Source organism: Lutra lutra, chromosome 2 (genome assembly GCF_902655055.1).
Source record: "Lutra lutra chromosome 2, mLutLut1.2, whole genome shotgun sequence".
In the NCBI taxonomy this organism is placed as follows: Eukaryota; Metazoa; Chordata; class Mammalia; order Carnivora; family Mustelidae; genus Lutra; species Lutra lutra.
In genome coordinates, this window is record NC_062279.1 from 68,892,861 (window position 1) to 69,026,825 (window position 133,965).

Below are 133,965 nucleotides of genomic sequence, written 5' to 3' on the forward strand. Positions count from 1 at the left end.
TAAAATGGAGTATAGAAAAGAAGCAGTGTGGTGATAGAAACACAAGGACTAGGTGACAGGGAACTACTACTGCATTTTGGTTTTGGTTCTGAGATTTTAACCAAATTATTTTTTCAGGTTTCAATTTCCTCATCTATAAAAGCAGAAGTAATAATTCCTATGTCATAGAATATCTGGAATGATTAAATAAAAATATTTGATATCAAAACGGTATGGAGTAGAGAAAGAGAAAAGAATGACTGAAGGCTCAACATAGGCCAGGTGCTCTAGCTACGGCTAGGGCTCTTCCGAGAGATTAAGATCCATGATTCAGGTCCACAGTTCAACTACGCTAAAACTTTAAATTAAATCATTAATTTAAATGCTTTTGATTAACTAAATCTATATGATGATCTACAAGAAATTTTCTTAATTGAATATTTTTTAAGGCTTGCTATTACTAAACCTCAAAAGCTGAATAAATCAACAATGGAAAATAAAAATACTTTCTATAAGTATTTCCTTCCAAATGTGTCATTTTTTTGCAGACTAATAATTCACAATAAAAATAATCCGTATAACATTTTACACTTTTTCAAAATACTTTTCAAAGTGTACCCTAAATTATATGTAATACATTAAATAAGTTTGGCATTTAAAATTTCACAACAGAAAAGTCTGACACGTTATATTTTTCTACTTTTAAAGGCTACTTTATGGACAGAGAGTAAATAACTTCACACAATATTTTAAAACACTCTGTAGACAAAACTTCCTCAGACAGAAATTTAATTCAATATGTTAGCCACTGAATTTGAAAGAAAAAAATATTAAATATATCAAAATATGCTGAAAAGACACTGTTTTCCCTGAAAATAAAATTCAGTAAAATCAAGAAAATAAAATGATAGATTAAAAGTTTCATCTGTTAAAATTAGAAAACTAAGAACCACATAAAACACTTTCTTTTCTAGTAACTTCATATATGTCTTCATATATACTTTTTAAGACTAATCTTATTAAAATATAAATATAAGAGTTCACAAATGTTTCAGTAATAGATTATTCTACTAAACACACACATAGACAAACAAATATTTAGGAAGAATCCAAATCATTTGGTTATAGATGACAAAAAGCATCTGATAAGGTCATCGTCTTTCATTTGACCTTCTACAGAAGTAACTGGAAAGTAGTGAGACATATATTTTTAATCACTTTGGTGTATAATTGGGTCAGATTTTATTTTCAGTACTTTTTCATAATTTCTTAGCAAGATAAGCTAGTTACAAGAAAAGTAATTTAAAATTAATATTTGATATGAGGCTAGATATATGTCATTATAAAAATAAATATCTAAGTAATAGATATTTTATTTCTAAGACGAGGTAGATAAATTAAAAAATTCTAGAACATGATCTGCACTTAAAGAAAATAGCAATCACCAATTCAACCTGTATGAATCAAATAGCTGAAGAGTTTTTTATTTTTGACATTTATATCAGGTATTTCAAGTACAAGGCCTCTGAAATACATTTTATACTCCCCCAAAACTTGCTAAATTGAAATTCATACTTTTCATTGACTTACTCATTATTTAATCTACCTAGGGAACTTTGCTATTCAGGTCAAAGACATATGCAATTAAACCAAAGTTTTCTTTTTCTTTTTTTTAATGTTTAAGTGGTATTTTCCCTTTATATACCTCGTAGAGTAAAATACATCAGGAAAAACTATTACTCTTCAGATATTGTACCACAAATAATTATTTAGATGATGAGTTAATAAAAATTTCAAGGTCTGCTAAAGAATTATGAAGCTCATCATTTATATCTTGACTTCTAAGAAAATTTTTAAGAGTATCTAAAGCAGTTAATGCCTCATTTTTTGATGGCAAAGGGAGTTCACTTCCTAGAGAACCATCATCATCCTCTTCATCAGAAGTATAAAATCCAGTTTCCTCTGATGGACTTTCTTCGGTCCATACCGAATCAGTTTCTGGTGCAGCTTCACATGTCTCCAAATCATCATCCAGGGCAGCATACTCTTCTATAGATAAACCTTCAGGAAATTCCACGCCTGTTGCCTGAGCATGGGCAACCAAATCAAGACCAGCGTCTGTCTCTGCATTGGTCTTGTCACTTTCTCCCTTTTGAGATTTGAATCCTGCCTCTTCATAGCTCTTAACAATAGTCTCTGGGGTTACAGCCCTCCAACAAAGGTGCAAAGTATCAACTGCATCTAGTAGGGAAAATGTAAATTCTTTGCTGCCTTCAACAGAGCTTAAAAATTTCTTGATAAGACAATGTCGATATTTTATTTTAAGGCTTTTAATAACACCTTGTTTCATTGCTATAAATTTGGAAGATAAACATGATGGAAAGAATGCTAACTCAATGGACTTTAGGTTCTTTACCTCTGGATGTGAAGGAAAAGAATCAACAAAAATCACCACTCTTCGTTGTTGGGCTTGAAATTTCTCATCAAGCTTCCGCATCCATTGTTCAAATAAGTCTGAGGTCATCCATGCCATTTTGTTAGCTTCATAACACACAGGCAATGATTTTATACCTTTGAAACAATGTGGATTTCTGTTTTTTCCAATGATAAGCAAAGGAAGTTTCTCTGAGCCATCCATGTTTGTCCCAACCACCAGAGTTATTCTGTCTTTGCATAACTTTCCGACGGAGCATGTCTCTCCTTTAAATGCAAATGTATTTGTAGGCAACATTCGATAAAGCAGCCCAGTCTCTTTTATATTGAAAACATTTTTAGGATGATAATCATTTAAATAATAAGGAAGTACATTTTGATGCCAGACAGTTGAAGGGTCTACTGGTACACCCGTAGCTTCTACAGGTTGAGCTCTGAATACTAAACCATACCTAGATTTAAAGCGATCCAGCCATCCATTACTGCACTTAAAATCATTATGTCCCAGTTTCTGGGCAAAATCATTAGCTTTTAGACGCAACATTGGACCATTAACTGGTACATTTAGACACTGAGCAATTCGATACCACCTCATTAATGCCTCTTCCAGATCTGTGTAAAAAGCAGTTCTCAGTCTTTTTCTCTTTGGATCAAATCTCAGAGATTCAAAGGCTTCTAGAACTTTGTCTTTATTCTTCATAATAGAAGACAATGAATTTTTCTTTATTCCATATTCAGCTGCAATTTCTGCCTTTTTCTTGCCACTTTCTACTGCATTTATGATGTCGATCTTTTCTTCAATGGATAAACTTTTCTTTTTCTTCACTGTCACGGGCAGGGCTGAGGCATCCTCCGAAGCTTCTGCCATCTCCACCAGTGCTTATGCAGAGATCGTTCGTCTTGCTGGTGGCTGTTTCTTTAAATTTCTAAAAATCGGTAAGTAAATGTATTTTCAAAGGTCCTGAATAAAAAAAACATTACACACAGCTAGAATATTTTAAAAGAGAAACTTCCTTCCCAGGACCTGTGCGGCTCAGTTTATAGTTTATTCAGTGCTCCAGAAGTCAAGCTAAAATAGAAATCTCATTATGTCAAACCTGTCCAGTCCTGCTGATATATTTTTGGAACTTCAATCCTTTAAGATGATCCATTTTATCCACGCGCGCATTCAACCTCCTATTAATTCTCCGCAGAAGGCCTCTGAGATAAGAAGCAAATGCATTCAGTAATTTTCATGCAAACTGTTACCCATTAATTTCCAAGTCTCTTCAGGGTGGAGAAGAAAGTGGTAGAATCCTTCTAGGACTGGAGGGTATATCTTCTGCCTCTTGAAAATAGAAAAAAAAAAAAAGAAAGAAAGAAAAGAAAAGAAGAAAAGAGAAAGCTATTTTAGGAACGATGTGCCCACTGAATATCAAAAAAATATTTATACTAACTAGTTATGCTTTTAATAATAATGAAAAGAATCAGAACATGTTTCTGCGAATCTAATAACCAAGCTTTCATGAGAAATGCTTACCTCCTAAAGGTCTCTGTAAAAAGCCCTCTAGCTCTGCTCTGTGCTTTTGAATTCTCGCTTGCTTTCAAGTGCTTTGTAATATATACTTCTGAAATAATTTAGGCAAATTTAATTTGTTTTAAAAATGGGCGCTTACCAAAATTAAAGAACTAAAAATGATGCTGGATAGATCTTTGGTGGCTATTTTTCACATGAAGTCACAACTGCCCCCTCTGACTTCTCTAAAAAAAAAACACAGACAGTAGTCACAAGGTTCAACTTTTAATAGCACATGGGAGAGAGCGTCCCCTTTATAGGAGTCGGGTAGAAAAGCTTTCACTAAAAATCCAATCAAGTGATTCCATTACAAATTTTAAAAATCTAAATATTGTTTCATCTAAACGCTTACAAACCTCGTAACTTTGGACCAGCTTGACACATTAGCCAGATGCACAGAGGCCAGAAAAAATCAACAACATGTAGAGGAACAAGCAAATGATTAAGAGGCGATAATGCAGAAAAAGACCCAGACCGGACTAAGAAGGAAAGTGACCACGGATCTTAATCTCTCAGGACCTCTCCTTCCCTATCTGTAAAATAAAGGGCTTATTATACTGGAAGGGTATGGGCTTTGGTGTCAGACACACCTGAGTTGACAAGTGATTCTGCCATCTAAACTTATGTGATCCTGGGTGGTTTATTTAACCATATGAGGCTTCAGCTTCCTTATTTGTAAAACAGGTGTAACTACAGTCCCGACTTCACAGGGTTATCGGACACTCAAGGAGATTCAACAAGCGAGTGGAAAGCACTGAGCACAGCACTCGGCCCCTTACAAAGTGTTCAATGAATGTTTGGTGATGATCCGTCATTACTCTCTCTCTCTAATGCCCCCTTGGCTGTGTTGATCCTTTTAATTCAAATATTTTTCAAAATCCCACTTGCAAACAGAAGCAAGAATCCCACTGAAATATATACTGAAAGCAGAGATTCTCAAAAATCAAACAGTACTGTGAGAACAGTCACAGTCACGACCTAGATAGGCTTGCCCCTACCTTCCCAGGTGGCACCTACCCTACAAGAGTCTACAGGCTCGGGGCCTACCGCAGGCCAAAGTAACAAGCTAATTTGATGAGCATGTGTTACTACTGTGTGAAATAGTGTGAGCACAATGTCCCTCAGGTTTTTTTGCTCTGTGCTGCCAGGTTTCAAGATGTCATGTGCATTTTTTTGCACAAAATTTTTGGACAAGACTTTTTGTCAAAATTCCTCTGCCTTTGTTGTCTAAAAAAAGTAATTTTTATCATAGGAATTACAAGTGGTAAAGGAGTTTCCTGCTGTTACTGTAAAAAAGTGCTAATAATAATTACGATAGCCCAGGGCTTTAGTTTCTAAACACCTTTATTTCCTGTATTCCAAACAACTCAGGAGGAAGATAAAACTGAATTTCAAAGCTCATATAGTTATAATGTGGTTGAGTGCAGCCCAGAATCCAGGCTTTGTAATGTAAACTCTACCATTCTTTTCACTGTATTGGAGTATCTCTGAATCACACTAGTGTGGCCTCCTCTGATAATAGTTACACACTCTATGTCCCCAGCACCAAGTCAAACCGAGGCAGCATTTCAACGCCTATCTGAACCTAACGAAACAAAACCAAACAACAATGACAACAACAAAACCCAAAACAAAACAGAAACAATATCAAGCCTCTACAAAAGAATGTAAGAATAGGCCTTTATGAATTCTGTGAACACAAATAGCAACCGTATCCAAATGCTAAGTGGGCTGACCTTTCTAAATAAATAAGCTTTGATCATTCAACTAAAAAATAAACAAAAAAACCCCTTTCTCATGTATGGGACCTCTCTGCACATTTTTCTGTAATTTTCTATAAGTCTACAATTACTTCAAATAAACATTTTAAAATATCTCACTTTTATTAGGAAGATACCAACCTTCAGAAATTGAGGTAGCAAGAACAAATTTTTTAAGAGAAAACCATGCAAAACTATGCTCTAAGGGAAAAAGGGACTCTCCCAACTTCTCTCTTCCTTTTGTCTTCTGTTCTTTCCCTTCTTCTTTTCTTCCTTCCTTCTTTTTTGCCTTCTGCTTTATTTCATCATTTCTCAGAAATAAACCCTATCACCTCAAATAACGAGGATAACAGAAAAAGTCACTTGAATTTCCTCCCATATCCCCTCCCAAATAAAGCAATATAATATACACAGAGATTAGTGATTATCTTGATCAAACTGAAAATAATGATATGTTTATTTAGGAAGATATTAGTTGTTTTCTGAGAGTTAACAGCATATATTTCCTTCCAAAACAGTAATGAAACCTACAATTTCCCATGGTAATATAAAATACGTCTTTATTCCCGAAACAACCACATGCCTAATGAAAAACCAGACAAGCCAGACTTTTTCCCTAAAAAAGAACAAGGCATCAATACTGTTTAATCAATGACGCTAACATTTTCCATGCTCCCACAGTATAATGTCTGGGATATTTCTTGCAGGGAGTAATGGCAGGAGGTGATATTTCTCAGAAGTACCCACTCTCTCAATTAAGATCATTAATCATTCTACTCCTTGAAAATGTTACAAAAGAGAAACACTGGACTACACGTTAGATGCTATTTTCTCTATGTCAACGGTAAAGCCAACTAAAGAATAAGAAAAGGCAAGTCACTAAAAAAGACCTACCAAGTGAACACCAAGAAAACAATAGTCAATTCTACTGGTAACAAGAGAAATGTAAATCTTCTTTCAAAACAGGAGATACTTTTTCATTATTTTTGTTTTGTTTTGTTTTTGCCTATCAGAATGGCAGTATCTAGCATTTGCCAGAATGTCATAACATAGTTTGTGAGGAGGTATATAAATTGGTACAAAGCTTATGAAGGGCAAATTGGTAATATGATACAAAAACCTTAACAATATGGGTAACTTTCACTGAACAAGTTCAGACCTAGGATTTTATCCCCAACAAATAATTATAAATATAAAAAGAACCTGGCTTACACATGTATTCATGATCTATCGCTGCATTTAGTAGCTTAAAACAATACCCATTTATTATCTCACAGTTCTGCAGGCCAGAAGTCCAGGTGAGCTCAACCGGATCCTCTGCTTAGGATCTCGCCAGGCAGAAATCGAGATGTTTGTCAAATGGGACTCTTATCTGGAGGCTCTGGGGAAGAATCTGCTTGCAAGTTCATTCAGGTTATTTGCAGAATTCAGCTTCTTGTGGCTGGAGAACTGAGGTCCCTGAGTTTTTTGCTGGCCGTCAGCAGAGACTGCTCTCAGCTCCTGGTTCGGATCCTTGACTCTGGCCCTTTGCATTTCGGCAATAGAGAACTTTCCTCCTGTCAAATCTCTCTTATGTTTTGAATCTCTCTGCCTTCATCGCGGCAACCACAGCAGGAGAAAACTTCCTGCTTTTAAAAGGCTCCCGTATCAGTTTAGGCCCATCCCGATCATCTCCCTTTTGATTAATTTAAAGTCAACTGATTACACCTGCAAAAATCCCTTGTGCATGTAATATAACATGATGAGAATGATGTCCTATCATGTTCATATGGGAGGGAATTATACAAAGTGAGAATCATTCGAAGTCATCTTAGAATTTTACCATACAACAATATTCCTCACATTGTTGTTTTATAATTACAGACCAAACAGGAAAGAACCGAAATGTATTAAAAGGACTAAGTAAATAAATTAATATATAAGTTAAAATACTACTGAGCCACTGAAGGAGAATATTTAATGATATGAAGGAAATTCCATAATATTTTAAGTGAAAAAAGCAAAATGTGAAACTGTATGCCAACAAAACTAGCGTATACTATAAGTTACATGAGTGTAGAGGCTCATGGCTATTCCTACAGTGCTTCATGTCCAGCAGACAGTCGGTTCTAAGTAACAATTTCTTAAATAAATGTAGAAAAAATATAAATGCATAGAAAAAAACCTGATAAAATGTTGAATATTAATTCTAGATAATGGAATTATGAAATACTTCAGTTTTTTTCTCTTTGTAGTTAAAGTAATTTCTACTCTTATGCTCCACTCAGACTACTGTTCACAGGCTTCTTTAGATGTTCCATTTATCGCTATCCTCTAATCCTCTGTTTCCAGAGAATTACACCGTGCAATCATTAATTAAATATGTTTCCATGAAAAGGGACCTGATGATAGAGAGTGATAAAATTATTGTAACATTACCAGAATTCCCCTAGAAAAGATCTGAAGGTATCACCTTTTTTTTCTCTTGAGGAAATAATATTTATATGCAGCATACAGTATTCAACATTTAAAGTGAAGAAAAAAGGTGGTGTGCACATTTAATTCATTCAGAAAGGAATAATATGCTCTAACCTGTTGCCCCCCTTCACTTGTGGTCAATAAATGAAATACAGGCTTCCTACAAGCCAACTGAATAAATAGCATCTGATTTTTCAAAAGCTGAATAATAGCCAGTAACAGTACAAAGGTAAATTAGTAGATAATCCCCATGTCATAAACATACAGAGCAGACAACTATTACCTTTTTCCTTACCTCTCCAAACATAGATGCCAATTTAGAGAAAAGAAGTAATCTTCTATTCTTCCTAAAGAGAATGAGCAGGCAGAATTCACCAAACTCTAGGGCAAAGAAAAAAAGAGAGAGGGTAAAGAAAGAAAGAAAGAAAGATCTCCATCTAAGTAGGGTTAGATTTAAAATAAGGTCTTTCTGTCAGCATAAAAAATTTCTTCCAAATTAAAAAATAAAAATACCAGCTACTGTTTCCTTTTTCCAAAATAAATTACGTAGAATTTCACAGTCTTCCATCACCAGCTGAAGTAGCTTTCAGTGTTTTCTTCGAGACAACTTACATTCTAATTTCCCCTGGGGCAGCAGAAATCATGGGAAGGCTAATCCTGTGTGGAGCCTTGCACTATGTAAGAAGAGCAATCACGTGCAGTACCGGAATCACACTGGACTGGAGTACCTAACATGATTAACGGCGCCTTCACCAAACAGAAATTATCATGAGTTCCAAACAGTTTGGAATCCATCTGAATCTCTATCAAAAACATGGGCACCTGCCAAGGAAACTATCCAGCTAAGGACAAATAATGAAAGCAAGTGTCCACCTTTTCAATTTAAGAAACACCTCTGAGTCTAACAATTTAATGGTTAGGCTAACTCTAATGAAGCTAAGCATTCCCAAACTCAAAAGACGCTTGGCAGGAATCCTTAAGGTGCCAGCCAACTCAAACAGTTAAGTACAGATCATTCAGGCACCACTGAGCACTGCCATGCTCCTCTTCCTAATTACCCTTCTGAAACTAAGAATACTTGTACTTAGCCATTAAATTCCATTCTGTTCCTATGCAGTAAGAGTAGTAATTATTCTAGATTGGGATCCTTTTCTTGTAATTGAGAAGACTAACAGGATGGCTTTGAACAGAAAAGTCCACAGGAGGCTTTAGAACTGAAGTTACAGTTTGAGTGATATACATTTACAGTTTGAGTGATATACATTTGCTCTTCTCTTTTTGTTAAGGACAGAGACACTTAAGATGAGGGTCCTTTGTACACAGATTCATGTTTTGAGACTTCAATACTGTTTTTGACAGAGGAAGTCTCCTGGAGATCTCAACCGATAAATAACGTTATTTCCTTTTGAAACATTTGTGTCGGCACGGGTATTTCCTATTCACGGATATGGGGAAGATATTTGCACAGGGATATATGATTCACTATTCTGAAACTTCCTAGAATTTGTAAAGGCAAAGGTCTGTCTTTGGGCACTGAGCCTTTAAAAATGTCTCATCAGCTAATACGACAAAAGCAGGTGAGAAGTACAGTCTAAAGAAGAGTAAATCCCACGGAAAGCACTGTTATCCTTCGCATTTCTACAAGTGAAAAATGAGCATGCAAGGCTTTCAAAGGAAAAACAGCTCAGAACCTTGATGAGAGATGTGGATGGACAACTGTAGGTACTCTATGCAAATGAGCTTAAGGTATGCCTATTACCACTGCGCAGCCATACATTCCCTCCATTCAGCGCCGGGAGTAAGGAGACTATCCACAGCACAGGCTGGGTCTCAACTTAGTAAACTACAAAGGGCTCCGAGAGAAAGGATTGCTCGGCGGTTTCTGTAGACAGGGCAGTGATCTACCTAAGAAGGAATAGGGCGATCAAATAAAGCAGAACTCAGTCATCTGGATAAAGAAACAGGAGCAGGAAAGAAAAGTATAAGGGGTCCACCGTCGGCGAGCGAGCAGGGCAGAGTGATTACAAAGACAGCAAGTCAAGAAGTCAGGGACGCCAGGCTTGGAGGTCTGGTCTTCCTGAAGGGGGTGGGCGTGAGTGACGTGGCCGGAGTGGGGCGCTCCAGACACCGGGGGAAGAGAGGGTGAGGCGCCCGCATCGCGTCTGTTCCTTAATCCCGCATTCCCGCCACCCTCCACTCCCCGCGGGGCTGAAACAACTTTCTACGTGCTCTCCCGCAGCTGAGAAAGCTTCGGCTCTCCTGTGATATGCGTGGCGGCGAGTTACGTCCACCTCCACCCTCCCGCCACCGGCTCACCGTCTGCTGGGGGGACGCCTAACGCGTGAAGCTGGGGTGTATGAGTGAGAAAGAAGGGATGCTGAGGGATCCAGGAGACCTCCGACCACTCAAGACCAGGCCAGCTCGCCCTTCTGCAAGCTCCCGGCTCTGGCAGGTGCACCGGGACCCGGGTGCACACCCCTCTGTGATCGGCCGCAGCCAGAAAATTACCCGGGCAACAGCACCCGCGGAGCCCCGGATGTGGTTGCTAGGGCCGCAGCGGGAGGGGCGGGGCCAGCCTCCAGGAGAGGGGCGGAGGAGGCCTCAAGGGAGGCGCGCTGGCACCATCGAGACGCGGCTGGGCCTGGCCAGATTGAGGGAGAGAGGGGCCGTCCAGGGCCAAGGACACGCTACTTCCGGTCTCCTCACTTCCGGCTCCGCTGCTCTCAGTGTTGGTGCCACAGGCCGGCTTGAGAGGCAGCCTGTCTGAGTGTCCTCGGCGGTTGGTCAGTGTGGGGCTGTGACAGCTGCAGTTGCTCCCCGCCCCCGAGGATCCGAGGTGCGTGGGGGGAGGGGAAGAAGGAAAGGCCCAGGTTGCGTTTCCGCTCGCTTGGTGCCAGGTTTGAGGCGATTCCCGAGAGCAGCGGCAGGGATAATCCTCGACGTGAGAGCTGCCAAGTTCCCCACAGACAGGTGAGGGCGGAGCCGGTCCGCAGGGAAGGGACGGGGCGGGCTAGTTCGAGGTAGTTGGCGGGGGCGGACACTTTGCTTCTGGAGCTTCCCATTCCGGACTTTCACTAGACACTAGTCCCTAGGCTGTGCCGAATCTGCCCAAGTATTCGGCCTTTCGTTTCTGCCCCAACCCTCTGTGTCCCGAAGCAGCCGGTAAAGAGGGAGGACTGGCCCTTGCAAGGTTGCACTCTCTCTCCTTGCATGCATTGGATGGGAAAAGGGGTGGCGGGATCCAGGTCTTTCTCCACTAAGTCTCTCGGAGTGGGCCACCTTCAGGTTTGATGTCCAGTCTTTTTTTTTTTTTCCCCCTCCTGCGCCCTCTGCATCCCCTACTTCCTCTCTCCCGCAGTGGGAGGAATGGAGATGGTGATAGTCCCTCCAAGAGGTTCACGGGGCACGGGTGCAGGGAGGAGCCTTCCTAAGAAACGTCCCAAGCCTGAGGACGGCCAAGGAATGCTGGAGTTTGGGAAGGAAGTCGTGCTGTCGTCTTCTAGTCGGTTCCTTTTTGCCAAGTTACTGTTTACGTGTCTAGGAAAAGGAAAGCGGTTTTTTTGTTTGTTTGCTTTTGTAAAGAACAGTTTCTAGACGCTTTTCCCTTTTACTTTATTGCTTCCTTTGTTTTGTTTTTATCTCCCTCTTGAACCCTTTGATCTCAAAAAGTCATAGTTTACACTTCCTACAGATCCTCAAGCCATCCCCTTTTAGGATTTCTGTCTCCTCCCCTTTGTTTTTTCCTAGATTAAAGTACGGAATTTCTCTAACTCGGTTCTTTTTTGTTTTCCTTGCTCAACATGACCAGCACCTTCTCCTGACTACTCTAACACTCCTTATCTGAGAAAATAGAAAATATTTCTAATTTTATTTTTTGAGTGAAAATCTCTGCGTCATTTACTTTCATTCCTTTTCAAATTAATAAATGCGTTTGCCTTAATCCTGGTTTATGCCTTTGAGTCTCATAGTCTAGGGAGTCCATAACTTTCAGTGGTCTCCTCATTCCCATCCCTGAAATAATGTGCAGAATTTTTTTGTGTGCGTGGGCAGGGGAAGTTGGGGGAGAATGTCCATTAACAAAATCAGATCCTCAAAGGAGATACAAATCCTCCAGATAGATTAAAAACCATACCTTAGTGTCTTGTTCAAGTTAATGACAACTTTTTTTGTGGAGCTTTTATTTTTACAAACTAAATAGCTTGTATTGGGAGAGTAGAATGCAGAGATTCTAACTTTATGCTGAAATCTCTTAACTGCTTCAAAATGTCAGTGTTTCTAAATTTTTTCTTAGACCTAGAGAAGGAAGCAAGACTGCCCACTTATTTAGTTCCTGATTTGTGGTTTTGAGGTTTCTTTTTAGGGATAGCTATTTGTGGCTGTGGCCGATGCTGTGGAGATCCAATGGATTTATAAACTAATGTGTTTATATTATTATTTAATACATATTAGATACCACCAACCTACTAGGTACAGTTCAGAATAAAAAATTTAAATTTCAGTTGTTCTTTGCTTTCATTTTCTTGTTTTTCCTTTGAGTCTTTGGCTTTGCTAGGAATGGCAAATATGTTTCAGTAGTGTAGTTCTTAAATTTTTGGTATGTTGCTGCTTGTCATCTCCTTTCCTTCTCTGTATTAGGTGTTTTAATGATTGTTCTTTCATGTGAATAAGTTAGTATCCCTCCAAACTTAACTTACTAATTTGGTTGGGAAGTGTTTACTGGTTGAGGGTTGAAGTTCTGAATGTTTGATACTAGTTTCATAGAATGTTAGAACTTGAAGAGACCTATGCAGGTTATCATAGTTTATGAAGAGTAACCAGATTCTTCTGGTCACAAAATTATTTTCCTGCAATCTAGCATCAGTTGAGGGAGCAGAAAACATAACTTTATAAAGAGTAGATTATGCTGAATTAGTTTCTTCCTAAGCTTATGACAAAGTCAACAGATAGGATATATCTGACACTATACCAACAAATAACATTTGTTTGCTTACTGTGTACCAGGCATTATGCTACATGTTTTATGTGACTATTTCATCTAATCCTCAAGCAACTTTGTAAGATGGCTAAAATCTCCATTTTATAGATGAAGAAACTAAAACTAAGTGATTAACTGAAGCCAAAGTAATCTGCTCAGGAGCACACTGGTGGATCCAGGATTGAACGTAGGTTGTTTGCTTCACACTGAGCTCTTAAGTACTACTCTAGATGGCTTCTACTGTATTTTCTTTATATCATTTTTGGCATGACTTGGGGGTATCTCACCTTACTTCCTATCAGCTGTTAAGAACATCTTTTCCCTTATTAATCTTCAGGAGATGAACACCTTTTTGAATGTCATAACTAAAAGTTGTGACAGAAAGAAATGAACTCGGCAAAAGCCTATGGAATGTTTATTTGATAGAGTTTTCCCATGGGGATGGATATAAATCTGTGGGTATGTTGAGTGTGTGGTGTATTATGCCAGGAGGAGTGGAAAGTGAGAAAAAGATTTTAACTAATAAACTTGGCTTTGTAAGAGTCTGGAGGTATAAATACATCCAAGAATGATAAATTTGGGATGGAGTAGGGAATAAACTCAGGATGAAGGAAGAAATAAATTCAGCAGGGAATTTTTTTTTTTTTTTAAGATTCATTTGTTTATTTTTAGAGAGCGAGAGAATCAGAGGGAGAGAAAATCCCAAGCAGACTCCAGGATGAACGTGGAGTCCAACTCTGGGCTCCATTTCACGATCCTGAGATCAGGACCAGAGCAGAAACCAAGAGTGGGATGCTTATCTGACTGAGCCACCCGGCTGCCCCTCAACAGTGAATTTAAGCTAAAATATGGCTATGGATGAAAGAACTAACTATGTATATACAGAGTGGAAAGAACTATTCCACATAATATGAAAGATGATGACTTAGGGACCATGACAGTCTGAAAGTCAGATGAGCACCAGCATTAGTTCTAGGGTATATGAAAAAGACTATAAAACAAAAGAATCTGAAAATAATCTTGTTATCTTTGGTCTACTAGCTTTAGTCAGCCATGGAAACCAATGAATAGCTATTGTGGATTCTCAGCTATTGTCTACAGAAGTATATATTTTCTTTTTCTCTTTCCTTTATTCCTTTTCTCTTTCTTATGTTTTTTATTCTTCTTCGTGATTTCTAAACCTTTGTCTTAGGGTGTTGCTGGAAGTAGCTCATATCTTTTGTGAAAATATGGCAACATCTTTGCCATATTCTCATCTAAGTTTTTATTTATTTTTTATTTTTTTTTATTTTTGTATATCTGTGATAGCTTGGGCTAATATTTCCTTGATATTCAGGCTTGATCTTTGATCTTTTAGGGAACTGTGATGCAGTTTTTGAATCAGGATCATGAAAACAGTGGAGTTGGTGATGAGGCCTAAATACCCAAAGGAGTCAGTTGACCCACTCATTTCTTCTAGCATGAGATAGTATTTTAGAACAAGGTTTCCAGACTTTGCTACATCATGGTGGAAATGATTTACTTATAGGGCAGATTATAGCCTGGCTCTCCTGGCTCCCTGAAGGCTGAGGGAGGGGTCAGTATTTCAGCACATCTATAATTCATTCTTGGCACACTGGTTGGAAAGCTTTGCTTTGGAGAAGAGGAATATGTTACTCTTTGTTTAATACCTTTTGTTTATTTAGCATCTAATAACTTACAAAGCACTTTCATACTTTGATTTTACACCAGTTTTTTTATACTCCATCTTACTCTTAGTTTTACTCCAGTCATATCAAGTAGGTAATATTACCATGTTAGAAATGAAGAAACTGAGCTTTTAGATAAAGTGCTTTGTATGAGGTCACACATGTAATAAGGGGTGGGTCAGGAATTCAAATCCCAGGTGGAAAGAGTCCTTGAGGGTTAAATCAGTGACCTGTAACTTCCAGGATGGCCAGGACCCTACCTGTTTTGTTTAAGTGCTACCTTCAGGGCATTAGGGCAGTGCTAGGTACATAGAAGTCCATAATAGCTGTCATTTACTAAGTGCCACTTTGGCTAGACATTATGGTTTATAGATGCTGTATGTTAGGTATTCTCATTTTTATTAACAAAAGAAGAAACAGGTACGGAAACCAGCAGAAGTAATTAGTCCAAGGTCATCCAAGCTGTAAAGGAAAAACACAGACTCATAACCAAAGTTGCTAGCTCCAAAGTTTGTACTCTTTTCACTATAGTGACTGATTTCATGACATTTTAGGGTGGAGATTGGGTTCCATTTAAAGTGTGTGACATTGGTGGCAAAAGATGACAGTAGTAAAGGGAGCTAGGCAAGTGGACTATTAAGTGTTTATTTTTGGCAGTTTAGAGGTTGAGTTCTAGAGATGGTGGTCGTCTTTTTAAAAAGATTTCCTAGGTATTTTGAGTTGGGGGTGGGATAGAAAAGTAATGTGCTACAACTCAGCGACATTGGTGCTCTGGTGCTTCTACTAAAAGGGTTAAAAATATAGATCCTCTTCGTATATGACTAAATATTAATTATAGGTTATTTCTTAAAGGTAGGTTTCCAGATTATTTTTATTTGAACTTTCTATATTTACTAATTTTTCTATGTGGCATATTAGTAACTTTTAAAAACATTTTAATTATACAAGCAACATATATTCTTCAAATTCAAATAATATCATAAGCAGATGGAATGAAAGTTTCTAGGGTTCTAATCCCTCTGTCACCCACACCCACTGTCAGTTAATTTGCAGGGTAATTGCTGGGGATTAGATGAAATAGATGAGGAATTTCTAAACTAGCTCTAATACTGTAGCACTAGCTACATGTGGCTATTTAAATTGGTTAAAATAAAATAGGAGTAGAAATTCAGTTCCTCGATCCCACCAGTCACATTTCACATGCTCAGCAGCCACATGTGGCTAAGTTGCTACTTTACTGGGTAGCGCAGGTATAAAACATTCCTGACAACGTGGGCCAGCTCTGCTAAAACTTTAAAATACTGTATGATTAGTGACATAATTGCTCTACTGTTGAACCAGGATTTTAAAAATCTCTGTATTCCCCATGGTGCCTAGCAGTTTTTGTTTTAGTTGATGAAATGCTATGCCGTATTCTCTCTCAGCTTTTTGTTTTAACTAAATCCAGATGGTCAAAGTCTAATGTTTTTCTTGGATATTTGGGGATTATAGTTAGCTGCTTTTCTAGGATAAAGATGACAGCTTTTCTAAGGGTGTATTTTCTATCTCCTCTGAGCTCTAGACCTGTATATTTTGCTTTCTAGTTAGCGCCCTCTTTCGAGTATAATAAAGGTATCTCAGATACAACATGTCTAAAACTAAATTGATTACCCTTCACCGCCACCTCCCCAAAACAAAACAAAAACAAAAACAAAACCCCAGATATTCATCCTCTTTTTTTGTTCCTTATTTCAGTGAGCAACTCCATTATCTTTCCTGTTGTAAAATCCAGAAAACTAGGAGTGGTTCTCATTAACTCCCGTTCCTGTATACATCCAGTCTATCAACAAGTTTTATTAATCTTACTTTCTGAAAATCTCTTGAATCTGTTTACTTCTTCCCATTTCCACTACCACCACTTTAGTTTGTTACCGTTGTCTTGCCTGAATTTCTACAATAGCCTCCATTCTTGTATGCCCACTTCTGTTTTGGCCCCTCTCTAAGCCATTAACCATCCTGAAGGCATAGTGGTTTATTTGAAACACACATCTGCTTGTCACTCTTCTCTCCACCTCCCCAATCTTTCTATGGCTTCCCATTGCTTCGAGGATAAAAGTAAAACCCTTTAACCATGCTTAACTCATCCTCACCCTCCAGCCTCATCTTTTACCATCTTTTGCTTAACTCTCCACTTCAACTATGCTGGCCACTTTTTAGTCCTTTGTACTTGTCTTGCCCTTTGCCATTACAGAGCCTTTGGCAAATGCTTTTATCCCTGTCTGGATCACTTTTTTACATTTCACTTCTCTTGTTAGCTCCTAGCTGTCCTTCACACTTCAACAGAAGTTTTGTTTCCTTAGGGAATACTCTAACCTCCCAGAACACACATTTACCACAGTTAAAATTTACATATTATGTATGATCATATGATTGTCTTTCTCTTCCATTGCCTCCAAACTCCTTGAAGATAGGGACCACATTTTACTTTCTTTTTTTTTTTTTTTAAAGATTTTATTTATTTATTTAACAGAGAGAGATCACAAGCAGGCAGAGAGGCAGGCAGAGAGAGAGGAGGAAGCAGGCTCCCTTCTGAGCAGAGAGCCCGATGCGGGGCTCGATCCCAGGACCCTGAGATCATGACCTGAGCCGAAGGCAGTGGCTTAACCCACTGAGCCACCCAGGCACCCCACACATTTTACTTTCTTTTTTGGCTCATTCTTAAATCCCTATGACCTACCTAGCTCAGTACCTGATATGAATATTGAAAACTAATTATTATAAAATATAGCATAGTATTCTTATATTATAATAAACTCTTATTTTAGAACAGTTTCAGATTTATAGATTTATTGCAGATAGTGTAGAGATTCCTCTTACCCCATTCCCAGTTTCTCCTATTATTAACATACTGCATTAGTTTGGTACATTTGTCACAATTCATGAACCAGTATTCATATGCACTAACCTGTGTTCAGATTGCATCAGTTTTCTCCTAATGTCCTTCTTCTACACCAGGATATAACATTACATTTAGTTGTCATATGCCCTCTTGGTTTTGGTTTTGGTTTTGTTTTTTTTTAAATAAAGATTTGTATTTATTTATTTGACAGATAGAGATCACAAGTAGGCAGAGAGGCAGGCAGAGAGAGGAGGAAGCAGGCTTCCTGCCAAGCAGAGAGCCCAATGCGGAGCTCGATCCCAGGACCCTGGGATCATGACCTGAGCTGAAGGCAGAGGCTTTAACCCACTGAGCCACCCAGGCACCCCTGCCCTGGGTGGCTTAGGGTTTTGACTTTTGACTGGTTCTTAGACTCCTCGATTTTGATTACAAGTTGATAGTTTTGAGAATTACTGGTCAGGTATTTTGTAGACTAACCCTTAATTGAGATTTGTCTGATGCTATTCTTAGGATTGGACTGGATACTGTGTTTTGGCAAGGAAGACCCATAGAGGTAAAGTGACATTGCCGTCGTATCAAGAATAAATACTATCAATGTGCCCTACCACTGTTGTTAACCTTGGTCACCCAGCTTGAGATAGGGTTTATTAGGTTCATCCTCTGTAAGGTTACTGCTCCCCCCCACTTTTCATATTGTACTTTTTAGAAGAAAGTCACTGTTAGTTGGAGTACAAGCTGAAGTAGTAGGAAGTTATGTTCCATCTGCTTAATAGTGGAGTATATGTGTGAATTTTTTGGAATTCTTCTGCAAGGGAAATTCATCTCCTTGTCCTCATTTATTAATTTATTCAATCATTTATTTATATGAATATTGACTTACGGGTATTTATTTTATGCTTTGATTTATAATCCAGTACAAGCTCAGATTGCTTCAGCTTTGACTGTTGAGAGCTCTTTCAGTTGATTTTTATATTCCTTTGACATATCCCCATCATTGTGAGAATTTTGTTGTTTGGTTTGTTGGTGATGGGTTTTTTTGTTTCTTTTTTTAGCACATCTGACTTTCTGGCACTACTAGATGTTCCAGACTCATCTTGTATATTTCCTGCCCAAGTCCTAGAAATCAGCCATTTCTCCAAGGAGTGCTGGTTCCCTTTATGGAAGAATGGTATTAAAAATCCACACCTGGCAGCTTTGTGTGCTCATTCTTGCTGTGGTTGCTTCTAAAAAATATACACCAAATAGAATCTAATAGATTCTTCCAAGATGAAAGAAAGAGAGTCACTTTTCTTTAATATTTAGCCTGGTAATCAGTTTCTGGAATGGCAGCAATAGTCTAAAGAAACTAAGCAAGTTTAGATTAATTAAGCGATTTTGCTACTTTTTGCTTTTAGTTTTCCGTATTTACTTCCTTACCATTGTCTTTGACTCACCAGTCAGAACTCCTTGGTCCCATATATTATAATTATTTATACTGTTTCTCCAACTTCTTTTTACTAAAGTACCCCTAGAAAGATGTGTCCCTTTTCAGATTTTCTTTTTTTTTTTTTTTTTTCAGATGTTTCTTTGGAGACTCCTATTTTATTTTAAAAATTCAAGAAATTTCTTAGAAGTCCTATATGTATTGTTTTATTCAAGTGAATTTTGCTTTACATCCCATAATACAGTACTTATTTTAATAAAAAGAATGTAAATTCTCATTCTAGTATGATGTGCTCTGTTTATCCTGTTTATGTCTGCTCTATTTATATCTGTCTTCCTGTGCCTTGATCACACCATTTCAGACTCTGCGTGGTATGTCAGTACCTTAATTTGAAAAACTCCTGGTTTCTGTTCAACAACACTTTTCCCATACATAGTTAGTGTTAGACTTCCAGTCTTTCACTCATTGGCATCATGGAGACTGTAAATGCAGTTTTTCTTTTCTGGTATCCATGGAATCTTTTGTTTCCTCTTCCAGTATCCCAGCAGATCTAGTACCTCCTGGCTTCTCTTTCTTGGGTCCTAGGAAAAATCTAAATCCATTTAAGTATTGTAGGGCATAGAATTCCCCCTCATTAAATTCCGGTTAAAGTCCTTATATAATTTCCCTCTGCATACATCTAGTTCATTCAGTTTATGGAGATTAAAATGTGATTTTACTTATTTATTTTTTTTAAAGATTTTATTTATTTATTTGACAGAGAGAGATCACAAGTAGATGGAGAGGCAGTCAGAGAGAGAGAGAGGGAAGCAGGCTTCTCGCTGAGCAGAGAGCCCGATGCGGGACTCGATCCCAGGACCCTGGGATCATGACCTGAGTCGAAAGCAGCGGCTCAACCCACTGAGCCACCCAGGTGCCCCTAAAATGTGATTTTAAGGGGCGCCTGGGTGGCTCAGTGGGTTAAGCCGCTGCCTTCGGCTCAGGTCATGATCCCAGGTCCTAGGTTCGAGCCCCGCATCGGGCTCTCTGCTCAGCGGGGAGCCTGCTTCCTCCTCTCTCTGTGCCTGCCTCTCTGCTTACTTGTGATTTCTCTCTGTCAAATAAATAAATAAAATCTTTAAAAAAAAAATGTGATTTTAATAGCGGAATTAAAAACAGTCCCAAACAGTTGGATGAATTATAAACTTCAGGGGATATTATTTATGCACTTTTTATAAATGCTAATTAATAATTCACTTTTATAGGTCATTTGTTCTTACACTTCATTATTTAATGAATACCTCTGGCTGATTTATAGAAATAGAGCCCCAAAGATGACCTGAGGCATTTTTGGCCTGCAGTACAAACTGGCCTATGAAGCCTGAGCATTAATGGTTGTTTGAAATTTATTTTTTTTTTAATTTTTAAAAAATTTAAAAAAAAATTTTAAAGATGTTTATTTATTTATTTGACAGAGATCACAAGTAGGCAGAGAGGCAGGCAAAGAGAGAGAGGGGGAAGCAGGCTCCCTATTGAGCAGAGAGCCCGATGTGGGCTCGATCCCAGGACCCTGAGACCATGACCTGAGCCGAAGGCAGAGGCTTAACCCACTGAGCCACCCAGGCGCCCCAATGGTAGTTTTGTAATAGCAGTTTATCATTCTATTTTGAAAACAGTTTTTTTCAATTGTATTTATTCATTTGATAGAGCATGCACGCACATAAGTAGGGGCAGGGGCAGAGGGAGAGGGAGAAGTAGGCTCCCCACTGAACAGGAAGCCTGACGTGGGTTCTGTACCAGAACTGTGGGATCATGACCTGAGCTGAAGGCAGATGCTTAACTGACCGAGCCAACCAGGTGCCTCTATTTTGAAAACAGTTTTTTTTTTTTTAAAGATTTTATTTATTTGACAGACAGAGATCACAAGTAGGCAGAGAGGAAGGCAGAGAGAGAAGAGGAAGCAGGCTCCCCGCTGAGCAGAGAGCCCGATGCGGGACTCGATCCCAGGACACTGAGATCATGACCTGAGCTGAAGGCAGAGGCTTTAACCCGCTGAGCCACCCAGGCGCCCTGAAAACAGTTTTTAAAGATAACTGAATTTATGTAAAGATCAAAAAACACATAAGTTAAACAGTACAGGTTACAAGTTATTAACTTTTTAAATCTTTTTGTTCCCATGTATATTAGTTATCAAAGTTGTGAACAGACTTCTAAAAAATAAATATGAAGGTTACAGCATTTAAAGAATATAAATAAAACACAGGTTTAGTACTTACCTCTGTAATTCTCAGAAATTTGATTTGTTTCCCTATATGCCTAGGATTTTTCGGCCTTTTCTTGAGCTGGATAATAATTATATATTTTCCTAACAGTGCTGCTGAGGAATACAGGGGAGCACATGATAACTCCTATTTTGCTTTTTTACTTTATATATGTGCTGGAAATCACTCCATCTCATAGAGATCTTCCTCTTTTTTTTTTTTTTTTTTGCAGTTGCATAGTACGCCATTCTTCGGATCTGCCATAGTTTATTCAGTCATTTTCCTATGTACAGACATTTAGGCTGTTCTAATATTTTATATTTATGAAGAATACTGCCATGTCTATGTATTTTTGTAATTTTGGAGGTGTATTCCCCAAGATAGAGTCCTAGAATTGAGATTGTTGGGTCCAGCAGTAAATCCATATGTGATATTCTTAGGCATCACCAATATTCCCTCCAGAATGGTTGTACCAATATGTATTCCCATCAGCAAAGTATGAAAGTGACTTTTTCCCTTATTTCCTCACTAACAGAATGTTTATTGTTATTTTAAAAAATTTTTTTGCCAATCTAATAGGTGAGAAATGGTATCTTGGTGTTGTTTTAACTTGCACTTCTCTAATTGTGAGTGAATTTGAACACTTTAATATTTTGGAGGGCCATTTTAATACCATTTTTTGGTGTGTGAATTTTCTGTGATAAAGTTTAATTTATAAATTAGGCATATTAAGAGGTTAATTAATAACAGGGATGCCTAGGTGGCTCAGTCGGTTAAGTGTCTGTCTTCGGCTCAGATCATGATCCCACAATCCTGGGATCAAGTCCCACATTGGGCTCCCTGCTCAGTGCGGAGTCTGCTTCTCCCTCTGCCTGCAGCTCCCCCTGCTTGTGCACACGTGCTCTCTCTCTCTCTCAGACAAATAATTTTTTTTAAGATTTTATTTATTTATTTGACACGTAGGCAGGCAGAGAGAGGGAGGGAAGCAAGCTCCCCGCTGAGCAGAGAGCCCGATGCGGGCCTCGATCCCAGGACCCTAGGATCATCACCTGAGACAAAGGCAGAGGCTTTAACCCACTGAGCCACCCAGGCGCCCCTAAATAAATAATCTTTAAAAAAGATTAAACCAACAGTAGTAAAGTAGAACAATTATAACAATATACTGTAATAAAAGTCATGTGAATGTGGTCTCTTTCTTTCTCCAAATATCTTATTATACTGTACTGTACTCAGCCTTCTTCCTGTGGTGATGTGAGATGATAAAATGCCCATGTGATGAGATGAAGTTGATGTGAGTGACATAGATGTTGTGATGTAGTGTTAGGTTGCTATTGATCTGACGGTATGTCAGAAGGAGGATCATTTGCTTACAACCACAGCTGAAACAATAATATCCCTAAAATATACAGTAGTCCCCCCCTTAGCTAAGGTTTCACTTTCTCTGGTTTGTTGCCCAAGGACTTGATGAGAAATGATGTTGAGAAAGTCTCCCTTGATTCCTTTCTCCTTGAATGTTGCATTTTAAATGGATGTTGAATTTTGTCAGAAGATCTCAAAATCCGTGAAGAAAACTATATTTTTCCCTTAGATTTATGAATACAGTATATATTAATATGCAAATCAGGAAATTGAACTAGTCTTTTATTCCTGGGAAAATCCTACCTGTTCATTTTTTTTCTTTTAAGATTTTATTCATTCATTTGACAGAGAGAGAGAGAGAGATCACAAGTAGGCAGAGAGGCAGGCAGAGAGAGGGGGAAGCAGGCTCACCGCTGAGCAGAGAGCCCGATGCAGGGCTCGATCCCAGGACCCTGAGATCATGACCTGAGCCGAAAGCAGAGGCTTAACCCACTGAGCCATCCAGGCTCCCAATCCTACCTGTTCATATTGTATTTTTCTAATGTGGTATTGGGTTCAGTTTACAAACTGAAATTGTAAAATTTTTCCCTCCAGTGTATTTCAAAAGTAAAAATTTGTTTCTTTGTATTATAGTACCTGACATGGTGCCTTGTAATTTTTTATCTGTCTCCTTAATTCAGAGTACTGGTAGAATGTGAATTCTATTTTACTCTTCTTTCCCCTTAGTGCCTAGCAGAGTTCTTCATTTATAGTTGGCTTTCTGTAAATGTTGTTGAATAAGTTAGAAGCTGAAGTAGTCTATTAAACTTTTTTTTTATTAAACTTTTTTTAATGAAATCTGGGTATAGTATTTCACTTAGAGAATGAACAGTCATAATCAATTCAAAAGAGCACTGGTCAGGGAAGTAGAAGAAGTCTGAGTCCTGGTCTAAAACTTTGTGTTTATGTGGGCCATTAATAACTAATATTTTGGCTTCAGATATCTTTGGATGAGTTTTTTCATCTGTCAAATTAAGCTGATCCTCCGATCTTTTAAATTTTGTTTCATATCTAAAATAATTGTATGAATTTATTTCTTAATCATTGAGGTCTGTATTTCTATATTCTGCATACTTTTTTTTGAATTGCTTACCTATTATAATCAATAGATACTCAACGTGATTATAGATCATCTTCTGGAGCACATTCTGACGGCAGATAAATTAGTCGTGTTACAGAATATTTGTTAAGAATATTGGTGAGATTAAACAACTTTTTAAACTACATTATTTAATGTGTGCTTAACACATTTTACTTTTAGGTATGTCTGGCTGCAGCAATGATACTACAACTCTTGGGGCATCTAAACCAGGCACAGAAGTAGTCAAGTCTAATTCTGAGGTGGTTGGATAGTATTCCTATGTTTTTTGAAATCAGCCCATCTCAGTCAAAGTTTTAGACTGTCCAGATTGACTCAGTTGATCTAAACATAGGCCTTTGTGGGCGCCTGGGTGGCTCAGTGGGTTAAGCCGCTGCCTTCGGCTCAGGTCATGATCTCAGGGTCCTGGGATCGAGTCCCACATCGGGCTCTCTGCTCGGCGGGGAGCCTGCTTCCCTCTCTCTCTCTGCCTGCCTCTCTGTCTACTTGTGATCTCTGTCTGTCAAATAAATAAATAAAATCTTAAAAAAAAAAAAACACATGTTAAAAAAAAATAAACATAGGCCTTTGTGAATAAACTCTTTTACACACATAGACATAGGGAGTGGGAAGAGAGATTTCTTCAATAACGGGAAGTAAGTTACTATTTACTTTGAGCATCTGAAATTCTAGAATATACTTGTCACATAAAGATGAATGTAAAAGTTGGGGTCAAAGTATAGCTTTTAGGGGCACCTGGGTGACTCAGTCATTAAGCATCTGCTTTCAGCCCAGGTCATGATCCCAGGATGCTGGGATCAAGTCCCGCATGGGGCTCCCTCCTCAGCAGGAAGCCTGCTTCTCCCTCTCCCACTCCCCCTACTCGTGTTCCCTCTCTTGCTGTGTCTCTCTCTGTCAAATAAATAAAATCTTTACAAAAAAAAAAAAAGGTACAACTTTTAAGTATGAAATGAGGTTTCTTCTGTTGAAATAATGTAGTAATAGGTTCATATTTGAACTTGTCTACTCCCATATACTGTCTTTAGTTAGGTATAGATCACAGTCCAAGTATAGAATTCTTTAAAACAACAACAACAACAACAACCACCACCTACAACAATAACCATGTGAGTTCTGGACTTTACTTTTGACTCACTGAATCTGAAGCTACAGTGCTAGGCATCAGGCCATGTGGGTTTTTTTTTTTTTTTCTTTTTTCTTTTCAGAAGTTCTACAATTGATTCTGACCACTTTGATGGTTCAGTGAACCACTAGTTCATTAGATTAAAGAGGAAAAATATGAAAAAAGTATATTTTGTATTAAATTCAAGTTATCAGATGTTTTTGAATACCTAATACTAGTAAAACTTCTCATGTTATAATGCTTAACGATTTATAGAGTAGCGCTTTCATGTTGTCCCATTTTGAACCTTAGAACAATTTGGTATCATTCAGTTAGGCACTAGAACAACTGTTATTTTCCCCACTTACTTGTTGAACATACTTTCAGAGATAGTGACTGACTTAGAGGAATTGGCAAAGCTGGAGCACCACGTGGGGTCTTCTGACTCCAGAGGCAGTGTTTCTGAACCAGGTTGCCATCAGGATACATGCACAGTGCCAGGTGCAGTATTTCCTCAAGTAAGCCAAGACACTGTGAGTCTGTGTGAAAGCTTTAATGTGGGATTTAGAGCTAGATAATTCTAGTCCTAAAGACAAAGATGAGTTCTGGTTGGCAAAATAAGTATTACCTGTGGAGGATTCGGGATTCTTTGTGATTTAAAATACTTTGGTTATTTACTGTTTGTCAAAACAATGTTGTTTTTTTTGTTTTTTTTTTAAGATTTTTATTTATTTATTTGACAGACAGAGACCACAAGTAGACAGAGAGACAGGAGGAAGCAGGCTCCCCACTGAGTAGAGAGCCCGATATGGGGCTCGATCCCAGGACCCTGAGATCATGACCTGAGCCGAAGGCAGAGGCTTTAACCCACTGAGCCACCCAGGCGCCCCTCAAAACAATGTTTTAATTATATTTAGTTCAGAGAAACTAGGGAAGTGTGTATATTGTATTTATCTTAACTGATGGATTTGATTCTTTATGATTAGATCTCTGAATCTGTGCTGTTGAGAGATGATCAGAGGAAGTTTGATGCTGTGAATTTCAGGAAGGATTGGCAGCCCAGCCAATGATATGATTCATAATAAATGAAAGTATTGTGTTCGTGGTTTACCATTGTGAGTTTCGGCTGTGAGAAACTCACATAGATGTCACTCACATAGATGCTAAACTAGCTATTTTAATAGAGAGTTAAACCTGAATGATGATGATCTGAAGAAAACCACTGCCAAGTAATTGTGAAAATTTGTATGTATATGAACATTAAAATCCATGTTACATATTCCCTGCATTTTTCACCGTGCCCAATGTGCGGTGTTCACAGGTGATTTAAAAAAAAAAATCGGGTGTGTGAGTATAGTCTGAATTTATGTCCAAATTTTAAAAAGTGCGATGTGAGTTTACAGTTAAACAAGGATTTAAGGATATTTTTTACTTTAAAATTCCTTGTTTATGGTGTACATGGATGGCACAGTTGGTTAGGTGTCCGACTCTTGGTTACATCTCAGATTGTGATCTCAGGCTTCTGAGATTGAGCCCTGCATCAAGCTCCATGCTCAGCCTGGAGTCCACTTAGGACTCTCTTCTCTCTGCCCCTGCCCCCTGCACACTTGCTTTCTCTCAAATAAATAAATAAATCCTCAAAATTCCCCATTTACGGGGGCCCTGGGTGGCTCAGTTGTTAAGCTTCTGCCTTTGGCTCAGGTCACGGTCCCGGGGTCCTGGGAACAAGCCTCGCATCTGGCTCCCTGCCCTGTAGGAAGCCTGCTTCTCCCTCTCCCACTCCCCCTGCTTGTGTTCCTTCTCTTGCTTTTTCTCTGTCAAATCAATAAATGGAATCTTAAGGAAAAAAATAAAATCCCCATTTTATACTGGGTATTATATAAGACTGATGAATTGTTGATCTTTACCTCTGAAATACATAATACGTTATGTGTTAATTAGTTGAATTTACATTAAAAAATAAATAAAATTCCCTGTTTATTAGTATTCTACTAACTTGAGTCTGCTCTTTTTCAAAATCCAGATGAAAAGTTTTTCGGGGGGTCAGATTTCCTTACAAGAATTTTTCTTTGAATATATCTCTGTATGTATTGTGGCCATTAACATCTTAAATGTTTTATGCATCAGACTTTTCAGTAATTCACACTAATCTTCAAGCTTGGTGCATCATTGGGGTCAGTTTGATGAATGAATGAATTCTCACTCTACTATTATAAAGGATATATGGATGTTGGTTTCTTAGGAATAGAATATTGAGGACATGGGTGATAGTTTTGATTCTTTAAAAGCAAAACAAAACAACAAGGAATTTTGGGTGGCTTAGTGAGTTAAGTGGCTGACTCTTGGTTTTGGCTCAGGTCAAGATCTCGCTGTCCTGGGGTTGAACCCTGCATCCAGCTGCATGCTCGTTTTGGAGCCTGCTTCAGATTCTTTCTTCTTCCCCCTCTCCTTCTTCCCTCTTGTGCGCTCTCTCTCACACAAATAAATAAAATCCTTAAAAACAACAGCAAAGACTCTAGCTTTTTGAACTGAGCCCAAAACATTGTCAACCCTGAACAAGAAGAGACTTAAAGTTCATTTAGGTTTTGTAAGGTGAATTGCCTTGCTCACAGTCATTCACCTTGTTAATTGTAGAACCTAGGGTAATTTTCTAGCTCTCAAAGAAATGATCTATCTGTTAAAATATCCGTCTCATCAGTGACCATAAAAATGCTTTCTTCTTTTATGTGTGTGTGTTTTTAATGACATCAGTGTTTTTTCTTTTTAAATTAAAAAAAAAAAAAAAAAAAGAAAGAAAGCATGAGCTTGGCTTGCTTTGTACTCTAGTCCAGTCTTGATTACAACAGATGAAGGTGGCTTGTGTTCTTTGTGTTTTTAATATTTAAACTTTATACCTTGAAACGTGTTTAAACTGCTGATTCTGTATCTGTAGAAGAAATAATGGTTTAATAGGCACCATTCACAGAGAGTCTGTTAGATGCCAGACACTGTACTGAGTTTTATATATGTATTATCTCATTTAATACTGTAATACCCCTGTTTGCATTTGAGGTGTTCTCCCTCATTTTACAGATTAAGCAACAAAGACCTGAAAAGGCTAACATAGCTAATGAGGAACAGAGCTGTGATTTTAAACCCAAATAAAAGTGGAAAATATGAGTAAATTTAAGAAACTAAATAGGGAAAAAGTTATTTAAAGGTAAAAGGAAGGATATTGGGAAAAAAGCAAATAAGGTATACTTTTAACAAGAAAAAAGGAAAAGGAAATGTAAGTGTGTTAGGTATTAGCATGTTCTAGGGTTTTTCCTGAATTCTTCTTTTCTTCAGTATAGTAACACTAATACATACACCAATTTCAAATATCCAAAAAAATATATACAAATATTTGCATCTTTCTTTTGTGATGCTACAAAGGGAATGCAGATCCTGCATTCAAGATACATGTTGATTAATAGAGGAAATTTTAAAATAAATAAAATGTAGAGTAATTATGTCTTAAGAGTGATACAAATGAAGACTTGTGGCAGTTCAGAGGAATATCAGCCAGGGACGTCACTGCAGGGGTTGCATTTTAAACTGAGTCTTAGAGTGTGAGTAGAATTTTAGCATATGAGTGATGATGGTCACTGCTTGAACAAAGGCATAGAGAAAGGAAATTTAGAGGCATATATGGGAAAGTGGGAATAATTAAGTTTGATTTAATAGGGTATCTGAAGAAGCATAGTTGATGGAAAGAAGATAGTCCAGGTCATGGAAGGATTTCGAATGTCAAGAGGACTTTGCTTTTATGTTATAAACATACTGAGAAGGGAGACAGATGTTAGACATATACATAAATAGGGGTGCCTGGGTGGCTTAGTTTGTTAAACATCTGCCTTCAGCTCAGGTCATGATCCCCGGGTCCTGGGATCCAGCTCAGGAGGGGCTTCCTGCTCAGTGGGAAGCCTCCTTCTCCCTCTCCGTTTGCCCCTCCCCCGCTCGTGTGCGCGCATACACACACACGCACACACACACTTTCTCTCTCCAAAAAAATCTTTAAAAACATTTATACATAAATAATTTTATAATTAATGTAGTCTTTACTGCTATAAAACAGGTTAAGGGGCTAAAGAATGATGAAAATTGCTGATTTCCATTGATTGGTCAGGGAAGGCCCTTCTTAGATGATGTTTTAGCAAAAACCGAAGTGAGATGAGGGAGAGAGTCACATGAAAATCTGGGAGTATGAACTTCCCAGAAAGATGACACAAGAGCAAAAATAAGATTGGTGTCTCAAACACAATTTTGAGGGGCAGTGGTGAGGGCTCTGTGGCTGGAACTGAGTGTCAGTGAGGAAAGAGTGGGAGGAAATGTGGTTCCCGTGGTAGCTGGCAGCTGAGATTGGCTTCATACAGAAACAGGAATGACAGAGGATGAGTAAGTTGGGGGAAGATTTGAAATGCAGTGGTCAGGTAGCACCTAGTTGAAAATACAAGACAAATTAGGTGTTGATACTAATATATTAAAACATTTTTAAGGGAAATTTGCAGTATGTAAAATAAAGGTTAAGTAGTAAACAAATTCTCATATACTTATTATCCAGATTCAATAATTATCTGAATTTTACCTCATTTGCTTTAGCCATTTCTTTATCATAGGTTTGAGAGTCATCTTTCCTTTTTTTTTTTTTTTTTTTTTTTTTTAAGAATTTATTTATGTATTTGGGGGCACTTGGGTGGCTCACTTGTTCGGCGTCTGCCTTAAGCTCAGGTCATGACCCCAGGGTCCTGGGATCGAGTTCCGCATCGGGTTCCCTGCTTGGCGGGAAGCCTGCTTCTCCCTTTTCCCACTCTTCTCCCTATCTCTCTCTGTGTCAAATAGATAAATAAAAAGATTTTATTTATTTATTTGAGAGAGAGCACAAATGGGGAGCAGCAGAGGGAGAGGGAGAAACACCGTCGAGCAGGGAGCCTGACCCGGGGCTCCATCCCAGGACCCTGAGATTATGACCTGATTCAAAGGCAAACGCTTAACTGACTGAGCCACCCAGATGCTCCGTCATCTTCCTTTTAAAATCATGAAATTACCAAGATAGATAGACTAAAATATAAAAGAACAAAGCTACAAACAATAACATTTGGATTCATTTTCAACCCTGTCTTGATACTGGTCTGTTTTAGAAAAGCATAGGGAGGATATCCATAGTGAAAAAGTTAGCAAGGGTAGCTGTGCTGGTAAGTATTAGTGTTGACAGACCTATTCCAGTATTTGTCCTTTTGGAGCCTAGCTGAAACCAGTGTGCTATAATTATGACTTTTTTTTTTAAAGATTTTATTTATTTTTTTGACACAGAGAGAGATCACAAGTAGGCAGAGAGGCAGGCAGAGAGGGAGGGAGAAGCAGGCTCCCCGCTGAACAGAAAGCCCAGTGTGGGGCTCGATCCCAGGACTCTGAGATCATGACCTGAGCTGAAGGCAGAGGCTTAACCCGCTGAGCCACCCAGGTGCCCCTAATTATGACATTTTTATGTAATAGGGCATTTTCAGTTTTCTAAGCAATTTCCATTTGATTCTAATGATATATAATAATCTCATTTTATAAGGAAGAAATTGAAATTTAGGAAAATAAAGTGACTTATAAACTTATGAAAAGGGACAAGGCTGTTCCTTAAATCCGTGTTTCCTGATATGTTGATTAGTTCTCCATAGACTTCACACAGGAGGCTTATTCACCTAATACTTTTGAACCATGCTGAATTAACACTTTATAATAAATACATTAACTACTTTTTAAAGAAGGTCATATTTTTACTAATGCAGAAGGAAATTTCAAAGGCTATTTGAATTATGAGTTTAATGTAATTGCTTTCTCTTTTTGTAGGCAAACAAAAATGTAAATAATTTCATCTGACACAGAAGGCATTTGTGCTTTTTGGTATTGGAACAAAGTATGGTCTCTGTTGACATGCATAATTAGTCCACTAAACACTGCAACCTTCATTGTTTGAAGCCATAACTAGAACAGTTAGAGTTAAATATTTGTGGCTGCTTTCTCTTCTCCTTTCACACTGTTTCCTTTCTTCATTTCTCTTTTGTCTCAGAGACTGGAATTAACAATTTAGTCCTTTAAATTAGCAGAAAATACAGCTACGTGTTAGAACAGTGTACCTGCTGAATATATGCACCAGTGAACTGAGCACTGGAAATATTTCACAGTACTTTTTAATGATTTTTCAAGTACCTTTTTGTAAATAGTAGATTTAAGAAAGAATTGGAAAAACTTCAAGCTTAATATTATATTGCTTTATTTTTGCTTGCTCAGTGGTAAATTGGAGTAGAGAACAATGTTAAATGTGTGTGTTTTGGGAGATACAGTACCTTGTGTAGTTGCAGAAGTCCAGAGCTATGACAAGTTCTTTTATATCTTTTTTAGAAAGTTTCTACCTTGTTTCTAAGCATTGTAGAAATTAGGTTTTACCATTAATAATGTAATAAATTGATAACAGCAAGAAATACATTTCAAGTATGCCTTCTCTTTCATTTTTAAGATAGGTTTTTAGTCTGGGTAAATTTTTGTTAATGTGGTATCTTATTTTCCATACGGTGTTCACCTGTAAATGCTGACTATCATATGTAAAGCCTTTATAAATGTTAATGTCAAGATATATTTTGAATAAGAATTTGAAAAAAAACCAGTTGTGCCAGAAAAAATTACAGGAGCTTTTTTTCTTTTAGGCTAGGTCTTTGGTAACTACAGAAAAGGCTGTAGACTAGAAACTGTATAGACAGGGAGAAGTGTTGCTGTGCATCCTGAAGGTGAAGATGAAGTTAGTAGGTATTTGGTTGCCTAACTGGCCAAGTTGGAGAGAGTTGGAGGAGAGAATGGTATGAGAAGCAGCTGGAGGAATAGGTGGGGGAATAGGGGGGTAGGGGAGTAATCCTCCCCCCTGCCAATGCAGTTGGTCCATGCTTTGGAATGGGTTATCGTTATTTTTATTACATTAAAAGTAAGAATTAAGACTCATGGGACCCACTAGTGTAAGAAGCAATTTATAGCATCAGGCTCTTTACAGTCTTCCAGCCTTGACACTGTGACATTTAGCTAGATGATTTTTTATTGTGGGGGATTATCCTGTGCATTGCAGGATGTCTGGTAACATCCCTGTCCTGTCCCTTCAGGGTGCCAGTAACACACCATCTCCACCATTAGAATGTGGGGGATGTCTCCAGACACTGATAAATGTTTGGGGAAAGAGGTATGCAAAATCGGCCTTGGTTGAAAACCATTGAGTTATTAGGATCATTGATAGCACATACATATTTTCTGGCAGTTGATGCCATTTTGCAGTAACAGACTTAGTGTCCTGAAGCTCCTGATTCACACATGTCCTAGGTTAATTCTGCATTTGCCCACAGTGCGGAGTGGGAAGTTCCAGGATACAGCTGTCTCTAGGACAGTGGTGTTAGCAAAAGACAGCACTAATGATGTAATTGGAGGCTGATGCTTCATTCTCGGTTGTTGGAAATGAGGATCAGATAAAGACAGTACTACTCTTTAACTGTGCATGATGATATGGAAATAGAAGAAATAACAGTACAAGTTGTCGACATTAAGAAAGTAGTAGGTTGACTCACATAAATATCTGAATGCATATATTTGGTTGGTATGGCCCAATGATGTATTTCAGTCACCTTTGGAAAGGTAGTATAACGTAGAGCTTAAAAATCAGGTCTCTGAAGCCAGACTGGCACATTGAAATCCCAGTTCATCACTTGCTAGCTGTATGATTTTAAGCAAATTTCTTAATCTTTCTGTTTTCTTACCTGTAAAACAGGAATAACAGTGCTATGTACATTAGAAGTTTGCGGAGTTGAATGAGATAATGCACATAGAGCGATTAGAACTAAATCAGTTAATATATGAAAAAGAGAATAGTGCCTGACACATGGAAGTACTCAGTAAGTGTTAGCTCTTAAAATTCTTATAGGGCTCCATTTGCAGAGGGTACATTATTTAAATTATTTAAGTTCCTTAACCTTCCTAGTCCTTGTTCTCTTCATCTGTAAAATTGGGAAAATCTCATCTACTTCACAGGGCATCTGTGAGGGTTAAATGAAATAATTAATGTGATGTGTTTAGCGCAGTGCCTGGCATGTAGAAAGCAGTCGATGAAGATCAGGTTTTCAGTTATTGTGTTAGATTAGGCAACCATGAAGTTATCAAACAAGTTTCATAACATTCTAACGTTCTGAAAATTTCTAAACCCTTTTGTAGTTTTCACTTGATACCCCGAAACATTCATAAGACTGTTTTCTACTTACTCCGTTCTTGTAGCTCTGATGTCAGCATCTTACAATGCAGGCAATGAAACCAACTCCAGCTCATTTACATGGAACAGACATTCGCTAAGAGATTAGGAGGTAGCTTACAGAATTGTCAGAAAGATTGGAAAGCCAGAATCAGGCTTCATGCCTAGGACTCTGCCCCAAATCATGACTCAGCATTGTTTCAGTGAGGGTTCCAGTGCTGCCATTGCCTAGCACCACATGCAGCAGCTCGTACTGCCAACCCTCCGAGCTGTGGTGCCTAGAAGCCACCGCCAGCACTCTGGCCACTGCTGACCCAGAATTTGAGCTTGCTGAAACTTACGGCTGCTCCGGAGGGCATTCCTGTCATCCCTCCTTCTTATCACTAGTTTCTGACTTTAAGTCTGGGGCAAGTGCCTTTTATTTGACAGGACCTAGGTCATATGGTAGTGCCCCCAGAGCTTGGAAAACAAAGCATAATAACTTAGACAATACTTCTTATAAGTCAGGCACTTTTCTAAGTATTTCATGTATATATGTTTTATTCTCACAACAATTCTGCAAAGTAGGTACTATTATCATTTTACAGATGAGGAAAGAGGACTTCAGAAACTTGCTTAAGGTTACATAGCTAGTACGTGGAACCCAAATAATCTGGCTCCAGGCATTTGCTTGATTTCTGGTGTTTTGAGCTTTTATATAGTGAGACACAGGTTCTGCCTTTCCCTGGCTTTACAATTTGGAGGATTTCCCCAACATTAGAAGGGGGCTGTGGCTGGGCAGCCAGAAGTGGTAGTACTCACGCACACGCATGTGCACGCACACACACAATACTTGGCTGAAGTCTGATTGGGCAAACAAGTTATTGCCTCGACTGCTAATTTAAAAGATCTAGAAGTGTCACTGGATCTGATAAACAGGGATTTTTTTTTTCAGTGCTCTTCCATTTTTTATATACTCTCTTAGAATGCAAGTGCTTATGATTTTCAGACTGGCTTAAGCGGGGAATATATCTGTAAATATATAATCTGCAAATGTAAATATAAATCTGTAAATATATATCTATAAATATATAATCTGTAAATGACACTTAGGACTGTGTAGTGATTTTTATAGTGAGAAGATATTGGTCTAATATATTTTTGTCATGGAAACATACTTTGGAAAACGACAAACTTCATTTGCTACTAGGTTGTAGAGTTGCAAGTCAGTCCTTCCTTAAACACAGGTACTATGATCAGGACATAAACCTACCCACCACCAGACTGGGCTCTTTGGGTAGATTTGGGGCTAACAGGAGAAATGGATCCTCTACCATTAGAGGTGATAGAATGGAATTTTACCCAACCTTTAAAAAAGAAAACAGTTTGAGATAAAATTTTCGTATGATAAAATGCACCCACTTAAATACATAGTCCATTGAGTTTTAACGAATGTATGAACTTGGGAAACCATAATCATAATCAAGATAGAGAATGTTTCCATCATCCTAAAGTTTCTGTGTCCCTTAGTAGTCAATCCCTCCCTCCCCCTGTCTCAAGGCAACAGCTGAGATTTTGTATGTGCTAGAATTCTATATAAATGGGATCACTTAGTATTTCTTCTTTTGTGTCAGGCTTTTTTTGGCTCAGCATAATGTTTGGAGATTAATTAACAGTTACCTCGTACATAAGGAATCCATTCCTTTCTGTTGCCAAGGAATATTATGTTATGTATACATGCCACAGTTTGTTTTTCCATTTACCTATTGATGGACACTTTTTTCCTAGTTTGGGGCTCTTATGAATAAAGCTGCTATGAATATGCTCATAAAAGTCTCTTGGAGATTTTAATTTATGTGGTGAATGATTAGGTATAGAATGGCTGAGTGTATATTGGTATGGTCAAGTGTATATTTACTTTCATAAGGATTTGCTAAACGTTTCTCCAAGTGAAGTACTTTTTTACATTCCCTCCCACATGTAAATTATGCAAATTCCAGGTGTTCTTTACCAACACTTGTCAGTCTTTTTAAACTTCAGCCCATTATTGTGGGTATATAGTTGTATCTTAATTTGGGTTTAAATTTCATTTTCTTAATAGTGATGTTGAACATCTTTTCATGTACTTACTCGCCTTTCATATATTTTCTTTTTTAAAGTGCCTATTAAAATTTTAACTGGAGTTTGAGTTTATTTGTCATCTTATTACTAAATTGTAAGACTCATCATATTATTATGTACATATTTACATATTTTGAATACCAGTCATTTGTCAGAAACATACATTACATTTATTCTCTTCCAGTCTGTGGCATGCCTTTTCTTTCTTTCTTTTTTTTTTTTTTTAAAGATTTTATTTATTTATTTGACAGAAATCACAAGTAAGCAGAGAGGCAGGCAGAGAGAGAGGAGGAAGCAGGCTCCCTGCTGAGCAGAAAGCCCGATGTGGGGCTCGAACCCAAGACCTGGGATCATGACCTGAGCCGAAGGCAGCGGCTTAACCCACTGAGCCACCCAGGCGCCCCTCTTTTTTTTTTTTTTTAATGGTGCCCTTTGAAGACAAAAAAAAATTTTTTAAGACAAAATTTTGATGAATCCCAGGTTATCAGCATTTCTCTTTTATTGTTTTATACTTTTTTGTCCTAAGAAATATTTGCCTACTTCGTTCTTCCTACAATTTCTGTGTCTCTGCTTACATTGCCCATCTGTTCATGTATGCGGTCTACTTTGTCCATTATAGCCCGTAGCATATTCATCATAGTTGTTTTAAGTTCCCAGTCTGATAATTCCAACATCCCTGCCATATCTGGTTGTGATGCTTGTTCCATTTCTTCAAATTGTGTTTTTTGCCTTGGGTAGGCCTTATAATTTTTTTCTTGATAGGATGTACAAGGAGTTGCTGTAAATAGATCTTTAGCTATGTTGTAGAGTATGGGAGAAGGGAAGCATTATATAGTCCTATGATAGGACTCAGTCTTTGAGTGAGCCTGTGCCTCCAGAATGTGAACTTCACAAGTGCTTCTCAGTTTTTCTCTCCCTTGCTTAGGTGGGACAAGGTAACTAGAGTGTGCTGGATTGGTTACTTCCTTCCTGAGGTCAGTTAGGGGCTGATTGTATCCAAGCAGGTTAGGTTCTGGTTTTTCCCTGAGGCTAGGCCTTGTTAAGAAGAACAGAGTAGTGGGGTGCCTGGGTGGCTCAGTCGGTTAAGCATCTGCCTTCCGCTCAGATCATAATCCCATGGTGTTGGGATTGAGACCGCATCGAGCCCTACCTCACACTCCCTGTTCTGCGGGGAACCTGCTGCTCCCTCTCCTACTTGCCCTGCTTGTATTCCCTCTCTCACTGCGTCTCTCTCTGTCAAATTAATAAATACAGTCTTTAAAAAAAAACAACACTAATCCCATTCATGAGGGCTGTACCCTCATGACCTAAGCACCTCCTAAAGGACCCACCTCCTAATACCTTCACATTGGGCATTAGGATTTTAACATGTGAACTTGGGGAGTGGGGGCTACAAACATTCAGACCATAGCAAACCTTAAATAACATGAATCTTAGAAGAGATTCTCATTTTATTTCTAAAGGATGTAATTATTCCCTAAAGCCTTTCGTATAATTATTTTGAATGTTTAAATTTAAATTCAAATTCAATTTCAGTTTAAAGCATGAGTGAAGTATTATGAATGGTTTTTATCCAGGGAAATGACATGGAGTTTTTGGTTTTGAGCCCTATTCTGCCAATTTTCATATTGGCTATTAATTTTCAGTTCTGTAATTAATTAGTAAGTGATGTTTCTAAAAGTAGGTCATTCTTTGTGGGTAAGAGAGTGAGCAGATAATAGCTGGAATATTTGTATATCTTTTGGCAAATGAATATTCCTATTACCACTTTATGGCATAAAGTTGTATTTATTATACTTTTCATTTTCAGGACATTTGTTATAACTAACTAAAACAACACATAGTTTTACTGTTACAATTTTCTCTGCTGTGTCTGCATCATGAACTATTTGTTCCTTTCCCCATCTCTTTTGCAGTGTTTTCTGCCCTTTAATTTTCCATTGGATGCTTCTCTTCAGTTTCTCTTTCCCTCTTACCAGTTCATGCCATCAACATCCCTATATTGATAACTCCCAGATTTATGTGTTCTGTCTGAGGCTCTAGACCTGCATTTTGAAATCCCTCATGTACTGGTGGACTTGGAATACCCCACATTCTCAAATTCAGAATGTCTACAACACAACTCATTTTCTGACCTTCCCAAAGCCAAATAAACCTCTACTTTCCCCACTTTGGTGAGTGACATGTTTGTCTTTGTGATTTTCCAAACCACAAAGTAGGTATGGGGCAGGAGGAGGCATAGGTCATCCTAGATGTTTCTTCCTTTTTCGTCTTCCACAATCCAATCACTCTATAAGTCTTTTCTGCCTTTTTTTTTTTTTTTAAGATTTATTTATTAGAGAGCGAGCACAAGCAGGAGGGGCAGAGGGAGAAAGAATCTCAAGCAGACTCCATGCTGAGCGTGGATCCCAACTTGAGGCTCATGATCTAACGACCCTGAGATCATGACTTGAGCCAAAATCAAGAGTCGGACGCTCAACTGACTAAGCCACCCAAGCGCCCCTCTTCTGCCTTATAAATAACTCTTGAATCCACCTTTTTCTATTCCCACAACCTTAAATTGATCATTATTATTTCTTGAACAGTAAAATGGTGTCTTAAATAGTTTTTGTGTGTGGAGTTTTTTCTTTCCCTTCAATCTAATCTCCCACAAGACTGCTCTCTAAAATAAATTGATCAGGCTCTCCTGCTGCTTTCTTCTTACCCCTTTCAGAATGAAGTCCACGCTTTGTCTGGCATTTTGAAGCCCATCATGATAGGCTGCTGCATATTTTTCTAGCCGCCTTGTTATTTTATTTTTAAAAACTTAATTTTGATAAGATTTCATACTGAAAACTTAAACTCTTTACCCAGAATCACCAACTATTGTTTTGTCCCATTTACTTGAACATTTTCTCTCTGTGTATATACAACTTCCTTTTTGATCCAATTGAGAGTGATTCACAAACATCATGTCCCTTTATTTCTAAGAACAAGGACTTTCTCTTATAGAATCTCAGTATGTTTATCAAAATTAGAATATATAATTAGAAAATTGATACAGTACTGTTGTTTAACCCACAGTTGTTCTAATAATGTCCTCTGCAACTGTCTTTCTCCTTGTTTGTGAACCAGTCCGTATTGTACATTGTACTTAGCTGTCTTTGAAGTCTCCTCTTTCATGCAACATTTCATCTCTTTGTTTCTCATGAGCTTAAGCTTGTTGAAGTATACAGGCTAGTTTTTTTACTGTTTCCTTAATTTTTAGTGTTTATTTTTATTTCCTTCCTGCTGCTTACTGTGAGTTTAATTTGCTCTTTTTAAAATTTTCTTAAGGTGCATCCTTAGATCATTGGCTTAAGATCTTCTATTCAAATGTAAGCATTTAAAAGCTATAAATTGCTCTCTTAGGTGCATCCCACAAACATTGTGTTATCATTCAGTTCAGCATACTTTTTTTCCCTCGTGATTTCTTTTTTGTCCCATTAATTGTTTAGATGTACTATTTAATTTCCAAATTTTGGTGATGGGGTCATGGATATCTTATTGCAATTGATGGTAATTTTTTTAAAGATTTTATTTATTTATTACAGAGAGAGAGAAAGCATGAGAGAGGGGAGGGTCAGAGGGAGAAGCAGACTCTGATTGAGTCCCGATATGGGACTTGATCCCAGTACTCTGGGATCACAACCCAAGCCAAAGGCAGATACTTTAACCAGTTGAGCCACCCAGGTGCTTGCAGTTGATTGTAATTTAATTCTACTGCAGTCAGAGTACATACTTTATATCATTTTAATATTTTAAAATTTATCGAAGCTTATTTTATGCCCCCAAATATGATGTTTTGCTAAACATGTCATGTTCGTGTGAAAGTGATGTATATCCTGCCATTACTGAGTTTACTATTCTATCAGTAAACTCAGTGTTTAGATCTTCTGTATCTATACAGATTTTATCTAGTTGTTCTTTCAGTTGCTATGAGTTTCGTGGTAAGCTCTCTGTGACTATGGACTTGTGTGTTTCTTTAATTCTGTCAATGTTTGTTTCATTTATTTTGAAACACTATTATTGGGACCAACATACACATTTATAATTAGTACATACTCCTGATTAATTGATCCTCTTATCATTATGAAATGTCCCTCTTAGCTCTCCTAATGAAGCTCTAAAGCAGATACTAATAAAGCTGCATTGACTCTCTAAGTCACCATCATCTCTTGCTTAGATTATTTTGTTAGCCTTCTAATTGTTCTCCTTGCTGCTGCCGTTGTTCACTTGTAGTTTAATTCAACCCAGCAGGAAAAGAGTAATCTTTTAAAAACATAAGTCAGGTCATTTCATTCTTACGTTCAGAACCTTCAAGTGACTTCTTACTTCACTGAAAATAAAATCCAGAGTTCTTATGATGGTCTTTAAAGCCACACAGGTTCTTGCCCCTGGCTGTCTTTTGACATTTCCTCTCTCTCCTTTCTTTGTTCTTCCCTCAAGGCACATGGCCTTCTTGTTTTTTGCTTGAAAAGCTGAGCTTCTTCTCACCTTCTTGTCTTTGTACTTACTATTCCCTCTGTCTAGAATGCTGTACTCCCCAATATTCTTATGACTTACTAACCTCTTCTGAGATTTTCTCTGACCACTCTGTTTAGAACAGCACATGTGCACATATACATGCCCGTTAGCACTTACGACTGTGACATGCATATTTATCTGCTTTTCCCCCCAACTAAAATGTAAGCTTGATGAGGATAGAGAGTCTTGTCTGTTTTGTTCACCACTCTGTCTTGTGTGTCTGAAATTGTGCCTGTCACATTATAAAGTGCTCAATAGATCAGTTGAACCAGTGAGTATATGAATGAGGAATTACCATCGTAATCAAGTTGCTTTACTTGCAATTTCTAGAATATACCAGACTCTTTTCGACTGTGCTCCTATTATTCCTTATATTTAGAATCTTTCCTTTACTGTATCCCAATTTGTTATCCTGCAAGATTCAGTGTAAATACCATTGCTGATTAAGTTTCCCCTCTTAATGCTCACCACTACATTGTTGAGTGCTTCCCTCTGGTGTTCACCCCACTGTATTATAGTTAGTTACTCATTTTTTTGGTGTGTATTACACTTTAGGTTTATGTCAGCCTAAGACCTGATTTCTATTTTTGCTTTATCCCATGTACATTACTAGAAGATAGTAAATACCTGTTGAATCACCAGCTGCTTTTAGGAAAAAGAAAGTAAGAACTTATCTTACAATTGGAAAGAGTGGTGATTATTTTAGATAGCTATATCTTAGTCTTCCAGGCTGAACTGGAGACCAAATAACTAGTGTCTCTTATTTGCAAGAGGCAGATACCTAACTCCAACAGCCACAGGAAATCTAGGTCTATTGTAAGGATGCAGTAGCAGTGAGGAAAATAGGAATCTCAAAAGAATCCAAGATGCCAAGAACATTCAATGGAAAAAGGAAAATCTTTTCAGTAGATGGTGCTGGGAAAGCTGTGTTATCCACATGCAAAAGAAGGAAGTTGGACCCTTATATACAAAATCAGCTCAGATTGGATCAGAGATCTAAATATGAAACCTAAAACTATAAAACTCGGGGCGCCTGGGTGGCTAAGTGGGTTAAGCCTCTGCCTTCAGTTCAGGTCATGGTCTCAGAGTCCTGGGATCGAGCCCTGCATCAAGCTGTCTGTTCAGCAGGGAGCCTGCTTCCTCCTTTCTCTCTGCCTGCCTCTCTGCCTCTTGTGATCTCTCTCTCTCTCTCTCTCTGTGTCAAATAAATAAATAAAATCTTGAAAAGAAAAAAAAACAACTATAAAGCTCTTAGAAGAAAAAAACAGGGAAAAACCATCATGACATTCATTTGGCAAAGAATTCTTGAATATTATACCAGAAACACTGGAAACAAAAGTAAAAATAGACAAATTGAACTACATTAAAACTGAAAACTTCTGTGCATCAAAGGACAAAATCAACAGAGTAGAAGGGCAGCCTATGGAATGGGAGACGATATTGGCAAACCATACTTCTGATGTGGTTATATCCAGAATAAGGAAGAACTCCTGTAATTCAGTAATAAAAACACAACCCAATTTAGAAAATGGGCTAAGGACTTAAATAGACATTTCTCCAAAGGTGATATACAAATGGCCAATAGGCATATAAAAAGGTGTTCAGTATTACTAATCATCAGGGAAATATAAGTCAAAACCATAAGGAGGTATTACTTCTTATCTGGTACAATAGTTACTATCAAAAAATAATAAATATTGTTGGGAAGTATATGAAGAAATTGGATCCTTTGTGCACTCTTGGTGGGACTATAAAATGGTACAGCCATTATGGAATGCATATTTCTTCCAAATATGCATGCTATTTCTTCCAAAATTTAAAAATACAGTTGCCATACGATCTAGCAATCCCTCTTTTGGTTTATTTCCAGAAGAATTAAAAACAGAATCTTGAAGCGATATCTGCATACCTGTGTTTATAGAAGCATTATTTACAATAGACAGAAGCAATCCAAGTGTCCATTATTGGATGAATGGATAGATAAAATGTGGTATATACATACAATGGAATATTATTTAGCCTTAAAAAGGAAAAGTTCTCATACATTTTAACAACATAGTTGAATATTGAGGACATTATGCCAAGTGAAATAAGCCAGTCACAAAGTCAAATACTATATAATTTCATTGATGAGGTACCCAGAATAGTCACATTTATAGAAACAGAAAGCAGAATGATGTTTGCCAAGGCTTAGGGGTGAGGGGGAAATGGAGAGTTGCTGTTTAATGTGTGTGGAGTTTCAGTTTTATAAGGTGAAAAAGTTCTGGAGATTGATTATACAACAGTGTGAACATACTTAATACTACTGAACTGTACACTTAGAAATCGTTAAGATGGTAAATTTTATGTTAAGTGTTTTTTACAACTGTGGATCAGCCAGCCTATTATCTTCTTTAACTCAGTGGCCACTCCTTAATTAGGGACTGTGAAAGAGTTTTTCTTAGTAGAGGTCACTGAATTTCTGTTAATTTATGCATAAAGTAGTCAGATATCCTCCAAACAAGACATTTCAAGTTCTTTTAAAATAGATACTACTGGGGCACCTGGGTGGCTCAGTGGGTTAAAGCCTCTGCCTTCGGCTCAGGTCATGATCTCAGGGTCCTGGGATCGAGCCCCTCATTGGGCTCTCTGCTCAGTGGAGAGCCTGCTTCCTCCTCTCTCTCTCTCTCTCTGCCTGCCTCTCTGCCTACATGTGATCTCTGTCTGTCGAATAAATAAATAAAATCTTTAAAAAATAAAAATAAAAATAAAAATTAAAAAATAAAATAGATACTACTTTAGGGGTGCCTTGGTGACTCAGTTGGTTAAACCTCTGCCTTCGGCTCAGGTCATGACATCAGGGTCCTGGGATGGAGCCCTACATCGGGCTCTCTGCTCAGCAGGGAGCCTGCTTCCCCCCGCCCCCGGCCCCTGCCTGCCTCTCTGACTACTTTGTGCTCTCTCTGTCAAATAAATTTAAAAAAAAAAAAACAAACTTAAAAATAGTGAGCTGAACTCAAGACCATTAAAAAAATAAAATAATAAAATAAAAATTTTGTTATGGGGTGCCTGGGTGGCTCAGTAGGTTAAGCGTCTGCTTTCAGCTCAGATCCTAGGAACAAGCTCCAGAGAGCCCTGGAGTCAAGCTCTTTGCTCAGCAGGGAGTCTGCTTCTCCCTTGCGCGCGCTCTCTGTCCTGTCTCTCTCAGATAAATAAATCTTTAAAAGAAAAATAAAATAAAAGTTGTTATATCAGGAAAACCCTTAAGACAAAAGCTGACCTAGAAGCCCATTATATACAACAGAAAAACTAGAGCTGCTATAGTGGAATTAATAATCATTCTTGGCTTTCTGTGATATTTTTTTCAGTTGTAACTGCTAGTCTGTTATTACACTGTGAGGGAAGGATATTGCCCACTGGGATTTACAAGTAATATTTTTTTTAAAACAAGAAATCTAAGTTGAGTGCAGTTTCAAATGCCAGATGCATATTTTATTAGATTGCTATCATGTTTATACGTGTTAGGTAGGTTGTAATTATTTTTTAAGATGCTATAATAATGGCTTTTAAGTGCTATAAACATGAATAGTCTTCTCAGTATTTGCCTTTTATGATTTGGTGTTATTTACAACCTTTTTTTTTTTTTTTTTTTAAGGAGTCTAGCATGGCTCAAGAATCTCCCAAAAATTCAGCAGCAGAAATTCCAGTAACTAGTAATGGAGAAGTTGATGATTCTCGTGAACATGGCTTTAATAGGGTAAGAATACTTTTCTTTCTCTTAATACGGAGAATCATGATAAGCCCTTAAATGTTGAGATGAAAGTAATAGAGTTTAATATAGGAATATTTTCTTAGACTGGCTGAAGTGTTAGGAATCCGTTACCATGTAGGGATGACTACGTGGGTCATGTTAGTGAGTTGTCAAGATAAGCTCCCAGCCAGTAAGCATTTAGGCTTTGATGTTATCATCAGTAATTCTGTTGTATGACCAGAACAAGAGTACATCTGATGACTTTGGCATATAACTTTATAAAACTATTTAATTTTATTTGTGATAAGAAAAAATATTAACTCTAGGTTATCCTTTCAAAAAGTGGCACTGATTTCTTTTCTTTGTGTGCTTAGTGCATAATTCCTAAGGAGGCTTCTCCTGACTTTGCTATTCAGTTTCTAAAGTGGCATATTGACTCTGTGGAAAATGAAACTTGAGGAGCTTTTAATTTTGATTTGACTCTCATTTGAAATTGAAATTTAATGCATTTTAATGGAAACATGGGTTTGGAGATAATGTGGGTGCAAATTTCCACTATGCCATTTCTAGCTGTATAATCTTAGGCAAGTATTTATTTAATCTCTTCTAATTCTTGTTTCTAATCACTATAAATGAGAATCTTACTTTCATGGGGATATTGATATTAAATAAGGTAAAGTGAGTAATATGCCTAGGATAGTCCTAGAAATGATGGTGATGATTATTATCTCTGGAGAGATTTACACTAAATATTTTTTTATGACATTTGATACATGTGTACAACTTTACTTTTTTTTTTTTTTTTTCACCATGGGACTTGAACTCAGGACCATCCAGGTGCACCTGCACAACTTTAACTTTAAAAATATAGTGTTTAGGGATGGCTGGGTGGCTCAGTGGGTTAAAGCCTCTGCTTTCAGCTCAGGTCATGGTCCCAGGGTTCTGGGATCAAGCCCTGCATCAGGCTCTCTGCTCAGCAGGGAGCCTGCTTCCCTCTTTCTCTGCCTGCCTCTCAGCCTACTTGTGATCTCTGTCTGTCAAATAAATAAAATCTTTAAAAAAATATATACATATATAGTGTTTATATTTTTGAAAAAGTAATAGTTGAAAGAAACTTATTTTATAATTCAAATAAGAGCTTTAGTTCATAAGCTTGAGAATAAAATCTTTTATTTTTTAAAATCCTTTATTTTAATAAAAGGTGATATTTTAGATCAGGATTTCTTAATCTCAGCACTATGGACATTTTGGGCTGGATAAACTCCTTGTTTTAGAGGGCTGACCTCTGCATATAGGATGGTTAAGAGCATCCCTGACCTGTTCTTCTAGATTCCAATAGCACCCCCCAGTTGTGACAAACAAAAATGTCTCCAGACATTGCCAAATGACCCCTAGAGTTGAGGAGAAACCAGTTTTAGATAGATTGTTATAACTGATTTTAGTAAGTCCCACTGAATTTCACTTATTTTTGCCTTAGCAATTTTTTGGAAGCAATGATTGTGTCTTCAGACTTCAGGTTTATTTTAATTGCAAGTGTTTTAACTTGGTTTCTGAGCCCCTATGACCTAATATAGAGTGACTCACAGAAGGAAGAGACCTTAAGTTCTGAACATAAAAAGGAAGTTTTCACGTCAAGTTTAGTCTTTCTTGTGTTTCAAAGTACTAAGACAAATCTGCATAATAAGCTAATTCAAGTTACCGTCATTAGACTCTAGCAATTACTTTATAAACTTCTGTTAATTCAAATAACTCATTATACCAAGATTTTAGTTAATGATTGCTGCATTTTACTTTTGGTAACGGCTCCTTTTGCAAACTTATTCTGCAAATATATATTTTTTAAGATTTTATTAGAGAGAGCAAGAATGGGTGTGGGAGACACAAAGGGAGAGGGAGAAGTAGATTCCCCACTGAACAGGGAGCGATCAAGACTCTGAGATCATGACCTGAGCTGGAGGCAGACACTGAACCAACTGAGCCACCCAGGCGCCCCTTATTTTGCAAATATTTATCAGGTTTCTGCTGTGTACCAGGTACAGAGGTATAGTAGTGAATAAAAATCACAATACCTGCCAGCCGGGAGTTGATATTCTAATAGGCAGTCTAATGACTTTTGTCCAAGAAAAATGCCATACATGCAAAATGTTGCATTGTTCTGGAGATGCACCTGCCACCTTAAGCCTCTTCTTTTTCTTGTTTTCATTTTATTTTGTTTTGAGCTATAGCTTATACACAGTAAAAAGCACAGATGTTAATGGGGCACATGGGCGGTTTAGTCTGTTAAGTGTCTGATTCTTGATTTCGGCTCAGATCATGATCACAGGGTTGTGAGGTTATACCCCATCAGGCTCCATGCTCAGTGGGGAGTCTGCTTCTCCCTTTCTCTCTCTGCTCCTCCCCCTGTGCACGTGTCTGCATGCATGCTTCTCTCTCTCTCTCTCAAATCAGTCTTTTAAAAAACCCTCAAGATCATAGATTTTTTTTAAAAAGCACAAATGTTCTGTGTACAACTTAAGTGGGACTACCACCTACATCAAGATACAGAACATTTCCAGGACTTTAACTGGCTCTCTTGCCCTCTTCTAGGCAGTATACTTCCCTTCCTCCCAGGGTAATCACTGCTAATCTAACTTTATATCATAGATACTTTTAACTGTTCCTGACTACAAATAAATGGAATCATACATTATGTACTCTTTTTTGACTGGCTTAATTCTTTTTCATTGTAATGTAGTTTTCCATAGTGTTAATATACCACAATTTGTGTATCCATTCTGCAATTGATGGATACCTAGGTTGTTTCCAGTCCATGACTAATATGAATAAAGCTGTTATGACTATTCTGGTCTTTTGGTGTACATGATCACCTGCTTCCATTGGGTGTATACTCTAGAATGGAATTGCCAGATACATGATGTTTGGCTTTGGTAGATATTGTTAACTAATTTTCCAAAGTGGTTGGACCAGTTGACAATCCTACCAGCAATGGATAAGAGTTCTAGATGTTAAACATCCTTACCAAATCTTAGTATTTTCATACTTTTTAATTTTAGCCATTCTGATGGTATCTCACTCTGGTTTTCATATGCATTTCCCTAATGACTAATGATGTTGAGCATACTTTCATATTCTCATTGACCATATTCTCAAAAACCATTTATCTTTTATGAAGCCCTTTCTCAAGTTTTTTGTCCATTTTTCTGTTGGGTGTGTGCCTTTTTCTAATAACTGGTAGGAGTTCTTTATATATTCTAAGTCATTTGTTTGGCTATATATATTTCAGATATTTTCTTTCAGTCTGTGACTTACTTTTGCACTCTGTTAATGGTATTTTTTGATGAACAAAAGTTGATAATTTTTAATGAAGTCCAATTATCATTGTTTCCTTTTAGTGACTTTTATGACCCTTTTGAGAAATCTTTGCCCATCCCAGTATTATGAAGATACTCTTTTCTTCTGAATTTTTGTTGTTTTGCTTCTCACCCTTTGCTCTGTGATTCATCTTGAATTAATTTTTGTGTAATGTAGGGGTCAAGGTTCTTTTTTCTTTTTTTTTTTTTTTTTTACCCCTCATATGAATATCTAATTTTTTTTTTTACCCCTCATATGAATATCTAATTGCTATTCACTGTTCATTGAAAATATCCTTTCTGCACTGTCCTTTCTGCACTGAAGCTTTTGCTGTTAATCAGGTAATCATATATGTTTTATTCTATTTCTGGACTGTTTTATTTCTTGGTCTTTTATCCTTATATTATCCTTTTAATAATACCACACTGTAAGTTAATGACTACAGTAATTAAGTCTGGAACAAATATTATCTTTAACCCTAGCAACTAGTGGTTAATTCCTCTAGCTCTTTCTTTTTCTGGTTTACCTTAGACTTAAACTTATTCATGACTCTTCACTTAAGAACCTTTATTTGCTTTTGGGGTGCCTGGGTGGCTCAGTCAATTAAGCGTCCAGTTCTTGGTTTTAGCTCAGGTGATCTCAGAGTCCTGAGATCAACCTTGCAAAGGGTTCTGCACTGAGTAGAGTCTACTTGAGATTCTCTCTCCCTCTCTCCCTGTCAAATAAATAAAATTCTTTTAAAAGTGGGGGGATAACTGGGGAGGTACAGTTGGTTAAGTGTCCAACTCTCTATTTCAATTTAGGTCAAGATCTCAGATTCATGGGATAGAGACCTGCCTCAGGCTTTAGGCTGAGCAAGGAGTCTATTTGTCCCCCTCTTGCTCTCTTACACCCTCTCTCTCTCAAAATCTAAAAAAGGGGGAAAAAAAAAGGAACCTTTATTTGCCTTTGAGTGGCACTGAAGAAAGTTTTTATCCTCTCAAATTTTAAAGATTTTTTTTTTTTTTTTTTTTTTATTTGTCAGAGAGAGAGGGAGAGAGAGCGAGCACAGGCGGACAGAATGGCAGGCAGTATCCTCTCAAATTTTAACCTTAGAGTCGAGTCTTATTACAGTGAAGTGAATTAAACCGTAACATATCTGTATTAAGCTCTTTGCTTATCCAGTCAAAGCCAGCTAACTTACTGCTTTCTAAGTTTACTTACTGGTTAATGTCAAATTCTCTTTTCGGTCATTCCCCTGCAGTGTTAGTTCACTTTTGGGTGGTAAGAGAAGGAAAAAAGATATTCTCCTGGAGGTCTCTTTTATTGGATGTGAACTTTACCTGTGGGCAAGGTTCCTTAAGAAGCAGTAATCTACTTCAAGTAGTACACCCCACTTCACCTTCCTGAAGAAATTGAACATCATAAAACTTGTTTCTGGTTGTACCTGCTCTTATTAAAAAGATATTCATCATGAGAGTCTCTTACATATTTAATATCCTTGAATTAAAATAACATTGGCTGTGTGATCTCTTTTACCATGAGTGAAAACAATATCTTAAAAGCATCTTTCAACCATTTTGAATAAATTATACTCAAGACCTCATAGGTATATTATTTACCTCAATTTTGTCATAATTTCCGTCCTTTATTTTTCTGAGCAATAAAAGGAAAATTGCTTTTAACTTCAGGCCCATGTTCATATTTTAATATTGATAAAATTTCATATGGAAAATAAGTGTGAAAATATATTACTTATCATTAGACTATTTTATAGGACTAGTAAAGATGTCTCGTGTAAAACTGGATCATAACCAGAGTTTTGAGGTATTTTACTTATATACATCTTCCTTCTATACCTGTTTGTTGTTTAAAATCATATAATGACTTTTATTTAAAAGTTTGTTAATTTATTTATTTATAGCATACTACGTAATACCCTTCAAAAAACAAAGTCCTATAAAATTAAGATCTTAGTTTATTAAGTTGTCCTATCTTGACTGGCCAGTTGGTGTCACTGTGGCATAGGCAGTGAATGTTTCTGTCCTGGTTTTTGTCTCATTGCAGACGTTTCATTCTTTATTTGGTTTCCCCTCTTAGTCCGTCCTACAAGAGGCCCTGTTTGGAAGCTAACTGAACATTTACATTCTAATAGAGATTGTAAGGAAAGAGCTTGTCCTAGAAATCCCCTGGTAACAGCTTAACGTATGTTAATGTTTTGAGGCGTGTTACTCTTTTTTAAGATAAGGGGCAGCAACTATATAAAGAGATGATAGAATAATAGTCTTAATATTATAACAGTTTTTTACAGGAAAAATTTTTTTTCTATATAAAAATTCTTGTTTTTTAAAGATCAGGCAAATTTAATCTTAGAAGAATATAAATTATTCTTTGACTTGTAAACCATATATTTTAAATTTATTCTGTTAAAGTGCTGGTCAAAATATTAGATTAAAAACAAGCAATTCATGACATGAATTAAAGAGAAGAAGCAAATATCAGCTCCACAAAGTTGAAACTTCTTGTTAAGTTATACTTGCCAAATTCAGCGAAATTATCCTAGTAGATAGAGTTAAAACAAAAACTTTTTCTGTGGTAGGCCTAAAACTAAAACCCGCAATTTAGTTTTTTCCACCTGTGGACCTTTTCTCTGGAAAAAATATACATATACACAAAACTGCCAAATTTTGCATTCAGTTTTAGAGAGTTTAGGACTCCCTGAACCCTGCCTATGGATCCTTAGTTTCCTGGGTCTTAAAAACTTCTAGTCTACAAGTTTTGAATTAAATCACAGGATTTTAGTTTAGTAGGAGTTCTTTGCAGATCCTTGAATCCCACTACTTTACTTTACAGTTGAGGAAAAGGACCCTTGAGGTTGTGATGAAATTACCATTAAACTGGCTGTACCACAAAGGCTTATGTGACTTGATTATAAGTAAAGTGAGGGCAAAAATGTTTCCATTCATTCATTACCTTATCTGCAGTGCTGCCACGTAAGAGATAAGCAAGGCTTTCATTAAATGTTCAGTGAATAAATGAGTGAATGAAAACATATGTTAAAGCCAGAACTAGAAACACGTTTTTAGACTTCTGTGCAATAGGAAGATGTACTATACTCTTAGACTTGATACATCCATCTTGTGTCCTTAATTTCCCAGCATGCATCATCATCATTGCTCTTGAAATTTTGTTTACGTGGTCTTTGTTGTTATTGTTCTAAGGTTTTTATTGAACTAAGTAGTTTCTCCATTCTCCTGTACTTATCAGTCTGGATAATAAACTCTAGCAGTCTGGAGAAGATTTGGGAAGGAACATAAGAATAAAAATGGTCAGAATGCTTGTTTTGGACACATTTCCTCCCCTCATGTGTAACTGCCCATTTACTGATCTGCTGTAACTGCCCATTTACTGATCTGCTTTTCCCAAGAGATTGAAATCAACTTTAGGGCGGAAACAGTGTGCACACAGCACAGTTTATGATTTCGTAGTAGTTGCTCAATAAAGGAATGAATTCCAGTATGAGGACTTTAAAAATTTATCATGTTTTCTACTTCAACCATCCTATCCTAGAGTTTGAATAGCATATGATGACAGTTTGTCTCCATATTTTATATATTATTCAGTATCACATATCTGCATTACGCACATCTGAAAAATTTAGTAGCTCCATCAGTGGCAATACTGATTTGATGGCAACTTTTTCAAAGGCCAGTTTTTACCAAATGTGTGCCATGGACCCTTTCAGAGGTATGGCAGATGTTTTTTCAAGGATTGTTTAACCCATGTAAATACTTACTTTTCAAATAGAGAATATATTCTTAGTACTATGACCACAAATTAAGTTTTTAAATAATGTGTTTATTATATCTACATCTTTTATGTATTAATGCCCAATTGGAATTTCTATTGAAAAGTGTGAATAAGGGGCGCCTGGGTGGCTCAGTGAGTTAAAGCCTCTGCCTTCCGCTCAGGTCATAATCCCAGGGTCCTGGGATGGAGCCCCACATTGGGTTCTCTGCTCAGCAGGGAGCCTGCTTCCTCCTCTCTCTCTGCCTGCCTCTCTGCCTACTTGTGATCTCTGTCTGTCAAATAAATAAACAAAATTTAAAAAAAAAGAAAAGTGTGAATAAATACAATTTTTAATGAGGGGTGGAAGCCTTATCTTTCCTAATTATAAGATATTGTGCCTATAAAATAGATAGTAGATTCTGTCTTTATTTATAAGCAAACTCTATCTTGAATAAGTTTTTTTTTTTATTTCTAGTAGCAATTGTTTTGAATGTAGATACATACAAATGTTCCCACAGTGATAAGTCTTTGAATTCAGCATTCCTTTGATGGAGGTTGGTACGTGATATCATTCTTATCAGATTTCAGTACTATTTAAAATCTAGTTTAGGGGAGTATAAGGGGGAGTGGGTGAGGCCAAGAGGGTAGACAGAAAACTATTAAAATAGTTTTTAATAGTGATTAATAACAGTGATTCTGTAAGTTCTTGTTAAACACTTGTTGACTGAATGAGAGGGGAAGTGGGAGAGATAGAGAGGAGACAGATTTTGTGTGTTTGTGTGTGTGTATTGATAAAATGGAGAAAATAGATGAGTCGGGAGATTTGCTAACTTGATCAAGTAGAATAACAGATACAGTAATTTGTGACCAAAAAGTGAGTTATTAGACTTAAAAATTCCAGAATTATTGCTTCCTGAGTAATGACAAGGTCCCAAAGAGTGGCCATGGGAATTCCAGTGGCTTAAGAAGAATGGGGGATGAAAGATGAAAGGAATTCAAGATGAAGAGGTTAATGAAATCTGAGATGAAAGTATAGGTTGGATTGTACTTCATTAATCTAGTCTATCTTTTATCTGCCCTCACACTTTTTTTTGACCTATTGTCCAACTACAAATTATCAAACCTATGTCAAACTACCCAATTTGGGCTTCCTACAAGTATACCAAGGAGAAAAAAAATCATACACACAGTAACAGACTGTTATTATACCACCCATCTTTCAGAATCAACAGAGGTAGGCAAGCTCATGCAATAGATTTTATTTCATTTTAAATATTTCACAGTTCGTATTTAAAAAAAAAAAAAAAAAGGCAACAGACTACATACCATGTCATTATAGGCTATGTTTTTGATGAGCTATGAAAACTCAGCTTGGACCTTATATATCAGTTTGGAAAGAATTGCAAACTAAACATAGAATCATTGCATTCTCTGAAAGTGCCCAAGTGCATGCAAAAGATTGGGAACATCCAGAATAATGGAAGAGTTGGGGATAGAGCAGAATACCTGGATGTGCCGAAGCCCATAATAAGTATTTGGGGTTGGCTAAAAAGAAAGTAGATGGCCATGTTAAGGTGGGAAAGAGGGCAGTGAGGTAATGCGGCCCACAAGGAAAGGTGGGATGGGAGTCAGTAATGTACAAATATGCAAAAACAGTTCTCTACAGCAGAGTTCCTAAAATGTAGACAAAGGATTAGCTGTGTCAGCGTCACCTGGCTTATTTGAAATTCTGGCTTCTTGGCTTCATACTCCAATTTAATGAGATCATAGTGGACAGCGAGAAGCAGCTGAATTTTAATACATTCTCAGGTGGTTCTTACCCAAACTAAAGTTTGAGAACTGGTAGTTTAGAAGTATCAGTGGAGAGCTAAGAAAATGCTGACCTTGACTTCTATTCGCTTGATAAGTAGATTGTTGGAGAATAATCATCTTTGACTTGAGGTAATTGTGGAGAGGTAGAGAGGCCACTATGAGAAGGTTAGGGCATTGTGATAGTTTACAATAGGATTGGGGATGTGGAGATCTGAATAATAGCTTTGCTTCTGGCAGATATTCCTTATAGGCAGCTAACTGTTAAATAACAAAGGGGATTTTTTTAAAAGATTTTATTCATTTATTTGAAAGAGATCATGGGGGGGGCAGGAGGGGTGAGGGGAGGAAGCAGACTCCCTGCTGAGCACGAGCCCAATGTGGGTCTTGATCCCAGATCCTGGGATCCTGACCTGTGTGGAAGGCAAACACTTAACCCACTGAGTCACACAGGTGCCCCAACAAAGTAGATTTTTAAATTACCAAAATTCAAGGAATACTTAACAGAAACTTTTCAGTTTGTTTCTTTAAAAATTATGTAAATGTTTTGGAAGGTGTTATCCATTTTGAGGAATGTTTAATTTGAGAAAATTGCTAGTAAATGAAGTATTAGTATTATATCTACTAGACACTAGGAATAAAAACTAAAGGGGAATAAGATAAGCAACCTGGTTGTAGCTTTTATAGTATGCAGGAAGAGAGAATATAGAAATTAATTTACAAATTAATTTTAATCTGAAAAGTAATATGCTAGGCCAAGTATAGCATGGTCTGAGGACTGGTGGGAAGAATATGGAAAGATTACCTGAGGCATTGCTAAGCAAGCTGAATCTCAAGGGTGAGCTGGCCAAATGAAGAAGGGTGAGCTATGTTCCCTTCAGAGGCAACTCTAAAGAGCTGAAAAGGTGTAAGACTATAGAATTGAAAATTTGCTACTGTTGGAGTGGAAAATGTGGGGGCAAATGTGTGAGAAATGAAGCTAGAGAAGTAAGTAGGGACCAGAGCCAGCAAAACCTTAAAATCATGTTTAGGAGTTGGGGATTTTACCTAAAAGTCAAAGGGAGTGAGGGACGCTAAATGATGTAAAAATGGAAGCGTCTCAGTCAGATTCACATTTTAGAAAGCTCTCTCTGTGGGGCGGCTAGGTGGCTCAGTTGGTTAAGCATTTGGATCACAGGATTCTGGGATCCAAACCCCACACTGAGCCCCACATCAGGCTCCCTGCTCAGCAGGGAATCTGCTTCTCCCTTTCCCTTTGCTGTTCCACCTGCCTGTACTCTCTCTTTCTGTGTCAAATAAATAAAATCTTCTTTAAAAAAGAAAGAAAGTCAAAGTTTTCTTTGCCTACAGTTTGAAGAACGAATTTCAGGGGTGACAAGACTAGAGACCTGGGAGGGAGATGGATCAGTTAGATTTCCAAAGGAAGTGGGGAAGTGAGACTTAAGCTTTTTCTCTTGTAGAGAACCTAGAACCAGTAAAGAATAACAGACCATTTTAAAAGATGCAGATAAGAGGAAAATAGCGAGAACATAGTGTAAGGGAACTAAGGGACAAGATAATTCTTACAATTTATAGAGTACGTAGAGAATCCTCACAGATTATTGCTGGTTACAGGACACACTTTGAGAATTACTCCTTTATTTAAAATTTCTCCTCTCACACTGTATAAAGAGGAGCATTAATTAATAAATCTCTAGTTCTGCTTATCAGTATTATAGTGTGCATCTATTGAAGATGTGTATTTTAAAGCAAATTGGCTAAACAGTTTGTGTTCTTTATTTGTTGGTTTTACACTAACTAGTTCAAAAGTAGATTACTCTGCGAAATTATAAATTCTAAAGTTATGTTTTTTAGCTTCATTCCTGTTCTTACCTCCATGAAAATCTGCAAAATGAAGGCATTTGGTTGAAAATTAGCATCCCTGGAGCGCCTGGGTGGGTCAGCGGGTTAAGCCTCTCCCTTCGGCTCAGGTCATGATCTCAGGGTCCTGGGATCAAGCCCCGCATATGGCTTTCTGCTCGGCAGGGAGCCTGCTTCCTCCTCTCTCTCTGCCTGCCTCTCTGTCTGCTTGTGATCTCTGTCTGTCAAATAAATAAATAAAATCTTTAAAAAAAAAAAAAAGAAAAGAAAATTAGCACCCCTTCCCGTTGTATGGAATCTGTCACTACAAATATTATTTTGTATCCTCAAAAGATGTACATGAAACTTTTTTACCAAATAGAATGTTTTTACCAAAAGCATTATATTTATTGTTTCAGCTTAATTGTTTGAAAATTTGTTTTTAAAATATTAAATGCTGCATATTAACCTAATGCTTTAATAGAAAGTTAACTTTATATTTATTCCATTTTATTGTATAATTAAGCATGATTTTGCTAAGTCCTAAACTTTGGCTTGAATGTCAGTGACATAAAAATGCAAATTAGGGATTTTATGTTGTTCGGTATAGTGGGCTCATTGTTGCTGAAATCCACTCTGGAAACCATAAGGGTAAATGCAGTAGCAGATACTTTAAAAGTTACTAAGCAAGGTACAGCTTCATAACTGAGTCACTTTAAAAAAGAAATTAAGGATCATGTAAAAGCACATTTTAGGTTTTTGTGAGTTATGAGGCTAAATTATATTACTTAGTATGTATTTTACAAAAAAATAGTCAATAAGCTCATAAAGTACAGAGTGTTAACCTCACAAGTCCTACCTTCCTCTCACATAACCCCATATCACTTTGTGTTACATTCAACTGCTAGATAACTATCAAATTGATAATTCTGTTCAGAATCTGAAAGGACCCATTTGTACCACTTGTGGTTAGGTTCCTTCTGTTAGTGATGGTTTAGGCACAGAAAGGCCTTAGTGCTTGTCAGGTTTCACAGCTGTTTCACATAAATGTTTTTTTCTGGAAGAACTTTGGTTTGTTGAGTAAAAGATGCCTAAGAGATAATTTGGAGGGGTCTGAGTGAGATGTAATATCCTCGGAAAACTAGTTGTGTCTTCCAGAGGCCGTGCATGAGAAGACGGAAGGCATCCCTGTAACTTCTTGAAAACTTAGATAATCAGAGATATCATGTTTACTGTGTAACTTCTTATCAACTACTACTGCTGTATCTCTTTTCTGGGAATTTACACCATGCTTTGTGACTGGACAGATGATTCAAATGAGTAATGTTCTTTCCAGAGAAGTTCCAAGAACATAGCAAACACAACTGCCCTGAACCTGTATGCCATTTTTATTTTGTTTTCATGTGCTTTTTTTTTTTTAATGAATTTATTTATTTATTTGACAGAGCACAAGTAGGGAGAGCAGTAGGCAGAGGGAGTGGGAGAAGCAGCCTTCCTGCTGAGATAGGAGCCTGATGTGGGACTTGATCCCAGGACCCGAAGGCAGATGCTTAACCAACTGAGCCAACCAAGCCACCCCCACCCCCGCCGTGTGCTTTTTTATTCTTCAGATTTTGAAGAGTGTTTTTGATACTTATTTTCTTAGAGCCAAAAAGTTATCAAGACTGTGAGCAAGGCAGCATTCAAGGAAACCATTCCAAAAATAGGTTGATCTTAATGACCAAACTTGGAAAGTATAAAAAATGTCTTAGTAGTTTGATAGTGTTTAGTGGTATATTTGTCTTTCAGAGAGAAAAGATTGTCTGGTTTTAATGTAAATATGAATAAAAAGATCATTAATATTTAAAACTAGAAACTACTGATTTAGTATATTAAAAAATAAACTGGAAAGGTAAAGATCATTTATTCCATGAAATGAACAGACTCAGAGATTTGGTTTAAAAATAGGAATTAAATAAATCTGAGTGTAATGATTTTTCTTTTCAATTCTAAATTTAGATGAAAAGGATTTTGTCCTGTGACAAGAGGTTTTAAGTGACATTAGGAAATAAAAAGGAATGAAACAGTTAATTTCTTTTATACTCTTAGGAAATTATAAGTTGAGAGTATATTTGCTTTAGTGTTTAAACTTCAGCAGATTCTGAAATAATGATTTTTAAAAGGCATTTCTTTAAATCTTTTAGAAAACATAGGAGCTAAAATAAATTCTAAGTCTCCAGTAAACTGCTTGTAGTTATTTACATTTACTATACATTACAGTTAATATTGTTTCTTAAAGCCTAGCCTAACTATATTACTAGTTAGTGACTAAATGACACATTTTTGTGTCCCAGTTTTTTCATCTGTAGAACAGTAGTGATAGTACCACTTAGCATTATTATCAAGATGAAACAGAGACTGTATAAGCAGTTCTTTTTTATATAGATTTTCATTTACCACATTTTAATTAAATTTAATTAAATTTATTTAAATTAAATTAAATTAAATTTAAAATTAAATTAAATAAAAAATTAAATAAATAAAAAATTAAATAAATAAAATTAAATTTAAAATTAATTAAATTTAATTAAATGATGCCAGTCTCCCAACAACACAGCTCAGATTTAAGTCTCCTGGTATATTAACTATAATTAGATAAAGGACACTCTTCACTGCTAGCACTAGAGTCCATAAATCATTATGTGAATAACAGAGGTGAATCATGATTATCAACTAATCATGTCACTTCTTTCAAAGTCTTGGTGATTGGTCGCTGCGTATCTGTTACTCGGTTCATACAAACAGCAAACCATGTGGTAGTCTTACCTTCTTGTCTCATCATAAATCCATGTGACATTTTCCAAATGTGGATGATCAGAAGGGAATGGGTGAATAAAGATGGAAGTACATCAAAGAAATGAAAAATGATAACACTGAAAAAAGTGAAAATCAGTCAAATCTAGATGGAGTTTTGGAAGAAATAGCTGACTGTAGGGATGTTGACTGACACTGCCATTGCTGGAGAGACTAGATTTGATCCTGAAGAACTTAGTGAATACTCACTGATTAACATAAACAATGAAGGAGCTTTAACATTGTGACGAATTTTTGAAGGCTGTGGAATAATCAGTTTTTTCCATAAATCACTTTGCACAGTTTCAGCTTGCTGGATCATTTTTACAGTCCTACACTGTAATGCAAAGTGAGGACTCCCTGTACATTAAAGTACTTAGAACAATTCCTAGCACATTGTAAGTGTTCAAGAAATGTTTTTCACTGTAATTATTAGCAATAACATTAATTGGTTGTAATGATGATTGTAGTAAGGGAGAGGGATGCCTAACATTAATTGTGGGGTGCTTTATCTATATTAATTATCTCACCTGATTTTCACAGGTTTCATAGAACTCTGAGGTAACTTTTAGACTCTTTTTACAGCTGAGCAAACAGGGACTAAGAAAGTTTTTAAGTACTTGTCTAGGATTCACATAGCCACTAACTAGGAAAGCTGTATTCCAATAAAGTCTGTCTGAATTATCTTTCTAGATTTTTCATGTTTCTAGCAATAGTTGGTTCTTGATGAGATCATGACAGTCTTTAAAAAGTGATTTAAGAGTCTTTGCTATTGATAAACATCTTTAAAATATGCCATAATAAATTCAAAAGATAATTGCATAGGGAATTCTAATTAGGATGAAGAAAGCAATAATAAATGTTTGCAGCTGACTTGTATTTATTATTGTGTTTTTGTGCTATTATTTTATGGGTTTTTTTGTTTGTCCCCATAATGATTAGCAATAAGACTTTTAAAATTAAGAAAAAAATTGTTATAGCTTTGCTTAGATAATATATTGGAATAGATACCCTTTTTAAGGCCAATTCAAAGAGATGTCCTTGGTAAAGTTAATGTTAATTGGTTTTCTATTTTGGGGTATACCTGTCACCTGCATTGGTTTATAGCAGTTTCTTTTGGTTTTGCTAATGAAAAACTCTGGATGCTGAGTATGGATAATTTTTAACCACTATTTCTTAATGTTTTTATTAAATATTAGATATAAAAGAGTATTGACACAAAATGTATAAGATACAGAGAATAACAATAGAAATGAAAGGCATCAAGATTGGGAAGGAAGAGATCAAACTATTTCTGTTTACAAACAATGTGGTCTTGTATATAGAAACTCCTAAGGAATACACACACATATACTCACACACAAATTATTAGAACCAGTAAGTTCAGCCAAGTTGTGAGATACAAGAGCATTATTGCAAAACCCAATTTATTTTTAAGGAATAAATAATGCAAAAACAAAATTAAGAAAAAAATTTCAGTACTCAGGAATATGTGCAAGACTTGTATACTGAAAGCTGTAGAACACTGTTGAAAAAAGCTAAAGATCTAAGTTAAGTGGAAAGACATCTCATGTTTATGGATCAGAAGACTTAACTCATTAAAGTGCAGTGCTCACCAAATTGATCATATTCAACATAATTTCTACCAAATCCTATTTTTTTGTAGAAATTGACAAACTGGTCATATGTAAAATCAAGAGATCCAGAAAAAGTCTTGAAAAAGATAAAGTCTTAGGGCCCACTGATTTTAGAACTTACTACAAAGCTACATTAATCAAACAGTATGGTACTCACATAAGGAAGATACAGGCCAGTGGAGCAGAATTGAGAGTTCAGAAATAGACCCTTACATTTGTGTTCAGTTGAATTTCACCAAGGGTGGCAAAAGTTTTCAATGAGGAAAGGATAGTCTTTAAGAAATGGTGCTGGGACAACTGGATATCCATATGCAAATAATGAAGTTGAATGCAGACCTCACGCTATACTCAAAAATTAACTGAATGGGCGTCTCGCTGGTTTGGTCAGTGGATCATGCAACTCTTAATCTTAGGATTGTGAGTTTGAACCCCACGTTGGGTGAAGAGATAACTTAAAAATAAACTCTTAAAAAATTTTAAGATGAATCAAAGATTTAAATATAAGAACTACAGCTATAAAATTCTTAGAATAAAAATAGATGTAAATCTTTATGACTTTGGATTAAGCACTTGAGTTTCTTAGATACAACACCAAAAACATAAGCAACAAAAGAAAAAATAGATAAATTGGACTTAATCAAAATTTAAAACTTTTGTGCTTCAAAGAACACCATGAAGAAAATTAAAAGGCAACTAACAGAATGGGAAAAAAATATTTGCAGATCATACATTTGATAAGGGAATTGTGTCTTAAAGCTCACATGGCTCACTCCCAAACACTGCTTCCAGGAATCTGTTCACCCAAAGTAGCATTTGTTGCCCTTCATTCTGTATCTCTCTTACCCTGCCTTAAGAAAAACAAACTTAACTTACTACTTGTTACTTACAGCACTTCTTATTGACATACATTTATTTGTTTATCAGGCTCCTTCCCCTTCCTTCCCCCATGTGAGTCTAATTTGGGCAGAGACTGTTTCTACACTGCTCCATCTCTAGCTAGAGCAGGGGCTGTTATTGGTGTTCATTAAATGTTGGGACAATGAATACATTTTTAAAAATAAATAAATAAATAAATCCTTTATGTTCCAGAGCTCAAGCAGTACTTTCTCTTTTCCTATTTGGCCCTCATAGATTAGTCCCTCTTCTGAATTCTTCTGATACCTCTTGTCTTTACTTTGGCAACAAGTTTAACTTTTATATTAATATTTGTGTATCTTGTCTCTCTGATGAGGCAAGGACTGTACCTTAACCTTTTTCTTTGCCTAGAAGGTCTAGCATACAGCTGGAGTCAGCAAATACTCATTAAATTTAAAAATAAACCTATTGCTGTAGCAGCTTCTTAATCTATATGGTTTTGAATCACAAGTCCTTTCAACAAATTCATTTATTCATTCAACAAATATTTAGTGAATGTCTGTATCTCAGGCACTATTTCAGGTGCTAAACATATAGCAGTAAACAAAATAAGCAACATCCCTGCTTTCATGAAGCTTACAGTATATAGAGAGAAGAGATAAAAATAAATACAACTACTGAGTGACGCCTACTATGGGAGTGTAAAACTTCCCATAGTGAGCAGAATAGGGAGTTCCAGTGTAAGGTTGTGACAGTTGCTATTTTATTTTATTTTATTTACTATTCTTTTTTTTTAAGATTTATTTATTTTAGAGGGGAGAGCAGATGGAGAGAATTTCAAGCAGACTCTCTGCTGAGCGTGGAACCCAACACAGGGCTCAAGCCCATGACCCTGCAACCATGACCTGAGCTGAAATCAAGAGTTGGCCGCTTAACCGACTGAGCCACCCAGGTTCCCTGAGAGCTATTTTATATGTTGTTGGGGGAAAGCTTCTCTCACTAGAGAAGCAAGCCCTGTAGATGTCTGGTAAGAAAGCATTCAGGGTGAGGGGGTGTGGAAGAGGAAGTACAAGGCTCTGAAACAAAGATAGGTTTATTGTTTTTGATGGAACTGTGCGGCAGCTAAGGCTGATTCTGGTAGGAGATGAAGTCAAATCATGTAATGCCTAGAGAGCATTTAACAGTCTGGGTTTTCTTCAAATGAGATGCGAGGCTATTGGAGAGTTTTTGCATGTGGGGTAATTTTGGTTGATGTATGGATTTAGTGGTGTGTGTCTTGGATAGAAGCAGGGAGACCAATTAAAAGGCCGTTGAAGTAATCCAGTTGAAATATGATGCTTGCTTAGACGAGAGTGGTAGCAGTGGAAGTGGTAAGAATTTGTTTGATCCTGGATTTATTTTGGGAGTAGATCTGATAGTATTTGCTAATGGTTTAGATGTGGACTTAAGAGAGAATCAAAGATTTGGGCTAAGATTTTGGTAGTAGAGATGCTGTTAACTGAAAGGAGTGAAAATGTAGGTGATATTATTTTGTTTTGTCTGTTGGGGGTTGGGGATTTACTGTGGAATCAGTCAGTTTGGACACATTAAGTTTGAGATGCATATTTAATATCCAAGTCGAAATAGCAAGTATGTAATCGGATATATTGGAGTTAAAGAGAGGGCCAGGTAAGACACCTAAATTTGGAAGTTGTCAAGGTATAGATGGTTTTTAAAGCCAGAAGAATCAATTCGATCACCCAAGAAGTGGCTATAGGAGAAAAAGTCCTCTGACTGAACCCTGGGGCACTTCAGAATTTGGAGGTTGGGGAGATGAGGAGGAATCAGCAAAGGAGACAGTGGAACATAACAGATACTATAAAAGGAAAGTCAGGAATGTCTGAAGTTAGCTGGGGGGTTGAAAGTACAACATGGAGAGAACAGTTAATTACCTATGTCAAATACTGTTTGATAAGTGATAAATTTGGTAAGTCAAACGCTGTTTGATAAGATGAGAATTGACTTCATTAGTTACTAAATCAGGGCCTATCATACCAATCAAATAATTGCCTAGGCAAAATGAGTTTCTCAAGAAAAACCCTTCCCAGCACTTGCCAGTTATGTATCTGCTAAATTTAGACTTTGCTAGGGAGTCTGGGTGGCTGAGTCAGTTAAGTGTCCAACTCTTGTTTTCAGCTCAGGTCATGATCTCACCGTGGTGAGATCGAATCCTCTGTCCGGCTCCACACAGAGTCTGCTTAAGATTCTCTCTCTCTCTTTCCCTCTCCTCCCTTTCTCTTTTTCTCTCTCAAATAAATAAATAATAAATAAAATCTTTTTAAAAATTTAGACTTGCCAGTTAGAAAATTTAAAATGTTAGTCCTGAATTTTCATATTATAACTGTACATTATGTATAGTTCTTAATATTCTTTAATATTACCATATTAAGAAAGGATTTCAAAGACATATTTTTGTTTTAGTGCATCATTTATCAGTATTGTGGGAAACCAGTGGAATCCATTCAGACTCTGATTATGAAAATTAGGTAATTCCTCATATCCAAGCCAGAGGAAAAAAGGACTTTTGGAAGTGTTTCTTAGCATTCTATTTTTTTAACTGTTAAAACAGAATGTGGATATTTATTTTATTATTTATTTTTTATATTTATATCTATTACAGCTAAGTTCCAGTTCGAAGCTAATTTGCATTTGGGTCGACTAATATCAGTGTTTAACATAAATTTAAGTAGCAGAAAATTTCCTTTACCTCACCCTGATTGAAATCCAAGAGCCTTGCTTACCTAACTAACCTTGAAATCAAAGGAAAATTAATACTGCAAGTGAATGATTCATTTATACTGACCATTAGCCAGGCTCATCATGATTGTATTAGACATCAGTTTTTACATAATAGACAGACTTTTTAGTCATCTTAATTCTGTTCTTTAAAATTATTTTTCTGATGTATCAGTAGCTTAAGAATTTGAAAATTGAATTTTGGTATCTGCCTGCTGCTTAGTTCTAGAATAATGGAAGTATTTTGTATCTGACAGCAAATCTTGCTGAGTTTGCTGCTGGTTATACATCATTATAGAATGCCACAACAGCGTTCTCTACATAGTAGAGAAAAAATAGTTTAAGATGTGAGTTAAAGGACACCCTTATGCTGACTGCCCTGTGGTGTGAGATTTTTTATGAAGATTTTCTCTTTTATTCAAATGTTGCCAAGGATTTGAAGCGTTCATTACCAGCTGGACTTGGTCTCTCAGAAACCCAAATTACATCTCATGGCTTTGACAGTACCAAAGAGGGGGTTATTGAAGCAGGAGCATTTCAAGGTAAGAGCCCACACATTTTTAAAGATGGCTGGGGTGGAGGATGGGAGAAGTACATCAAAAGCTACCTTTATTAATAAAGCATAATAAAGTCCTTTGATTCTGTGCTAAAACACTGATTTTATAAGCATAATTTTTTTCTCTTCAATTTAAATAATTTAAGAATTGTTTTAGGAGTCTTTATATAAATAGATCAATGTGCATTATTTCACTGATTATTAAATAATTGGTTTTAAAATACTAAAGTAAAAACTGAAAAATTACATCAAAATGCAGATTTGAATTATTTTAGCTTTTAACTACAAAATTTATAACTGTTAAGTCAGTATTATTTTATATAAATACATATTTCCTATTTCAAAGCAAAAGAAAAATAACTTTTATTTTTCCTGTTAGACATTCCATGTAAGAGGCCTCCCAAAACCACCCTCAGATTCAGTAATTTGCTGAGAGTACTCACAGGACTCAGTATATAGTCATATTTATGACGATGATTGTTACAGGGAAAGTATAGCAAACACAATTAGCAAGGGCCAAGGATGCCTGAGGCCGTCTGGCAAAACTAGGCATAACTTGCAAGGGTCTTCTCCCATAGGATATTAGAAAGCAGTCATTGATTATGCTTAATTCCCCCAACAGACTGTGACAACATGCCATGAACTATTGTGAACCAGGGAAGCTTGTTGGAGCCTCCGTGCCCAGGGTCGTTATTGGAGATTGCTTGTGTAGGCACCCTCTGCCTAGCATGTACCAACATTCCAGACTCCCCAAAGGAAAACAGGCATTTAACATAAACCACATTGTTTGTATAAACAGTTTAGGAGGATTGAACCAGTCTTACCACTCTAGGAATGGAGGGAATCTTCCCAAAATTTAAGTTTCCAGATGCCAACCAAGGGTCAATTATGTAAGACGGTCTCTTTAAAAATAAACAGACCTGCTAAGTTAACTCTTTTCTGCACACATTTCATATATAGTTCTATCTTTAATGTAAGGAAAAGTTGTGTCCTTTTTAATACTCTTGCATATAATAACCTTTTTCAAGTGTTTTTTCATTTTCATGTGAATGGAAGTAAAATCATGTAAACATTTGGATATAAAAAATGAATTGTTTTCTTTCTTTAGCTATAGTTAAAATAGTAGTTATATTTGATGTTTGATGAAGTATATTAATTTTAACACTTCATTATAATTTCATAAAATAAAAAAAATCTCTGTGCCTTTGCAATCCTTAGCCCTCTTGTAGATAGTAGTAGTCTTTATTTTTATTGTACTAATAGTCAGTACTTGATTCAGAACAACTTATATTTTGAAATATATTTTTTCCTAAATTGGCCCTACAAGTAAGCGTTTAAGATAATCCAGGATAACAACCTCTGCTTTAGGCTGTAAAATGAATGGGCTATCGTGACATCATTTTTCCCCCTTTTCATTCTTAGGTTCAGAAAAATAAAACCACAGAAAGGTAGCTTGCATGTCAATATCTCACTAATCATTTTGTAGCATTCTGGATAGCATATCTTCTCTTGGGGATAACTTTGATTTTGAAAGTGCCTTAAATTATGAGTGCTTAAAGGATAAAAGGCATGTATAATATGACACCATTTTTGGATCAGTCACCAATTTCCAAATTTAAATGTCAATAGAGAATGTAAAAAATGCTTTTACTATTAAGATATGTTAAGTATTCTCAATGATTATTTAACTGACATTTGGTTTAATCTTTTTCCCCTTAAGTAGAGTAGTAGTATACAATGATTGAAACCAACTGACCATTTAAACTGTTTTGTATAAGCATGGAAATGCTGATCAGTTTCACTTGCTTACTGATATAGCCTAGTCCTTCAAAGTGGAATAAAAAATATGTTTCATGAGTAATTTATGTCTCTTTGAATTGGCTTTATATAATTTTTTAACATAAGCTGTTGTTGATCAGTATATTAAAAAGAATCATTCTGCCTTATGCAGATTAATTATTTATTAGAAAGGTGTAGTTTTTGTTTTTGTTTTTTTCAGAAAGTTGTACTTGTTTTAAGTGTCTTTGTTTTAAAGCATTTGCAGATAAATTGGAATGAACATGAGAAAAAGCATATGATTAAAATTTTGAAGTTGGTCTTATGAAAAAAAAGTTAAAGGAGTTGGGGCTGTTTTAGGTCTCTGGAAAAATGACTGAATAATAACTTAATAATGATTTTATTACTTAAACAGTTGCTTCAAAAAATACTAACCATTTACTTTTCCATCTCTAGAACATATTTAGGAGAACTTATACTTAAGTTTGGCCTGCCAACAACAAGTATCGAAATCTACTAATTCCATATACTGGAATCTACTACTTCCATATAGTGGAAATTATGAATAAATCAAAGCTCGTTAGAGTGAAGTATACTTGATATCTGAATTTTATTTTAGTGGGACATTGATCATTACCTGCGTATATTCATATTCCTAAATTATTAAGGTGAAATGGAGCTAATTCCTCAAATTTAGTCAATAAGCAAGATTTTAGATTTTTAAGAATTATTTTTTATTGAATATTAGTGAATGATTTTTAGTAACTAATTTAGCCTACATTAGTGGTTTAAAGGGTTTAAGACACAGATAAAGGGTAATTACCATGAAAGGAAAAGGAAAATGCTGAAGTACCGAGTTACCAGGGCACCATGTCTTTTGCTGTTTTAGTTTGGAAGATTCTGTATCATTTGTTACATATATTGTACACATCTTCTGTGTCATGGGATTACTCCTTATGCAGGATTAATAAACAGTAATAACTAGAACAACACAACTTTGTTCCTGGGATCATCAAAAAGTAGAATTATAGTATTTTTTTTTTTTAACATTTACCTATGTAACAGAAACCCTTGTGCCTTGGATAGTAGTGATAATCTTTGTTTAAAATGGTGATTAGATTGGATAACCTATTAAAATGCCTTCTAACGCAATAAGTAACTGTTTTCTGTGTTGAATTTAATAATGGAGATTTTAGGGTGTGAATTCAGAGCATCTGAGTCTCTGATAAGCTGTTTTAACCCCTCTGGGTTTTATTTCTCTTATAATTTAAGTCAGACTTAGTTGATTTCTGTCATCCCTTCTAGTTTTAAATTCAACAGATTTAAAGAGATAAATATCTCTTACTTTGAAAGGTAGTGCCATTCTATTTAGGTCTATTGTATGTTTGGATTTTAATGTTAGGTCTAGTTCAAGTTAAGGTTTTCATATTACTAAAACTGATGACTATTTCTCCATCAGAACTGAGTATATCTGGGATATAACCAATTATTACGAATTCTAAATAAAGATATTTGATCTTGATTTCTATACTACTAGAACATTTAAATTATGAATTTGATTGATTATATGATTTCTAGGGAACTGGGAGAGAGTGTAGTTGAAATAAAAGTATCTTACAGACTTGAAAATATTCTCAGCTAAATGTGGAAGGATATTAAGTTTTTCAACTTTTAATTATCACTCCCTTAAAGATGGACAGACTTCAGAATTTAAAATAAAGAAAGCAGTTGAAGTTATATGGCTTTCTTTGGTTTAATGCCAGACATTAGAACAATGTTGGATAGTCAGTGTTCTCACTTTGTAGATAACTAAGCCTCAGGGATGTTAATTAATTTGCTAGGATATTCCTGATACTATGTGGCACATAGAGCCAGAATTTCAAATGCAGAGTTAAGAATTTAAAATTCAATTGTGTTTCATTCAAAAATTGTTTTTTCCTATGATTCTCAAACTTAGTTGAGTTTTAGAATAATCTTAAGTGGCCTTTTAAAAACCACAAATGCCTAATGTACTGCATGGTGTCTATAGTTAATAAATACTGTATTGTATACTTGAAATTTGCTAATAGAATAGATCTCAAGTATCCACGGAAAAATAACCAAAAGAAGTGATGGAAGGTAGCTATGCTCACCACTATACCACCAACGCCCAAAAGAAGTGATGGATATATTAGTTTGTATACATACATGAACACATCCCACTGTGCACCTGAAATGTATACAGATTTTTTTGTTTAGTAAATAAAAACAGTTGAATAAAAAAGGTAAAACTGTAAAAATTATAAACAAAAACCTACAGATACCTCTGGATGATCAGTAGATCTTATGCAGCGTCCCAGCTATGTTTTAAAAGCTTCATTCATACAATTAAGTAGAATATGCTGTTGTACTCTACATCATCAGTTCTCAGACTTCAGAATACATACAAATCACCTAAGCATCTTGTGAAAATGCAGATTCTAATTCAATAGGTCTAGGACAGGACCTGAGTTTTTGCATTTTTAATGAGCTCTCAGGAAATTCCTGTTATAGGTCCCCTGCATCCACATTAGGAGTAGCAATGATCTACACTTTGTGCTGTTGCCTTTATGATGAGAAGTTTTGGACTCCTCAATTCCTGTGAACACTGTGACTAGTTCACAATTTGTGAATTCTAAGTTTGATGCATTATTACATACCTTTGTTTATCTACTTAAAGAGCTTTCCTTTGAATGTAGGAGTAGCAGGTTATAAAATATTTACTTAAACTAATCGTTCAGCTATGGAACTTTAATCACATTCTGTTAATCCATTTGGAAATAACAGAGTCCAGGTAAAGTCATGTTTAGACGTGACCTTGCCAAGTTTCTTCTTATAGTTACACGTGTTTTGTTTGGTTTCAACAGTTCCATGAAAAGTTTATGCAAGAATTCTGCCTGGTCGCATCCATTTATTTTTAGTTCCTTCCTGCAAGAAAGCAAATATATTAATTCCAATTTTTAACCCAATTTTTAAAATATTTTTAAGGGCAGTGTCAGTAAACCGAGATTCAAAATGTGTGGTATGTAGAGAAGAAAGAGGATTTTCACAGTTAAATGTCTACCCTTTCCAGGTTCCCCGGCACCACCATTGCCATCTGTTATGTCTCCTAGCAGGGTTGCAGCTAGTCGGCCGGCTCAACAAGGAAGTGATTTAATTGTTCCTGCAGGTATTCACTGCACTCATTGGATAAAACCCTCTTGCTACTTCTGAAACTAAACTAATTCACTCAGTTTCGTAATCCCTTGCTTTATATTCATAGGTGTGTGTAATTCTGCCTTTTCTTGGTGGCTGCTGCTTTCCTTTTTTAACAATAACGGAAATAATCTTTCTAGGCATACCTCTTTTTCTGGCTTTTCAGTGGTATTAGCTATATATCTTAAACATGATGTTTAATTCACTTTGAGATTAAAAAACATTGTAAAATTGGATTCATTTTACATCACGCTTTCTCAACTCTGGAAAAATGTAGAGTAACTTATTTGATCCTCTCAGCTTTGCAGCTCTGTTCTCTTGTTTTCAGTTAAACAAAAAAGGAGCCTTCAACAGTTGGCTTGTTCATTATTTGGAATGGGTCAAGTGGAAAATGTTGTATCTTCCTATTTTCAACTACAGTTTACAGATAGCTTGCAGATTGCAACAAAATGATATATAATTTACCAATTAGGCCCAGTGAAAAGTACCTGGGGAAAATGTATTTCTTTGCATTGAATTTGCTCTATACTTTAATATTGCCGAACTATAAAAATAGGAAAAATTTGAACAACAGATTTCTTTTTCACATATGAAATGTTAACATTCTGTATTTTGTTTCTATGACAATTTTATAAATCTTAAATGTATTTGATTTTAATATACCATTCTTGATCTTAGGCTTGTGGTAAAGTTGTGGCAAAGGCTGGTCTGACTGTAGGAGTAAGTGAGAAGAGAAATTTTTGCTCTAACTTTAAAAGCCATTTTTTAGGACTTTTTCTCTTCTCCTTATTTCATTGTTGTTTTCAAATTATTATGAAGTTTTTGCTCTAAGTCATTAGTATCATAAGCATTTAACTATTTTCTTCTATGAAAAATATTTTACTATAGAAACAATATAGGTATAAAGTTGCTTTTATGTCATAATTTCTTAATTATTGGAACAATACGTTGTCAGGGCTTTATACTGCCTTTATTAATTATGGCTTTTTGCAGGAGGGTGGGTGGTCTTGGAAAAAAAAAAACCAAGAGGTACAATGTAGGTCTTGTTTTAGCCTAGCCTTTCATACTGGTGGTAAGGTATTTTTAATGACTATTTGAAATTTGAATTATATTTTTAAATCCTCCAAAATTATAGTAACCTCTTGTTGCTCTGTTCTACATCATATGATGAAAGGAGATCACTGTGAAGAGTACATAACCTTTCCAGATTTTTACTGACACAGTTTTTTTTAGGGTCATTAGGTTGTAAGATTAATTGTGGAAATTTTGTTTTCTAGAAGTAAAGAGCTTATCTAGAAGAGAAGGCTGGTTGTAGCATTTTTTTTTTTTTTAAGATGATAGACAAACCACAAAGCATTTGTGTTTAATTGGCAGAAATATTTTTAAGTGTTTGAAAATTGTCCTCAATTATTCCAGAAAGTTCTACTCCTTCACTTTGTGGAAACCTTTTTAAGTGCATAAGTAGTTTAATTTGAATAGCATCAATGGTTTGGGTTTTTTTCCCTACTCCTCTTTATCTAGTTTGTGTTTTGTCTTCTGTCATGATCATGCAGGTGGCCAGAGAACACAAACCAAAAGTGGACCAGTTATTCTAGCAGATGAAATAAAAAATCCTGCAATGGAAAAGTTAGAGCTTGTTAGAAAATGGAGTCTAAACACCTATAAGGTTTGTATTTTTTTAATGTTTCCGCCCTGACTAGCTCTAAGAATTTTCATTCTTATGCAAATTGTATGTTATGCAAATTATTTGCAATTATATGAAAATATAGGAGAGAATAATGGCATCTAACTATAAAAATACAATTACAAAGTGAAGTATTTTGTTTTATTGATCTTTGAATAAATGTAGTTTCAAAAGTCAGTAACAAAAGTGTAAAAAAGCTACAGAAATGCTTATTAATTCATAGAACATAATTGAAAAAGTAATATATTACCTTGGAATACGTTTACCTGTAGAACTGCTATAGACTTGTCTATCCCTATCTCCTCTTCTTGATACCTTATAGCAACTGAATGTCAGAGTTATAGTCATTTTTCAGAGTTGGAATTCTCTGATCTTATTGTAATAATTAAGCATTAACTGTACAGACAGCACCACATTGCAAAGAGTTAAACTTCAACAATGTATTGATGTTGTTAGTTGCATTGCTTCAGAGTAACTGGTAACTATTCTTTTGTATGGCCTCTGTAAAACAAATAAGCAAATTATTTAAGCCATAGTATTTTTTATGTATTTCAAATAGCTCAAGCCACAGAGCCACTTAGGACCTTTGAATCCTAACAGGGACAAAACAGAATTTAAATAACAGTTAGGGGCGCCTCGGTGGCTCAGTCAGTTAAGTGTCCATCTCTTGATTTCAGCTCAGGTCATGATCTTGAGGTGGTGAGATAGAGTCTCACGTTAGGCTCTGAGCTCTGTGCACAGTATGCTTGAGATTCTCTCTCTCCTTCTCCCTCTGCCCCTCCCCCGGTCACAATCATCCTCTCTCTCTCTCAGATAAATAAATAATCTTTGAAAAAAATAGTTTAAAGAACAGTGAAGTGGGTGAAAACCCTAGCTACTCAAGTTAGGGCATTGGCCATAACAGTCTACATTGGTGAATTGTTTGTGGATGTAGTGGTTTATAACGCAGCAATGGTCTATATTTTTATACAGAGCACATGTCTGTGTCTTCTCAAGAGTAATATAGAAGTAAATTTATTCTTTCAGTTAATACTTTCAGAATATCTGAAATCATCTACAAAAGTACAGGTTTTCTTAAATGATAAAAGTGCCCTGAAACATGCTCATGAATCTTACCCAAAATTATTTTCTAATGCCACTGTAGCCCTGAGAAATGCCAATGGTAGTCGTCAAAAAATGGTGCCAGTGTAGACTGTTCTCATTCAGGATGTTGTATTTAATTATTGCTCCTTTTGTTATCAAGGATCTGGATTCTTTCATTCCATGTATTGTCTCTCCCTTTGTATTCCCTCATATCACAACAGTTCACCCATATATCCAGATTTCTACTTCATCTTCTCATTGACGCCACGTATCTATTATCATTAAGTGGACTCTGGCTCCTTAATATTTTATTTTATCCCTTTTTCTCCATCCTCTTTCACAGCCATTGTCTATGTCTTTGTTACTCTCACATTACTGAAAGAGCTTCCTGACAAAATCTCTTAGACTTCATATTCTGCACTGCCTAACATGGTTCACCCTTGCTTGAAATTGTTCATTTGATCTCTGTTGTCTTAGAATGGCATGGATCTGACCCATCTACCTTCCCAACATTCTCCCCTATTCCGCCTCTTTCCCACCAGTGATCCATACCAAATTATCCAGAGATATCCTAAACAAACTATGGTATCTCATACATCTATAACTTTGTTCATGTGACTATATTTGCCTACTACTTGGAATTTCTTTTTGCTCCCTTTCATTTCACATTTTGTCTTTCATACCAAACTGAGCTTCATTCATTTATTTATTAAATGTATTTATTCAACCATTCCTTTGTTCATTTACTCATGAAATTTGTGTCTAACTAGTAACATTCTGTGATCACACATTGAAACCTAAAGAATGCAGTCCTTTGCTGTCTCAGTTGATAGAGCATATGACTCTTAATCTTGGGATTGTGAGTTCGAGCCCCACGTTGGCTGTAGATACTACTTTTTAAAAAAATTAATTAGTGGGGTGCCTGGGTGGCTCAGTCATTAAGTGTCTGCCTTCGGCTCAGGTTATGATCTCAGGGTCCTGGGATCGAGTCCTGCATCTGGCTCCCTGCTCTGCAGGAAGCCTGCTTCTCCCTCTCCCACTCCCCCTGTCTGATCTCCTCTCTGATGTCTCTTTATCTCTGCCAAATAAATAAATAAAAATCTTAAAAATAGATAAATAAAAATAAATAATTAATTAGGGACTCCTGGGTGGCTCAGTCAGTTAAGTCTGCTTCAGCTCAGGTCAGGGTTGAAGGATTGAGCCCCATGTCAGACTCCCTGCTCAGTGGGGAGTCTGCTTCTCCCTTTTTCTCTACCTCTTCCCCCTCTCATTTTTTCTCTCTCTCAAATAAATAAAATCTTTTTTAAAAATAATTAATTAATTAATAAAAATAACTACCACCTTAAAAAAAATACAGCCTTATTTCTGAACCAAGTCTTACTATTACAAATTACAGAATTTAAGATTTTGTTCATTTGAGCCTTCCTCTTGTGTCCCTTAGTTCATGTTTCCCTTGTTCCCTCCTTTTTTCCTATATACTTATTATCTGCTCCCTGTTTTTTGGCTACTTCTACAGTAATCTGAGTTGAATCATTTTTTTCTTAAGATTTTATTTATTTATTTGGCAGACAGAGATCATAAGTTGGCCATAAGATGGCTGGCTCCATCAGTGGATTATGCAACTCTTGATCTCTGGGTTGTAAGTTTGAGCCCCACGTTGGGCGTAGAGATTACTTTAAAAAATAGATTTATATGGGGCACCTGGGTGGCTCAGTGGGTTAAAGCCTCTGCCTTCGGCTCAGGTCACGATCCCAGGGTCTTGGGATCGAGCCCCACATCGGGCTCTCTGCTCAGCAGGGAGCCTGCTTCCTCCTCTCTCTCTCTGCCTGCCTCTCTGCCTACTTGTGATCTCTGTCTGTCAAATAAATAAATAAAAATCTTCAAAAAAATAATTTAAAAATTTTAAAAAATAGATTTATATGTATTGACAAGAAAAAAAATCTCAAGGTATTTGGTCATAGGAAAATGACCTATGGGATGTATGTATAGCATACCACAGTCTCATTTTTACTTGAAAAATATATATGTGAGTGTAGAGGTTTAAGGAAGAGTGTAGACTATCCATCAAACTGTTAATAGTAGTTTTGTTTTATTTAGTGGGATTAAAGGAAGGAAGAGGAAATTCTCCTTTTATTTCATTCTTATTTTAATTTTTGGAATAGATACCAGTTCTGTAACCAAAACTATGAAAGACAAGATAAAAGAGAAAATTTGCAAATTTAAAAAATTACAATATTTTTCACTTCTTTAGAATATTTTTGTTAACTTTAAATGGTGATGAGTATATTAATGCCCTATATGATTACTCTAAAAATATATTGTTGAGTAGTGAAGTTGCTTATAATTTTTTATTGCTAACAAAAATTTCCTGTATCATTTCTGGGGCAAGACAGAATAACATAATTTAGTACTATTCTTTCTGGATAGAAGTAAAAGAATTCAGGAGTCTCTTACCTCTACCTCTTTCTCTTCTTTCCTCCTTCCCTCCCTCTATCTCTTCCTTTCTTCCCTTTTCTCTCTCCCCACCCTTCCTACCTCCTCCTCTTGCCTCTTTCTCCTTCCTTTCTTCCTTTCATTCCTCCTACTCACACACATACACACAGCTATTTAAGAGGAAGATAGAAGGAAAAAAAGCATTTGAAAACAACAGGAGAGTAGAATTTTGATATGCTTATTATTCCTATATTAACATCCCACTCGTGTTCTTAAGTCAATGCTAAGTATTTCAGTTGTTGTAAATAATCTACGCAAGTATAAACCTGAAATATGATTATGTGAGGGAGCTCTACCAATAGATATAAATTAGCTAAGTCTTAAAACGTCCTCTGATTAATAATAGTTATTGGGTATGTCTGGTAAGTTTATTTTGAATCTTGGTGAACTTCTTAGTGGGCAGACAGTTTTCAGTTTTTTAAGAGTAACTTGTTTGAAGCCAAAAATGGTATATGCCAAATGCTGTAGCATTTGTACTTTGGATTGCTATATTATTCCTTTCTCTTTTGTTCTTTTTTTTTTCTTCCTAAACAAAGTGCATCTTTCCACTTTTAGTGCACTCGACAAATTATTTCTGAGAAGCTAGGCCGTGGATCAAGAACTGTGGACCTTGAACTTGAAGCCCAGATTGATATATTAAGAGATAACAAGAAAAAATATGAAAATATTTTAAGACTGGCTCAGACATTGTCAACCCAGCTTTTCCAGATGGTGCATACCCAAAGGCAACTTGGAGATGCATTTGCTGACCTGAGTTTGAAGTCACTAGAACTCCATGTAAGATTATTTTAAATAACTTTTGGAAAGTGTGGAGGAGGAGAATGGCAATAGTATTCTAGGATGTAATTTGTTACATTTCTGATTTGCTTAACTCTTAATAAATTTGGAATTGGTATTCTCTTAAAATATTTCATGTAATTTTTAAGAAGGCCCAAATGTCTAGAGATGTCAGCTAGAGGTTTCAGGGGAAGGGAACTTAGTTAGAGGAAAGAAAAGGAAAGTACTCAGCCTGCCTTAGTCTAGGAAAAATCATAGCTATGTGTATGTGAGTTTGGGTAAAAAGCAAATTTAGGTACCTATTGAAAATCTCTTATCTATTCTCAAAGTGTCTTTTTTTTTTTTAAAGATTTTATTTATTTATTTGACAGAGATCACAAGTAAGCAGAGAGTCAGGCAGAGAAAGAGGGGGAAACAGGCTCCCCGCTGAGTGTGGAGCCCGATGCAGGGCTCGATCCCAGGACCCTGAGACCATGACTTGAGCTGAAGGCAGAGGCTTTAACCCACTGAGCCACCCAGGCGCCCCTCAAAGTGTCTTGAGCAAATAGTAACTTGTTTGACTGGATTCATGATCTTTTACTGAAATCATTAATATAAATTGTGAGTTTTTAAAAATTAAGAATTTTAGGGGCACCTGGGTGGCTCAGTGGGTTAAGCCTCTGCCTTCGGCTCAGGTCGTGATCTCAGGGTCCTGGGATCGAGCCCCACATCGGGCTCTCTGCTCGACAGGGAGCCTGCTTCCCCCCACCTCTCTCTGCCTGCCTCTCTGCCTGCTTGTGATTTCTGCCAAATAAATAAATAAAATCTTTTAAAAATTAAAAAATAAAAATTAAGAATTATAGAATAATTATAAATTTTTTTTGCATATATCTCTAAAGTATTCAGCAAAGCATTCCTAAGAATTTCTTATGTTACCTTAAGTGACTTCTTTGATCACTTTTTTTTTCCCCCTTCCCTGGAGCCAAAAAGGTTAAATCCCTTGCCTACAGACTTTCTAACTTAAAGAGTTAGATAATTTAGAGCATTAAATTATTTGATAATATCTACAATCTTGGAAAAGAAAGTTTGGCTAGAGATGGCAATCTATCTCATAATAGTGAGGAATACTTAGATTCAATTCTAACTGAGTCACTAAATAGACAAAAAGAATTAATCTAATATTTGGGAAGCTGATTAGTTTAACAGCTGTCCACAATTTCAGCGTAACGAGCTGGGTGCTTTGTAGTCATTGTATCATGTAATTTACCTAATAATACTGCAAGAAATATTAACACTATTTTATAGATGAGGAAACTGAAACCAAGAAAGGTTAGGTAGTATTCGTAAGATCACAAAACAAATAAAAGGTAGAGCTGTGGACCACCTAGGTAGCTCAGTCGGTTGAGCCTATGACTCTTGCTTTCGGCTCAGTTCATTTTCCTGATCAGAGTCCTGGTATTGAGCTGGCATCCTCCGCACTCTCAGCTGGGAGACTGCTTGTCCCTCATCCTCCCGCACTGGTCCTCTCCCTGCTCATGCATGTGCCTGTATGTATTCTCTCTCTCTCTCTCAAATAAATAAATACATAAAATCTTTTTTTTTAAAAAGGTAGAGCAAGATGCCTGGGTGGCTCAGTTGGTTAAACATATGCCTTCCAGCTCAGGTCATGTCCTGGGATCAAATCCTGCATCAGACTCCTTGCTCAACTGGGAGCCTGCTTCTCCTTCTGCCTGCTGCTCCCCCTGCTTGTGCGTACTCTGGCTCTCTGTCTCTTTGACAAATAATAAAATCTTGAAAAAAAAATGAAGAAAAAAAGGTAGAGCTGAAAGTCATATATATGTACAATTTATGTTTTATATATATAAACATACACATATTTGTTTTGTTTTCATAGCCGAGGACATATACAGACAGCGAGGCCAGGAGAGGGCGGCTCCAGGTGGGGCTTGCCTGTGTGTGTGCACGGGGTGGAGCTACAGCAGGCCTGTCTATATTTCTCCATGATCTCTTCTTATCTCTTAAAGTGGAATCTTTTTTTTTTTTTTTAAGATTTTATTTATTCATTTGACAGAGAGAACACAAGTTGGCAGAGAGGCAGGCAGAGAGAGAGGAAGGGAAGCAGGCTCCCTGCTGAGCAGAGAGCCGGAAGCGGGACTCAATCCCAGGACCCTGAGATCATGACCTGAGCTGAAGGCAGAGGCTTAACCCACTGAGCCACCCAGGCACCCCTTTTAGTGGAATCTTTAGAGAGAACTATCCCCACAGTATGAAAAGAGGTAGCCAGAGTATAGGGTCTGGGGAAGTGTTAGAGCAGTGTTATCAGTGATGCTGCACTCAGTAGACCCTGTTAATTATAATAGTTAATACACATTGGGGATTTACTATATGCCAGATACTATTCTAAGTGGTTTGTATATGTATTAGCTCATTTATTGCTCAGTATTAGCTAGTAGGTACTTTTGTTAGCTTTTCTAGATGTCAAATCCTTTTTTTTTTTAAACAGAACTGGTGGTTAAGCCTCAGTATTCAAGTCTGTTAGACCCAGTTTTAATTTTTGAGTTTCTTATTTGATCATCTCTAATCCTTTGTAAGGATTGATAGTTCATGAGTTTTATTACAATGAAAAAATTATTAATTGTTTTAACAGAATAAAACTTTTTTTAAAAGGCATTTTATTTATTTGAGAGAGAGAGCAGAGTGAGTGAGAGAGAACATGAGTGGGAAGGAGCAGAGGGAGAGGGAGAAGCAGGCTCCCCCTCTGAGCAAGGAGCCGGACACAGGGTTTGATCCGGACCCCAGATCATGACCTGAGCCGATGGCAGACACTTAACTGACTGAGCCACCCAGGTGCCCCAGAATACAAGTTTTTATCTTGCAACTGCCATATGGGTCCATTGGAAATCAAGGACACAGTATGGGATCTTAATGATCTTAAAACAGTTTGCTATTTCATCATCTTGGGAATTATTTCATCATTACTTATCTGTTATTTCCAACCATGTTAAAAGTTACTAAGATGATAGGAAAACAAAAGAATGATGGCATTGCCTTAAAAAGTAATGTAATGGATAAATATCTTTGTCTTTTTTTTTAATGTTTATGCAACATAGTTGAAAATTCAGAAATTTTCATTTTTTTGCCCATATAATGGCAAAGAGAAGACAATACCAGAGGAAGATATTTCATAGTTATTAGACAAAATCAGAAGATGATTGCAGAGAGACAGCAGCGTTGACTCAACAATGATGGCAAAATAGATAATACAAGTGAAATCCCAGTCTGAGTCTTCTGATGACGATATCCTATATGAATTTTCTTAAATTCAAGAGTCAGTGAATTTTTAAGGACAAAAAAGAAATATGGTGCTATATTAAGAAAGGCAGGCAGAGAGGGGTGGGGGGAAGCAGGCTTCCTGCTGAGGAGAGAGCTTGATGTTGGGCTCGATCCCAGGACCCTGGGATAATGACCTGAGCTGAAGGCAGAGGTTTTAACCCACTGAGCCACCCAGGTGCCCCGAGAAAAGACAATTTAATGAGGTAAAGTGCCATGCTTTAACAGAACTGGGAGTCAGAGGCATGTGATAAAATGGTAAAAATTTGAGTATTCAAAGAGTTTGGCAGTTCACATTTTGATTCTGCTACTGACTGGATTTACCAGTTTTGTTAAATTCTTCGTATGTCAATTTCTTAGTAATAATATGAAGATAATTCTCTTACAAGTTTGACAGAAAGTGTATTGAGATAACTTGCTTAAAGTTTCTGACAGATTATAGGCATTCAAGAAAGGTTCAGGAGATTTGCTTTTTCTTCTGCTGGATACTGGTTTTTTCTCTAGAAAATGAAAGAACTGAACTAATGTTTAAATTTTTTTTTACTCCCAATGCCACAATCCCAAAAGAGCTATCATAACCATATTTTATTCAGTGCCTCTATGTGCCATACCTGTGCTAAGTATTGTCAGTGAGTCTGTTAGTATGTCATAAGGTAGGAGAAAGTAGACACCAGGTCTTCATCGCTGCACTATCAACTTTTTCTCAAAAAGAAATCAATAGGCAAGGAAGAGTTACTTTGCTGGCTTGTGTGATTGAGCCTGATGACCAACAGAAAGGAAACTGGACTGCTACAAGAATATACCTAGAATGTAGGCAACCTCTTAGGGCATCTCCTAGTACTCCTACATTTACCATGCCCTGTGATTAATGTCAGTGAAAAATGACAACAACCCATTTCAGCCAGGACTACTAATTGCCTGGATGCTTCAGGAATAAAGGTTTGTGTCACCCTACGAGGCAACGAATTGACAGGCTGAGGTGTTAGCTGAGAGCCAATTCAATATGGAATGGGTAGTAGAAGAAGCTAAGACTCTGTGACCATCTGTAGAAATGAAGACTATAATTGTTACGAATATTTATTTTGTTATCAATATGTGTATGTATAAAGCAAATAACTTTGTTTTCTTCCCTCTTTTATCCCCTTAGCATACAACATAAGATATACTATTAACTTTACATCATAGTACTTAACTTACAGGAGACCAAGGGAAAAAGTATAGGATACAAAGGGAAAAAGTAAATGTCACTCAAGGACTCTGCACTTGTTTCTGGGGAAATGGCTAGTCTGTCTTTGGTAGCATGCAGGACAGTCATGTCATGTTAGGTGAACCTATGACTTCACTATTGCCTTTATTTGGATGGAGATTAAGTATGGTTTAAGGATATGTGTATAAGTGCTGCTAAAAAGAGTAGACTGTGATGGTTAATTTTATATGTCAACTTGATTAGACTAACGTGGCCAGTTGTTTGGTCAAATACCAATCTAGATGTTGCTATAAAGATACAGATTTTGTAGATATGATTAAAATTTGCAATAACAAACATTACAGATATGACTTAAAGTTGACTTTAAAGAGATTAACCTCCAGAATGTATGATTTGAAGTTGACTTTAAAGAGATTATCCTCCAGAATGTGGATGGACTTCATTCAATCAGCTGAAGACCTTCAGAGCAAAAAGGCTGAGGTTTCTTAGAGAAGAATTCTTCCTTAACACTGGAACATTAGAAATCTGGCCTCCGTTTCTAGACTACTGACCTACCATTCATAGTTCAGGTTTGCCAAGTCCCACAACCGTGGGAGTCAATTCCTTAAAATAAGTGTGTGTGTATTATGTACATATCTCATATTGGTTTTGATTCTCTGGAATATCCTGATTAAAAAATATCCATCCTATAAATACTGATTCCAAATTTCAAACAGTCTCCAACAGGTTCTAGCTTATTATTTTTATATTTATAAACACTGATGAGAATGTCCAATCCAATAAATTTTCTATTTCTTACATTATTTATTTCCTTCAAATCACATCTGCATACACATTTGCCTTTAGCATTTATTCACTAACAAATTACATGAAGTATATTTTGGTACATAAGTCATCATAAAAGAATATAGTATGTCTTTTTAGCAAAATAGGATAGTCTAAATTCTTAGTGGAAAATGTTGCATGGGGGCACCTGGGTGGCTCAGTTGGTTAAGTGTCTGACTCTTGATTTTGGCTCAGGTCATGATCTCAGGGTCATGGGATCAAACCCCGAGTCAGGCTCTGCAGTGAATATGGAGTCTGCTTGTTCCTCTCCCTCCGTCCCTCCCTCCACTCATGTGTGCATGTGTGTGCTCTCATGTGTGCTCTCTAATAAATGAATACACAGAATCTTAAAAAAAAAAGAAAAATGTTGCATGATGGGCTCATGTCTACTAGATAGACAGGAGCTATGACTATCAAGATAAAAATACCCGTGATGATTAATTTTACATGCCAACTTGACTAGGCCATGATGTCCAGATTTTGGTCAAACGTTATTCTGGATATTTAAGTGCCGGTGTGTGTTTTTTTTTTTTTTTTTGAAGGAGATTAATATTTAAATCGGAGTGTGAGTAAAGCAGACTGCCCTCCACAATAGCAATGGGCTTCATCCAATCAACTGAAGACCTTAACAGAACAAAGACTGAATTCCCTGGAGCAACAAGGCATTCTGCTAACAGACTGCCTTTGCACTTAAGCTGCAACTCTTCTTGAGTCTCTCCAGTCTGCCAACCTATTCCACAGGTTTTACATATACCAAGACTCTAAAATCCTATGAACCAATCTCTTAAAATACATCTCTCTGTATATCTACATATCCTGTTGGTTCTTTGTCTACAGAACTTAACTTTAAGTTAACTTAAATAAATAACTAAAACCAACTCTCCATTTAAAAAAAAAAATTGTCTTTTCTCAATCTAGAAAGTAACATCAAAATAAGAAAAATTCACATAGCCCATATTATTGTCAATTATCAGTTTTTGCTCTGTATTTAAATTAACCCACTTGTTATTAATTAAGTAATAATTTATAGTACTAAAACTGGATGTTTTAGATCTAGTTAGATGTTTCTGTTATTTGCTCCTACTGTATACATTTAAGGGGAAATAGTGGTCATTTACATCTGGTAAATGTTGTAAGTGAGGTAGGAGCAGCTAAAGAGAAAAAAAATTCAAATGTTTTGAGACTTTTCTCCCTCTATATAAATCAAGCAAGTATTAAGATTAAGGAATTGTATTGGCCTTCCCTGTTTAGTGGCAGATTAGAACCAAAGCCCTACACTTAATGTATAAACCCTTTAATTACTTTGTATTTAGTTTATTTGTAATTGCTAAGGCAGTTTATAATGTATAAAATGTCCCTGTCCAACCGACAATACTGAAACAACTTATCAACTAAATGAAGTTTATGAATCATGTTTTATTTATTTTCAGTGCCAGAAAAGCATATTTATTTGTTTCTTATAATGCATTTACATATGTATATTCATTTCTTTCTAGTGTCCCAGTTGTTTTATATCTTTTACTTAATATATCTCTTGTACCTTACTATAAAAAACAAAAGCTTTTTTATTCTAGCCAGTTAAGTTTAAATTAATACATTAAAATCTTAAGTTTTATATTTTTTTCACAGAAGTACAAGTGGGATTTACATCCATGAAACAGAACAGTGGCAGTTTAATCTTCCTGTTTGCTTTTTTCATTGTAAATATAGTATTCCAAATTCTGCTACATAGCTTTTCAGTCTGCTGCTATTTCATCTTACTATGTTACAGGGGGTTTTTTGTTGTTGTTTCTTATCAAAAGATTAGCCTTCTAGATTGCATTCTCCCTATGGCTAATTAGGACTTGTGGCATTTTCAGTGTTAATAATGTGAAATTGTGGATATTTAAAATTTTTAGAAGTGAACAGTGTTGGGGCACCTGGGTTACTCAGTTGGTTGAGCGACCAGCTCTTGATATTAGCTCAGTTCATGATCAGGGTCCTGGGATGAAGCCTCAGGTCCGGCTCCATGCTCAGCACGCAGTCGACTTGAAATTCTCTCTCCCCTTCTCCCTCTGCCCCTCACCTGACTTGTGCACGCGTGCACACTCTCTCTCAAATACATAAATCTTTGTTTTTTTTTAAAGATTGTATATTTATTTGAGATAGAACGAGCAAAAGAGTGTGTGAGTAGGGGGGAGGGGCAGAGGGAGAAGGAGAAGCAGACTCCTGCTGAGCAGGGAGCCTGATCCCAGGATTTGGAATCATGACCCGAGCTGAAGGCAGACACTCAACTGACTGAGCCACCCAGGCACCCCTCAAATACATAAATCTTTAAAAAAAGAGAGAGAGAGTTACGTGGACATCTCTTAAATGGAAAATGCTTTTAACACAATAAAGATAATTTTACTTTCCTGCTATTTATTTATATTGGATATTTTATCACCTAGAAATTATATCTACCGCACTAGCATTAAACTTGCATTTCCTAAGATTTCATTTCATGTTACATTTTTACCATCTGAAATTAAGAAGTATTTCATTAACAAACTTCAGAATTGTCAAATTGAATGATACATTCTACAATAAGCTATGATCAAATCTTTTATTTGTTCAGATGCATCCTGATAATGTTAAAGCTGTCCAGTCTTTCACTACTGGAAGTTTAGAGTTAGTACTTAACATTTTTGAAAGAGTCACATGTAACATTTTCTAGGCCAAGACTCAGTTTATTCAGAGCAAATGAACTTGAACTGGTGTTGAGTGATCCTTCCCCAGCTGTGCACTTACATAGACCTGAGCTTGGGAGTCAACTAGTCACCGAGTTCACAAAGAAATGTGCATTGTTAATATTTATACACCAAGGAGATTATGTCAAAACACAAAAATTGCAGTCTGTCTTATGTCTGAAAGTTTTAGTCAATTGTTAACCTAATTTGGTTGTGAAAGTTATAGTTTCTCTGATTAATAATCTGCTATATTTTTCTTCTTAACATCTGTGCTTACAGTATAGTAAAAACAAAACATGGAAATGAAAATATTCTTTCTAGTACAAAGTAGTTTAACTTTTTAAAATTATTTAATTCTAGCTATACATCTGAGCTGATGACAATTTTGGTTTACTGAACTTTTTTGGTAATTATATAGCTAGTGTGATTTAGATTTGCTTATTTAAACATTAAAAGAAGAAAACTTCTATAGAAGTTAGAAGTTAGAAGAAAACTTCTAATATTTTAAATATTTTCTAAATCAAATATTTTCCCATTAATGATATATTTGAGATTTTTTTTTTGTCACATTCACTAATAAGTGGATATGTTAAGGTGATTTTTTTGTTTTAGGAAGAATTTGGCTATAACGCAGATACCCAGAAGCTACTGGCTAAAAATGGAGAGACTCTTCTTGGAGCCATTAATTTTTTCATTGCCAGTGTGAACACTTTGGTGAATAAAACAATTGAAGATACATTAATGACTGTGAAACAATATGAAAGTGCCAGGTAGGTATAAATTTTCATTATATTGTCTCTTTGCAGATGGTACATAATTCGGTTAAGGTTTTAAGTCGCATATGCTAGGAATCAACTCTGGATAATATGGGCAGAAAAAGAATACAGTAGAAGGTTGTAGGATAGCCCATAGAACTAAAGAGAAAGGCAAGCGAACAGATTCTAGAAATAAGCAGGAATCAAAATCAAGATAATGCATCAGAAGAATCTAGGGACACCTGGGTGGCTCAGTTGGTTAAGATAATGCATCAGAAGAATCTAATTAGGACCCCAAAGCTGGGTACCTCTGGTACTTGATGTTGCCACGGCTACCATAAGTCATTTCCAAAAGACCCCTGAATATTTTGCTTTATTGCCTAGAGAGTGTCTCACTGATTCCTGGTCATGGGCCCACCCCTGCCTGTTAGAGAATAGGGAGGTAGAGGATCTCCTAGTTCCAGCTTCATTAGAAAAGGATAAGGCCTTGTGTTCTACTAGTTACTAGATGCCCTCTATAATCTGGCCTTAAGCCTCTCTTCAGTCTTATTACTGCTGCTTCCCAGCAGAAGCACTGCAATAGCCAGACTTACAGTTTCACTCTCTTCAGTGCACAAGCTCATTTCTGCTTCCATGGTTTTGTTTATGTTGTGGATGCCAACATCCTAGCCTTCCACTTATCTAGGTTATAATCAGCTTCAAACTCTTTCATAGTTTACCTTTTGTATATACTCATAGCTGTTTATAATGCAGTGTTTTCATACATTTTATACACACACACATACACACACACACACATACACTCATCATTAATTTCTCTATCTCATAACCATCCTGTTAGGTAAGCTAGTACATTTCAGCAGATCAGCAATATCATTTCCAACTTTTGATTCCAGGCCCAATTTTTCTCCCATTCATTCTATTCTGATTTACTTTTTTTTCCTCTCAGTACTTGAAATCCTTATTTCTGTTATATTTTTTATAGCATAGTTTAAAGATAAGTACAGACTATACCTTTTAGAAGTATAACTTTATGTTCTGGCCCCTTAACCTAGTGTAATGATATGAGAAAATGGCTATGAAAACTCTAAACTCATCTAGTTTTTGAGTGCTTCTTCTTAAGTATGTATTACCTTAAGCTTCACATAAGTAAAAGTCCAAAAACCCTTGGAAAGTTAACTTTTAATCTTTTCACAAGAAGGGATGGTTCTCTGTTATCCTGTGTTTGTAATTTTAGCATTCACATGTAGTTCTTAATGACTTGGAAATGAAGATCAAAATAAATAGGTGTGCAAGCTGTGGCTACTTGATAGGAGAATGGTGTGGAGATGGGGCTGTGTGCACTGTTTAGGTTTTAGACTTGGTTTTTTACTTTTCTGTATTGTTTGAATTATTTACCAACACAGTACTAAAATCAGAAGGTGGAAAAAAATAAACAGAAGGAATCCATCAAAGTAGGCTTTCCCTCAGTAACCCTGAAGGAATTTCTCAGGAAGATACCCTTTAGTAGGAATCCCTTTACTAACACTCTTAGTCATTGGTTCTCATCTCTATTTAAAATCTCTTCATGGACATTGTATTTTTCAAAAGAATAATCTGTGTATCTTTTATTTTTATAAATTGTATTTGGTTCTTTTCCAAATCTGTTCCTTATTCGTGACATCCTAATTTGTACAATAATAAGTACTCTTTTCCTTTTATCTCTTTCTTTTAAGCATTATTATTTTCCAGTCTTTCAGATTGTTTTCATATTTATGGGTTTTGAAGATGAAAATTCTTTTGTTCCCAAACTACCCCCACCACCTCCTAGTCAAGAATTACTTGAATTTAGTTTCTGTTTCTATACTTTGTAATTGTCCACCTATTCTGAAAATATTTCTAGTACCTAAAATATATTTTTGATTAGTATGTTTTAAAGAACGTTTTATTTTAGCATATAATATCTTTCTTTTTGGCCATCATTTCTAAGGTGCTTTTAAAAATATTAACCCATATTACTGGGCAACTGACTGGCTGGCTTAGTTGGTAGAGTATGTGACTCTTGATCTTGGGGTTGTGAGTTCAAGCCCTGTGTCGGGCGTATAGTTTACCTTAAAAAAATTGCTTTCCGAATATTAAACCATAATAAAGAAAGACAAATTCATTAGATAAGTCAACAGTATGAGTCATTTTTTCATTTGTAGAGAAGAAAAATAAGCCTCTGGAGGTTAAAAGGTTTGCTCATTTGGAGCCAATTTCAAAGCCAAAATGAGAGCCCATTGGCTTTCTACCTTTTACTTTTGATCATTCAGTCTCAAACTTGAACTGGATTTATCTCAAATTTTCGTATCTACTTAAAAAATTATGATACACCTGGCTGGCTCAGTCATGTGACTCGGGTTCTCAGGGTTGTGAGTTCAAGCCCTACACTGTGTATAGAGATTACTTAAAAATAAAATCTTTAATAATAATAATTATCACATCTTATATTGAGATACCTGACTTAAAGTACGGTGTGATAAAAGATCTCAATCTAGGGGCTCAGAGCCTTATCTTGATTTGGGCTCAAATCATGATCTGGGGGTTGTGAGATTGAGCCCCATATCAAGCTCCGTTCTCAGGGCGAGTCTGCTTAAGATTCCCTCTCTTATTCTCTTCCTCTCTCACAAATAAATAAACAAAATATTTTTTAAAAATTTTAATCTGTGTAATATATAGGTTTATTGGAGACTTTCAAACAGAGCTATAAATCAGGTTATATGTCCTTGTTAGCTGGTTATCAGGAAATCTTTAACAACCTCTGTGTGTAGTTTAAAAACTAACAACAATAATGACTTCACCCCATAATTCATTTTTTTTTAATTGAAATTACATTGTGATTTTATTCATTAATCTTAGCTTGGGTTTGACTTTCCTGTACTGTTTATTGAAGTAACTGAGGAATTCACTAGTCATAATACTAAAATATTGCCTGCAGAGGGATAACATTTAAAAAGAACCCCAGATTAAAAGTTTCTCAGTAGCTGAATTTTCTTCTCTGTCAGAACCAGAATTTACTGACTTTAGGGTATGGGTCAGCTATTTGATCAGCATAGAAAGTGGCAATTTAGGCAGATGTCCAGGTGGCCTTTTAAGGCTCCCTATTATGCATTGTGTACAAGTAGTTCCTAGCCCTCTGGTGTTTTAGAAAATGTTTAGAAAATCTTGTAACAGCCCATTCAACACTTCTCCACAGCAGCACCAACAAGTGAGTCAATTGTGGTCAAGACTTTTCAGATGTGGACACCTGTTTCTCTAGAAGTTTTACATAAGCCATAAAGTAACCAACTCTCATTAACTTTATTGATACGGATTCAATTCAGACTGGCAACCTTGAAGAGTTGCATTTTGAAAATTTAGTGTGCTTCTCTTCCTGGTGGCAGTGAGCACTGTTAGAGAAGCTCTTATGGGAAGTTTTTCTTTGCTACCATCTACAAACTCTGGATGTAAAAATTAAGGGATATCAGGTCAGTATTATAACTTTGATTATGTATATATTAATCTTATTATTTAGAAATGTGCTCCAGGGCTGATGAAGGATATTTGTCTTCACATTAAATCACCATATATCACTATTTATTTTTGGCCTACTTTTTTTCTTTTATTTTTTATTGTTTTTAGTATATTTACGTCTGGCTAGCCCTCTTCTAATTTGGCCATTATAATAAGCACTCTAAAAAACCTAGTTATTACCAGGAATCCTAAGTACTCTATATTTTTTGTGGAGATTGTTATTCTCATTTATAGATGAAAAACTGAAGCAGAAAGAATTATTTCTAGCTCAAGACATTAGAACCAGCAAAGGTCAGAGTGGTCATTCAGTTTGTCTGGAGAACTCATGGAGTTTAACTTACTTGTTATCATTACCAAGTCAGTCTTGCCTCCTGAATCCTCAATATCTATCTCTCCTTCTTAGCCCCACTGTCATTGTCTTGATTCTGTGACTCATTCTCTTTGCCCATGGTCTTCTAATTGGTTTCCTTGTTTCTGCTTCTTAATCTACTCCAGTCCATCCTCCATTTCTTACTGTAGAGCCGGCTTTCCATTCTGAACAAGTAGAACATGTCACTTTCTAGATCAGAGTTCTTAAATGGCTTCCCATCACATCACTTGACTTACCAGATTAAATCCGATCCCGTCTTGCCTACTTGTCTGCTTTTAATGCTTCCACTATCATGTTCCAACTTCAGGTTATGACATACAGAATTACTTCCCAGATGTATCATGGTATCTTACAAATCTTTGCTTTTTTCATGCTTTTCTCTTCCTGGATTGCTCTGTTTCCCTGCTACAGTCTACCTCAGAAGCTTTTACCATCCTTTAAAATTTGATTTTAGTGTTTTAATTCTGTTCTGAGATACCTAAGTAAGGAGTTCTTCCTCTTGATTTTCACTGTACCTTATTCTCCCTCACTCAGGGCAGTTACCATTATCTCATTTTGTTGTAGTTGTTTAAGAGCTTCTCTCCCTCTAGACTCCAAGTTTCTTGGAGATAAACTTTATCTGTTCATCTTTATAGCTCTGGTTTCTAACAGTGCCTGGAACATAGAAGGGGCTCACTTAATACTTGTTGAATGAATCAATGTATTGGTGAATGAATGATTCTTTTTTGGCCCTAAAAGATCAAGTTTGTTAAATCCAGTGCAGGTAAAAATAAATTCTCAAGTCATATTGAAATATAGTTTATGTTGTTTAAAATATTTTAAAGGGGATACCTGGATGGCTCAGTCAGTTTAAAGGTCTGCCTTCCACTCAGGTCATGATCTCCTGGTCCTGGGTTCGAGCCCCGCATCAGGCTCCCTGCTCAGCAGGGAGTCTGCTTTTCCCCCTGCTTGTGCTCTCTTACTCTCCCTTTCTCTCAAATAAATAAATAAATACTCTTAAAAAATAAAATAAAATATCCTTAAATGGCACCTGGATGGTTCAGTCAGTTGAGTGTCCGACTGTTTTTTCAGCTTAGGCCATGTTCCTCAGGTTTGTGAGCTCTAGCCCTGCATTGGGCTCCATACCCAGCCAAGAGTTTACTCTCATTTCTCTCCTTCTGCTTTTCCCCCCCACCTCATGTGCACATGTTCTCTCTCTCTCTAAAATAAATAAATACATCTTTAAAATATTCTTAATTGCCAGATTAAGAGATACAGATTATACTCTAGATATTGAATAAAGGGCTCTGGTGCTGGGGCATAAGCTTTGTGATGCTGATTTTTACTAAATCAGAGGTCACATTGGTCTTAATTGAGAACTGAATAGTAGAGACTCCCAGATAAGTCACCGTTTAATAAACAAGGTAGTAGTGTGCTTACATAGGTGCTGTGATAGAGACAATATGAAGTGCAGTGTGATCTCAGAGTGGTGGTGGGAGGTACCTGTTTTAGTGGCAGGAGAATATTAGGGAGTAAGCATCAAAAGGAGCACAAGGTGTTAAGTGCTCTGTTATAGATGTCATTGTTAGGTTCTAAATACTAATGTTATGGAAATCCATCCAGAGTTGCTCTGTCCTGTATGGTAGTCACTAGCCACATGTGTGTTGAGCTCTTAAAATGCAGTTAGCCTAAATTGACATGTGATAGATGTGTATTATATACCATGGACGTCAGAGACTTCATTACTACTCCCCCAAAAAGTAAAATAGTTCATTAACAACCTTTTTACATTGATTACATGTTGCAATGATAATATTGTAGATACCCTGAATAAAATAAAATATTCTTTAAAAGGCTCAGTCCATTAAGAGTCCGACTTCGGCTCAGGTCATGATCTCAGTGCCCTGTGATGGAGTCCTGTGTCAGTCTCCCTGCTCAGCGGGGAGCCTGCTTCTTCCTCTCCCTCTGCCTGCCACTCTCCCTGCTTGTCCTTTCTCTCTTCTGTCAAATAAATAAATAAAAGGTGAAATAGTTTTTGTTATTTTAATGTGACTGCTAGAAAATTTTAAGTTACAGATGTGACTTGCATTGTATTTCTGTTGTGCCTTGCTGGCTAGACTATACTGTCAGGGCTGCTGACCCTCAGTGTAACTTCCTTTTTACCAGTTCAAGTATGTCATCCTAAAGTCTGCTATCTTCATATGCTTTGCCTTATTGGTATTAACCAGTTCCCATGTGAGATAGGTCACTTGATCTTGTTAGCATTAGGTTTTGACATCTGTTTTTTTAAACTGGTTTTTAAATTTTGAAAATTCTATTTGTCAATTAATACTGTACTTTGGGAAGAATAGTTAATGAGAGTAGTAAGGAGCTCCCCCCATGCTTGTATTAATAGCTCTTTGTATTAAAGAAATACATGATTTTAAAAGTATAAGATGTAATGTATTAGAATTATCTATTAATGTAGCATATGAGACTGTCATCTACATCCAGCTTACCTCCTAAACTTATTTCACTCCATTTTTGTAACATGCTTCACTTACTCTGTTCTTTCCAGGATTGAATATGATGCATATCGCACTGATTTGGAAGAACTGAATCTTGGACCACGTGATGCCAACACTCTGCCAAAGATTGAGCAGTCACAACATCTGTTCCAAGCACATAAGGAAAAATATGATAAAATGCGTAATGATGTTTCTATCAAGTTGAAATTTCTAGAAGAAAATAAGGTAAATTCAGTCTTTACCTTCTGAGATAAATTTTTATGGACTTTAAAATAATGTCACCCCAAAGAGAGATAAATAGAAAGTTTTTTGTTTCTGTTAGCTCTCTTTCATTACAGTTGCACAATGGAATTCCAGTGTTTGAGTTTTTAGAAGAACAAAAAATATATTTACCTTTCTGTCATAGAAATCATCATCAGCCCTACTGTTCCAGTCTTTCACATGTAACAGTTGGCAAAAATTTGATGTTCAACCATTGACCTTCAGATTGGAGTTGTTTTGGGGCACCTGGATGGTTCAGTCGGTTCAGTTGGTGGTATCAGACTCTTGATCTCAGGGCTGTTGAGTTTGAGCCTGTGCTGGTTGTAGAGATTACTTTAAAAAAGTAAAACCTGGGAACGCCTGGGTGGCTCAGTTGGCTAAGCGGCTGCCTTCGGCTCAGGTCGTGATCCCAGGGTCCTGGGATTGAGTCCCACATCAGGCTCCTTGCTTGGCAAGGAGCTTACTTCTCTCTCCCTCTGCCTGCTGTTCTGCCTGCTTGTGTGCTCACTCTGTCAAATAAATAAATAAAATCTTTAAAAAAAAAGTAAAATCTGAAAATTAAAAAATAAATAATAAAATTAAAAGTTACATAGTGATAAATTCTGCTTTGAATATTTTGAGACCTTTTATTAATTATAGGTACAGGTTTCAGAAAGGAAAGAACATTCTTCCTAGTAACTGGTAAATGAGGAATGACTAAAGGGTCCAGCTATGAGCTATAGTTAGCATAACCTAGAAGAAACAAGCCAAGAAATCAATTTTCCACATTATTTTTGTATGACATGAACCCATCTAAGAACTAGAACAGTAAATACTGAGATGGAACTGCTGTAGGCTTCACTTGGAGAAATTCATACAATAACAGGCTCCTGAGTTTTAGTTTAAGTAAAGGACAGCTTCCTGTGTTTAACATTTTTTTTAAGATTTATTTTTTTGAGAGAGAGAGTACGCATGCTCTGGAGCCCAGTGGGGAAGGAGAGAACAAGAGAGAGAATCTCAGGCAGACTCCCCACTGAGTGTGGAGCCTGAACCAAGGCTCCATCTCAGAACCCTGAGATCTTTGAAATCAAGAGTCTGACGCCGAACCAACTGAGCCACCCAGATGCCCCTGTGTTTAATGTTTTTAACATAACATACATACTGAGTTCTGTGACGGGTGTTACAATTCTGGAAACAGGAGACCCAATAGTGGCATAGCACAAGAGTAGGTAGAGTGGTTTAGTCCTGTGGAGATGGGATCTTTCTACTGCATATTGGTGGTATTTTCGTGCTTTTCATATCCTCTGAAGTCACAGTAGGTCTTCAGATCTACTTCCTTTAGGTACCCTCTTAAAATTATTCTTCACTTGTTATTGTCTGTTGATATCCTCTTGTTTTCCTTAACATTTTTTTTAGAAACTCTTCTGGCTACCATAAAAGCTGCAGAGTACTACATTTCCTCAGGATCTACCAAGTCCTGCACTACCACTTACTTTTTTTCGCTACAGTGGGTAAAAAGTATTTCCCAAAAACCATTACCATGGCAGTAAAAGAAACCTTAGCAGATCAGACAAATTGCCCAGCATTATTCCTATAAGAATGCAGTCTTCCAGCATGCAGTAGCTGAGCATATAATGTAACATTCCTTTTAGTCCATTCATATATATCTGTGTAGATGTTTCTCTCTATAGATACATATGTAGAGAGAAAGAGATCAGTTACATGGCTTAATGGCTTAGCATTTTAATAGGTAGGAATATATCAATACTTAGATGTAGATATATATTTTAAATATAAAAATATTTTTTATATATTCCTCTATAATAGATCAGCACTATACAGGATAGGGCTAAGTGAAGTATGCTAGCTAGCATTTGAGAGGCTTTATCCAAAGCTAATTTGAAAGGAAACAAAGGAATTCATCTAATTTGGGCATTCAGAACCTCTTCAAATAGAGAAATTGAGGGATGCCTGGGTGGCTCAGTTGGTTAAGCAGCTGCCTTTGGCTCAGGTCATGATTCCAGTGTCCTGGGATCGAGTCCCACATCGGGCTCCTCCCTCTGCCTTTGCCTGCCTGTGCTCGCTCTCTCACTTTCTCTCTCTCACAAATAAATAAATAAAATCTTTAAAAAAAAAATAGAGATGGGGAGGGTATGTGCTATGGTTGTGAAGTGTGTAAACCTGGCGATTCGCATACCTGTACCCCTGGGGATAAAAATATATGTTTATAAAGCTGTAAAAAAAAAAAAAAAAAAAAAAAAAAAAAAAAAGAAAGAAAGAAAGGATGAATACCCAAGTTTTGTAGCAACATGGACGGGACTGGAAGAGATTATGCTGAGTGAAATAAGTCAAGCAGAGAGAGTCAATTATCATATGGTTTCACTTATTTGTGGAGCATAACAAATAGCATGGAGGACAAGGGGAGATGGAGAGGGGAGTTGAGGGAAATTGGAAGGGGAGGTGAACCATGAGAGACTATGGACTCTGAAAAACGATCTGGGAATTTTGAAGGGGTGGGGGGTGGGAGGTTGGGGCACCAGGTGGTGGGTATTGTGGAGGGCACAGATTGCATGGAGCACTGGGTGCTGTTATGCTGAAAAAATAAAAAAATTTAAAAAAAAAAAAAAAAAAAAAAAAAAAAAAAAAAAATAGAGAAATTGACTTTAGGAAATCTATAAAATGGTAATTGTGTTCTTTTGGAATCTAATGGTATTATGTACTATTCTGGGGATAATAAGATTATGGGTAATTTTTGTTTTTTGTATTTATTTCTATATTTTAGATAGTTGTGTTGCCTTTATAAAAAGGGAAAGAAATTGGGGTGCCTGGGTAGCTTAGTTGGTTAAGTGTCCGGCTCTTGATTTCAGTTCAGGTCATGATCTCATGAGATTGAGCTCCAGGTCACGCTCCACACTGAGTGTGGAGTCTGCTTAAATTCTTTCTCACTCACCCTCTGCCCGCTCCCCGCCAAAAAAAGAGAAAGTAATGTTGAAAGAATCAGTATCCTAAAGCAAACAATGCTTTATTAGTCCTTGCCAGCATAAATAAAAATAGGAAAATTACACAAGGATAAATAAACAATGGCCATGTGATTGCTACTTGTCTTACTTACTGTAACTACTTTTGAGACTTAGGAGACACCCAGACACCCAGACGTAGACATGAATCAGGGAAGGCACTTCTTATTTGTCAGTTACTATGCATTTTACATATATTCTTTCACCTAATCCTTTTAACAATCTTCCTACTTTAATTCTTCCAGTAAATAGTAGTGAATACTTTGTATACTGGGAATATGTCAGTGAACAAAAAGACAAAATCTCTGTCCTTTTGAGGTTTACATTTTTATGAATCAGAGGTGCTTGTCATCCATATCTCGCAGATGAGTGAATTCGTTTTACATCACCTTCTTTGTTCATATATGCCCTTCACTTCTGATCTTTTGAACCTTGGTCTCCCTGATCTGTCCACTCTAGAGTCATTTCTCATTTATCGGGAAGACTTGACATACCTAGGCTCTACGAGAAGTTCTAGATTCTGGGAACATCAGAGTTAGTATTTGAGTTGTGGAAAATAGACTGAAGAAATGATTTGGGGCCTGTCTCCATCTAGTGCATTACTGCCTAAAGTAGCCATGTGTTGTATCTGGAAAACAGCTATCGTGCTAATGTGAGAAATAGAAAGGAGGTACAGAGGCGGCGGGTAGAAAAGAAATTGTGTACTTCTCTGCCCTTGCTTGGGCTCACTTGTTTTACGCTGTGCTGGGCTCTGCTGTGCCCTAGAGCGGAGCAGCGTAGGCTAATGAATAGGCAAGGTAGACTGTGTCCTTTGTAAAAAATTCCAGATTAATAATGTGAAAACCTGAGTTCCAGACCCACTCTTGCCTCCTGCTTACTTCATGATCTTGGACGAGTCTCCAAGCCTCTGTATTTTCCTCTGGAAAATGCACGTAAATCATGCCTTGTGTTAGGTGAGTGAAAAGACAGACTGTCCTCTGTAAAGTGTAAAGTACCATTCACCATTATTTGTAGGATTCCTACTGTGTGCCAGGCTCTTTGCTAGGTGAAGGGATAAAGAAGAAGGAAGATAAAATTCATGATCTAGGGAGTTACAAAAGCATAGGATGGGATTGTTTTCTAGAAGTTATCACCTCCGCACCTTCCCCTGGTGGCTTTTAAACTTAACCTGTATCCTGCCTACTTTGTGTCATGTTTGCTGATATGAGCAGAAATTAACATAAGAAAAGATGTGGCAGGAGACATGAACTGTATTTATTTCAGCATATTAATTTAAAATACTAAATTTATATCATTTGGCATTAGTTAAGCAATAGTTTCTCAGTAGTAAAAGTAATGAATTAACCATAAAGGTTCAAATCTTCAGGGAAATCTTTAAGAGACAGGATTCAGCCTAGCCTTGAAAGATCAGGAGGACAGGCCTAAGAGAAGTGGGAGGAAACTTGCTTGGCAAGGGCAGTGGCCCCCATGTGCAAATAGAGGAACGTTCGTGTTTAGCAGAGAAGTAGACTACCATTATGGGACATAACCTTGACATGCTTTAAAGGAAGAGAGAATCAGAAAGGTAATTGAAAGCCACATTATATTGAGCCTTGATCCCATAAAGATTGAATTATAGCCTCAAAAAGGATGCATACTGAGCAATGAGGGACCAGCCAGGTTTATAAAGTTGTAGTGTCTGTCAGATGCCTCTCATAACGAACTTTATCTAGTTGGCATTAGAGAATTTGTAAAGTTAGGGGGCATCTGGATGGCTCAGTTGATTAAGTATCTGCCTTCGGTTCAGGTCATGATCCCTGGTCCTGGGCTTGAGCCTCCGCGTCAGGTTCTTTGCTCGGGGAGCCTGCTTCTCTCTGTCCCTCTCCTGCTCCCTCTGCTTGTGCGCTCGCTTGCTTTCTCTCTGTCAAATAAATAAATAAAATCTTAAAAAAAAGAAAGAAAGAATTTGTAAAGTTAGGAGTAACAGAAAAAATATAGGACTTAACATTCTTCGGGCACTATAGCTTAAAGGCAGAAAGATAGTAGAAGCAAACCAGGGAAAGAATTTCTTAGCCAAATGAAATGTTGAAGAGTCTGACCTATGGTTATTGCAGTAGCAGCAGAAAGGAAAGAATACAGTGATTTCGAGGCTACGTGGCAGGGGTTGGAAATCAACAGAGGAAGCTAGTTTGGCTGGAAGGTTGTGAGGGATGAAGAACGGGTATTTGTTCCATTTAACCTGGTGTTTAGTTTGAGACGATGACAAAATATGCACATGGAAATAGTTGGTAGGAAGTTAATGACGTGAGTGGAGTTTGGATACGCAGGGTCAAGGCCTCAGAGATAAAGGTTTGGAAATCATTGCTTTTTGAGAATAACGTTGTCATATCTTTTTTTTTTTTTTAAGATTTTATTTATTTATTTGACAGAGACCACAAGTAGGCAGAGAGAGAGAGAGGAGGAAGCAGGCTCCCCGCTGAGCAGAGAGCCCAAAGCGGGGCTCGATCCCAGGACCCTGGGATCATGACCTGAGCGGAAGGCAGAGGCTTTAACCCACTGAGCCACCCAGGCGCCCTGTCATCTTCTTTTGACGTTTTTTTACTATAAAAATGTTTTAAATCTGCCTTTATCTCAAGGATTTATGTTCTTAGAGAGTCTAGAGATAGTCTTTGTTTTCAGCTTTCCACAGTTGTCAGTAACCTGAGTTTCACTTGGAACCCTGTATTCAGCAGTGTCTAAAATACAATCAAAGAAACCCTGTTCTTTCTATCATATTTAACTCTTCAAAACTGTAGAGATAATATTGATCTCTGTCACTTTAAGCAATCAGTAGCTCTAATTTGGATGAAGACTTAGATTCATAAGAAAACTTTTTTTTTATTGTTAAGCAGCCTTTTTACCCTTTTATTTTTAATAGCTCTAACAAAGGGAGGAAAAAGCAAGCCTTTAGGCCTAGAAACTGTCTGTCATCCCTGTTTGCTTTCTTGGCAGTGTTAAATGCCTCAAATCTTGTTTTTCTCTTCTTTTGTTGAACTATAACTGAATTTGTACCTTAATATCTCCTTTATACATAGTTGTCAGATAACCTACTTAGCATTTGGATTTTAACATAATATACTCTTCCTATTTCTTAAATATTGTGTATTGAATTTTTAAGAACATAAGTTATTTGAAACTTCATTGAGTGTGCTAGTTTGTAATTTGATAATGTCCTGAAGGATACTTTTTTTTTTTTTTTAAGCTGTTTTTACGACTTTTGGGGGGAGGAAACTTTCTTTGGGTTCTCATTTCATGGCTTTTGGAGTGTCTTCCCATAGCAACACTTCTTTTCTAAAATGAGAGGCCAGAGAACCAAACAGCTAAAATGGTGCATAAAGTAAAAGCAAATAATCACTGAGTAAAGGACTAAGAACTATTCCAGTGACTGTTGTAATAAATTTTCATAGCCAAACATTGTGAGAATGTTTTGTTTGTTTCATTCTTAAAACTTTAAAAAAGATTTTTTTTTTTTTTTGAGAGGAATTGAAAGGTCAAGTCTTAACTATATTTTAGAAAATCGATCTGTTATATGTCCTTAGTCTAAACTTCCTTATCTCTGGCTAAACAGAGGAAATAGGTGTATAAAATACACATATTCCTGTGTTTGTGCTGATAGTGCACATATCTCTTATGTGTAACTTACTCTTAATGGAGAAACTTGAATTCTTCTATTATGTGAAATCCGTACTTTATCCACCCACTGCTAAGATACATTATGTTTACCTTTAACCTAAACAACTCTTATTAATCTCTGATATTCTCTTCCTTGTTTTACTAAACGACATTGAGTTGCATGGCAGTAAAAACAAAGTTAATTAGGCTCTTCTAATGTTTCTCTTTTCATCATTCTTTCTCCTTTTCCACACCTTTGAGTAATGTAACATGAGCTATTTTGTGACTTAAGGCAGTTTATTTACCTTTTATTGTTCCTTTCATGGTTCAAAACAAAATAGAGACTATTTTAGTAAAGAGAAGAAAATAGACATTTCTGGTGTTTTGTAGACTTTGTGAGAAAGGTAGGTACCATGCCTCCTTTTATGGCCCTCGTGATGCCTAGCAATGATTTTCAATGTATAGTAGTTATTTTAGCAAATGTGTGTTTGCATTTCTTCCCAGAATTAGAGGCACACTGCAGGGAAGAGAAAGATGCAAGAAAATGAGAGTCAGCCACGACAGGATAGAAAGGCAAATCCTGATTACTGCATTCTTTGCTTTAGTGAGGGCAAAATATACTCTCTCAGAAATGTTGCTTTTTCAGTGCCTGGGTGGCTCAGTGGGTTAAGCTTCTGCCTTTGGCTCAGGTCATGATCTCAGGGTCCTGGGATCAAGCCCCACATAGGGCTCTCTGCTCAGTGGGGATCCTGCTTCTCCCTCTTCTTTCTGCCTGCCTCTCTGCCTACTGGTGATCTCTCTCTCTCTCTCTCTGTCAAATAAATAAATAGAATCTTAAAAAAAAAAAGAAAGAAAGAAATGCTGCTATTATCTGCAGTGTATACTGTTGCATGGAAAGAGGAAGCAAAAAATTAGAGAAAAAATATGCACATCAGTGTGAACAATTCATGTTTATTTTTTAAAAACAACTTTTTATATGGCTTAGAATCACATAAAATATGAAAAAATAATTTAAGATTAGTATTTCCTGTAAGATAACTATAATTCAACTTGGGAGTATAAATCTCATTTCAGGGCTATAAATGGCATTAGAGGAGAAAAACCTGAATGTATCAAAAGATTCAACAAAGCATGGGTGGCTCTGCCTTCGGCTCAGATCATGATCTCAGGGTCCTGGGATTGAGCCCCGCATCAGTCTCTCTGCTAATAAGCAGGGGGCCTGCTTCCTCAGCTCCCCGCCCCGCCTCTCTATTTGTGATCTCTCTTACTCTCTGTCAAAATAAATAAATAAAATCTTTAAAAAAAAAAAGATTCAACAAAACAGCTTAGGGTATAAATAAAAAGTAAGAATCTTGCTAACTTTATTATATTCTTATTTTAAGAAAGGTGAAATATACTCTTATTTTAAGGTAATGTCAGGGGCGACTGGGTGGCTCAGTCAGTTAAGTGTCTCAGGTCATGATTCCAGGATCCTGGGATTGAGCCCCACATCTGGCTCCCTGCTCAGCAGGGAGTCCACTTGTCCCTCTGCCCTTCCTTGTGCTCTCTCTCTTTTTCTCTGTCTGTCTCAAATAAATAAATAAAATCTTTAAAAAAAATTAAGGTAATGTCAGCTAAGCAGCTATAACCATAAATGAAGGGTTCTTTTTCCTCTCTTATATTTCAGTGACTTGAGGATGATAGTGGGGACAGGAAAAGATGAGCCAGACTTGGGAATGATCCTGGACACATACTTGATTAATATGGTTGGACTCTTTCCTAGACACATGTTTGATTAATATACTTAATTTAAATATCTTTTAAAAAATCACAGTCATTCTTAATTAGGTTGATGAAAAGACTTGTTTTCACTCAACACTGTGTTTCATATATAATCATAATATAATAGTATTCTTGTATATTAGGACTTCTTTTTTACTATATTATTAATACAGTATTTTTTCTAATATATTAAAAAGTATTTCATGTGTATCTTATAAAGAATTAAATTTTTCAGAGAGCAGTCTATGAACTAAAATGGGAAGCAGGAGAAAGAGAGAATACACAGACAATAAAACACCTAGAACAAAGTAAACCTTCTCATGTAATATGAACCAGCTATATATGTAATTGTGATGATTCAGTGACTGCAAACAAATACTGTAATAGGAAATACTTGAAACCCAGTACATTCTTTTAAAAATAGGCTATAAATGTTTGGAAAAACTTGGAAGGCAAAGGTATTCTTTGTTTGCTAAAGCTTCTCTTTGAGAGGGAAAAAAGTAAACCTCTGAATTTTAAAAATGGATATTTCTTGCCAAATTTTTTTTTTAAAGATTTTATTTATTTATTTGACAGACAGAGATCACAAGTAGGCAGAGAGGCAGACAGAGAGAGAGGTGGAAGCAGGCTCCCCGCAGAGCAGAAAGCCCGATGTGGGGCTCGATCCCAGGACACCAGGACCATGACCTGAGCCGAAGGCAGAGGCTTTAACCCACTGAGCCACCCAGGTGCCCCTATTTCTTGCCAAACTTTAAGAAACATGTTAATCATTACTTAATATGTACAAGCCCATACATTCTTAAAATCTTTTTCTCCATTGTCAAAGGAAAAGGACCTACTCTTGATACTTTTTAAATATTCATACCAATCATTTACTGTCATCTTTATTTCTATAACTGGAGGTACAAACAGTTCTCTTGGTATTTGCTCATAGGTCAAGTGAAATTACATTCCACAGGTAAAAGGACCCTACTAATTCTAAATAAAAAATTAACATTTATGGACTGAAATGTGGAAGTATGTATAATAAGCAACCTCAACACTATGCCAAATATGATTACCTACATTTGGATTTTGTGAAACATTCCCTTATTCATGCACCTTTACTTCCAGACTTAATTCCTGAGTATATTTCATCATATAATTTCAGGTTGTTATTCTTTTTTTCATTCAAGTAACAAACTTTTGTCAGATCTATATGTGTACCAGGAAGAGTTCTGGATATTGGTGATACCCAATGAGCAAAAGTAAAAACAAATTCTACCCTCATAGAGTTTGTAGCCTAATAAAAGTAACAACTGTGATCAAATCACACCAAACACTGTATATAAAATCTAGGATGTGACCAGTGCTCTCAAGGAGAGGTACATGGTTCATTAACAGTGGCTAGGGCAGGCTTCCATGAGAGAGTGATGTTGAGCATTAACTAGGCAAAGTGAAAAGCAAAGAATATTCAAAAGAAACAGCATGTGTAACAGCCCTGTGACAGAAAAGGGTGTGGTGTGCTCAAAGAACAAATATGACTAGAACCAGTGCAACTAGAGCATAGAGAGATGACTGGGAGGCAAGCAAAGGCCAGACCATGCAGGCCTTATATATAGACTACATGAAGGAAAAGTTACTTTAGTATCGATAGGAACCCATTGAAAATATTCTTGGTAAATGATAAGTCTGAAGTATGACCCATAGATCTTAGAACCTAAGAGTAAATATAGTAGTTTAGACAAGAGATGATGAGAGCTTGTTTAGGGTGGTGATAATGGAAATGGAGTGAAGGTGTTGAGAGATACTTAAACGGTAAAACAAAAATACATATATAAAATACTAGGAGCAAATTGATATATAATTAGCAGCTTTAACGTTTTATTCCTTTACTCATCAAATATTCATTGGTTGTTTTTTAGGTGCCAGGGTTAAATAGTAGAAATATAATGGTCTTGCCATTATAGAGCTTATGATCAAGTAAGAGAAATAGGCATTAACCACATAATTGCATAAATACGAACTATGACAAGTGTTGTAAAGGAGAAATTGAGGAGTCATGTGAGTATACAAAGGGGACTTGGCTTGGCATGGAGTATTGTGGAAGCCTAGAGTAAGTGACATTGGGCTGAGCTCCAGAAGGATGTAAAGGAGCTGACTAAAGGTGTGTGGAAGAAGCAGATTTTAAATGGAAGGAATAGAATATGGAGTTGAAGGGAGAGGGAGAAGTTCTTAAGCAGGCTCCATGTCCAGTGAAGGAGCCCGACTTGGGGCTCAGTCTCACAACCCTGAGATCATGACCTGAGCAGAAATTAAGAGTTGGCCAAAAAGAGAGAGAAATCACAAGTAGGTAGGGAGGCAGGCAGAGAGAGGGGGAAGCAGGCTCTCTGCTGAGCAGAGAGCCCAATGCAGGGCTCAATCCCAGGACCCTGAGATCATGACCTGAGCCAGAGGCAGAGGCTTAACCCACTGAGCCACCCAGGCGCCCCTGCAAATGGATTTTTTTTTTTTTTTTTGACAGACAGAGATCACAGTAGGCGGAGAGGCAGGCAGAGAGAGAGAGAGCAGGAAGCAGGCTCCCCGCTGAGCAGAGAGCCTGATACGGGGCTCGATCCCAGGACCCTGGGATCATGACCCGAGCCGAAGGCAGAGGCTTTAACCCACTGAGCCACCCAGGTGCCCCTGCATATGGATTTTTTAAAGAAAAATAATTGTTCTATCATAACAAATTTTGATGAAGCTTTTCTGTTAAGTTTATAAACTGTTCTTAGGTACATAGGATCAGAATTTTTATAAATTGTATAAGAGATTGAATTCTTAATCTTAAAAAAAGAAGTTTTCCGAGGTGATAGAGAACCATACTTATGATCGAAAACTATTTTATGAATGTAAAGGTGAGTGAACAGGCCATTGGTTTAACTGTAGGTTTTTGTTGCCTAGTATCCAAAGGCCAATGAGAACAAGGTCACCTAATAGATGAAAGGAAATATTCAGTTCCTTAGCTATTCTTCTGTACCTCAGTTAATTTTTTTTAAATATTTTATTTATTTGAGAACAAGCATGGTGGGAGAGGAGGCGCGAGAAGGAGAAAGAGTCTTAGACTCTGTGCTGAGCACAGAGCCTGTCTTGGGGCTTGATCTCAGGATGCTGAGATCCCGACCTGAGCCAAAACCAAGAGTCAGACACTTAACCCACTGAGCCATCCCAGGCGCCCCTGTACCTTAACTAATTTTTATCTAGGTGCTCAAATGCTATTTTGAATGATTTGTGGTACTTAGTATTTCCTCTAGCAACTTGAAAGTTTAAGTTTCTTTCTTCCCCTTTTGGTTACTGTGCTACCATGGCTTTCTCCAGTAAAGCACATACCATACTATGCTGTGAGTGAATGTTAGTGTGTTTCTTTCCCTAGATGTAAGCTGCATTGGTGCACCTGCAGAGCATTTCCTTTCTGCAGCCAGTGAATTGGTGAAATCTGATCTTTGAGTAATCTGCACATGGAGGAGTTCTCTATAAGTATTTTGTGTATCTGTATGTATATCTATCTGATCTGTGGTCTAGATGATCATATACCAGTGTACAGATGATGACACTGATGTTCAGAGAAGTTGAATAATTTACCCAGTCTCAAAACCAGATCAGGATTCAAATCTAGATCTCTTTGACTCTACAGCCCTGCTTTTAATTGACTAGGATGCTATAATGCTGCTCCAAGTAAGGTTCTTAAAATAGCAGAGGGAGAAGATGGTAGATGACAGAAAACAGAAGCCATATTGGTCATATCGAAACCTGGAGCTATTGGAAGGAAGGGAGGAAGGGGAGGGAGCTAATGCTATGTAGAACAAAAGGGCAATAGATGTTTTTGCTAAAGGGAGAGAAAAACCTGTGCATTGAGAACTTTAATGTACCATTAGATAAAGAATTACAAGACCTTAGCACTGTTCTGAGACCTGTCATTACTGGAGCTTGTGTTTCATCAGTTACCTGCTTTTCAAAATAGGACTGCCGTTTTTTCCCTCCTAAGGTGCTTTTTTTTTAACCTGCTTGTCTGTGATTTGTTGAAACCTATCCCAATGAGTCAGAAAAATAGAATCTGTTCTTCCACCTCCACTTGTCGTTCATATTTGTCTTTCCTTCTCTTACTCCCTTCCTAATGCCCACACCCATGTTTTTGATAGTGCCTTTTTCTCATCTGGTAGTTGCTTTGACATGAGAAGCATTTCCAAAGCTATTGCAAAGTAATAAAATTATACTTCACAAACCTAATAAAAGGCCAAGACAGATAAAACCTTTTCTGTTTACTTTTCTGGTTTCTTACTTACTAAAAAAAGATCAGTAATGGGCAGAGAAAGCATATAATTACACATTTTTAAATAATGCCAGTAAAGAAGAGAGTTAATTCTTTACATGTTAGTGGTTGGAGACTTCTTACTAAAGAACAATTTTACAGGTGCCTGGCTGGCTCAGTTGGTGGAGCATGTGACTGTTGATCTTGAGGTTATAAGTTCAGACCCCATGTTGGGTGAAGATTACTTAAAAATAATTTTTTTTAAAAAGAATGATTTTGTTTCAGCTTTTCCTCACATGTTTAACCCAAGATGCTACCCCAATATTGTTCATTTAATATAAACCCTTACTTTATAGAATTATTGGGAGAGCCAATAATTGCTTTGAAGAAACTTAACAGTTATAAATATATTAAAACTAGGGGTGCCTGGATGGCTCAGTGGGTTAAGCCTCTGCCTTCGGTTCAGGTCATGATCCCAGGGTCCTGGGATTGAGCCCCGCATCGGGCTCTCTGCTCAGTAGAGAGCCTGCTTCCTCCTCTCTCTCTGCCTGCCTCTCTGCCTACTTGTGATCTCTGTCCATCAAATAAATAAATAAAGTCTTTAAATACACACACACACACACGCACACACACACACACACACACATATATATATATATACCAGTAACTCTTCAGGGCATCTGGATGGCTCAGTTGGTTAAGCATCTGCCTTCGACCCAGGTCATGATCCAGGGCTCCTGGGATTGAGCCCCAAGTCAGGATCCCTGCTCAGCTCTCCCTCTGCCCCTCCCTCCAACTTGTACGCGTGCATTCTCTCTCTCAAATAAAAATAGAATCTTAAAAAAAAAACCAACTAGTAACTTTTATTTGAACTAGAAATTGCCTCTTTTTTTTTAATTATTTCAGTGTCTCTGATAAGAACGTGTGTAATTAATCCAGGGTGCCTGGGTAGCTCAGTCGGTTGAGCATCCGACTCTTGTTTTGGCTCAGGTCATGCTCTTGGGTTTCTGGGATTGAACCCTAAGTCAGGCTCCACACTCAGCAGGGAGTCTGCTTGAAATTCTCTCCCTTTGCCCCTCCCCTGCCAAAATAAATAAATCTTTTTTTTTCCTTAAAAGAAGGTATGTAATTAATCTAAATTTGATTTGAAAGAGAAATTCATTTGGTAGAAATACAGTGCCTTTTTATGGTTTTGATGCCTGTGAAGTAAGACTTTTAATTTTTTAGTCAGTAAACTTTGTAAATGGTATTTATCTTCTATTGATATATGCTGTGTAGGCAGGAAAAAGTTTTCAGTGTAATCCACTTGGCATCAACTCTCAGTCCTGCTCTTAAATTTCTCTTACCCAGTTTCTATTTAAAATCTCAGCTTGTCTCTGCCTTAGTAGTCAGTGTTGAAGTTTGTTTTGCCCTTTAACAATTAAAGTATTGTATGGCATATTTTAGGTCATTCACCAGATGTTGCTGTAGTGGTTTTGCTTGTGTCTGAGCTGGGTTGCTCATTGTTTGGCGGATCTTTATGAAAGTTCTTTGTGATTGAGTTCACAAAGATTTAGTGCATTTCTAAATTACTGTAATTGTTGCTGATATTGGGTTTTGAAAATTTGTCAAATTGGTCATCATCCTGATTCTCCCTGGAATTGTTACCTCTTTTTTGCTCCTTTTAAAAATCTCTGCTTTTCTGTTGTATTTCATTTATCCTTATAACCACTTTAAATAATTTCTAAGTTAGGACATGCATAAGTAAATTCAATGTAGTGTTTTTTTCCTGCTCTGTAAGTATGGAAAGGGTATATTAAAGTTTAATACTGTATTATTATTCATAATTTTAGAATGAATTAACTTTTCTTTCCTTCTTCTGCTCCAATCATTGTGTTAGATCCTTGTCCCAAGGTTATTTAAATGTAACTTTAGAGCCAACAACAAAATTTGGAAGGAGGTTAAAGCTTATCTTCCATACATTTCTACCCTTCCTTTAAGTGCTCTTCCATACCCTTTTTGGTCTGTTTCAAACTTTGTTTAAAAGCTTTCCAAATTGTGTATTGCCTTATGAATAGAGAGTCAGGTTGGAATAGGTGGAAGAACATGGACCTGTCTTGGGAGAAGACACACCACATTCCAGCATATCTGCTTCCTAACTGTCTAACCTTAGGCAAATTACTTAACTTTCTGAGTGTTTTATTAACTGTAACATGGAGAGAACAGAAGCCTGTGCAGAGTAGATGGGTGGGTCACATATCCTCTGTCACATGCTTCATAGGGTGCCTCAGTGGCTCAGTCGGTTAAGCCTCTGCCTTGGCTCAGGTCGTGATCCCTGGTCCTGGGATTGAGTCCTCAGTCAGGCTCCCTACTCAGCAAAGAGTCTGCTTGTCCCTCTCCCTCTGCTCCTGCTTGCAGTCTCTCTCACTCTCTCAAATAAATAAAAATCTAAAAAAAAAAAAAAAAAAAAGTGCTTCATAAAAGTGATACCCACCATATCAAAATATAATCTACCAAAAATACTTGGCTCTTTTTTTGATTCTGTGTGCTCATCGCTTCTCATGATCTGATAGCATAAATATAAACAAATGTGAAGTTGAAAAAGTGTAATGACTCTAAAACATTTCCTCAGATACTTTTGGCTTTTTGTACCTTCTCGTAAAAGTACAGTCTGACCTTTCCCCTACCTTACTTTCTTCATCTCTCTTCCTAAACCAATTCCGTTTGAGAAACCACAATCTCTCCTAGATTGACCTTCCCAAGGCCAAGTAACCTAGAAAAGTAAACCTGATAAATAAACCACGTGACTTAAAATAACACTTTTAAGTCTCATTAAAACTACTTGTGTATAGTGACAACAGTACAGTCACTACTAAGATTGCAAAAACTAGTCATCTTTAAAATTTTATTTGAGAAAAAAATAGAAAATCAAATTGCATTTGCAACTGTTTTTCTAATATTATTTGTTCTTAAACATCCTGAGGACTCTTTGTGGCATCAGTCAGAACCACATTGATGTTATATGAATACATATTTTAGTGCAAATTAGTTCAGGAAAAATTTAAAGAAAATTAAGCAAAAATGGTAGAAAAGCAAACGTTTTTAATTCATTTAGTGTAGAAAACATATTCATATTGATAATTTATTTATTTTTATTTCCATTTACTTTTGGTTTAGTAATGGTTTGATTGATAAAAGAGTATCCGTTTACCATTCCTATTTAAATTTGCATCTGATTTGTAAGACATACTACCAAAACTAAAAACTAAAACTTGTACTCAGACACCCCTTACATGATCAGTGCTAATAGAAAAATGAGGTAAGTTATCTGTTTTGGCATAAAAAGGCTTCTGAGATTAAAGTAACAATGAAATTGTATACTCTGTTTCCATAATTATAATTGAAAAGCTGTGAATGCCCAAAGGCGCTCTCTATACCAGGGAATTGCTCTGAAGTGTGTATATATTTTTAAAGGCTTACACATCAACCTTCTCACAATTACTGGGAGAATGTTTTTGTGGAAATGGGTATTGTATCATTTGTTGTGAAAACTAGAATTCAGTCTTAAAAAGCACCCTCTTCCCTTGATTTCCCATGGATTAAGTTTCAGCGGGAACATTTTGCATACAGGTAATGCACTGAGTTTGAGGCTTTGTTCAGTGGGCTGCCAGCCTTCCTTAGCTACAAGAAGATGTGGTCTCTGTTGGGTGTTTCAACTACCTCAAGGTGGTATGGAAACTGACTCTTCAGTTGCCATATGTGACTTTTGTGTTGACATTTGTAGGGTCGGATAAAAACTGTGTGTTGCTCTTTCTACTTTCTTTCGGACTGTAACTTTCAGACTGTTGTAACAGCTTTCTCCAGGTATGATACATGAACCAGACCCTGTGCTCCACTCTCATTGTCTCCTGTAACTGTAAAACAGTGAGGATTAAGATTCAAGTCAAAAATTCTTGTGATCCAAAGAGCAATAAAGTAATTGGCTGGAACCTATTTTTGAAAATTAGAATTTCACACTAAAAGTACAGAAACCCCGTAGTTGCTCTGTAGCTCCAGGAACCAAGGATCATCCAAAACTAAAAACAAAACAACAACAAAACAGAAAGGCTCAATCATACTTAGTAGGGCAAAGTGGAAAATTACTTTGTGACCCAGGTAGGTTACTAGTACATAAGCCTTTAAAAAAAATACCTCTAAATAGGGAAGAGTATTTAATTAATGGGCTGGTTCATAAACTTGTAAGTAAACTTTCAGTTGAATTTCATAAATCTCTAAAAAGAGAATCTAGTTTTTGTCCTTAAAAATAAATTGGGGGGGCCGGCGCCTGGGTGGCTCAGTGGGTTAAAGCCTCTGCCTTCAGTTCAGGTCGTGATCCCAGGGTCCTCTGCTCAGCGGGGAGCCTGCTTCCCTTCCTCTCTCTCTGCCTGCCTCTCTGCCTACCTGTGATCTCTGTCTGTCAAATAAATAAATAAAAATCTTTAAATAATTAATAAATAAATAAATAAATAGAGGGGTGCCTGGGTGGCTCAGTGGGTTGAAGCCTCTGCCTTCTGCTCGGGTCATGATCCTGGGGTCCTGGGATGGAGCCCCTCATCGGGCTCTCTGCTCGGCAGGGAGCCTGCTTCCTCCTCTCTCTCTGCATGCCTCTCTGCCTACTTGTGATCTCTGTCAAATAACTAAATGAAATAAAAATTTTTAAAAATAAAAAATAGAAATAATGTCTTTCTATTGAAAGAGCCTTTCAACTGAAAGGCTTTTTGAGAGCCATTTGAGTTTCCAAATGTATATATTTGGAATACACACACACGCCTCTGTTTAGAAAGCATGTTTTCAAAAAATTTTAATAGGGAGGAACTATAAAAATTATCTTACCATCGTTCTTCACTATACTGCTACCCTGAACTCTGCCCATCTCAAACGTAGTCACTTGCTCAGCATTTCCATGTGTCTGCCTGAAAGCCATGCCACACCTGCCCCAGACTGAACTCTGGAGAGCCAGCTCGCCTCCTCTGCACTCAGCCCTCTCACAGCCTTTGCTATATCAGCCTGTGGTACATTTATGCTTTCAGTTGCTTAGGGCCAAAGTCTTGGCGTCTTTGTACTTGACCTCTCACACCCCACAGCTCCATCTGTGGGTTCCACCTTCACAGTCTGTTGAGAATGCTGCTGCTTCTCTTACCACCCTTGTCCAGGCCACCATCCACTGGGTCATTGCTGTGGTATTCTCATAGGTCTCCCTACTTCTTCCCTTGCATGTTTAGTTAAGTAAGTCAGATATTGTCTTTTTCTGCTCAGGATCTTCCCGTGTCTTCTCATCTCACACAGAAATGTAGCCACAGTCTCTATGATGACCTCTGAGGTCCTACATCCTCTTAGCCCCTCATTACCTGTCTGATCACATCTCCTCCCAGACCCCTATGACTCTGCCCCAGCCACACGGGCCTCCTTGCTGTTTCTCAAACACACCAAGCCCAGCACGCGCCTCAGGATCCTTGTACTTGCTATTTCCTCTGACTGGAATGTTCTTCCAGCCTCATTGGAAAACTGCAAGTGTTTTAAAGCTCATTGCCTCACTTCCTTTGGTTCTTTATTCACATGTCACCTCAGACCAAGTCTAACTTTCCTATTTATGTTGCCACACCCTCTTCAAAAAACAGATCTCATATTTCCCATAGCTGCTTAATTTTTCTGCATAACATATGCCATCATCTAACATACTGTATATTTTACTTACCTTGTTTCTCTTTCTTCTCTCACTAGAATATAAGCTTCTTGAGAGCAGAGATGTCTTTTTGTTGATTGCTAGCATTGCGCCCCTAGACTAGTGCCTGACATGAGCAGACCCTTGGTAATATTTATTGAATGAATGTAAGTAACATTTTAGGTGTGTTTTTCTTTCTCTGAATGTAAAGTGGGGATGACTATAGTTCATTAGAACACTGAACAGTGCAGATCCTCAACAAAGTTATGATATAGATAGACTTTAACTTTCATAACCTTGCCTTTTTCTAATAACATAAAACTATTAAGTATATTCAAAGAATATTTGACATAGAGGCAAAATATAAAGAGTAATGACAACAAAATATAGCAGCCATGTTCCCACAACCCAGGTTAAGAAACAAAACCCTCAGTATTTTTGAAGCCTTCTCTGGGCTCTCCTTACCTCATTCTCCCTCTTCTCCTCCCTGCAGAACCCCTGTTCTGAATTTGTGTATTGTTCCTATTGATTTTCTTTATAGTTTTGCCACATGTGAATGTATTGTTCAGTTGGGCATATTTTTGAGTTTTAGATAAATGGAATCCTACCAAGCATGTCTTTCTACAGCTGGACATTTCGCTCTGATGTTCTGACGTTCATCCATATTGATGCATTCGGCTGCTGTTCCTTTATTCTTGCTCCTATATAGTGTCCCCATTGCACAAAGAGAATGCCCCTTATTTATGCATTCTCCTGTAAATACAAGTTTGGGAGTGTTTCCTTGTTTTTTAATGGTAAACACAGTGCAGCTATGATCATAATCGTGCCTGTCTCATAAGACACGCGTGTGAGCTATGGTGTATTCTTAGGAGTCCAATTGCTGCTCAGTGGGGTATATGCATCCTTCATTTCATGGATTAATGCCAAACTGTTTTCAAACATAGTTGTACAGGGGCACCTGGGTGGCTCAGTGTGTTAAAGCCTCAGCCTTCAGCTCAGGTTATGATCCCGGGGTCCTGGGATTGAGCCCCGCATCTTGCTCTCTGCTCAGCGGGGAGCCTGCTTCCCCCTCTTTCTCTGCCTGTCTCTCTGCCTACTTGTGATCTCTGTCAAATAAATAAATAAAATCTTTAAAAAAAAATAGTTGTACAAATTTATACAACAGTCAACAGTGCACCAGAGTATTAATGGTTTTAAGTTTTCTCAGTGTCCTTATAGAGGATATAAGATGGCACCCCAGTGTAGCCGGGGCACAGGGATGCGAGAGCAACTGGCTCCAGGGGTCCCAAACAGACCAGGTTCAGCCACCCCCACTGACACTAAGAGACAAGTGGTGGTGAAAGGAGAGAAGAATTTTTTTTCAGTGTGGCCAACAGCAGGAGACAACATCTCAAAGACTCTCCGAAGTGCTGAAACTGCTTCTGGGTTTATATAAGGAGAATGTGGGACGGAGGTGGATGGATACGTGCAGATGGGCAGTAAAGGTCAAGTCAGTAGTCGCAATGGGGTCAGTCACGTGTGGTCCTGCTGGCTTACAGCAGTCCTTCTTGCTTGAGGGGTAGTTTCGGTTCCTATCACGGGATGTTTTGCCTGCAAGGTATCTTGCCTGACTTAAGAGATAAGCTAGGAAGAAATTAATTATTAGAAATTTTGAGGTCATCATGGAGGCAGTTGAAGCCCCTTTCATCAACTTAGTTTTAATTTGCACTTTCCTGTTTTCTAATGAAGCAGCATATCTTTTCAGCCTTAATTGGCCAATCTTGTTTTCTCCTCTGTGAAATACCCATCTGTGTTATTTGCTCGTTAGTTGGATGGCTTTTGTCAGAGTTCTTCACATTTTCTGAATACATATCCTTTGTCAGCGTAATGTGGAGATACATTCCCTCAGTTTGTAACTTGTCTTTTTACTATCTTTGGATGAGCAGAAGCTCTAAATTTTAATGAATTTAATTTCTCAGTCTTTTCCCTTATGGGTTTTTATCTTTGAAAAGTTGTTTCCAATCTGATGTGGTTTGGGAATATAGGTGAGGTTCGGTGGGTGGAGTCCAGAGCCCATGACCAATAAAGAATTCTTGAGACACCTCTGGGGCAAAAGGTTGGTTTTATTAAAGCACAGGGACAGGACTGGTGGGTAGAAAGAGCTGCTGCATGGGGGTCTTGAGGAGTGGTGATTATATACTGGGGTTTGGGGGAAAGTTAGGAAAAGGGAGCTTTCAAAAGAACTTTCATATGCTAAAGAGGACGGACCCACAAGATACCACAGGCCTTGCCCTTGTCAAGTTAAGGTTGTGTTCCCCTCTAGCAAGGCATTAACTTTAAGATAGTTGGGGGATTCCTGGAAGAATGTCACACAGGTCCCATCGAGGAGGGGTGGGGTGAGGGGAGCTTGTAGGGTCTCAGCTTATGCTCTGCCTTCAGCTAGCCTTCTGCTCCCTCATCATTTCTAAGGTCATTTTTATGTAAATAGGAATCAAATAAGAGCTAGCCTCCAATGTTTCATTTTACTTATTTTTCACTAGTTATAATTTTAGTTGACCAGTGCCTTACAAGAAAGATTTTGGGGGGCACCTGGCTGGGTCAGTCATAAGAGCATAGGACTCTTGATCTCAGGGTTGTGAGTTTGAGCCCCACAATGGGTGTAGAGATTACTTAAATAAATAAAACTTAAAAAAAGAAGAAGAAGAAAGAAAAAGAAAGGAGGGAGGAAGGAAGGAAGGTAGATAGATAAATAGATTTGGTCCTGAAATCAGACTCCACTCATGTAAGGTAAACCCTGGTTATTTTTTTTTTTTCTTTAAAGATTTTATTTATTTATTTGACAGAGAGAAATCACAAGTAGGCAGAGAGGCAGGCAGAGAGAGAGGAGGAAGCAGGCTCCCCGCCAAGCAGAAAGCCCGATGTGGGGCTCGAACCCAGGACCTGGGATCATGACCTGAGCCGAAGGCAGCGGCTTAGCCCACTGAGCCACCCAGGCGCCCGTAAACCCTGGTTATAACCTTAATTAGAATAATCTGACCTTTTCCTAGTCTTACGCAGAGTGCCAGTGTACCATTTTAAAGCTGTTTTAAAAGTGATTGCAATGTGAAATTTTTCTGCCTGTACATAGAGAAAGGTCAATATGAATTAGTAGAATTAGTAGAAGTCTGTATTAAGAATGTTTTAAACTAATTTTTTATGTAATACTATTAATTTGAGTACGTAATACTATTAATTTGGAAAAAGTGCCTCTGTGGTGCCCAAAAAATGTGTTTATTTTAGAAGCAGAGAATTGTGGACTTATAAATTGACCCTTAAAATTTCTTAGTTGGGGGGCGCCTGGGTGGCTCAGTGGGCTAAAGCCTCTGCCTTCGGCTCAGGTCCTGATCCCAGGGTCCTGGGATCAAGCCCCGCATCGGGCTCTCTGCTCAGCGGGGAGCCTGCTTCCCCCTCTCTCTCTGCCTGCCTCTCTGCCTACTTGTGATCTCTGTCTGTCAAATAAATAAATAAAATCTTAAAAAAAAATTTTTTTTTTCTTAGTTGGGGCACCTGACTGGCTGAGTTGGAGCAGGTGACTCTTGAGCTCAGGGTTGTAAGTTCAAGCCTCATGGCGGGTATAGAGATGACTTAAAAATTAAATCTTGAAAAGAAAAAAAAAATTCTTCTAAGGTGATCTCTCGGGCAGAGGAATTCCTTCTGCAGCATCCCAGGCTGTTTTCTGCCCTTGGACAGAAGGCTGGGTCAAGGCAGTCAGTGTTGGTAGCCAACTGTGCCCCTGCATCTTCTCAACAACATTTATTTGCTTAGCGCACACCTCTTTTTTTTGTTTATTTCCATTGTGCTAACGTAAACTTCACATCAATTTCTGCCTTTGGAAAGGAGAAAACTCTTTCTTCTTTTACACTCCTAGCACTTTTCAAACACTCCTGACACCAGGTGTGTGGGGTTTTTCCCACACCATCTAATTCTCCATCCAGTTCACCGGCTGGGTATTGTACAGGTCAGTTGTGTTCTGACGCCGCCCTCACCCCTCCACCTTCTGACACCAGTCGCAAGTCAGGTTGTCGCCTGTGCTTCTAACCGTACATGGAAGGTTTCTACAACCTCCTCCTCAACTAGGATTGTATGCTAAACTGTCTCACAGAACCCAAGAAAACCGTTTACTTACTAGGTTACCAGTTTACTACAAGGACGATTGAAGGATACAGATGAATAGCCACATGAAGTGCACAGAGGTCAAAGTCCATAAAGGGCCTAAGCACAAGAGCCTCTGTCCCCATGGATTTGGGGGTGTACCACTTTCCTAGCCTGTGGATGCATTCACCACCCAGAAACTCTCCAGATCTCATACTTCAGGGGTTTTTATAGTGGCTTCATTACACAGGCATCATTGATAAAATCATTGACCCTTGGTGGATTATTCAACCAGTAGCCACTGTCTCCTCCACAGAAGTAGGCAGGTGGAGCCGAAATTCCCATCCTCTAATCACAATTTAGTTCCCCTGACAACCAGCTATTATCCTGGTTTTCTAGAGTTTTCCAGAAAATTTTTTTTTCTCATTAACATAAAGTCAGGTGTGGTTGTTTATGAATAAAAGTCATTCCTTTCACCTTTATAGCACTGGGGCTATTTCAGGAACAGGACAAGACACTAAATAATACAACAAAAGATGCTCCCTTCCCTCTTAATCACTTAGGAAATAACAAGGGTTTTAGGTGCTTTGTGCCAGAAATGAGGACAAAGACCCAAGTATGTATTTGTTATTCTGAATCACATTATCACAGTTTTCTTACAAGTTCCAAATCAGTTTCTAAATAAATGAATTTTTATTTTACCAAGAAAAGTCAATGTGGTTTGACTATCTAGTACGTAAATGTAGATTCCACTGAAACTGAATGAGGGCTTACTCTGTGTCAGACAGTGTGCTAGGTGGTACCTCATTTCACTTAACCCTTGCAATGACACTACATATGCAGTTTGGTAATGGGATCCCTGATAAATGGATAAAGACCTTGGCCAGTGAAGTTAGAAGCAGCCTGTACCAGATTTCACAAAGAAAACTGGGAAGCGGTATAGCATGCCTCCTGATTCCAGAGCTCACTCTTGCTGTAAAGGAACGATACAATACTAGTAACAGGGATACTTTCCTGATGACCTAAATGAATGACACATACAAATTTGGGGAGGCTGCAAGCAGTATCGAACTATGCCGAATGCAGTTGTCAGGCCTTCCTAGAACATTGGAAGTAGAAGTCTTCAAGGATACTATATTACATTTACTCCAAAAATGCAGTTAGATCTTGGGATGGGTTAGTAGCATATATGCCTCTCTTGTTTGAACCTCTCTTGTAGGAATCTCTGTTTCCTAGCTGCTCTCTCTCTCCGTTCTCTCATCTCGAAACCACCCCTGACTCCTGACCTCCCCAGGTACTTTCTTCAGTTCCTTTACTTACCACCCAACTTAGCCTTTCCTCTTTCCAAGCCTATCTTCCCCCTTTCGATTTTCCTCCATTTCGCTGTGCTTTCCAAAACCCTTATTCATTGCTAGGAAACTGCATTCTTAACCTTTTTCATAGACATACCACTTATGTTTTGTTGCATAACGAAGTACCCTAAACTTGGTGGCCTAGAATAGTAATGATGTATTATTTAGCTCAATTGTGTGGGTTGGGTAGATGGGTTCTGGTTTCACTCTCAACTGGAAGGCTTCCTGAGCCCTGGGCATAGCTGGGACGGAGGCTCTCCCTCCCTGTAGGCTTCTCAGAGGAAGGCTAGACTGCGTGTCCTCGCAAGGTGGTGGCAGTAGTCCAAGAGGGCAAGCGCTTGCTTATCAGGGCTCATTTTTAGTATTACATGGCCAAGCTCATTGCAGAAGACTTTCCAAGGGTGTTAGACAATACTGAGAAGAGTGATTCTTTGGGGCCATTATCGAGGTAGTCCAGTATAATCAAATACTTTGCTCACTTCCTAAATTGCCATTTAGAAACCTGCTTTCCCTATGATCATCCTGTTTCCTTAATAATTGCCCTTGGGTTGTGGCTCATTATCCTTTGAAATATCCCCCATTTCTCAGAAGCAGAGGATAGGGGACTTAGAGTTCTGCTGTCCCAGTGTTCCCCTCCAACCCTTCTTGAAAAACCTTATTCTGCCCACAAGTGCCCCCCCCACTTTTTTAAAGTTAACCCAATATACTTTTACTACCCATTTATCATACTAATTTTCTGCTGCCGTGTGTGCCTTGTATTCTTAAATCCCTAGTATAGTGCCTGATATGTGGTGTTCAGTGTCTCATGGTTGGCCTTGTATGTGCTCCCAAAGGTTCTCATGATAAAGGTTGCAGGCCTTAAATGTCTGACCAGGTAAATTCAAGATATGCCCCTTTTATTTCATACAGACATTTTTTAGTTTTCATTATTTATTGCTATGTGGTCCTCTTAAGCTATCCGTGCTAGAATTTTTTTCTCTTTATCAGAAGAGAAAAAACTTTTTTTGTTTTAGACAGCTTTCAAGTAAATCAGCGATGCCCGATTCCCCAAAGTTCTGAGAGTTGGTCTAACCTCAAGGCTTGAGATACTCATTTCCTGGGATGCCAGTACTTATTGTTTCTGGCCTCCCTTCACTCTTTCCCCACCCACTAAGGATAGAAGCTCATGAGGGAAGGGGTTTTTTTCTGTTATCCTAGGAACAGTGTACAGCACATGGAAGATATTTAATTAATACTGGTTGAATGAATAAGTGAATGGAATAAAAAATATCTGAGATATTTTGAGGAAACAGCATTACTAAAAGTGTGAATGGTGCAAGCCCTTTGTATTTTTAAATATTATGTATGTGCCTAGAAAAATTCTCAAAGGAAACACGATAAAACATTAATAATGATTTTTCGGGTGGCGGGAAGTAGATAGGTGCAAAAAGTATGGATTGGGAAGTTTTATTTTATAATCTGGAGTGTGTGTTATTTTTAGAATACTTTATATTTTAAAATAAAGACTTTATAAATAAAAAATATCCAATATGAAGGTTTGTGTTATTTCCTTTGTAGAGGTAGATGGATAGAGAAAAGTCTAGAGAGACTATTAGTGTGTGTTCGTGTGCTATAATAAAATGAATGTAAAGCTCATACCTGTGTAAAATGCCATGTCCTGTTTTTCCCTTAGCATTGTATATCAGATGTTTTTACGTCACTAAAAGTTATTAAAGCTCATTTTTTTTTAAAGATTTTACTTGTTTTCGAGTGAGAAAACACAAGCGGGTGGAGGGGCAGAGGGAGAAACAGACTCCCCGTCTAGCAGGGAGCCCGATGCAGGGCCCATCCCAGGACCCTGAGATCGTGACCAGAGCTGGAGGCAGACACTTCACTGACTGAACCACCCAGGCTTTAGGGGCGTAAAGCTCAATTTTAATAAATATTGCACTGGATGGATAAGTCAGTATATTTTATACTTTATCGTTGAACTTTCACAGTTATAAACGAGGGCTCAGGAAACAATTTTATTCATAAATCTTTGTAATGCTTTGCTGGTTTCTTTAATAAAGATTTACAGAAGTAGCTTGGTTTAACTTGGTTAAAACATACTGTTGTTATCTTTAGAAGTACTAAAACACTTGAAAATAACAGAGAGTCTTGTGAACTTTAAGTACATTGGCTTTCTGGGCAGCACTTGCTGCCCTTTGGCTTGATTCCTTGAGAACCTCAGTATTTCAAAATATCTGGCATACTCTGTTTTACATAAAGCTTAGCCTTAATGATGTCCATTTCTGGTATATAGCATATATTATATATATATATATAAAAATAGATAGATTTATATATAAATTTATATAGCATATATTGTATATATATAAATATATATATATTTCTATATAAATTTCCTTCTTCAGTATTTGATTTTGAATATACTTAGTTTGAGGTGGGATTTAGTAATGTTTTTCTTTTAAGATTGTATTTATTTATTTGACAGACAGGATTTAGTAATATTTTTAATTAATGCCCTCAGTAGCATTCGAATATGGTTAACAGAATACACAGCTTCTTAAACTGACCTATTCCCTTTAGGGAAATTAAGAAGTCATCAAAGGGCTCAGTGACCCTGCAAAGTGATGTAAGGGGGGGGGGGGGTTGTGTGTGTGTGTGTGTGTGTGTGTGTGTGTGTGTGTGTGTGTGTGTGTAATACTTGGTCAAGGTTAAAACAGCTTTTCCTGATGAGACCTGTGCCATTGAATGAGGACATGTGATAAGTCACCTTCTATTTCATTGCCGTTGGTGTTAATGCTTGTTCTCGTAATTCTTCGTTCACAGGTGAAGGTGCTGCACAATCAGCTGGTCCTTTTCCACAACGCCATTGCTGCTTACTTTGCCGGGAATCAGAAGCAGCTTGAACAGACGCTTAAACAGTTCCATATCAAATTGAAAACCCCTGGAGTGGATGCCCCATCTTGGCTTGAAGAACAGTAAAAATCACACCCGGAAAAAAGAAAGAAAGAAAAAGAAAAGTCACGTCATTATATTTCTAAACAAACCTAATAAGAATTAAGCGGAGTTGGGTTAAGATTAGGGAAGTGGTGACCACAACCATTGTAGTGATTCTTGCACAAACAGCTTTAATTTTTTCCCTTTTTCATACTTTAACAACTGAACTGTTAAATTTGATGGGAAGGTGGGTGATTTTAATGTAAACATAATTTCTATAATCTGAACACAATTTTCCTTTCTGAGAAATCTTTTTGTATCGTGAGGGTTGATGGCTATTTCTGTAGTTTGAAAACATCTAATATAGATTTGCACTGACCAGATAAAAATTCAAGGTTTTTGGTCCTGGAAATGGGGGCCAGTTGTAACTTTTCCAAAGGGAGGTTTACATGATTTGTATCAACATCAGATATTTTATATATGAATATATTAAACATCTTTAAGAGATTCATCTTCATGTATCATCTTAAAGAAAAAAGAAACTATTTTGCAGAGTAAAATTATATGGTGTTCCTGCAGCATCCACACACAGGCGGCAGCTCTAATGGATGACTGATTGGCTTGTGGAGTTGTGGCAAATACCTTTTTAAAAATGATTCTGTACTATTGTAATTTTGTTTAAACTTTTTCTTTCTTCCTTCCTTTTTTTTTTTTTTTAAGACGCAGGAATCACACTGTCATTTCTGTGAGGCCTTTGAGCTTAAGAGTTTGCATCACCCAAAGTCACTGGGCGGTTATGTTAGCAATTTCTTTGGATTCGTAATGAAACCTGCTTAAGAGAATTATTTTTGGCAGGTGGACTTGGGAATAGAAACTCTTGATGGTTTCTAGAGTCGAAATCTGTGTTTGGAAAGCAAGATTTCGGGTAAATTCCATTTTGACAGAAGTGAGTTCCTAGACAGCTTTTATTGACTTCCATATGTAACAATACCGGTTAAGCCTTAAATCACAGATATGTGCCTTCTCAGAGACAGTAATTCTCATTCAACCAATGTACATAATCCATAAAGAAACCCCTTTCTGATAATGTTCGGCGTGTCTGTTCCTTCCTTGGAAAGGAACACTGTGTATCAGTGTTGGGTTTCTTTGTATTCCTTAAATCGCATTTCAGGTTTATGGTAAAAGCAACTTTTGAATTTGCTGTTTGGTTTTGCTTCATTCCTTGCATGGAATGAAAAGACGGAGGAATTTTTTTCATTTAAGTAATGGAAAGGTAACCTGGGACAGTATGGTGGTAATAAGAAGAAAGGGGATTGGAAAGGCCAGTACTGTTTCAGTTGCTCAGCACTGTTGGGTTTGTGTTACGTCTCTGATCTGTCCGCTGTGTGGTTCTATCAGTCATGTAAGCCTTTTTTATGTATAAGTTCTCTCGATTTTTGTCATAGACATAAATTAATATGTCTTCATTTCTTTTGTGTTGAAATGAAGTACTAAAAAAAATTACTGTTATACATGAATTTTGTGGACTGTAAGATTTGTTATATATGTTCAAATGCCTTTTAGCTGGCTTTTTAATTAATATGCCTGTTTTCAGTGCTTAATATGTACAATGTAATGTGATTGTAAATCATAAACCTATTTTAAATCATTCCTTCCTGTATATTTGTACTCTGACAGAGCCTTATTTTATTCTTCCAGCAGAATTACTACTTGTGATAGTTCCTGTACATTCCCCAGAATGTGCCTCTGGTGTGAATTTTGTATTCTTATTAAAAGTATTTGCTGCACTACCTTCTTTCTCTGGCTCTTCATAATTTAAGAAGCAACTATCTGGAAATTCTGAAGACATATGATTTGTCTTTTCCTGACTTTAAGAATAAAACAGGGGTGCCTGTGTGGCTCAGTCGGTTAAGCATCGGCCTTCAACTCAGGTCATGATCCTGGGGTCCTGAGATTGAGCTGTGCATCGGGCTCCCTGCCTGGCGGGAAGCCTGCTTCTCCTTGTCCCGCTCCCCCTGCCCTGCTTGTGTTCCTGCTCTCATTCTCTCTGTCAAATAAAAAAATAAAATCTTTAAAAAAAAAAAAAAAAAGAACAGTAACAAAAAAAAATGGTACTTCTGTGATTTATGACTGCTTTTTCTCAGTAAGTTTTTCTTTTTCCTCTTTAGGAGTCTCCTTTGAGAAGAGAGCATGTCCACTCTTATCACCTATCAGTAACAGTTTTAGCAGCTAAGGAATTAAACAGTTTCAGGGACTGATAATTTTTTAGGAGAAACTAAAAAGTACCTGATTCTGAGTAGTGGGTACATGTGCAAAAGAAAGAACATATTAGCCAGTAGTATAGTTATTTTGTTAAAGTAATTTATATTCATTGTAGAAAAAAATTAGAAGATAATTGCAAAAAATTGAAGATAAAATTTCCCACGTCAGTAAGTACTGCATGGAACCGCCTAACTCCTGAATTTAAAGATTTTAGTTACCAATTATTTATATCATAAGGTCTAGTTTGAATATCCTTTAACATGCACACATTCATCTTTATACTCTTACCTAGTTATTTCCTTAGATTAGATTCTTAGAAATGAAAATGAGCCTTCAAAGTAGATATATACTTTTAAGACTTTGTGAAGTAGAGCTTGGTGGCTTTCAAGAAAGATTTTGCCCGGGGTGAGGCTGGCTCAGAGTGGGTGACATCTGATCTCAGGGTCTTGAGTTCAGGCCCCACATCGGGCACAGTGCCTACTAAAAAGAAAAATAAGTTTATTTTAAAAAAAAATGGACTCAAATCATGCAACGCCAAGTTAAAAATGATTAAGATCCCTCCACCAACAGGAGCTAAGGGAGAGATTTTTATAGACATAGAAGCAAAGTGAGGAAATTACTTGATTACCTATAGCTTAAACCATTGACTTATTTTGGGAAGGACTTACTGGCTGTTTGTGATTGGTCGTCCTTGGGTTTTAATTTAACCTTGAGGTATTTCAGGCTTATATTTTGGTTTGTTTGTGTAGGCTACTGAGTCTTTAAAGCCACCTCAATCTAATGGTCCCCTTGTTTAATTAATAACCCCCAAAGCTTCCAAATCTTAGGGCCCAGGAAGGACCTGGGCTTGCAGAAGCAAGCTGAAATCTACTAGACTTAGCTGAAATCTACTTTAGCTGAAATCTACTAGACTTCAAGAATCATGTTTTCCCTATTCAAAGTACAATGCACTGATGGTGTAACCAAAGCTTATCCCAAAAGAGTGTGAAAGTAGAAGCTTCCTTAGAGATGATCTGTTTAAGGTCCTTTTTTACAGGTAAAGACATGAAGGCCCCAAAATGTATTAAACTGGCTTAGCCAACCTCTCTTACCAAATGTAATGCCAGGTAAGTTATTTGCAACTAAATATATGGTTCCCCCTTTAAATCCTGCTGTTTCAACTGTACAATTAAATCAATGTGTCAAAAGTGTCATTTCTTCTAAAGTACAATGTGTATTAAATGTCTCTTCAGTTGAAAAAATAATCCATCCACCCCTAAATGGATTCATAGTAGGTATATTTCAAATATATATGATACATTTCAATCCACTGATCTTAAAGTATTCTGAAAAAGAAATGTGAAACTGGAAAGTGCTATATAAGGTAAAATTAGCATATGGGAAAGGCTAAAGATAAGTGTCTTTTAATCATGTAACTGTTAATGTGAAGAAAAATGTATTTACCTCAAAATGTGCCCCAGTCTCCTCCTTCCTTCACTGGATGTGAAAAATAAAAGCAAATTATCTAAATTAATAGTTCAGTGTAACATTTGTATATAATTTGTACTAATTTTTGTGAAACACCAAGAATGCCTATACTTTGTAATAATATTTCAAAATTATCTTTTGCCGGGTAGCTCTTTTTTGAAACTTTCAGTTGCCGGAAAGACTTGAGACCCTGTAAGATCCTTCACCACTCAACTCTAATCAAATGTAGGCATTTAAGAAATCTGACTCCCCCTCTAAGGTTGCAAACTTTTATATAGGCTCAGACAATGATCAGCTGTAAATAACTTTTCTGATCAAAAGGCCAGTTATATTTTGCATTTTCCAAGCTTTTCCAAGACATTGAATTCTACTTCAGAAACCAATATTGCAGTATATGTTAACTAACTAAAATTTAAATTTAAAAAAGGGGGCGGGGGAGCCACCTGGAGGATTTGGTTGGTTAAGCATCCAACTCTTGGTTTCCACTCAGGTCATGATCATCAAGCCTCCCTCCTGCATCCATCCACACTTGGAGCACGTGCTCTTTCTCTTTCAAATGAATAAAATCTAGGAAGGGAGGGAGGGAGGAAGGAAGGAAGGAAGGAAAGGACGGAAGAAGAAAGAAAAAGAGAAAGAGGAAGGAAGGAAGAAAGGGAGAAAGAAAAGAGGGGTGCCAGGGTAGCTCAGTCGGTTAAGCATCTGCCTTCTGCTCAGGTCATGATCCCAAGGTCCTGAGATGGAGCCCTGCATTGTTGGGCTCCCTGCCCAGCAGGGAGGCCTGCTTTTCCCTCCCCCTTTACCTCTGCCCCTGCTCCTATGCTCTCTCCCTCACTCACTCTGGTCTTTCAAATAAATAAATAAAAACTTTTAAAAAAAAGAAAAAAGAAAAGCTTTTCCAAGAGCCCCAAGTCCTTTACTATAGTTAGAAAATAGCAAGACCTATGAAAATAGAAGGGTGGTGCAAACAACTCTTCTGAGGACTTGCATTAAATTCTGTGTTCCCACTTGAAGGTTTCCTGCTTAACAGGTTTCCTGGCATAAATGGGCCTTTATAATAAATTGCCAAGTGGTTGTCCCAATGTACAGAGAACTATGAAGCTCGGCTTTGTGTTGTGAAATAATAAAAGTTAACTCTTCGGAAGTTTATGTAAATTAAGTGAGAACCATTATTTATTCTGGTGGTAACTCTGATATGGGAAGAGGAGACTATTGATATGAGGACAGGAAATTAAACCGAGTCTGAGAACTGGGACTCTGTATCATTGCAGTTAACTGGGTTAATATCTTATCAGAGCTAGGAATCTCAGTGACATTTTTACCAATGAAACTTCCATAAAAATTTTTTTTTATTTTTGTCTGGGCCCAATGTAGGCTTTGCCACAAGCATTCTCTGTCAAAGAACATGAGGTTTCTGCAACTGCGGTTTATCATGAATTGATGATTCATAAGGACAGTGAAAGGGACAAGATACCATTCTGTTGATCTTAGACAAAAGTAACTTTGTGTTACTTGGACTTTCATATCACTTTGCTTCTGCAAAGCAAAGGTGTATGTGTTTTTACTGTAGGGATGGAATGTGTACAGTGCTGGCACGGGGACACATATGGAAGAAAAATGTAAACCGTATTGGTCTTTATTGTGGAGCTTTAATTACAGAAGTTCTAAGGGACATGCAAGCTTTCACCGTAAAAAGAAAAAAATATATATTTTTCAATGAGCAGAAGCTTTTATGTGTTAAGGAGAGGATAGGTAACTTTAACCCTGCTGGCCTTGGTTTTAAAACATGAAAATTTCAGGGGCACCTGGGTGGCTCAGTGGGTTAAAGCCTCTGCCTTCGGCTCAGGTCATGATCCCAGGGTCCTGGGATCGAGCCCCGCATCGGGCTCTCTGCTCAGTGGGGAGCCTGCTTCCCCCTCTCTCTCTGTCTGCCTCTCTGCCTACTTGTGATCTCTGTCTGTCAAATAAATTTAAAAAAAAAAAAAAAAAAACCATGAAAATTTCAGTATAACAACATGCTCAGATTATTTATAGAATGTGACTTTACTTTTGTCTTTCCCCTAAACGATTTCTAATTCTGTATTAGGAAGCTCTTTATGAAAAACTACCTAAAGTTTTAGGCAGATAATTACAATTCTTTCCTTTGAGAAGTGTATACTTACTATGGCTAGACTCTAAGCTCTTAAGGAAGACACAGTGCTTGCTTCCTTATTCACCCTGTATCCCCAACTCCATGCATAATTCTTCTTTTAAAAATATTTTATTTACTTCACAGAGAGAGAGTGAGCACACAAACAGGGGGAACAGCAGGCAGAGGGAGAAGCAGGCTCTGTGCTGAGTAGGGAGCCCTATGTGGGGCTTGATCCCAGAGTCCTGGGCTGAAGGCAGATGCTTAACTGACCGAGCCACCCAGGTGCCCCTCCATGCATAATTCTTGAGAGGAGCCATGTGATAAAAATGTGTTCAGTTTTTTTTTTGATACAAAATTCAAATGCAGAAAAACATTTGGTGGTTGCACAGTCATTTCATGTGAATGAGTAACAAAGGCCGTACACTTATAACTTTTTCTAAACCAATGTCAAGGTGTTACTTCAGATACTAGGATATTTATAGAACAATAGTGAGTTAAAACAATGTAAAAAGATTGGCAGAATTAGAAAAATTATCACTTTGCAGCCCCCACTGAAATATTGATGCACACGGGGATCACCAATGAAAGCTAAAATCATTAGAGATTGAAGAAAAAACAGATTATGTCATAATACACATATTACTCAATTTGAAAAGGGAAAATGTACCATTAATAAAAGATTTGTGCTGGGCCACCTGGCTGGCTCAGTCTGTAGAGCATACAACTCTTGTTCTTGGGGTCATAAGCTCAAGCCCCACATCAGGTGTAGAGATTACTTAAAAATGAAATCTTTTTAAAAAATATCCAAGATTTGGGGCGCCTGGGTGGCTCAGTGGGTTAAAGCCTCTGCCTTCTGCTCAGGTCATGATCCCAGGGTCCTGGGATTGAGCCCTGCATCGGGCTCTCTGCTCAGCAGGGAGCCTGCTTCCTCCTCTCTCTGCCTGCCTCTCTGCCTACTTGTGATCTCTGTCTGTCAAATAAATAAATAAAATCCTTAAAAAAAAATATCCAAGATTTGTGCTTACCATCCAACTCAAGTGATCAAAGTTAGGGTCACTAATAACCTGACAATCGTGTGCCTCCAGATACATGGCAATATAAATTACACAACATCACTCCAGAGATACTCCTGCTGGAATACTCCTGTTTATCCTGAATCTACTCAAGACTTTTGCCTTTATTTCCAGCATATAGAAAATACAGGGGTTAAATACAAGTTTAAATGACACTATGAGAAATCAACTGGACAAATCCAGAATCTGAGACAGTCTACAAGATAATTAGCTTGGTTTCTCCAAAACATCAGCCACAAAAAAAAAAAAAAAAAAAAAAAATATATATATATATATATATGTATATACGTATATACATATATATATATATATTTTGTGGCTGGTGAAATTTTAGAAATACTGTTATAAAATATAAGAGACTTTAGATTACGGGTTCAAAAAATAACCGTAGAAAACATTCAAGGAACCACTGAACAATTCAAATGTGTGTTTGTTAGTTTTCTTAGGTATGTTATTCTATTGTGGGAACATAAGCAAATGACCTTATAGGAGTTGCATGCCTTAAGTATTTAAAGGTGAGGTGGCAGGGTGCTTGGGTGGCTCAGTCGTTAAGCATCTGCCTTCAGCTCAGGTCACGATCCCAGGGTCCTGGGATTGAGCCCCACATAGGGCTCCCTGCTCAGCGGGGAGCCTGCTTCTCCCTCTCCCACTCCCTCTGCTGTGTTCCCTCTCTCACTGTGTCTGTCAAATAAATAAACAAAATTTAAAAAATAAAATAAAAATAAAGGTGAAGTGGCATGATGCCTGCCACTTTTAAATGGTTCAGCAAAAATATACACAGTCACATGTACTCACATATATAGAAAGAAAGCTGGAGAGAGAAAAAAACGAAGGAGAGAGATGTTTTAAATATGGCAATTTGTTAGCAATTGAAATAGGTGGGTGTGGGGGGGTTCTTTGTACTAGTCTTTTAACTCTTCCCTTTTTGAATTCTTCATAATAAAAAAATTTTTTTTATTAGGATATTTTGTCCAGAAGGGTTTTCCCTCTTGCTGGTACCAGGGTGGCAATCAGAGGCTTTTTTTTTTTTTTTTTTTTTTTGGTAGAGTCAATGACACCACTGGCTTTACCCCTGCATATAACAGAATTCCTAGTCTAGCATGTCAAAGAAACTGGTGTGTACCTGGAAACAGAAATGCAAGAAAGTATAAAGTTGGACAATTTCCTGTTAGTAAGAATTACAGAAACAGGGCAACTGAAGAAACAAAACTAGTTTAGGTTATAAAACTAGTTAGAAAAAGAAATCATGTAGGAAAACATGCATTTTACTAAACTTTAAATTTTTCCTCTCTTTTTTCTCCTCAACTTTCTAAACAGCTGCTTGAAACTGTAAGAGAAATTAAGCTCCCAAATAAAACACGTTTATTTTAACTTAATACCAATGGTTTCTTCTGCCTCAATTTTTTCCTCCTCTTCTCATAAATAAGGATTTACTATTATAGTCCATACTACTAGCCTGGATTTCTTAAAACTTAGCTGCTTATAGTTCATTTATTATAACCATTTAGAAAGCTTAAAATAAATTGTACATTGATAATTTTTAATAACTTATTTTCAATTTGAAAAGGTATCTTAAGAGCTGGCCAAATTTTCCATAATGCACACTTCTTAAATTAATAACATAACTTAAATCTTTAAAGAATTCCCCAAATAAATAATGGATGTTGACATTGTTCTCAAATTCTGTTTCCTGTGCCCTCACCCCTACCTTAGGTGAGAACAAGGGAAATGTTGTGGATTAAAATTTTTGAACTAGTTTACATTAATAATAGGAGCAAGAAGCACAGATGATGTTTTGAGAATTGAGTTTTTACTGTGGCAATGGTTACTGTTTAATCACTGGTACAATCAAGTGAATTGAGAAAAAGAATCTGTAAGTTTAAACAGTCATGAGTATTTGCTGAATGACTAGTCTGCTTACCCATGTTTACTTTTTCTTACCTGATTCCACTAACACCTCAAGAAGTCCAGATGGTCCCTGAAGTGGATCTAACAATTTCTTCTTCATTGGTGTTGGCCAGCCATTGACAAAGCCAGACTTCTATCTACTATTTAGATTTCCTATGGGGTGGCCTTAAAAAAAAAACAAACAAAAACAAACAAAAAAAAACAACTGTTCTTATATTCTCTAAACTTTATCTTAAAAAGTTCCCTATATTTTCTTCATAAATTTCAGTTAACATTTTCCTTCAATTAAGCCATCCATGAACTAAGAGAAATTAATTAGAAATTACAAATAAACAGCTACAAGTCTAATTACATACATACACACACATATATACATATATATATATGTGTATATATATATATATATATATACATATATATACGCATACATGTGTGAGTATGTGTGTGTTGTATATTGAAAGAGAGACCTTGCCAAAAATCCCAAGAGAAGGGAAAATATAAAAGCTTCATAGCAGGCTCTGGTCTTAACTTGCCTCTTTGTCCTTTAAAAAAAAAAAATCAGTGACATAATAAGAAGTCGTTGTGATGTCTTTGGCTTTTCAAGCCTTTGGAGTCACTATTTGTGCTCATGACTAGAGCAATGAAAACAACTCTTTTTTCCCCAAGACACAAGTAGCTTCAGTTCAAGCCACTCCAGACTTCCTTGCCAGTGACCTCAACACTGACCTTGACTTATTCTAGGAAGAGCTCTTTCTGTTTAGACCTTTTAGCTCATTTTTATGTGACTTTCTGTTCGCTCGTAGTGGACTGAGATCACCCAATTAATTAAGAAAAGTCATGATTAATTAAATTTCCAGGGTGTTGACTTTTCATTACTTTAGTATGCCTTATCCTTACAGTAAGTAGCCCCTTTGTGAGCTGGTACACTTAGCCCATGGAAGCCTTTTTACCCAAGCTTACCCAGCTCGCAAGTCTCTTGTCATTTGAAATCAGGGATCCAGCCCTGAGAGAAGGAGAGGACCCAAGCTATGTGCTTTGAATCTTGGTCCTCTGTATCAAATTTCAGGAGTGAGAACACGATCCCAATCAGTCTTCCCAAACGGTGTCAAAGCAGGAGCTGTTTTCCAGTAGGGCCCAAGCTGTACGGCTTCCTGTCTACCGCCATCATGTCTCCTGAACTTTTGCTTGACTGGCCTGTGTAAACTTCCATTTCCTCAGTTCACCATAAAATGGTATGATATCTGGCCCTTGTCTTCACATGCCCTTACCTTCTGCCTCAAAGAGCTTGAGTCTCCTCTAGTGGATTCCCTTCTGGATTCTAGAAGCCTCTTGAGGGCAGAACTGTTCTGAGCATTTGTGTAGCTCTCCCTGTGCCTTACACATAAAAGGTAGTCACTGTTGTTAATAGTGATGATTCTCATCACCTGAGCCTCTAGCTTTGAAGGATGAGGGCCACTGGGTACCATCTGCTGGTGATGAGGACCAAGTTCAGTTGGCAGATACCATGACTAACAACCATTGTTAAGAGTCCTGATGGTGGGGTGCCTGGGTGGCTCAGTAGGTTAAGTGTCTGCCTTCCACTCAGGTCATGATCTCAAGGTCCTGGGATCGAGCCCCGCGTGGGGCTGCCTGCTCGGCCAAGAAGCCTGCTTCTCCCTCTCCCACTCCCCCTGCTTGTGTTTCCTCTCTCACTGTGTCTCTCTTTGTCAAATAAATAAAATCTGTAAAAGAAAAAAGAGTCCTGATGGTCCCTACTATGAGATTGATACAACAGCCCTGCCCTCAAACTTTCTGATTTAATGGGGAGAAAGTCGATGCAAATCCTGGGATTGAATGGTGGGGGAGGGCAGGAACCTGTACACCCAACACGCTATTTGCGGTTGAGTGTGCAAGCAGCCGGTCTTCAGCTCCAAATTGGAATGTCTTGTGCACGTGTGCGTATTGGATGCAGAAGAGTGAAGTTTACCACTCTCTCATTGCCATTAGGTCACTGGAAATGGTCTAATCTAAACCTCACATAAATCAAGTCCTAAATATTAGTACAATATTATTTTTTTGTAGGCTTTGAATCTTAACCCTTCTTTTCCCTACCAGTCATTTAAAAGAAAGCCCGATTCTTTTTTTTTTTTTAAGATTTTATTTATTTATTTGACAGAGAGAGAGATCACAAGTAGGCAGAGAGGCAGGCAGAGGGGGGAGGGGGAAGCAGGCTCCCCGCTGAGCAAGGAGCCTGATGTGGGACTCGATTCCAGTCCCTGGGGCTCGATCCCAGGACCCTGAGATCATGACCTGAGTCGAAGGCAGAGACTCCACCCACTGAGCCACCCAGGCACCCCCCCATTCTTTTTTTACCAACTAGTGTATTCGGACAAAGAGGCAGAATTTACCTGCATCTTCCAGGTTCTCGGGGGAGAACTGTTGGTCGGAAGATTTAGCCGTTTAATATATGGCCTTATGGTATGACCTTCGGGAATTCAACCTGCATGCTCTCATTTTTGAGAAGGAAAAGAATTAGTAAACTAATAACTAGCCTCCTAGCGCTCAAATGTGTGGGTTAGAAGTAGGCATCACAAGGACTGGGGTGTATGACTGTTTCATGGTCACAGGGAAGGGGAGTTGAATCTACAAAAGTGGCTTTCTGGGAATTTGAATACGATCCTGGTAGAGTCCTTTATTGCAGTTTCAATTATTGCAGCCTGGTGAAGAAGTCAGCTTATTTTGACAGGGAAGGGAAGACACATGCAAAAAACATCTTTGTTGGTAATCTCAAGAAGCTTTGGCTAAAGCAGAACATGTGACTTTTGTTAAAAACCTGGAAGCCACAGCACGTGGTTGGCTCAGTTGGTGGAGCATTTATCTCCTGATCTTGGGGTGGTGAGTTCAAGGCCCATATTGGGTGCAGAAATACTTTAGAAATTAATTTTTAAAAATTATTAGAAAGCTGGATGCCAACAAAAACTTGAGAGTGAGTCATGATCTTCGTTGCTCTCTCTTATCCCCTTCTGCACCCCCATCCTCCATCCCTGCTCCAGCCTTCTGAATTAGCCCCTCTGATTTTGTTATGGCAACTCCCCAGCCCGTCATACAGGACAAAGGTCTTTGAGCCATCAGGTGACTTCTGTAGACTCTGTACCATGAGCATGAGGATTACAAGGGGCCCCTTTTTTTTTATAAGCTCTGGTTCAGTGAAGCTGCTGGGGTGCATTTCCTCCCTCTGCCCTCCCCTCCACTAGACGAGGCTTAACCTGATTATGCCCAGCAGGCAAGTAGGCGCCCTTAGAAATTAGTCTCCTTCTTGAGACCGACTGTGAAGAGGGCATGCTTGTAAAGGAGAGAATGCAAAGCTAGCAGATACGTCCAAAATCTTTGGTAAGGGTGGAGGGTGAGGAAGGGAAATGAAGATGTGCAAACATCTAGCATTTTCTCTGCTTTCCCTTATTTATACTCCTTTTAAAATTACAAATGTGTGGGGCGCCTGGGTGGCTCAGTGGGTTAAGCCTCTGCCTTCGGCTCAGGTCCAGATCTCAGGGTCCTGGGATCGAGCCCCACGTTGGGCTCTCTGCTCGGCAGGGAGTCTGCTTCCCCCTCTCTCTCTGCCTGCCTCTCTGCCTACTTGTGATCTCTGTCTGTCAAATAAATAAATTTTAAAAAAAATCAATAAAATTACAAATGTGATGTGTCTTTGGACCCCAAACTTGGGGTAAATAAGAATCCACAGTGAGATGGTATGAAATTTCCCTGGGAAGAGAAATTGTCCCTTTTGGGGGCTGGGGGACAGGGGCTGGGTAGTTCCAGCATAAAGATAATTCCACCGTACAGTGTAAATCAAAGTCCTGTGTTCAGTCGTGTGCTGGCCCTACATTCCCTCTCCCTCTGTGTAAAATGGACACCCGGAGAGACATCACCCGTGGATCACCCCATGGGAAGCCTGAGGACAATTCAGAACTCAAAAAATCAGAAATTCTCATACCTGTGCCTTCTACAAAGGGATATGGTGGAGAGAACCCAGGGTTTTACCTTGGAAATCAGCCACATTTCAAGAAAAATGACAAGGAATTTGCTCTTTTCTGGATCCTGGTCCTGAGAATTCACCACTTACAGCAAAATACTTGGTGTCGATGTTCTACTCCATGTTACGGCTTAACATACAATTTGACACACGGAAGTCGATCATATGCACAGAAACAGCAGATAAAAGGAACTTAGAAATGGGAGGGTAAAGTCTTTCATTTATTTTAAAGTACAAGTGGCTGGCTGAATGTTTGACAGCACCTCTCTGAGTTTGAGTCCAGACAGTGGCCCCTTTCTTCAGGAAGGGGCCAGTGGTTAGGAGTGAAGATGAAAAGAGAGGTCCAGGGTTTAACCCCAGACAGCCCTGTTCAGAGTTAGCCTGGTCAGGCCCACAGAGGGATGCAAACTGTGAGCTAATTGTGATGTTGAGTGTTTTGACAGGGATCCTCTTTGTGGCCAAGGCCGTCAAAACTTGAATAACAGCATTTTCACCCAAAGGCTTACCCTGCTTCTCCAAAATTGGTCCATTTGAGTTATTTCTATATACCTGGCTTGAGAAATATGAAGATGCTAATTGTTATGGGCTGGTTTGATGATTTGTTATCACACAGAAAGTATTTACCTTCTTAAAAATAGAAGCTTAGTGCAAAAATATTTGTTCATAATGGTCCTTACACTAAGTACAAATTCAATTTCAAAGAGGAGTAAAAAGGGCTTTACAAATCACTAAGTCCCCAACATGTCCTTTTGCCGGCCTTTAAATGCCCTACAAAGCCTTGTACAATATGCACATGTATTATTTCCTCAGGGAAACACACACACACACACACCCCACCACCACCACATACCAAAATTGTTGATTCCCTGGGTTTCTGTTTGCTGACCGCCTGTCCAGTGAGTATTATGGTTTCAAATTACTGTTTGCTCCAGCTCCGGGCTCGCTTCTTCAAAGGGTAAACAATTTGAAACAGTTAAAACCAGTAGCAAAAGAAATTGCCATCTGACGTCCTCTTTAACTTAATTCCTCTAAGGGAGACGCACATACTTGTTTTTGATGATGGGAGGCGAAAAGAAGTGATACGCTTTCATGTTATATTTCAAAGGTATTTTTCTCCTCAAAATTGAATGTTACAACAGCCAGACCCTATATTGGTCGCTCATACTGATCAGTTCTCTAAGCACTGTAGAAGTTATAAAGTAAAAAAAAAAAGGGGGGGGGTTGCTGAGCTGAGGATTTTCTGGGTGAGAACCTCATTGATGTGTACAGTATTTCTCCTGTATCTGTCTCCACTTCCATCCCTGCCCCCAAAACACACACGCACACACATGTGCACACACACACACACACACACACACACCTTAAAAGGGAGCAAATGAACATTGGGCTCTAAGGGGACATAGCAGGAGAGAGGTCATCGGCTGTCTAATCACCTCATTCTTATATGTTGGTAAGCGTTGCCCGTAATCTCTCTTACCCTCAAAGAAATCAGGCACTGCTGTTGACGAGGTACCTGTATTTACTTCTGACCAAGGAAATGCCTGTTGATGTCACCATGGATATCGACATCACATGCATCCCATGTGAAAGCATTTTCTTTTCTTCTTCTTCTCCTTTTCTTTTCTTACTGTTTTTTTTTTTTTTAAAGTAGCCTCCACACCCAGTGTAGAGCCCAAAACAGGGCTTAAACTCATGACCCTGAGACCAAGACCTAAGCTGAGGTCTAGAGCCAGCTACTTAGACGATTGAGCTACCCAGCTGCCCCTCCATGTGAAAGCATTTTCTATTTAAAATTTTCAGAAATCGCTACTTAGCACCCAGAGAAAAAGTTTCTCCCTCTAAGGATCAGAGCCTAGTTACTTTTTACTGTACTTAAAGGCAACTTACTATTTCCATTTCTTAGCCTGTGAAAACATTTTCTCAGTTCAGAGTTGTTTAGAAAACAACAGCAGTCCAGTGCCTGAATTCTTTTTTTTTTTTTTTTAAGATTTTATTTATTTATTTGACAGAGAGAGACAGTCAGAGAGGGAGCACAAGAAGGCAGAGCAGCAGGCAGAGGGAGAAGCAGGCTCCCTGCTGAACAGAGCCTGATGCAGGGCTCCATCCCAGGGATCAGATCATGACCGGAGCAGAAGGCAGATGCCCAGTGACTGAGCCACCCGGGCACCCCTGGTGTCTGCCTTTTGTCAATAAGATACCTGATGCAAATTTGCATTCATAGTGACAACAGTTCTGTTGATTTTCCTTATTTTATACTTTTCAACCTTTGAAGGGAACAAGGAGGTCTAGCAATTTCTCTTAGAAATGGCTGTTATTAGGAGTGATGAGTCTTGGCATTTGTCTGCCAAGTCTGTTTAACTACAGAGCTGGTAGACTTAGTTTCTTGTGCAGTTTTCCGATTTTAAGAGCAAGGGCACAGCCTATAATCTAACGCAACAACTGATTTCATCAGATATGTTTTAAGAAGAACAAAGACTAAGTAAGTCTCAGTCTGCATCCCTGAGAGAAAGGAATTTAAAAACCAGTTTGATGCCTCAATCCTATGCCAGAGGGGACTTGTTTTAGGGTGTCCCTGTGGTTTCTTAGAGGGCCAATGAAGTCAGCTCAAGCATCAGACTTCTTCCTTAAGCAAAGAAGCCTGTTTGAGAACCGTAAGGCATTTTTTAGGATGGATTCCGCAATTTGATTGATTTGGGTTTGATGGTTTTGTTGAGGAGCTCCTAATGACAGATTCCAATACGAAAATGCTTGATGTAGAGGAAACCACAAGCTTCTCAGGGCTGAGGAAGAGAAGCTGGAAGAGAGAAAATGAACAGGGCAAAGGGAAAAAGAGCAATCTGGAAAGGACAGTCTGGGGAGAGGGGAGACAAGCTGCAGACGGAGAAGTTCTTGGGCAGGTGTTGGAGCTGGTACCTGTGGGGCCCATGGCTGGGGCCACACGAAGCTAGGAACGCGCTCCAGAGAGGTTCAGCTGGCCAGGAGAAGTTCACACTGGCCACACTGGCCGCTGCTCTGGCACCCCTGAGGTCACCCCCGCAGCTTCCTCCAAGCCACAAATTCCAGGGGCTGGGCTGACTTTGGGCACGCCTGGCTTCAGGAGTCTTGCCAGCCTTCCCCCTAGACAGGGCTGCTGGCGTTTCTGGGGTACAGACAAGAGGCTCACCTTGAGGCCCCAGCACAAGCTCAGGTGAGACGAGGTTAACAATCAGTGTATTAATGTATGAAGAACAAAGAGTCTTCTAGATTCATACCCATGAAGACACTGACTAACTATTCGAGAGTTGTGCCCTGTGCTACTCAGCTACCTTTTGGCCACCTAATAGGCACAACATGTCATCAAATAAGAGCCAAAGATGAAGGCTGGTGCATTCAGCCAGCAGTGCTGCTTGGGTGCAACAGAACAGTTCAGACCACAGGAGGGGAAGGGAAAATGCAGCCAATGTCAAATGGAAGATCGCCACTTTCTTCCCGTCAGCACCTATGTGAACCTACCAATGCTTTTGAACGGGTAGCTCATGTGATGAAATTAGACTTTCAGAAAAACAGCAGAGTCAGGGAGAAGAGGGGAGAAGGAGAAAGGACACCAAAGCAGTGGACACAGGAGCCCAATTTAACTTCTCTAAACTAGAAAATATAGAACGGTGGATTTCTGGGCTTGGTCGGAGAATCCCATGTGATGCTTGACCCATGGCCAACAGCAAATAAATATCACCTCCCCCATCCTCTAATTGGGGAGAGTGGATGTGGATATAAAGTATAGAAGTAAGAGACATGATTTGTGGAAAGAGCAACAAATTCAGAGAATACTTAGATATAAGGAATTCAGAAGAGAAAAAGAACCAGAGGAAAGCCAGGATTTTAAATTTTAAAAATCAGGTCTTTTAAAAGATTTTATTTATTTATTTATTTGAGAGCGAGCGAGCACAAACCCAGGAGAAGCAGGCTCCCCACAAAACAAGGAACCCGAATTTGGGACTCGATCCCAAGACCCTGATCATGACGTGAGCTGAAGGCAGACACTTAACCAGCTGAGCTACCCAGGCGCCCCTAAGAATCAGGTCTTAAGTAAGAGGTATGGGTAGGATAAGTGCTAGTTTTACAAGAAAGATGAATTGACCCTTGGACATTGAATTTGGACCTGAGATATTACAGAGCCAATATGGATTTGAGAGTCGCTGACCTAGAGGTGAAGTCAGAAGTGGATTTGCCGTAGAGCTGGAGTTTTCCTGCCCCTCACTCTCCTGGACACTTCCAAGGACATACACTTAGTGGTGTGTTTATAAGTTATTGATTTTCTTTAAAAAGCTCCATCAAGAGTTATACAAGCTTCAGGCCCTACAAAATCTGGACCCTTCCAGGTTCAAGTCAGAAGACGGAACCCATGGGATAATGGGAGACAGAGTTGGAAGAATCCAGTTACTGTCCTCAAAGGACAAAAGGGTTCAGCAGAGGAGGCCAGAGGGGCAGAGAGAAGGCCTGTAGGCCAGACTGCTGCAGGGAGATCAAAAAGACTCGTGGTTGATGATGGGTCACTGAATTTGATTCTTCAAAAAAGTGGCTCATTTGAAAGTGCATACTTAGTACAGTGTGGGGGAAGCCGGGTTTGGGGAGGTGGGAGCTGCTGAAGAGCGGGAAGTGTGCAGTGGGTGCAGACCCTTCATCTGGCCAACCCTCCAGAAAAGAAAAGGAAAGGATACCATTCTGCTCCTCACTTGTGAAATTCTTCATTCAACTTTTGCCTTGGCAATCCATATTATCCTTTGGGATTAATATTAACTTCCTGAGCATGGATATCTTTCTCTTTTATTACATTTCCCACTCCTTGAGGTTTACTCTGGTCTTGGCTGG

At 37.5% G+C, this 133,965-nt stretch overlaps 2 protein-coding genes across 19 annotated transcripts; one reads left to right on the top strand and one right to left on the bottom strand.

Moving 5' to 3' along the window:
* Positions 1-1,436: 1,436 nt before the first annotated feature.
* Positions 1,437-10,819, bottom strand: TIGD4 (tigger transposable element derived 4). Of its 12 annotated transcripts, none has more exons than XM_047717660.1 (4): positions 10,693-10,819; positions 8,480-8,565; positions 4,068-4,152; positions 1,437-3,739 (listed from the first exon to the last, which is right to left on the bottom strand). In XM_047717660.1, exon 4 carries the CDS (start codon positions 3,278-3,280, stop codon positions 1,745-1,747), a length of 1,536 nt encoding a protein of 511 aa, XP_047573616.1. In that variant the 5' UTR covers positions 3,281-3,739; positions 4,068-4,152; positions 8,480-8,565; positions 10,693-10,819; the 3' UTR covers positions 1,437-1,744. The 12 variants fall into 12 exon arrangements, with proteins under 12 accessions (XP_047573616.1, XP_047573614.1, XP_047573612.1 ...); XM_047717658.1 differs by having other exon boundaries at positions 10,501-10,785; XM_047717656.1 differs by lacking the exon at positions 8,480-8,565 and having other exon boundaries at positions 10,501-10,785.
* An 84-nt stretch (positions 10,820-10,903) lies between these two features.
* ARFIP1 (ADP ribosylation factor interacting protein 1) lies at positions 10,904-118,060 on the top strand. Of its 7 annotated transcripts, none has more exons than XM_047717671.1 (10): positions 10,931-11,154; positions 11,277-11,374; positions 43,554-43,655; positions 62,949-63,057; positions 67,939-68,034; positions 69,614-69,726; positions 73,876-74,097; positions 82,759-82,916; positions 89,339-89,513; positions 116,160-118,060. In XM_047717671.1, the coding sequence occupies exons 3-10, from the start codon at positions 43,563-43,565 to the stop codon at positions 116,313-116,315; spliced, it is 1,122 nt and encodes a 373-aa protein (XP_047573627.1). In that variant the 5' UTR covers positions 10,931-11,154; positions 11,277-11,374; positions 43,554-43,562; the 3' UTR covers positions 116,316-118,060. The 7 variants fall into 7 exon arrangements, with proteins under 7 accessions (XP_047573624.1, XP_047573629.1, XP_047573627.1 ...); XM_047717670.1 differs by lacking the exon at positions 11,277-11,374 and adding an exon at positions 13,232-13,346; XM_047717669.1 differs by lacking the exon at positions 11,277-11,374 and adding an exon at positions 38,689-38,730.
* The last annotated feature ends 15,905 nt before the right edge of the window (positions 118,061-133,965 follow it).

Bases quoted from the DNA above. Each gene is read 5' to 3' on its own strand.
- TIGD4 (XM_047717660.1), bottom strand. From the start codon at position 3,280: ATGGCAGAAGCTTCGGAGGATGCCTCAGCCCTGCCCGTGACAGTGAAG.
- ARFIP1 (XM_047717668.1), top strand. From the start codon at position 43,563: ATGGCTCAAGAATCTCCCAAAAATTCAGCAGCAGAAATTCCAGTAACT. The intron at 63,058-67,938 runs GTAAGAGCCCAC...TACCCTTTCCAG, and splicing joins TGAAGCAGGAGCATTTCAAG to GTTCCCCGGCACCACCATTG. The intron at 74,098-82,758 runs GTAAGATTATTT...TTTTTGTTTTAG, and splicing joins TGAAGTCACTAGAACTCCAT to GAAGAATTTGGCTATAACGC.